Source organism: Solanum dulcamara, chromosome 9, assembly GCF_947179165.1.
Source record: "Solanum dulcamara chromosome 9, daSolDulc1.2, whole genome shotgun sequence".
Lineage (NCBI taxonomy): Eukaryota > Viridiplantae > Streptophyta > Magnoliopsida > Solanales > Solanaceae > Solanum > Solanum dulcamara.
Genome location: NC_077245.1, coordinates 17,368,068 through 17,512,246, shown reverse-complemented (window position 1 = coordinate 17,512,246; position 144,179 = coordinate 17,368,068). Strand labels below are relative to the sequence as shown.

The following is a 144,179-nucleotide window of genomic DNA, read 5'->3' as shown; positions in this document are numbered from 1 at the left end:
TGTATAATTAAAATTTTATTTGCAGAAAGTTGGTGAAAAGAAGATTTTATCTAAAATAAAATCCTTTAATGAATGACAAAAAGTTCAATCAACATTTTAACGGTTTCATGTTTTTAATATAATATAGATAATTGACACATCATACTCCACATGAATAAAATATTTCACCTTGAATAAAATTAAATAAATTATTAAAGTATTACTATCCCAAAATAAAATATTATAAAATAAAATATAAAATATTTTTCTTACATCATTCCACCACTTCTCTCACCGTACCCCCCACTCTCCCCCAAATTTTTAGTTCTTTTTTTTAAAAAAAAAATTCTTGTAAAATTTTTAAAAGAAATTCTTACTTCATCTCCCCTCCCCCCCCCCCCTTCATATAATAATTTAGATATTGTTTTAATTTTTTTAAAAGATATAATTCTATCCCACCCACCTAATCTTTCTCTTTTAATTTTTTTCTTTTTGTGTTTTATATATATATATCATATACTTGCCGCATGATTTATCTTAAAAATAAAATTTTTATTTTTGTTATATTCGGTATGCAAGTAGATAAATATTTTTCTAAAAATATATGTACATATCTAACACAAAGCAAGAAAAATGTAAAAAAAACATAAAAATAAATTAATAGCGGAGGGTTAGATGGCGTGGGTAAATTGTTTTTTTTTAAAAAAATAATATCATTTTTTTTAGAAAGAAACGGGGAGGTGGTGAAGTCAGATTTTTTCAAAAATATTTTATAAAATTTAAAAAAATAAAAGGGCGGGGGATTGTCGGGGAGTGGGGGTAGGGGATGGGGTAGATGGGGTGGGGGAGGTGGTAAAGTTGGGTGATAAAAATATTTTAAATTTTATTTTTAAAAAATAATTATTTATTTATTTTTGGATAGTAATATTTTGATCTTTAACTTTTAACTAATATTAAAAATTTATTTTATTTTATCAAGATGAAATATTTTATTTATGTGCAATGACATATGACAAGGTTTTTTCAAATAAAAAAGAGAATGTATTACATACTAAAGTGTGTTTTTCAAACTAACAAGTGATGTTTAGATATGAAACTCACTCTCAATAATTTAAGAATAAAATTCAAGAAAATATGATATTTTAAATATGTTTTAACGCTTATTTCTTATTTTTTTCAATACTAAAAAGTTACTCAACTTCACAATTTTTCTCAAAATTTATTTAACGCCACAAAAGGCAAAATAAAGTGCATTTTTTCATATAAAGTGACAAAAAGGACTAGGTCCTAACTACATTAATATTTAGTAATAAATTTCATAATACGAAAGATGGTTTCCACTAACTATTATAAGTGGCTGCAATTCGTTATTTTTGCCTATGTGCTTATAGCAGCTAGCCAAAGAGAAAAACAAAAAAAGAAGGGCTGTGTCGAGTGAACCTTCACCTTATTCCCTTATTCTACCCCACACACCAACTCCCGCCTGTAAAAATGTTATTATTAAATTACTTAAAAAATAATCACATATAACAAGTTGTGTTATATACTATAACAAATTTAATACATGATATTAGTAATCACATGTGTATGCTTGTTCCAATAGAAAAAGAAGAAGAAAAATTTGAGTTTTGAACTTTTTTAGCGGGGAAAAAATTATTTTATTCGAAAAAAACAAGTCATATGTAAACTGTGAACTGAAAACAAAAAGGGTTTTACTCAAATGATAATTATTTTCCACCATCAAATTTAACATTATAAATTCAAGCTACCGAGAAAACATAACAAAAAAAAAGTGAGAGCTAAAGATGGATGATGAAAAATAAAGGCAAATTGCTTTATAAAAAAACCATAAAGTGTTAAGTTTATAAATACTAAAACTCAAGTTTTACAAACAAAAGTGGACGTGTGGATAAATCACTGGCTCATTAATTGACTAGAAAATATGGCACAGCAGAAAGAAAATGATCAAATCCAAAAAGATAAAGAAGGTGCAACTTGAAAATATCCCTTTGAAGCTGTCACTTTTGAATAGGGGACATCAAAATCTGGTAGGTTTGATGTTCTAGTCCAAAATCATCATCAAAGTGAAAAGGAAATTGAAAAGCAATTACTCATACCAAAAAAGATCTAAAATATCCTCGAGCTATTAGAAATGGTATAAAAATATCCTCATTTATTTATTGAGCCTAAAATGTCCTTAACGTTCACCGTTAGATCCAAAAATGACCTTTTCTTTAACGGAAAAGGGAACGAGGGGCATTTTTTTACCATTTTTAATAGATCGAGGCATTTTATTTAACAGAATTTTAATTAAATAATTTGAATGATTTTTTAAATAAGTGGCGGTCATCTATTGATTACAATTTAATTATTTAAAATTAATTATAAATTAATTTTAATTACGGAAAAAGGAGCCTCATGCCTTTTTCCATTAAAAAAAAGTCATTTTTAGACTTAAAGGTAAATATCAAGGATATTTTATGTCTAATAAATGAATGAGGAATATTTTGTATCAGTTCCAATAATTTAAAGATATTTTAGGACTTTTTTCGTAAATTAAATATAATTTTGAATCCATCCACTTGATTCACGGATTATATTCTCCTCTAATACTTATCACAAAAAAGTAGTACTAATAAGCAGAGTCAAATATCTTAATGTGAGTGCTTATCATCTGGCATCCACTATCTCTTATTTTTATCAGCACAACAACTTGTATGGTTTTTCTACTTAATTTATCTATTTTCACAACATGATTATGACGCACGTACCAATGTTGATTACGAGTCTTTAAAATACAATAAGCTTTGATGTAATTGTTAAGACGAAAACGTTAGGAAGCCTACAAAAATTTTATATGATGATGAGTTTTTCTTGTCCATTTCCCCTTTTTCAACTTTACCTGATGTGCCTATCATCTAATTTCAACTAAATGATGTTTATTGTCAGATTCCATGCGTTTTCACATGATAATGACCTTAGAAATCTTAGCACTGTTTTTTTGACTCCTTTTCTTCTTAACAGTTCAACTGTGTGGGAAGTATGGCAGCGGCAGAGTTACAATCAATCAAGGGTATGCACGTGAACACTATTTATTAAAAGATTATATTTTCTCCGTTTAAAAAAAATGTCCTTATTTTTTTAATTTATTTAAAAAATGATTTCTTTTCTTTTTTGATAAAAAATTAATTTCAGTTTTTCACGTGATATGTTTAAGGCCACAAGATTAAAGGAAATTTTGATATATATTAACATAACTTTAATTTAGAATTATAATATGAAAAAGACTTTTTTATTTTATTAAACTTGTGTCAAGTCAAAATAGATCATTATTTTTGAAACGGAAGAAGTATTTTATATGTAGGTCAAAATTTATAAAATGTATTATATATTTGATATTGTTACCCTAAGGGGTCGTTTGATTGGAAGTAAGTTATTCTGGAATTAACTATCCTAGGATAAGTTATTTTAGAATAAGTTATCCCATTATATATATGAAATAACTTATCTCATATAAATAATGGGATAAATAATCATATGACTACCTCATACCTCTAACCAAACACATAATAAAATAATTCTATATTTTATCTTAAAATTATTATTTCTTACGCCTCACACCAAACGACTTCTAACGTTATGAAAGTCTTTGGCTCAGTGGAAAAGCCGATGCAAAAGTTTTTAACTTCATTTTGTTTCTCACCTAAATTTTTAACTTTATACTATTTGACTTTTTCCCTGAGGATTATTAGATACTATTTCATCGCTCATAATTTATATGATATTGTTTGATTATTTATGTAATTTTAATTTATTTTATGAAAAATAAAAGAATAATTTTAAAACATTTTTTAATTATAAAATTATATTATTTTTGATTTAACACATTCTTTATAAAATGTCTGGCTTCGTCACTAAAGTGTGGAGGAGGATCAAAGTGTCAGAAAATACCGACCCTTTCTTCCAAGTGAAAAAAGAAAGAAAAAAAAAACTAATTTTAAGCTACACATACAAATCCATTAAAATGCCAACAAATAGTAACAGAGTATTTTAAGAAATTATAGTAGAGTATTCTATTATATGGTTGTCGAAAGTGAGAAATTTAGCTTGTGCTTGTAGATCACTAGAAGATATATAAATCTTAAATCTTACAACAAATAATTTAGGAAGGAAATAAAGAAAGAAAAACAATAATGCAACGAAGAGATAGACAAATGAAATGAAAAACAAGTAAAAATCACGTTTCGTCCCTAACTTTTAATGTTGCTTGTAAATATTTCACTGGTGTCCTATTTTGGATGCCTCATCTAATTAATACTCGATATATATTTCTTTTACATGAATATTCAATATTAGATGATATTCAGGTAAAAGTATATATTTCTTTTTCAGTTCTTTTGTTTTAGTTTCTGTGTTAAGATGCACATGCCTGAAGTTTTAGTCATTTCTAATATATGCTTCAGTCATAAATGACCGAGCTCTCTAACATACATAAAAAAACAAAAATTAAAAACTGAATGGGTGTTAGATTTTTGTAATTTGACAAATTGATGATTAGGATTTGTTCTTTATAATACATGAAACTTATATTTCAAATTTGAGCTTATTTGGAGTAAATTTTAGTGTTGAATTTATAAAATAAAATTATTATTTTGTTGGCAAAATATTCTAGATACACACGCATGGAAATTTGGTCAGTTTAACATGTGTTTCAGTCAACTCATACATTCATGAAAATATAAAAGAATGATAAATGGGTTGGTTACATTTGTTGTTTTGAAAAATTAATGATTTTTGTTTGTTTTTTATGATATATGAAATTTATGTTTTAAATTTGAGCTTATTTGGAATAGATTTGAAAGTTAAATAATTGAAATTCGAAAAAAAAATTGGCAAAACAAATTAAGACACACATGACTAATATTTAAGACAAATTTTACATACTCTTCAGATGTGAATTTTCAACCTTAGTTGTGTATACCTTAACTATTACTAAAAGTTGAAAAACTTGTAAACAAAATTCTAGAGAAAAAGCCCAAAATAGTCTCTTATCTTTGGGTTAATACTCAAAGTCATCCTTGAATTTTTACATCGAGCATTAATAGTCTCTCATGTTTGTAATATTGGTGCACTTTTGGTCTTCTCTCAAAATTTTGCCTATTTTTAAAAATTAATTTTGTCCACAATTTTATGTATGGAATGTTCAATCATATATATATATATATATATATATATATATATATATATATATATATATATATATATATATATATATATATATATATGTATATATAGTAATAATAATAGTAAAATTTACCTAAATCCCATAGTGAAAAATCACAATTACAATCCATCCCTACTCTTTCTTTAATTATCCGAATTCACTGATTTTTGAATAATTTCGGATACATAAGTTATAACCTAATACATAGCTAATTGATACATAGTAATTAATGTAGTTGAGTTTATTATGGAAAAATAACGTATGCCAAATTTAGAGTTCTTCTTTCAAGCAATCACGTATTAAATATGTAATTAACCCCCGCCCCCCATAAACGCATAACAACTTGTAGAATCTGAAAATTCAAAATTCCAAACGAGCAGAGCATGGAATCTGTATGATTTCAATCCAATTTTCGAAATTCATTAAACTAACAACAACAACAACAACAACCCAGTGAAATTCCATAACATGGGGTCTGGGGAGAGTAAAATATACGCAGACCTGACTCCTACCAAGGTAGGACGACTATTTCCGAAAGACCCTCGGCAAATTCATTAAACTAATCAAGATGAATATCTCGATTTTATTGAGATATTCTGAAGTTTGGAAATCAGAGTTGAATTATGAGAGATACATAAGTCATGAAATCGTAGTTGACAATAATATTTTGTTCGTGAATCTAAAATCAACCATTGCAGCTGAGTTGAACATCGACGAATCATTAAAAATCATTGATATCCGATACATTGTGCAAGTAATTCATCCCCAATGATTATTCATAATGATATGCGTGTTAAACTTTACATAAAGTTGAAGAAGAACGAGCTTGGATTTGCAAAGTATCCCCTATGCATAACAACATCAGATATATAGAATTGTGAGATTCAATTGGTTGATGCAACCTCTCGTGCAATTGTTTGTGTCGAAGTAAACACGAATGATACATAAGCTCTTAGTTTAGTTCAATCAGATAATGATGCTACTTGTTATATACCTGAATTGGATGTAACTAATTACATCACTGATACAATCGTGTAGAAGTAAAGGAGAAGCAATTGTATAAGAATAAAACAACACTAGTTATTGTTATGGCCAAATACAAAATTGAGAATGAATTCAATTTCAGAGTTAAAAGATCCGATATGGCATTGTAGTTATTTTGCTATGTATTTGGTATTAGATGAATTCTGATGCAAAGTGGTAAAATATTATATATTTTCAAATTTTATCTAGCAGAATACTTCTATAGTTTAATTACCCAATACATTAAAATTTTAGGTATTTGATACATTCGAATTCTTAATGGTAGAATACGTCTTGATTATTTATACATGAAATATAAGAAATAATATGTATCTGATACAATTAAACTAGATTATCTGTCAATATGCAGAATTGTCATAAGTTTTACTGCTATTTTTTGTTGTTATCTTGATACATTATGTGTTATTCATGATACATAAGGTTTAATGATAATTTTTATTCTTCATGACAGATTATGTGTTATCCATGATTCATAAGGTTTACTGATATTTTTTGATTTTTATGATACTCTATTTTTTATAACCTGATTCATAAGTTTTACTGTTATTTTTTGTTGTGTTCATGATATATTAAGTGTTATAACCTAATTCATAAGTTTTATTGCTATTTTATTGTGTTCTTGATACATATTTGTTATTCATGATACATAAGAAATATTATGTATCTGATACAATTAAAATAGTTTAACTGTCATAATGCATATTTCAAATTTTATCAATTAGAATACTTCTTGATTTTATATGCTCGATACATTAGTGTAAAGACTCATTAGCTTGTTTTGAGAACTAGAGCTTTTTTATTTCATAAAACATTCATACCATAAATTTTAATGGATATTTTAGACTATTCGATAACTATGGTTATTTAATTGAGGGGTGAATTTAGATAACTTATTTAATTAATGGGCTAAAGTGGTAGTATATTTATTATCCTATACCACTTATTCTATATTTCTCAAAATAAGTTAATAGGTTTTGTCACTTTTAATACAAAAGAGATTTAGAAAAGAAAAGAGAAGAGAAGGGTTTAGGAGAAGAACTTACCTACGGCGGACGAAGAGAAGACCGAATGTCTCTTTAAGAAAATTGGTTCAGGTAATACTCACCAAACTTAATTGTGCCTTTAATTCCTAGGATTTGCTAGCATTTGATTATACTATTAATTGGAAGGGACTAAACCAATTACATGAATGTTTGTGAGGTTGTCGGCCAGAAACGGGCAACCAATTGTCATGGATGATAAATAATTAGGTGAATCTTTGAGTAAGGAATTAAGTATGCCAATGATTAGGATATAATGAAATTATGATGAGTTAGAAAAGATAGGATGCTAACTGGAAAATTAAGGCATATAGGTGAGTGTACAGGGAAATTTGGGTGGGTTAATTATGTGTGGTTTAGACTTTAGGTATTGTTTTGTGTAGTTAAGTCCTAGTTTGCGTAATTGTGTTCGGTTTTGGTTTTTCTTTTTATAGTTATCACATTATAATTCAAGTTTTGATATATTGAGAGAGGAAATTAAATAATAGGTGTGGGTAAAGGCCAGACATATAATATTGGTGTCTACGGACTTTGTTGCTTACGAATATTATATACTTGTTAGATTGGGAACATTTTGAGGCATCGAAGAAAGGAAAATCATCGGTGAATTAGCTCGCTTGATTCGGTTCTTCGATTGAGGTAGGTTATGGTTTATTTTATATCATAGATAGACTCTTAATAGTGATTTATATAGTCATTGAGTAATGTGTGAAGTTTACTATGCATTTAATTACCGTGGTTTGAATGGTTGATATGTTATTATGATTGGTCTGAAATTCCAAGACCATGGAATCCATAATCTTGAACTTGCCCTATCAAAAATGATGCCTTGAATAAAGAAGGCTAGATGAAATATTGTTAATGAAGTGAAATGTGATAACAAAGAATGATAAATTAATTATATTTGGATCGAGTGTCACGAGCTGATACGATATAATTAGATCGGGTGTCACATGCTGGCATGATATATTTGGATCGGGTGTTATGTTCTAATACAGTAATATTAAAGGAAAACACATTAAAATAACTTAATACTACCCAGTCTCCAATAACTCATTTCCCAAAGGAGAGTGATATAGAGGCCTGAGTCCTCATGTGTGATCTTGATATTGTTGACTAGTTATGTAATTGTTCATTGTGTTGTCACTTGAACTCTATCTTATTGGTTTCCACCTGTTACGTGCTATGGTTGATTTCCCGCTATTACTTTATATTGATTTCTATTTTGAGTCGGCCGATGATACCTTCTCAGTACATGTTGTCCTGTACTGATCCCTACTTGTATTTTTCTTTATTTTATTTTATGGAGTGTAGCGAATGTTCCATCGACTTCGACTTCGACTCGACCTCAGCTCTAGCCAGTGTCTAACACATCAGGTTCCAGTATGAGCTATTCCTTCTAGCTCATGTTGGATTCTCTCAGGCATCGCATGATGTCCTTATTTATCGGACACATTAAGTTATTTATTTATTCTGGTGTTTGATATTTACAGACTTGGTATTTTAGAATTAGATGTTCTTGAAGTGATGACATTTAGATTTTGGGAATGATATGTAGTAGACTCTAGTGGATTGATATTTCTTACTTTAATAAGGTTTGAACTTCCGCATTATTATCGTATTTCATAAGTTGAACAACTAATATAAGCTGGGGTTTGTATCGTTGATTATCCTACCTAGAAGGTTAAATATGGGTGTCACTCATGGCCCATTTTGGATCGTGACAAACTTGGTATCAGAGCTTTAGGTTCGGTGATCTCATAACATAAGGACAAGTCTAGTAGATTCTTGTGGAACTGTATGGGGATGCCTTTACTTTTCTTCGAGAGGCTAAGAGACTTTAGAAAAACTCTATTCCTTCTTTCTTTCGTATTACTTGAATCCAATTGGTAGCTCAGTGATAAAAATTGGTATCTGACCTTCTTCACTTTATTTTCGTAGATGGTTAGAACTAAAGCAACAATATCACCTGAGCCAGCCATTGGGGTTGTAGCTAGATGAGGAGTAGCAACGAGAGGCCATGGTATAGGTCATGGGAGAAATCCCACCAGGGATAGGGGCCAAGCAACTGGGCCATCCAGGGAAAGAGTAGCGACCCCTCCACCGGCTGATGAGATAGCTAGAGAGGATATTGAGGTGGAGGATGAGCAGGTTCATGAGAGAGAAGCACCACCCCAACCTACTCTAGAGATGATCCACCAGGTTCTCACCTATCTCAGTGGGTTATCCGATTAGGCACAAGCTCCCCCAGCATCTCATATTCCAAGAGTTCAACATGCAGCTGTTGTGGCTCCCCGCATGACTGCGTCCTTGGGAACAAGCATGTTTCCTCAATTGACTAAAGGGCCGATAATGAATAGTGACCAGCATGATCTCTTTGTTAAGTTCTTGAAGTTGAAACCTCCGATCTTCAGGGGTATTGAATCTGAGGATGCCTATGATTTCCTTATTGATTGTCATGAGCTTTTTCATAAGATGGATATAGTAGAATGATTTGGTGTTGAGTTTGTGACATACCAGTTTCAGGGAGACGCCAAATTATGGTAGTGGTCTCATGTTGAGTGCCGACCAGCAGGAGAAGTATATTCTTCGGACCTTGAGGGAAATAAGGAGAGATGAGTTCCTGAATATAGAGCAAGGAAGGATGTCTGTTGTCACTTATAAGGCCAAGTTTCGTGCCTAACCAGATATTCTACTCATCTTTGCTTCATTCCAGAAGAGTGGATTCGCCGCTATGTGAAGGGATTAAGGTCAGATTTATAGATTCCAACTTTATAGGTGGCTACTTTAGCAAAATCTTTTCAGGAAGTGGTTGATTTTGTGATAGAGGTGGAGGTGGTGAAGCCAGATAACTTCGCTAAAGAGACAACATTCAAGAAGTGTTGTAAGGGAGGTAAATTTAGTGGTTCTTACTCTAGAGGAAAAAGTTTTGGAGATTATTCGACCCGTCCTATTCAGTCTTCATTGCAGGTTTCAGATGGAGGTCTGTTAAAGACTAGTCAGTCCTTTTCTAATTTTGAGGGTTATCTTCAGTCTTCTTCGTCTTCACAAAGAACCACTCTTGACCCTAAGACTTGTTACGGATGTGGTGAGCCTAGACATATTAGACAATATTTTCCAAGGTAGAGTTAGGCTTGGCATGATCAGGGTTATAGAGCCCTAGTAGCTAGGGGTGAAGGTTACAACTATGGTAGGGGCCGTTATTCTAAAGGACGTGGTAGCCAAGGTCGTAGTGGTCACCAGTCAAGCTGAGGTGGCAGGAAGGTTGGAATAACTGGAGCACAGCCCAACAAGGGAAATGGTCAGATGGACGATAGAGCCCATTGTTATGCTTTTCCTGGGAGGTCAGAGACAGAGGCATCTGATGCAATTATCACAGGTACTCTTCTGGTCTGCGATAGCTTGGCTTTCGTATTGTTTGATACTTGATCCATATTTTCTTATGTATCTTCTACATTTGTTGATGGACTCGATTTACATTGTGACTTACTTGACATGCCTATTCGTGTTTCTACTCTTGTTGGTGACTCTGTTCTAGTTGAGAAAGTGTATAGGTCTTGCCTTATGACATTTGTGGGGAGAAAAACTTATGTAGATTTGATTATTCTAAAGATGGCTGACTTTGATGTAATCTTGGATATGACTTGGCTCTCTTAAAATTTTACTATCTTAGATTGCAATGCTAAGACTGTGACATTAGCCAAGCCTAGGATGGATCAGTTGTTGTGGGAGGGTGACTATCTTCCCGTCCCAGTTCGGATTATCTCTTTTCTTCATGCTAAGAGGTTGGTGAGTAAGGGTTGTTTTTCCTTCCTAGCATATCTCAGGGATGATAGTTCTGAAGTGCCATCGATTGAGTCTATTTTGATAGTGTGTGAGTTTATGGATGTTTTCCCTACAGACTTACCTAGAGCCCGACACTCACCTTATTTCTATTCCACCTTATAAAATGGCCTCGGCTGAGTTGAGGGAGTTAAAAGCCCAACTTCAGGAGTTGTTGGTAAAGGTTTTATTAGACTGAGTGCCTCTTCTTAGGTTGCTTCAATTTTATTTATAAAGAAGAGGGATGGTAGCCTTCGTATGTACATAGATTACAGGCAGCTGAACAAGGTGACTATTAAAAATAGGTGTCCCCTTCCTCGCATTGATGGCTTATTCGATCAGTTACAGGGTGCTTGTCTTTTCTCAAAAATTGATTTGAGGTTCGATTAACATCAGCTGAAAATATGGGCAGTAGATGTATCAAAGACTGCTTTTTGAACTAGATATGGGCACTATAAATTTTTGGTAATGTCTTTTGGGCTTACAAATACGCCTGTTGCTTTCATGAGTTTGATGAATGGAATATTTAAGCCATATTTGGATCTCTTTGTTATTGTTTTTATTGATGATATATTGATCTACTCAAAGAGCAGAAAAGAACATGAAGAGCATCTGAGGATTGTTCTGGGATTGTTAAAGGAGAAAATGCTATATGCCAAATTCTCCAAGTGTGAGTTCTGGCTTGATTCAGTGTCTTTTTTAGGGAATGTGGTTTCTAAGGATGGAGTGATAGAGGATCCCCAGAAGATTGAAGTAGTGAAGAGTTAGGCAAGACCCACTAATGTCTCAGAGGTAAGGAGATTTGTTGGTTTGGCTAGCTACTACAGCCGGTTCGTCAAGGGATTTTCTTCCATTGCTTCCCAGCTGACCAATTCGACCAAGCAGAATATTCCATTTATGTGGTCGGACGAGTGTGGAAAGAGTTTTATGAAACTCAAGACCTTATTAACTACTGCACCGATTCTTGCCTTGCCAGTAGAAGGTAAGAATTTCATAATTTATTGTGATGCATCCTACTCTGGTTTAGGTGTAGTGCTAATGCAGGAGAAGAATGTAATTGCCTATGCTTCAAGGCAATTGAAGGTGCATGAACATAATTACCCCACTCAAGATTTGGAGTTAGCTATAGTTGTATTTGCATTGAAGTAGTGGAGATATTATCTATATGGGGTAAAGTGTGAAATATATATAGCTCATCATAGTTTACAACATGTGTTTACTTAGAGAGACTTGAATTTGAGGTAGAGGAGGTGGTTGGAATTGCTAAAGGACTATGATATCACTATTCTTTATCACTCGGGAAAAGCTAATATAGTGGCCAATGCTTTAAGCAGAAAAGTAGGGAGCATGGGAAGTTTAGCTCATTTGCAGATTTTCAGACGTCCATTGGCTAGAGAGGTTCAAACTCTAGCTAATGACTTTATGAGGTTGGAAGTAACTGAGAAAGGAGGATTTTTGGACTGTGTGGAGACAAGATCTTTTTTTCTTAACAAGATTAAAGGAAGGAAGTTTGATGATGAGAAGCTGAGCCAGATTCGTGATATGGTCTTGCAGGGAGAGGACAAGGAGGTTGCGATCGATGAGAAAGGCGTCTTGAGGATTAAGGGGCGAGTATATGTGCCTCGTTTGATAATTTAATTCAGACTATTCTTGCAGAGGCTCACAGTTTGAGGTACTCTATACATCCTGATGCAACCAAGATGTATCGCGATCTGAGACAACATTATTGGTGGAGTAGAATGAAGCATGACATTGTTGATTTTGTTGCCCATTGTCCAAATTTTTAGCAGTTAAAATATGAGCACCAAAAGCCTAGAGGGACACTTCAAAGAATGTCCATTTCTGAATAGAAGTGGGAAAGGATTGCAATAGATTTTGTGGTTGGTCTTCCAAAGACATTGGGTAAGTTTGATTCAATATGGGAGATTGTTGATAGGTTAACTAAGTTTGCTCACTTTATTTCAGTCAAGGTGACTTCTGATTCAGAGAAGTTAGCCAAACTTTATATCCGCGAGATTGTTCGATTATATAGAGTTCCAATTTCTATCATATTAGATAGAGGCACACAATTTACTTCTAACTTTTGCAGAACCTTGCATGCTGAGTTAGGTACTAGATTGTATATTAGTACAATATTTCATCCTCAGATGATGGGCAGTCTGAGGATAATTCAAGTGGTGGAGGATATGTTTCGTGCATGCGTGATAGATTTTGGTAGTCATTGGAATCAGTTTCTACCCTTGGCAGAGTTTTAGTACAATAATAGCTATCACTCGAGTATTAATATAGCTCCGTTTGAGGCATTGTATGAGAGGAGATGTAGGTCTCCTATTATTTAGTTTGATGCATTTGAGGTGAGACCTTAGGAAAATAATCTTTTGAGGGAATCATTCGAGAAGGTGAAATTCATTCAGGAGAAGCTTCTAGCAGGTTAGAGCAGGCAGGAGGAGTATGCAAACCGAAAGGTCAGGGACATAGAGTTTATGGAGGGAGAGTAAGTGTTGTTGAAAGTTTCACCCATGAAGGGTGTGGTGAGATTCAGTAAGTGAGGTAAGCTCAGTTTGAGGTATATTGGGCCATTTGAAGTTCTTAAGCATGTTGGAGAGGTGTCCTATGAGTTGGATTTACCTCCAAGTTTGTCTGGGGTACACCTAGTGTTTCATGTGTCTATGATAAAGAAATATTATGATGACAGAAACTATATTATTAACTGGGATTCGGTCCTGCTTGATAAGAATTTATCTTATGAGGAGGAGCCTGTAGATATTCTTGATAGGGTGGTCCATAAATTGAGTCAAGGGAGATGGCGTCTGTGAAGGTTTAATGGAAGAATCGTCTAGTTGAGGAGTCTACTTAGGAGTCTGAGATGGATATGCGTGGAAGATACCCACATCTGTTCATCGAGTCAGGTACCCTTTTCAACCCTTGCTCTTCTTTTGACCTTTCAGGGACAAATGACGGGTAAATTGGTATCTGTTATGACTCATTAGGCTGTTTTGAGAACTAGAGGTTTTTTATTTCATCAAAGACTCATACCATAAATTTTAATGGGTATTTTAGACTATTCAATAACTATGGTTATTAAATTGAGGACTTTTGTTAGTGCATTCACTGCACCAAAATTGGCTAATCATATAAGAATTCACATCTAAATGATATTAGAGAGGATGTTAAAGTAGCCTATAGGGTTTATATTACATATCAACAAGCATGAAGTGCAAAGGAACATGCTTTGGAGATGTTAAGGGGTAAACCTGCTGATGGATATAGGGAGATGCCTAGATACATCCATATGCTAAATATTGTGTATTCAAATTCATACATAAGGATGCACAAGTCACTAAACAATGAGTTCATGTATTTGTTCATAGCATTAAGGCCACTGATGAGGGAGTTTCGGTTCTTTAGGCCTGTAGTTATTGTTGACGGTGCTCATCTTAGTGGACCTTATAAAGGGACATTTGTATCGTCAAGCACTCTTAATGGGGAAGGGGAGAGTTTTTGCTAATGTTACTTACTGAATAACTATATATAAGCTATTCTAATATATTTTTTGTGTGTCTGAATTAGTAATATAAATATTTGTGGTACAAAATTTATTTTTAAGTTGTATATTGCCTTTGGCGTATGGTGGTGTTGATACGGAAAATGATTCTTCATGGACATGATTTTTCCAGCAGTTCAAGAATGCATTCAGTGAGAGAAAACATATGTATGTTGTATCGTATAGGAATGGAAGTATAATGAAGAGAGTAAGTATTGTGTTCCCCAATGCTCTTCACTAGCATATGGAATCTATGAAAAAATGTGTGCACAATCTACAAGAGGAGCAAAACTGTACTAAGTGACCTTTTCAACTCAATGGCCAAGTCATATCAAAAGGATGAATTCGAAAAAATAATGCAAAAGTGAAACAAAGTCTCTATCCCCTTCCTCATTCAAGAGTTTATGGAAGTAGGACTGCTATCTCTATTTAATGAGGGTCTCATCTCCTAACACAAAGTCTCTATCCCCTTCCTCATTCAAGAGTTTATGGAAGTAGGACTGCTATCTCTATTTAATGAGGGTCTCATCTACCAATACTTTTACATGCTCGTCCTTAATGCACTTCACTTGGTCCACATCGCGTGCCCTTCTCTCCCGCGCCCTGGCTAGCCTGAATAATTTTCTATCCCTACCTATCTCTTTTAGTTCAGCATAAAGGCGTTCAAAAGCTATTGTTTTTGCCATCGAAACCGCCAACTTCGCCTCCTTCCTTACTATCTTATAAAGCTCCCTATTCGTCCACTTCTCCACCTCATCCGTGCTTTCTATCAACTTCGCGTACGCCATCTTCTTTGCTTCCACCTTTTCTTACACCAGTCCCGTCGATGCTGGTTATGACTACCAGTCTAGATTCTCAACACTTCCCTTGCCACAGTCCTAATATAGATAACAACTTTTATTAAGTATGATACACAAAGATGTATCAAAGTTCAATGTATTATAACTAATACTTAAGTGATAAATGAAAATATTTACTATTTAATTAATAATTATCTAAGTTTTAAAAATGAAACATGATGAATGATACTTCTTTGTTTTTTATCAAATACAATAGATGTATCAAAAAGAATTGGCAATGAAATGTAGATGACTTTTTTTTTAAAATACTGATACTTAAGATGTAACAGTTTTTATGGCAATGTAACTGATACAACAACAACAACAATCCAGTGAAATTCCACAATGTGGGGTCTGGGAGGGTAAAGTGTATGCAGACCTTACTCCTACCAAGGTAGGACGGTTGTTTCCGAGAGTCCCTCGGCTCAAAAAAGCATAAAAAGAGGTCAGATAAGGCTAAGAAGTTCAAAGCGATATGAAAAAACAAATAATGAATAACACAAATAATGAAAGCGACATAGATAAAATAGAGTAATCAAAATACAGAAAGTAATAGAGAGATAATAACAGAAGTCAAAGCATAAGAAAATATAGTGCGCTAATGCGCCTACTAATACGGGAGAATAACGAGACTATGTACTAGCCTTCTACCCTAATATGGGTCATGCACACCCTCCTATCTAAGGTCATGTCCTCGTTAAGCTGTAACTACGCCATTTCCTATCTAATCACCTCTCCCTAATATTTCTTCGGCCTACCCCTACCTCTTCTAAAACCATCCATGGACAACCTCTCGTACCTCCGCACTGGGCATCTGTGTCTCTCCTCTTCAGATGCCCAAACTATCTCAGTCATATTTTCCGCATCTTATCTTCCACCGAGGCTACTCCTATCTTGTTCCGAATAGCCTCATTTCTAATTCTGTCACTCTTGGTATGCCCACACATCCATCTCAATATTCTCATCTTGGCTACTTTTATCTTTTGAATGTGAGAGACCTTAACTGGCCAATACTCCGCCCCATAAAACATAGCTGGTCTAACCACCATTTTATAGAACTTGCCCTTAAGTTTTGGTGGTACCTTCTTGTCATATAGTACACCGGAACTGAGCCTCCGTTTCATCCATCCTGCCCTAATATAATGTGTGACATCCTCATCAATCTCCCCGCTTCCTTGCATGATAGGCCCAATGTACTTGAAACTACTTTTCTTTTGGATGGCCTGGTCACCAAGCCTAACTTCCGCGCCAACCTGGGATGTATCACTGAACTTGCACTCTAAGTAATCTGTCTTGGTCCTACTCAGCTTAAACCCTTTAAACTCCAAGGTATGTCTGCAATCCTCCAGCCTAGTGTTAACTCCGCTACAGGTCTTATCGATCAGGACTATGTCATCCGTAGAAAACATACACCATGGAATGTAACTAATAATTAATTGTAAATAAAATTATTTAGCAAAAAATATTCATTTAAGATTGGGAAATGATACAATAAACTAATATATCTGTAAGGTGCATTTGATATAAGGTATCATGTTATGTATCATAGTTAACATCAGTAAGATGAAAAACTTTAAAAATGACAATCTGATAGTTAAAATTCAATAATATTTGATAAGTAATTGCATAAAAAAAAAGATTAAAATAATAGTTGTTCGAAATAGTATGCCATAGTACTTATACAAAGCAATGTTAACTAACAGTAACCTAACTACTCTAAATTTCAATATTACTATCAAAAGAAAAACTTCCATTCTACTAGTACCAAGATCAAACAACTACTCGACATTGACCATTTCTTCTTCAGCATGAAATATGAAATCACTCTTGAGCTTTGGAGGATCGTAGTTTTCACTAACATAACCTCTTTTGCCTTTCCATATTCATAATTCCATAAGAGTGATGCGTATCTTGAGCGGAGGTAATCTGCCTATAATGCAGTTGACGGGATAGGAATTCCATCACTGAGATATTCAGCGAAAGTAGCCAAGAAAACACCACAACACAAAATTAAAAGTACTAAATAAAATAAAATGGATAATAATGAATTAAATATACATAATGATAAATACTCACAATTTATCACTTCCATGTTGTCCAATGCCTTGAACATATTCAACCCAAAAAGGGTGATGTGGTTCAAGCAAATAGTCGGTAGATTTGCCCTTATACGAATCAAGAATTGACCAATCGATATATTTGGTATGCTCAAGAAACCCACTATTCTGGAGGTAGGTTGGAAGCATTACTGCTAACTTTTGAATATCTGGGAAAGGGATTTTTTTTCTTGATCTAGATGATGAATCATACACGCGTATAGACCTATATCTCAATACAACAACAACCAGCATCCAATGAAAATTACTATCACAGTTTATGGAGATATATACCTCATCTACCAAATGCAATGGCAAACCAGCGATATTGTGTAACCTTTGATTATGTTCTTCACGGACTTCTCATGAGAATATACAACAACGGCACGTGACATCTCTCTTTGTGTAGAAATTTCAGCCAAAATGTGATAATATTGTCCGTATGCCACCTCGATATAAGTTTTGAAGATATAATTTATTGTTGCATATATAAACTGATTACCGAACTATATTTTAGACTTCTTAGGTAGTATAATATTACATCGATGTGCTGCACAACATAAGCAATAGTTAATTCTATAAAATGATAAATAAGTGTTAACACATGTAAGAATTTAGTTTAGAATGCCATTTATACTGATGATTTAATGTTATTGCATGTATCTGATACATATCTTTATGTATCAGATACATTGGTTACATGTGTATTAGAGACTGTTTATTAATGTATGACTGACCTCGTCATTCCAGCATCTGTTGGGCTATGACATCAAATAAAATCAGTTCTTATCATGAGGAAAGGCAATAACAAAATTTATTTTTTCAAATCCAAAGAAAGAGCACTTGAAGTTGGCTATTGCGTAAAAGACAGCCGCACTGAATATCTTCTTCATGACTAAAAACGGTTATTGAATTTTCAAGTAATGAAAGTCCATATATAAGAGCATCTATCACGTCTCGTATTTTGAATAATATTGAAGTTGAAGTTGTGGAATCCTATTTAATAAGAATGATTAAAAATGTTATTTCTGTACTATATTTTGAATTATTTACTTTTGTAATTGGATTGAAATAATAACCAAAAACTAAAAAATATTGAACAAGATAAAATTTTAGAAGCCCATCGACACATTGTGCTTAGATTTATCTGTATTCGACTTGCTGAACATTTTCTTCACTTATGTTAGTCATATTAGGAGCCTGAATTGATTCTTTCATGATTTAAATCTGTTCATCTGATACATTAACCTATATGACATGTATCAAGTTATAATAAACTTTTTAATACTAAATGTATCTCAAAGTTGTTTTGATACATTACCTTTGATGTATATATATCAGAAGGCTCTTCAACACCTTCAACAATATCTATTTTCTTGGGCATTGGTGATATATCCTGTATTTGTTGTGGAATATTGGAAGTTTCTGATTCCTAAGAGTATACAATTAACAATTACTTCAGAAAATAAATGTTAAGATGGAAAATGAAAAATCTAATACATCAATATGGAATGCAACAATTTTTTTAATATTGTGAAATTTAGTAATTTTGATACATTACCTTTAATGTATATGTAGTAGCAATCTCTTGAACACAATCAACAGAATCTGAATCTTTGAGCATTGGTGATACATCATCTACTTGTTGTGGAATTTTGGATGATTCAGATTCCTAAAATTACAAGACTAACAATTACTACACAAAATAAGTGTTGAAATGAGAAATGATGAATCTGATACATCAGAAGTAATGTATCAACATAAGAATTTTTATGTACCTGAGTAAATTCCTATGCATGAGATTTTTCTTGTGTTTTAGGGGCATCAGACTTAATTGGATTAATAATGGACTCCTCCACTATAGTAGGTGGTTGTGGTTCTTCAACCACATTAAACAATTGCACAAAATCAATATTTTGAATTGGACTTGATATACCGATATTATCATGATCAGGAATCTATAATGTTAGGAAAAATCTTAATTGTAAGAAACAAATAAATACAAATATTTTAACAAAAGACACTACACTTTTATGGATGGGTTAACTTTTTCTTCAATGTCTTTCAAAATATCTGAGCGAGTAGATTTAATCATACTCTTGAGTCGATTGAACTTCCGATCAATCTTAATAGAAAAATAACAAAAATTAGAATGTATAAACTTATTAAAAATATATTGGTTTAATTAAAACTAATACTTAAAGATAACGTATTTCTTTATAAACTTCTTTAACTCAATGGCATCCGCTAAACCAAATTGTTTCGAAATTCCAGAAGTTTCACCTCCCCCCACTGTCTTTGCCACAAATTTTTCTATAGTGGTTGTGGCCTTTGATACATCATGAACATGCATTTCTATTGGTTGTGGGGGTAGGACATCTTTCTCTTTGATCTCCATTTTCAACGGAATAGACTTTTTATCAAGAACAATCTTCCTTCTTTTGGGAGAAGGTGGGGAAGATGTACCATCAACACGATCGAATCTCCTTAGCAACTCTTCGGGTGGTTTAGTTGAAAAATCCTCAAAGTCAGAGAGTTATTGAGCTTCCTCTCATTTGGGATTCACAACTGATGTCGATGGTACATTAGGATCTTCACTTCCAGGGATATCAAGGGATAAAATTTCATCTTGCGTTGGAACATGAAAAATAAAAAAGAAACAGAAGTAAAATGCAAAAAACTCAAAAAATCATTATGTATCAGTGGTTGAGTAATAAAATATGATGTATCATATTCAATATTAATGAATGTATCAGATTTGTTAAATGTAAAGCATTAGATCATAATTGAAAACAAAATAAAGATTATGTTAATAAAATCTTAGGAATCTGGTACTATAATTGATAAATACTAGATGATATATACATTGTATGAATGGAGTTTTATGGAATATACCTCACTGAAAATGCTAGACATAAAGGTCTGATATTTGGGATTTACCGCAACAACACGTTAATTAAGAATTCTAGGGATGTGATTACCCACTCTTATATTAATATCAGAAGGGACTTGAGATGCACATTCATAAATTCATTCATTTATAGCGTATGGCATGCTACCTAAACAATACATCTATTTGACAATAGTAAACTCCTGCCTCATACCTTTCATCAATTTGGAAAAGGCGATTTTATCCCATGGGAACTGATCATATTTACCATCCTCTACCATTCTAAAATTGTCAACAGACATAGGTGAATCACCTAGTTGAAAAAATATAAATGTGTGGATGAAGTAGAGAACAACCATCTGAACAACGTCTTCGTTGTTTTCCCATCTACAAATAATGAAACGTTATACTAGATGACCTTTGTTTACACCCGTTTGTGCACCAAGAAAATATTTTGACATCAACCTGTTGGGAGGTGCATCCCGGTATCGAAAATCATTGATATTATTGGTACATCGCAAATTGATAATGATAGAAAATTCCTTGATCTAAAAATGGAGTACGTTACCCTAAACTTGACGAATGTGCAATTCATCGGGGGTTTTCTACTACAACTCAATAAGTAGAAGAAATTTTATAATTTGACCTTGAAAATTGCATTGTGGAATATTTAGGTAGTGACCAAAAATGATTTGCCTAAACAACTTAATCCCTTCTTCACCTATTGTTGATTGAAAATCATCAATAAAATTAGAAGTTTAGATAGTGCCGAATCTCAATGCGTGAGAAGGGATCTTTTTGATGACATACTTCAAGCCCTGTACATTACTAAATATATAAAAATATGATACATGAAATATATATCTTGATAAAAATGGTGAACTTATGTATCCTGTACATTACTAAAAACATAATGAATAACACATAATGTATCATCAACACCACAAAAAGAATCAGCAAACCTTATGTAACATGAATAACATGCAATGTATCGGGAACAAAACAAAAATATCAATAAAACTTATGAATTAGGTTATAACACCTAATGTATTATGAACACAATAAAAAATAGCAGTAAAACTTATGAATTAGGTTATAATGCATAATGTATCATGAAGACCATAAAACATCAGTAAACCTTATGAATCATGGATAACACATAATGTATCATGAAGACCACAAAAATTAGTAAAACTTATGAATCATGAATAACAAATAATGTAACACATAATAGCCGTAAAACTTATGAGTCATGAAGATAATAGCAATCAGCATTGTAAAATCCTATTTATCAACATATGAATTGTGTATCACCATTAAAAGAAACCTGATACATTTAGACTATATCACAAATGATTATATATCATTAAAGATCTTAAGAATGGAACATTTAAATTTAATAGTGAATCAGAGAATTAAACATAAAAATATCAAAAAAAATATTGTATTAACTCATACCTTTGGAATATTAGGGTGTGTTGTAACACCTTCAAAATTTTCCTCTGCTTCTTAGGGGATTGTTGAACTGATTTTTTTAATTTTGCAAGTAATGATTCCATAACTAAGGGATCATTATGATGTTTGATCTAATCTCTTGATAACTTTTCCTAGATGAATCAGAGCCTGTTGAAACAAGTATTTCTTGAAGTTCGTTTAACTGAATAAGACCAAGACTAAAAAATGGAGTAGAATCCATATGTATCAGTAATTGTAGATGAAAAACTCTCAAAATTTGTAGTGAATTCGATGGAAAATCCTGTTTGATGGAAGGAAAGGAAAATTGAAATTGAAAGAGAATGAAAATATTATATTACCTTTTTAGAAGTTTCAATTTGAGAAGATGGACTGTGATTAAAAAAACCCTCTTTTATGTTTGCTTGTAATTAGGCGTGAAATCAGGAATGTTGGGAAGAAAAAAAAAGATGTATCGGAGAGTTGGAGAGAGAAATAACAAAAGAGGGATTTTTAAAATTTTTACAAATGGTAGGGAATAATTGGAAATATAGAAATATAAGGTTTGTAGTTTGGTAATTTTTCATAAAAATAACCTCATTTGAGAGAAGATGAGAAGAATAATACTTTATCCTGTGTAGAAGGAATATTATTGTATCTAAACTAAGAAAACCTTGAAATATCATGTTGACAGAAAAAAACAATTGTTCATCGATATTACTGTAATGATTCTGAAGGTTATTTATGGAAATTCTTAGAAAATTACTGTTTTATTCCTCCTATTAATCGCTTGGAGTCATGTTTGATCAGTTGTTGAGGTTAAAATTGAAATCAGACTGAAAACTTGAGATTTTTGAAAGTTTTAGAGCTTGAAAGCTTTAAGTTGTTAAAAAGTAAATTTTTATGTCAGTTGGAACTACGAGTCTTTGAATGAAATTTCATTAGTTCCATCAGCTCCAAAATGTGGAATTTGGTCTAGGAGCATTTTCATCTTCAATTTTGGAGTCTTTGAGCCCGTTTGGATAAAGCCCATTTTTAGCTTTTGGACGTGTTTGCCTAATGCTGACTTTAAGCCATAAAGTTCTTAAAGTCAGTCAAAAATGAAAAGTTAGGATTCCTAACTTTTTTTTCCAAAGTGCTTAAAGTTATTTTCTTTGACAATGAAAATTACTTTTATATCCCTTATATTTTAACTAAATTCTCAAACTATCTTTTTTTATTCTTTTAACCCTAAAATTCACATCATAAGCACTTTTATCCAAATACTCAACTGGTTATTTATAAAAATAATTTTCAGCACTTCAAAGTTTTAAAAACACTTCATAAATAAAAACTACTTTTTTTAAGCCCATCCAAACGGGCTCTATATGTGAAATCAAGCCCTTGAGTTGGAAGTTTAAGTGAAATTAGGCTAAGAGTTGACTTTGGTCAACATTCAGAGTTTGGAACCTCAAATTGGAATTCTGTCAATTTCATTGGATTCTGAATGTGATTTAGGTCTAGAAGAAGTCTTCGATAATTTTTTAGAGGTTCCGAGGGCAGTTTGATATTTTTGAGAAAAAGTTAGTTTATTGCGACTTTAATGGATTTTGGGTCAAGGAGACCTCAAATTCATGTTCTGGTGGTTCCATTGAGTCTAAAACGTTGGCTTTAGTTTTGATTTGTATACTCGAAATTTCTAACAAATCTCGAGGGTCAATTCGATAATTATTCTTGAGCCTTGGTGATCTATTGCACTACTATATGGTTTCCTTCTCAACGTCGTGGAGCCTTGAATACGTTCTCAAAGGTAAAGTTGGTCGACCCTTGCATTTGCAGAGACTTGATCTCATTTGTGGAGAGTTAAGTTGGTCGATCCTCTCATTCATGGGACTTGGCTATGTTCACAGAGGTAAGAGGGTTGACCGTAGATCGAGTTCACGAAGCCCTAGCCGTGATCGCAGAGGGTCGGATCACTAACCTTTGTGTTCCCGGTGTAGCTTCCACGTTCACAAAGGGTAATATGGTTGGGCTCCGTGTTTGTATAATAAGGTCCACATTTGCGGAGTGCAATTCACTACCAGTTTAATGAATTTTTTAATGTCGGGGTTTCATTCCCATTTCACCTTTTTTTACTTTGGGAACTCTTGGGTGGCAATTTCGAAGAGGTTTTTGAGATTAAATAATTGGATAAGTGTTTTTAATCCTAAATCTTTATTACACATTAGTTCTCTATGATTTTAAACATCAAATTCTTGCTTTTGAATTTGAAAGTTTATGGTTTTTTCAAGAACTCAAACCTTTATGAAAAATGGTGATTTAAGATTGATTTCAACTCTGTTTTCAAAATGGTTTTCACCGGTGAGTTTTGATTCCTTTAAGTAACATAATTTGATATGAAATTTTTAGATTTAAAACCCTAACTCTCGAGAATATATTTTTGGTTCATTCGGGACGTGGTTATCAAAATCATTGATATGACTATTGTTGTTCTCGAATTCTTATTGTGATTCCATATTTGTTTACATTGTATTAATTTGGAGGCCCATCGTAGAGGAAAAAATCTAGTATCAAGTTGATTGTTAGTCCTCTTTAAGACAAGTGGACTTCTTGACTCTTTGTTAAGTGTATTGAACATTGTATGTCATTGTATAAATGGGAGTAATGAGGATTGGCTACGGGTTTCGCATAATTTGTGTATTGTTAAATGATGATTGAGTTCATGAATGATAACCTGGGGTAAAAGAATAATCTTATTGGCATGGATATATATAATGTGCACGAATACTCGAATGATTATTTTAATCCACCTTGATAAAGTGTCTTGATTGCATTGTGACTGGTTATTGGCATAATAATATCATCCTCTCATTATGCATATGAACATACTTATTTGCATTGATTGTGTGACACTATTATGATGGGAATTTTGTGAATTGATGAGAAAGATATATAAAGAGCATGTATCATTATCGAGGATAGTGTCACGCATCGTGGTTGATACTATTTTGAAGGAACGCATCACGCGCCATGGTAGTTACATGGAATAATAAGTCCCTCATGGATCGCGGATTGAGATTCAGCCGGTGTGAAACATTAGAAAAGACATGCATCACTCTATATGACATTGCACTACATTGCATTGCACTTCATCCCTGTTCTTATTATCCATGCATGATGATATGTTATTGAGGTTGTTGATCTATGAAAGTTTGTGGTGATCTTCCTGTATGTGTTGAGGTATAAGTTGTGATTTTCTATATGTGCTCTATTGTTGTGAATGCGAATTGTTAGGTTAGGTTGATTAATTTTGTACAAGTTGTAATTTGTGGAGGTTCGAATGGTGTGTGATGGAATACTTGTATTCAGTATGAGTTTACCTAGAGTTATTAGGGTTGCTTGCTGAGTTTTCCTTGCTTCTAACCTTGTGTAGGTCACAGACCCAAGACGTCTTGATTTCTCCTTCTTACTTTAGTTCGAGGCTCACTTGAGTAGTTCATGAGGTAGCTTCTCTTCACTTTGACAAACTTCACTTGCGCTTCAATATTTTTGTTGTTCTAGACACACAAACATTAAGAGTTATATTTCTTAAATCTGATGTAATATTTAGGCTTATGTATGTGACATCATATTTTTAAGGTGTATTTGACGTTAATTTATGTTTATCGACGGTGTTTGTGATATATAAATTTTTATTCTGTTTTACTTCAAGACTCTCTTCTTATATTGGGTTATAGGCTAATTCGTCTTGGTGGGACAAGATAGGTGTCATCACACCCGTTTTGGGTCTTGACAAAATGGTATCATAGTCAGGTTCATAATTCTTACGTGTGTACAAGTCTAGTATAGTATCGAGGATCAGCACAAAGACATTCACTGCCTATCTTAGAGAGGCTATGGATACTATTAGGAAATTTTCTTTATATGCATTCATTCTTATCATGCGTGGTTACTTTCGATAGTGCTGATTTGTTAGGTGTCCTTTTGACAAATGGCTAGGATAAGAGTTACCACTGATGGTAGAGGAGGGAAGGCTAACCCCGAACATTTCATTGCAATCCCAAATAGGGGTAGATGTAGAGGCCGTGCGAGTGAGATAGGCCATGCCCGAGGAGCGGCACCATTGAGAGACCGTGGTAGAGGTGTCTCTTTCGAGCCAGAGTTGGATAATAAAGAGGAACATGTTCCTTAAGAGTATGCTACAACATCTTTGCTTCAGAACACCTTGTTGAAAGTGTTGGGTGAGCTTGAGGTTTTCACTTAGAGTGGGGGTGCGACAGACATGCCACATGGTTCTCAGATCAGAGCAGGGCTCAGACCCCAGATCAACATTAGGTTTCGATTATTCATGATCCAATGAGACAACCACTAGTGAGTCAAAGAGTCATGGTGATACTTTACTTGGGGTTGGAGCCTAAGATGCACCTTTGCTTGTATTAACTGAGGATGAGAAGATCCGTTATGAGAAGTTCAGAAAGATGGATCCACTTCAGTTTCAGGGTAGAAAGACTGAGGTTCCATATGATTCCTGACTACGTGTCAAGAGTTACTTAAGACAGTTTGTTTAGTTGAATTTCATGGAGTTTGTTATGCTATACTCCAGTTGTGGGGGCCATCTAGGGAGTGGTGGAGAGTTTATTTGGGATATAGACTTATTAGATCTCTACCGGTGACTTGAGATGTATTTTCTAGTGCCTTCAGTGACTATTTCATCCCTTGGAGTGTAAGGAAAGGAAAGCCTGTTGAGGTTCGAGAGCTTGAGGTAGGATAGTCTTTCAATTGCAGAGTATGTGTCATGAACCAAGCTACCCTCTAGACGTGACAAGATAAATAGGATCCCGAAAGACCCTAAACAATCCACTTGACGTAAGAATGACACTAACAATAAAAAATACCAAATGAATCAAAAAATGGAAAATAAGTCAAAACATAGTATGATATAGCATAACGGGAAAACTAGATACAACTCAACATATGCAAAATTATCTAATGTCTAAAATGCCTGTATCATAAATGATATGTTAGAACATGTCTCTAGTTATGTCTAACATAAGAAAAATTGAAACAAAGTCTGAACAAGTCTAGCGTGAACATCCTCAGAATATGAGGACTCACCCACATTGTAAAGCTGAGTGGAGTCTATACTAACCACATGCCTGATGCAAAGCGTCGTGACCTATATTATAAGAGAATATAGGTAAAAAAGTATGCGTTCAGTACTATAAAATATACTGAACATGGAGAATATGCAATGCATGACATAAAACATATAATGCAAAACTCATAAGAAACATGAAACACGGTCAATCCTTTAGAATATTGTTAGAAACATGAAACACGGTCAATGCAAAACTCATAAGAAAATCATAGTCAAAGCATAACATAGGGAGAGATACCGTTAACCGACATAAATCATGTGAGATATAACATGGAGTCCAGTGTCTTCTCCCTACCGAAAAGATGTTGCCCTACTTGCCAGATAAGGACCATGAACATGAACTATTTATGGATCCACTAGCTAAAGCCAATTAAGGCAAAGTCCTACGGAGGCATGTAGTTATGAAATTAGGAGATTAATACTAGAGACCTGACCTCTACTAACGAGAGTGTCTCCATGCCAAAGTTCTCTCAATGCTAATTAATATGTCAACGAAATATCATACATAACATATCATAAGCTTTGGAAATTGTAAGGCTCTTGTAAAATCAAATTCATCATAACATACTTAAATAACAAGAATAACTCTTTTAATAACTCGTGATTTTATCACATATTCATAAAGACATTACCTAAAGCATCTAGATCATGATAAGCTTGTTCATAGAAATCATGGAAATCCTTTATGATGAGAATACTCTAGTTTCAAGCAACCTTAGTTTAATTAAAACATAATTGATACTTTATCTAAAAGCATTCCTAAATCACAGTCTCTTCAATTCATGATGCATGCATAATTATCAAAAACATAGTGCATAATCATAGAATAGGCATAATACATGGATTCATGTAAAATGCCTTGGAAACATGTGATTAAAATTAAATCATGAATAATAAGATCACTGAAAATGAATAAAATCATAATTTATTGAACCCAATACATAATCATAAAAATTTAAGGTTTTGAAGGAAATCATAAAAGAGAATTTGGAGATTCTTTGGGATACATAGATGGAAAGAGATCCATGGATGAAATTCTCACATGCCTCAATGAATCCTAGCCTTGAAACTTGAAGAGGAGACTTGAATCCTTGAAATCCTAGCTTGATTGGAGAAGAAGAACTTGAGAGAGAATTTGTTGAAAGCCTTAGGGGTTTTGTGTGAATGAGAGGGGATATGGGATATTTGAAGGGTAAAAATAGTTATTGGACTTAGGAATAGGCTTAAAATGACATAGCTTAGGCATTAAAATAATAGAAAATAACTAAAATAGACCTATAAATTAACTATCGAAGTGACCCTATGAGCTGAGCTACAGACAACCCAAACGTTTCGTAGGTCAACTTCAGGAAGTCAAAAACCACAAACCCCTCCTATGATTCGTAGATCACTCTATAGGCCGTACGCCCTGCTCATCCTATTTAACCTTGAACTCCAACTCTCTGTTCCTCTCCTATGACCTCACTTACGGGCTATAGGTCCCATCTACAGAACGTCCCATTAGTCCATAGAAAAACTTTAGAGGCTTCAAACTTTCCAACTTTCAAGACCTCTTCTACTATGGCCTTGTACAGATTGTAGGACTTTATATGGTTCGTAGGTAGGCCTCGTGCAATCATCCTCTAAAACTAAAATTTTCCCAAGTATTGAATTGATTCCACGACTAGTTCCTATAGCCCGTTGAACCTTTGACGGTTCATACATGGGCTCGTTGAACCTTTGTACCAGCAATATTTTTGAACTGTTTCTTTTTTAATCGTCTTTTTCATTTCCCAGGTGTAACAATATCTACCCATAAGGAATATTCATCCTCGAATGATACTCAAGTTATCATGAATAGAGTGGAAATGAGATATAACAATCTAACATGAGTGCAAAATACAACAAAATGCATAAATTCAAGGAACAATCAATCTCAAGCTAAAACATGACTTTAAAAACTAACTTCATGAACATGCATATATGTGGAAACATGAGAATAGCTTAAACGTATGAATCCAAGACATTAAATCATAAGGATGTAATACCCCAAGCTGAAACTGAAATGGAGGGAAATAGATAAGGATACCACAATATCGTATTGGCTTTGGCCTCCCAAATAGCACACTCAACGAATTGATTCCTCCAAAGATATTTCATGGAAGCAACTTTTTTATTTCTCAACTTCCGGACTTGATGATCAAGAATCTCAACCGGAACTTCTTTATAAGAGAGACTTTCCTTCACACCCAACACTTTTCAATGGCACAATTTAAATAGGATCACCAATACAATTTTTCAACAAAGAAACGTGGAACACCTAGTGCACCGATGTCAATTCTGAAGGCAAATCTAACTCATAAGCCACCTTACCAAAATACCTCAAAATATGATATAGTCCTACATAAGGGGGACTATGATTTCCTTTCTTACGAAAATGCATTGCATCCTTCATTGGCGATATTTCAAGTAAACACAATCATTAACTTTAAAATTGACCTCTCTTCTTCACATATCTGTGTAGGATTTCTGTTGACTTTGGGCAGTCCTCAACCTCTTTCTAATGAGTCAAACTTTTTCCATAGCCTCATGACCAAGCAACTGGAGATTTACACCTCCTACCATAGAGAGCCTCAAATAGAGCCATTTGAATACTGGAGTGAACTATTGTTATAGGCAAACTCAATGAAAGGCAAATGGAATCTTAATTACCCTTCAAATCAATCACAAAAGCTCTCAACATATCTTTCAAATTCTTAATAGTTTGATCAACTTGACCATCGGTCTGAGGCTGAAAAAGTTGTACTAAGCTTAATTTGAGTACCAAAATCCTTCTGAAACAATCTCCAAAAATAAGAACTAAACTGAGTACTTCTGTCAGATATGATACACAATGGAACACCATGCAGCTTAACGAACTTTTGAATGTAAGGTATAGCATAATTCTCCATTGAATAAGAAGTCTTAATTGGAAGAAAATACACTGACTTAGTCAATCGATTACAACAATTCAAATCGAATCATGTTGATGGCGAGTGTGAGATAAATATTAATAAAGTCCATATTCAAGTCTTTCCACTTCTATGGAGGAATTCTAATATCTTGAGCTAAACCTCCCAATTTTTTATGGTCAATATTCACTTGTTGGAAATTCAAACACTTATCCATAAATTCCGCAATATCCTTTTTCATGTCATTCCATTAATAGAATTTCCTCAAATTCAGGTACATCTTAGTAGATCTCACATAAATAGAATATTGAGAACTATGAGCTTCCAATAAAATTTGTTCCTCAAACCATCAACATTCAGAACACTCAAACAACTTTGGTAATGGAGTATACCATATCCCCTTAGGAAAAAAACCACTATTGTATTTTCTGAAACCGCTTTCTTCAATTCAACTAGCCTTAGATTACTATCTTGTTTCACCAAAACATCTGATAGAAGAGATGATTCTGAGCCATTTTGCACAATAACACTACCAAGTAAAAATGTAACAAGGAGGAGAAAGCTCAACTTTGATTATTCCCTCAAGCTATTGGGTTTTAAATAGTGGAGTTTGACTACTATCCAATGTTGCAACATTGATCTCCTTTTCTCGTATAGCATTTGAAGAAGAAACAAAAACTCATGATCCCATATTTGACATTTTTGCGGAGGATTAATCTCATAGCAACAAGGTCTAAAATGGGAAAGCAAACCATAGGTAACATAATTATTGGAAAGAAACAAATATTAGTTAAATCTGACTGATCATAACTAATACACAAATAATTTACTATACTCCAAACAAAGAGAAATGATAGTATCAATTAAGAGTCCACCCTTGCTCAAAAAATCACAACAGTTAAATCTTAGTGAATGGATAATGAACCAAGAATGTATTAAGACCAATTACCACACCTGATGCATAAGTAGTTCCGAAGAACAATGCAAAAGTGTGATAGATGATTGATAACGACAAAAAAAGCGTAATTCCCCGGTGTCATAGGTTACCTTTCTATCTTCCTCCCCCGTGACGTTCCCAAAGCGATTGGGAATTGAAGAGGGGAGAACGAGCAGACATCAAACGATTAATGAGATTTTGATTTACCTGAATAATCCATCACATATTTGTACATGCTCTGCTGGATTAAGATGGGAGAGACGGTCAAACAACACATGAGCATGATACCTGGCAGTAATAAATGTTATCTGTAAAAGTATCCATATGTATAAATTATAAAAAAGAAGACAGAAGAGCGAAAGACCAAAATACCACAGAAGGAGTCAACAAACATGGAACTCAAATGATTTTACCTACATAGGATTACAGAAATATTTTACCTGCTGAACAATTAAAAAAGGGATATCTAGGGAAATTGAAGCATGCAAAATTAAACAAAAATGCTCTCAATTAATAGTTTGGTCTAACAATACCCCTGCCATCATTAGTTTAGTCCTAAAATGCCTCGCCACTAATAGTTTTGTCCAAAAATGTCCCTATTGTTACTTAATGGGTCAAAATGTTCTTTTTCCAATAAATATATTATATCTTTTCTTTTTAAAAACATTTTATTTTTAATAAATATAAAACTTTTAACAAACGCTATTCTTGTTTTTTTAGATAAGAGTAATTGTGTATTCACAAAAGGATCATCATTAAAAAAATGATGAGCACAGGTCACTTACAATCACATCAGAGCTTATCAAAACTACCCAATGGGAGATTACAAATTGCCTATGAAATCAACAAAAAGTTCTGTATCCCCCATCATATCATGTTTACACCACAAATACAAAAGACTAAGACAATTCATTCTAATCTTATGAATGTTGTTTCTTTTATCCTTGAAACATCTAGCGTTCCTTTCTTTCCACAGAGTCCACCAAATGCAAGCTGGGTTTAACTCCCACCAGTCTTCAGCAGAGTCTCTTCTTCCTATCTCCTTCCATCTGTCTAGTAAATCCTTAGTGGTCTGTGGAATTACCCAACACACACCAAGGATAAAAAAAATGTTCCATAGGTTAGTACCAACCTCGCAATGAAGGAATCAAGGAACAGATGCCCATGGAATTCAGCATCTTAGTCACACATAAAGCACCTTGAGCAGATCTATCTTACTTTCTTCTGAAGCATTCATGTGTTAAGCATGCCCTTCTACACACCAACCAAACAAAACATGAGACCTTTAGAGGTATTTTTATTTTCCAAATTAATTTCCATGGCCAGATTAGCATGACTTTACTGTGAACATTCCTTTACTTTGTAATCTCCATATAGGCTTATCAGGTTCGATAGAGGTACCTAGGAGGGCATTTAGAACCTGAAATAGGTTAATGACTCTCTCAATCTCCCAATCATTGAGGGCTCTTCTGAATAAGAGATTCCAACCTTGAGGGCTCCATAGCTGGAAGATTGTGTCCTTGCTCTGTTGGTTGCGCATAAACCGTGTGTTTAGGCATTCTTCTCCAATCCATAAATCGTACCAGATGTCAATTTTTCTGCCACTTCCCACCTCTAGTGAGATGTTACCTTTGAAATGTAGACATAGTCTTCTGATGGTTTTCCATGCACTACACCCAAATGATCCCAGAACCTCCTCAATGGACCAATGGCTTTGCATGCCATATTTCTCAATGATGACACTCTTCCATAATGGCAACTCTTCAGTGCAAAATCTCCACAAACATTACTGAATAAGACGAGTTCTGAAGACTTAGTTTTTTATACCCAGCCCCCCATGCATCCTGAGGAGAGTTAGTACGTCCCACTTGACTAGCTTATACCTCCATTCTCTCTGTTCCCACTCCAAAGAAAAGATCTTCTAAGTTGGTTGATCTTCCTCTTAATGCTCTTTGGGATAGGAAATAAACTCATCATATAGGATGTGAGTGCATCTAAGACTAATTTGACCAGTATCAACCTTCCTCCCAAAGAGAGGTATTGACTTTTCCCCCTTGCTAGTTTCCTGTCACATCTCTCCAGTACTTCATTCCACACTTATATGTCCTCATTTTTTTCTCCCAAAGGCATGCCCAGATACTTAGTAGGTAGTGTTGCTATTTGGCATCCCAGATTGCAAGCTAGCAACTCCATGTTACTTACATAATAATTGGGTAAAGGAAACTCTTTTGCCAATTAACATGGAGCCCAGATATACCTTCAAAGATAGTGAGAATTGCTCTGATGTGTCTAATTTGTGTCACCTCAGACTCACAGAAGATCAAAGAGTCATATGCATAGAGTAGATGGATAACCCCCAACTCCTTATCCATGTTGCCCTTCACCTTAGCTTTAAAACATTTTAACCATCCATCGCCATTTGCTTTTCTGAACATGTGGTTGAGTCCTTCCATGGCTAGAATGAACTAGAATGGTGAGAGAGGGTCTCCCTGCCTCAACCCCTGTTGTGATTGGAAGAAACCCTCAGTTTCCATTTATAATTATTGAGAGCATAACAGTGGATATGTAGAACCTTATCCAATTAAGCCACTTCCTTCCAAATTCCATGACCTTCAAAATCTTCAGCATAAAAGGCCAATTGACATGATCATATGCCTTTTCTATATCCAACTTACATAAAATTCCAGCATTTTTTTCCTCAACTCTAGAGTCCTCCAATTCATTAGCAATAAGTGTAGCATCCATAATTTGCCTACCTTTCAGAAAGGCCATTTGATGTACATCAACCAACTTCCTATTACAATCTTCAACCTCTCCATGATTAGTTTGGAAATAATCTTGTACACTCCTCATATCAAACTGTTAGGTATAAAATCTTTTAATTTTTCTGCTCCAGCTTTTTTAGGAATCAATGCAATGAAAGTGGCATTGAAGGACTATTCAAAAACTTCATTTTGATGAAAGTTATGAATTGTCAGCATCAGGTCTTCCTTTAATATTTCCTAACAGGATTTGAAAAAGCTCATTGTGTAGCCATCTGGACCTGGGGCTTTGCCTCCATCACACTGTTTTAAGCAATTTAAGACCTCGGTCTCAGCGAAAGGTCTTTGAATCCAGATCTGCTCCTCTTGAGAAATAGTTGGGCAATCCAAAAAGTCAAAACAAGGTCTCCAGTCCTCAGGTTCACTATAGAGTTTCCTATAGAAACCAACCATAGTGTTTCTGATTTCTAAAGGATCTTCTACAACCACCCCTCTGTCTATTAGCCTGTCAATGGTGTTGTTCCTTCATTGTGATGTTGTCATTCTTTGAAAAAATCGCTTGGATTCTTCATTTTTTGCCAGCTCTTCCAGTTCCACTACTATGGTGGCTCTTACCATCATTTCATCCACAGTCAAGTCCCTTGTTTCCTGAAACTCATCAATTTCAGCCAATTCTTCAAGTAGACTATTCTTTTTATTTACTAGCTTCCCAAAATTTGATTTGCTCCATTCCTTTAGCTTCTGCTTGAGAATTCTTAGTTTGACATTAAGCTTATAATCTGGGCATCCTTCAACCAAAAATTCAGTCCACCAAGCTTGGATCAAATCAGTGAAACCCTCCACTTTGAGCCACCAGATCTCAAACTTGAAGTTTGATCTTTTTTGTTCCCAATTTCCACATTTTAACATGATAGGGCAATGATCAGAGAGCACCCTAGGTAGCAACTTTTGTTTGATAGTTTTGACCTTTTCTTCCCATTCTGTAGAAAATAAGAATCTATCTATTCTAGCTGCGGTGTGATGATTAATGCCTCTAAACCAAGAAAAGATTCCGCCATTAAAATGAGGGTCATGTAATTCCATCTCTTGTATCCACCTTGAGAAGCCAGACATAACAAAAGTGATTATGTCACATCCTCTTCTTTCTTCCATGGTTCTGTTGGTGTTAATGTCTACATATGTGAGCCAAGGACCATCACATAAGGTTCTGACTGCAGCCAACTCCTCCCAAAATAGTAGCTTCTCATTTCTAGTATGTGGAGCATACACTCCAGTGAGGTACCAGGTAAAGAAGTTATGAGTTGATACAAACTCATAGTTAATGGTGGTGGCCTATTTTAACTTGAGTCCCACTCCAAATTCTACAGTTCCACACCAAAATCCCCCCCCCCCTCCACACACACACACACAACTATCCTCAACCTCTAGGTAGCCACATTTAATCCACCTACATGATAATAACTGCTTGTCCATTGCTTCAACTTCCTTGCTTATCTTTGTTTCTTGAAGGCAGTAAATATCAGCTTTCCATTTTTGCATTAAACTATTCACCATTGTTCTCCTTTTTTGGCTGGTTAACCCCCTTACATTCGATGTCAACAGATTAACTTTCATTTAAAAGTTAAACTCAAGTTCCTCCCCCTACTTTTGCTACCTTCCACTTCATTAAAGCTGGATTTTAGGTTTTTCAACTCATTTTTTCCAATTCCTCTACTCATTGGAGTAGACACTGCCTTCCCAGGCCCTTTATTATCTAACAATTATTTTCTCTCATCAATCTTCATTAACATTGCTGTGGTTACCTTTTCAAATCCTTCGAAAGCCACCCCATAAGTATTGTTCAGTTCTAAGATATTTGAATTAACCCAATTTGATGCTTTTGTCTCGATAACTTCTTGAGAAATTAGAAGTTGAATATTGACTACATCAGCATTAAGGATATGTTGTATCTGCAAATTGTGTTCTGTCTCTTGTGTGTTATTGGTAAGCAGTCAATACAGGTCGGCCCAGCCCATCCGAGCCCATACAGGCTTTGTAACTTTACAGGTCAGGCAGTCTGGCCCATTATTTTGGCAGGACAAAAAACAGCCAGCCCAATCCACAACTACGTGAGCTACGGGCAGCGCCAGGCCAGTCTATTTTTTTAAAAAATAAATATTCTAATTGAACGAAGTTCTTGTGATGGTGTTTCAGCTCCTTTCCGTCCAGTCATACCATTCGCCAACCATTCCATTGATTCTTTTGATGTCGAAAGACTTGAAGCCTGTAGCAAAGTAAATACAATCCTCTATAGTAAAGAAAGGTTTACAAAAAGGAAAGGGTGAGGGAGAGAGGTTCACGGTGATCAGAAGGACCACCGGAAGGGAGAGGTTTGGGTGGGCCTAAGCCATTTCTTGGATGTTGTGCCTGGAAGAAAAAAAAGCTTTTATTTCAATGTCGAATATCTATTCTTGTTTGTTTTCCTTTCAAAATCACAATATTTCTTCTTAATCTTATTTTATCAATTAAAATAGAATATCTACATGCACCATTTTAACCGAAAATATAGGTATATATATATATACTTATACACGGAAAACTACACAAAATAGACCAATTGTGAAATATTTACCCAAATTGGACCCAACTCAATATTTACCTTCATAGACTAATGGCCCAAACTATTTACCTTCTTACTCCACTTTCTCCCTTTCAATCCCTTCCCTTGTTCCTATTTGATACCATCAGAGTATATTATACTTTGATGATATCAAGAAATTTATCAAGAAGGAAGAGACAGTGCTTCAACGAAACTGTTTGATACCATCAGAGTATCTTATATACTCTCATGGTATCAAATGCGCGAAATAGTTAAAAACAAGGGGTATGAAAATAATGGAGTATCCAATGGTAAATAGTTTCTTTTTGGGGGTATAACAATAATTATCCTTCATATATATATATATATACACACACAAGATCATAGTAACCCCATCATAGTTTCATTTCGATAATGATAAAAAGAATTCTAATAAAATAGAAAATATCTTTGTATCTTAATCGTTTTCCAATTAAAATAGAATAAGCATTTGCTAATGAAAAATTTATTATTAGGAAAAGAATATGTTTAAAAAGAAATGAAATAATATATTTATTTGGGAATGGGCAATTTTTTACCCTTTTAAGTAACAAAAGGAGCATTTTGGACCAAAATATTGACGACAAGGGCATTTTTAGACCAAATTATTGAGTACATTTTTGTTCAATTTCACATAGCTCAAGGGCATTTTTGACCCTCTTCCGATCAAAGTAACCCTACTCTAAAATGAATTCTTCCAACAGAGAATACTCCAAAGGATGGTTACTAAATTTGCATAACCCATCATGAAAGGAAAAAAAAATGAGCTTATGAAACAAATCACGAGTAAAATACTTTGCAATTATACAAAGATTAATTAGGAAAACACTGATTAAAACCTCACAAGTATGTAAAAAAACTCTTAAGAGTTGTAGGCTGCTAGCTAGACCACACCGCAAATAATCCACTAAATTAGAACTGAGATAGATTTAAAAGTTGAAACAACCAGTGTAATCCCACAAGTGGAGTTTGAGGAGGGTAGGAATGTACGCAAACCTTTACCCCTAACTTCATAGGGTAGAGAGGTTTGGAATTCCTTCCGATATACCCTCAGAACAGGCAGATAAAAGAATGGATATTATACGCCTAATGTCTGGCACAAAGACAAAAGTAAGCTGCTCTCTCACTAGACAAAAGAACTGATATTTACTTTCTAGAAGAAAAGGAGAGACCCAAAAGCTATAGTCAAAATATAAAACCAAGAGAAAAGATAGTCGAACAATTACATACATAAAATCACTCGGAGCAAAGTAAAGATGAACAGATGAACAGAACACACACACCAGCAAATGCAAAGGTAAGGTTATAAACATGGAACTTCGAAATCAAACTTACCAGTCATCCACTTCAAGAAATCCCATAAGCAAGCCCAGGGGTTGACTATTTTCTAGCTCCGAGGAACGCTCAGCAACTGCCTCTGTTTCCATGTCCAATGCAGCATACAGATCCACTGTCACATCTCCTTGTTTCTCTTCATCCATGAGATCCTTTCCAGTAGCAGCAAGATTTATTCTACCTATTTTGTTAGCCTACATGAATCCAAGAGGAAAGCTAAAATAACCTCCTAACCAAATTAGCATGCCGAACTTCAAGCTAAAATACCCGCATTGAACAGAAGTATTCACACTAGAAAAAGTTGGAACCTCATCAAGTCTCTTAGCTGAAAATGCATTGTAATGGTCAAAAGCATCCCCCTCCTTGGGAAGTAAATGTGCATAACTGAAACAAAAACCAGGTCACCAGTAGCAATAAGTTGAATTAAATCTAATAGTCCAGATTACCTACCAAGAGGTGACTAGAAAGCCCAATTATGCTTTGGGCCTTAAGCAACTCAAATTAATCAGTAGATGCTTTTGCTTAGAATAAGCAACTTCTTATATCAATAAAAAGAGGATGTAAAGATCTTACTTATTTTCCCAGAAAGAGAAGACAAATAAGTAGCATATTTCTTTCCCTGTATACATTTTTATTAAGCTTACAAGTCTCTGCCTTTTGTTACCTACCTAATGCCCATTGACACCAATCTCAGGGCAACATCCTTTTTTATTATTATTAAACGATCTTTTCGATGAAAACATTCATACTATCCTTATAGAAGCAGTATGTTGTAAACAAAAGAAGCCATGAAAAACACACACGAGATGCTCTTACACTCCTTAAAAATACTTTTATTTGGTCCAACGAATAATAGTACCTTTGATTAGCTATTTTGTTCAACTATCATAATTCATACTACATCAATGTAGTCCCCGTTTCAAAACATATTACAACCTAATAGACTCCATCTGTGCTTTTTATCACAAATAGTCTAAGACGTCAAAAAGGTCTTCTACCTGTACTAATACTTCTTGTTTACACCAAAAATAATAAAGAGCTAAAGAATTCATCTTAAAAATCTGTAAATTGTTCTTCTTCTCTCAAAATACCTTTGATTCCTTTCTTTCCACACTGTCCACCATATGCAAGCTGGACAATCTTCCATCTCTCTTCCTTTAATGTCGTATTGCCCACATTGATCCAGCAATTTAGAAGTTGTGCTATGTTTCTTGGTTTCACCCAAGTGATCTTTCTAAGAATGCTAAACATTCTCCATATTGATAAGCCCATTTGCAATGCAAAAAGAGATGGTTGATTGTCTCTACCTGTTCCTCACATAAGTAGCACTTGAACATAGTTGGAACTTCCTCTTCCTTCATGCGATTACCCACCTGGAATCTAATACTAGATAGAAGCAGAGGCTAGAGATTTCTTACTGATCTCCAGATACCACATCCATATGGTGTAGTCACCATCTTTGTCATCCACCTATTCTCCATCTCATATTTTGCCCTGCCACCGCTTTCCATAGCATATTCTCTCCTGTCATAAACTTCCACAACCATTTTACCATAAGGCTTTTGTTTTGCCTTTTCATGTTCCTGATCCCCATTCCCCCTCTTTCTTGTTTTTTATGACCTCTTCCCACTTGACTAAAAAGAATTTCTTTTTATCTTCATTTCCCTGCCATAAGAAGTTTCTTCTCAAAGCATGTATCCTCTTTATGACATTGTCTGGTGCTGGGAACACAGACATCATGTAAGCAGGTAATGCATCAAGCACATTGTTAACCATAGTTAGTCTACCTCCCCTAGACAAGTATTGGCTCTTCCCGTTTGTCAACTTCTTCTCACACTTTTCTATCACTCCATTCCAAATCCCCTTTGATTTGCTCTTTGAACCCAAAGGCATACCTAGGTATATAGTTGGTAGCTCCCCTACTCTACCACCCAAAACTTCTGCCAATCTATCCACCCCAGCCACTTCATTAATGGGATAAATGAAGCTCTTTCCCTAGTTGATGCGTAATCCAAAAACTGCTTCGAAGGTGATGAATATTACTCTTAGAATCAACATTTGTTCTCACTGCTTCACAAAAAATAAGAGTACCATCTACATATTGTAGATGAGTGATCTCCAAGTCATTTAGTGCACTATTGTCCACTTGGAAGCCCCTTACCCAACCCTTCACCTTTGTTGTCAGAATCATATTACTCAAGCCTTCCATGGCTAATAGATGAACTGGAGACCTCTACTTCCCTCGGTACCTTTTCCCCATCACCCTTCACCTTGATTCGAGCCCAGTGAAGGTGGTTCTTGAGGTTTGTTTCTTCCTCTGTCTCGATGAACCCGCTGCATTGGTCTCCGATTTTTCTGAAGATTTTCTGGAATCATAAGTTCAAAGGGTCCCATAACTCTTATCCATACCAAATCTCTCTTTACTTTCTCTGGCCAGCAGCCGAGGTTAGCTTCCACCCTTCAAAGACTAAGCTCATCTTCTTCCAAACCCATTTCCCCAACATGACATGTTCTGCTGCTACTCTTGATGGGAGTTCAAATAGGAATTGATTGTCGTTCATAGCAAAGAAGCTTACTCATATGGCTGATCTCCACGTGTTGCAAGCCCCTCTTCTTACATCATTCAAAGATGGGGTCTCCTGTGGTGTACCTTGAAATCTGCTGACGATGCATCTATTGAGAAGATTTGTCTCCACCAACAGTGCTACATATGCAACCTCTATGCGAGCATCATTTGCATGGACCTTTGCTTTCTTCATGGAGTTTGTCATCCACCTGCTGCTATGAACTGCCTCCTTATAGGATGTGCTTGATTGCATTTCAATGTTTACTTGAGTGTTTAGCTCCATTGTAGGCTGATAGATGAACTTAAATATTTTGTGGACAATATTACACCATCCCCCTTTGTATGAAGATTTCGGTGTAATAATTACAGATTTATTCTATCCTTGAATAGCAATAAAACTGATATATATGCCATTTTCATTGTATTTAAGAGAGCAATAGAACTCTGCAAAATGGTCCTTCAGATTCCGTCTCCTAATAACTTTTCCTTGTACCTTGGATGCCTCAATAAATATTGAGACCAACCACCGCAAGACTTTAATGCTAATCTTTCTCTTCTCATTAAGTTTCTGCTACTCTCTGTCCACTCGTACCAGGAATATGTTCTTTTGCATCTGGTGATTTGTATGATTTAAATCCTGCATTGTAATAAATGTTGTTATACCCTGGTGATACGAATCTAGCCATAGTTGCTGGAAAAAGGCCCCCCGATCAGTGGCTACTCAATCTTAGCTTAGAATAGGCTAACCTCAAAAGTCGTGCCTGGGAGCATTTTTTAACTTCAATTATATAAACTTGATTTTTTTAATCCTAAAACCATTACTCTCTAAGGTGCTTCTCTCCATAGTTCAAGCTTTTCGTTGACACTTCGTCAATTATATCAATATCATCAGCAAATAGCATACCAACAACAACATACCCAGTGAGATCCCACCTAGTAGGGTCTGGGGAAGGTAGTGTACGTAGGCTTTACCACTACCTCATGGAGGTAGAGAAGTTGTTTCCGAAACATCAGCAAATAGCATACAATAAAAACTATGTTTTGACCAATTAGCCCTTCAAGGCCAATGGAGAAACATTTGTTCTTGACCTAAAGCCTTCTCCGGCAAACCCATCTTCAACATGCTCCGAGACAACTTCCCCCTTCCCACTACACTGCCTCTTACAAATATGAAGTATTGCAAGCTTGATGCTTGTCTTATGTTTGTCGAAATGTCAACATGGCTCGAATATATTGTATAGTAGTTCATAGTAGTCTTGTTACTGGTTATTGTAGATTGAAACAACAAAGGAACGTTTGATCGTCGCAATGAGCTAAAGGATTGGAATCAAGAAATAATAGATGTTAATCATGTCATTGACCAAGTGCAAACTAAGAGTAGCAGTTGCAACATAGTTTTCATTGAATCATAAAAGACAAACAATCACATCCACCGTTAAGATCCAAATCCTATCTAGCACATGTTTCTCCCAAGCCAACAAGTGCAGAACACAACTTATCTAGAATTAAAGAATGGGTCCTTAACAGGGTAGCATATGAAAATTAATGCACTTTTATCTATTTTCTCCATCCTAAAACTTGACCCACTTTGATAGCTCGGAGATGTAATTCTCTTTATTACTCCATCCACCATTAAGATCCAAATCCTATCTAGCACCATACTTCTCCCAAGCCAACAAGTGCAGAACTCAACTTCTCCAGAATTAAAAAATACGTCCATAGCAAAGCAGCACACAAAAACTGATGTACTTCTCTTTATTTTTTTCCAGAATTAAAGAATGGGTCCATAGCAAGGTAGCACACAAAAACTGATGTACTTCTCTTCATTTTCTCCATCCTAAGACTCATCAATAGCTTAGAGATTTTTTCACAAGTTCAATAAAAATGTTTGAAATAATAGCTTCAAATGCTAGACTATCCAAACAAAGAGACACGAGTAAGGCACACAAAAGAATAAAGGAGATCAGGCTAACCAGTTTGTTAACACGTTGACGATTTTCTCCCGGTAATGACAGCTACAAAGCAAAAAATATTTCATGTGTATCAGTATGATAAATGTCCTAAAAGAATATTCACAATGCCATTGCATAAATTAGCAAGTGCATAGGCAAGGAACAAGAGCTAGCTTCTTGCTAATTTTTGCTGAATCAAGCTCTTCATTTAGAAAAGGAATATCCATTAAATTTTTCTCTTATTTAATATGTGAAACCAAAAGAACTATATAAGCGATATCAACAAAAGTCTCGCTTAGGTTGGTATTTTTCTCTGGGATCTGGATTGATTTTGGAATAATTGATTCCCTTGAAAAATAATACATGTTAACAGCAAATAATTCTGGAATAATTGGTTTTAGATAAGAAAAATCCGGACAGTATATGTCCCCTGCATCCTATTGTAACTCACACATCTGTACTGATAATAACCAAAGAAACCCTGAGAAATCACTCCTATTTTCCAGCTATACCTAGTGCCACTAATGCTAGTGCTAACAACATATAGTCAAGTTTGGCCTTCTGAATTGAGCTTTTACAAGTCGATACTCGACTAAATATACTCATCAATTCATTAAACTAAGCTAATGCTAAGAAATAGTATTCACAGAACTCCAACAAAGAAATTTGATGTTTCAGGTTGGAGGTTTTTAAGCCAAAATCAAGTGGTGTTTGTTTGATATCTAAAGCATCAAGTGAATGAAAACAAACAAAGATACCCCTGTATCCTTCTATTTATGTCTATTTTCACATATTAAGAGTCAAAAAGTAAACAAATATGGACAATAATTTCAGGATTAATAGTTGACAATAAGAAGAAATGGGAATACGAAAACTCACATGATGAGCCAATTGGGTAACAATATCAGCCAAACTCGACCCTAGCTCCTCCTGGGATGCATAATCCACAAACTCCACACACTCTAATGCCATTTTACATTTCTGAAAGGGCAATTCACCTCGAACCTTAAAAACAACCCAAAACAATCAATTCACAGACCTTAAAGCAACAAACCAATGAAAATCAACGCTAACGAAAATATCCTTTCAGGGTGTTTTGTTTGAATTCTTTTATATGATCTAATCAGTATGTTGTTTTAAATTCAATAAATTTACAAACAGAAAGTAGTGTTTTGCAGCAAATAACCAACTAATCTCATCCAAAACGATCAATAATTTATCAATTAGCTATTTATTGACTTTCCAAATAATCAAACTTGTCAGAAAATCACCTTTTTTTTAGCAACTAACCAAATTTTTAAATAAATGGAATAAGCTTTTCTATTAGTTATGTAATAATGGATTTTTTAAATTATCAAAGTTGTCCCTTTTTTTGCAGATAGCCAACTATTAGTTCAAAAAGTTACTAGTGAATTATCTAATAATTGTTTTTCTACATAATCAGACATAGGAAATAAGGAAGTAATATTTCAACAAAATGAATGGATTTTACTCAATTATATAAATATAAGCATGGAACTTGCAAATAATCCTAAGTATCTAAAATGAAACATAAATAAATAAATGAATGAATACCATAACCCAGCAGAGCTCATAGAGAAAGCGAAGAGTGGGAAGTGGTTGAGAGAACTTGAAGCTAGTGTTTCCATTTTTCAACTCTTTGATGGAGTCCTCTGTAAAGTACAAATACTCCAAAGGTGAAAGAGACATTTTTGTTGTCGGGAAATGACAAACCCTGCGAGCTAGGGTTTCTTCACTTGCTTCTTAAGAATTAAGATAGAGAAACACCAAATCCTAAATTGGGGAATTTTCCATGGGTCACTACAGATATCAAGCTTTTTTTAGGGTTTCGGAGCTTCAAGGAAAATGAATGCCTCTGTACGACAAATTTGTCATCCTTCTTTTTTATTAATTATGGGCTAATTTTAAATATATAGGATAAAGTAAAGGTAAATTACTTAGTTGAATTGAACGTGTTTTAAAAAATATTTATTATTTTTAAATATATTTTTATTTTAATAATATTTTAATTAAATAAGATAATATATTATTTTTTTATTTGGGGAAAAGAAAAAGGGCGCGTCATTATTTCTCTTTCTTTTAGGGCTTTTTCTTCATTTTTTCTAGCGTCATTATCCCTCTCTTTTTCTTAGGGCTTTTTCTTCATTTTTCTAACTCATCATTCTTTCTTTATTCCTTTATCTTTTTGTTTGTTTCAAACGAAACTCATAGGTTTTAGGTGCACGATTGTAATGGAAGGTCAAAAATCTTTTAGAAAAAACCCACGAATTTGAATTGTTGATTCAGCAGACGGTGGTGAAATGAATGCCGGTCCTACTTTTAGTTTGAGAATTTCTGCAAATCAATCTCCAGAAGAAGGTGGTGGTGAGGTTAATCAAAATTTTCAAGCAATGTATGTGAAGAAAAAGGGCAATAGAAGTTAGAAAAAAAATCACTGAGTTGAGTTCTAAATCTAAATCAAAATGAAAACAAGTTGATGTTGCATCGACATCTAAGAAAGTTGTTGACAGATGATTTTGAGGATTTATCTCCTCAATTTCAGTCAATTTTGACAATAATAAAAAGGCTTCCTTCTTACAGCCTTTGAAGTCCACTCCAAATTGTTGGCCAAGTTTGAACATGTTGTCCTGTACCCATGCATTAGCATTATCTGCATAATTTTCTTCTTCATCACCATTGTAAACTTGTAAAGGCTCTGGGTCTGCATACATGACCAGAAGAGAATCTGAAAAATCAGTCTCTGTAGCATCATCATCATGGACCAAACTGGTCTACTTATCGTGCTCTTGGCCCCCATATTTTTGTATGGTGTATTGCTCCTTTTCCTCGGTTCCTTAACCATTGTGTCTTCACTTTCGGCTCTTTTATCACTTAGCTCCATCTCGCTTTCAAAAAGAACAAAATTCTCATGAACTTCTTCTTTTCTTTGAGGTGTGATAAGTTATGTGAAAGACTCACAAAAAAGCCTTTTGTTTTGGTTTGGGCTTAAGTGAATTAAATCAGCATCAGCCGTAATGTAGGAGGGATTGGCCTTTTTGGTTGAGAGTCCACTACTTAAAAGCCCACTAAGACCTTTGTCTCTTGAAACCCTTCCATCTATTGACAGCTGTACTCCACAGGTCCCCACTGCACTATTCAAATTTTGGGCTAGCCCCATATCCTCCACATGTTTATCTTTCCCCATAAGTACTTCTTCCATGTAAGTATCAAAAGATGAGACACCTTTCCCTACTTTTTCCTTACCTTTTCAATGCAAACGTCTGAAAAGACTTTATTTCACAGCTAGACCCTACCTCCTCCTTCTCCGGCTCCCTTTTTCGGTAAGATGCCGGTTCTTCACACCAGATTGGTAGTGAGGAGGTCAGATTTTCATCTGAGACTTCAATGGAAACTGGAATTTTTTCCCTGGGCCCTTTCACTCTAATTCTTGCCCACCTCAGGTGATTTTTGAGCTCTATCTCCTCATTTTCCAGCCAACCGCCATACTCTGCTCCAATTTCCTCATTGTCTTCTCATCCCAAAGATGTAGGGGCATACCCAAAACCCTAACCCAGAACCAGTCGTACTTGGTGGACTTCGGTATTGCATTGGAAGTTGGACTCCACCACTCGAGATTCAGAGCTTGTCCTTTTCTCTCCCATTCTCCCATGAGGATATGTTCCGCTGCCCTTCTTGATGGAAATTCAAAGAGGAATTGGAATCCATTCATGTCGAAAACTTGAAGGTTTGGGACCCCCTTCCAAGTCTGAGATGCCCATCTCCTGACGTCATTACGAGTGGGGGCTTCTCCTCCAATGAATATGCCGACCAAGCATCTTTGTGAGAGAGTATTCTTCTCCCAACATGGTGTCTTATTTAATATGTGAAACCAAAAGAACTATATAAGCGATATCAACAAAAGTCTCGCTTAGGTTGGTATTTTTCTCTGGGATCTGGATTGATTTTGGAATAATTGATTCCCTTGGAAAATAATACATGTTAACAGCAAATAATTCTGGAATAATTGGTTTTAGATAAGAAAAATCCGGACAGTATATGTCCCCTGCATCCTATTGTAACTCACACATCTGTACTGATAATAACCAAAGAAACCCTGAGAAATCACTCCTATTTTCCAGCTATACCTAGTGCCACTAATGCTAGTGCTAACAACATATAGTCAAGTTTGGCCTTCTGAATTGAGCTTTTACAAGTCGATACTCGACTAAATATACTCATCAATTCATTAAACTAAGCTAATGCTAAGAAATAGTATTCACAGAACTCCAACAAAGAAATTTGATGTTTCAGGTTGGAGGTTTTTAAGCCAAAATCAAGTGGTGTTTGTTTGATATCTAAAGCATCAAGTGAATGAAAACAAACAAAGATACCCCTGTATCCTTCTATTTATGTCTATTTTCACATATTAAGAGTCAAAAAGTAAACAAATATGGACAATAATTTCAGGATTAATAGTTGACAATAAGAAGAAATGGGAATACGAAAACTCACATGATGAGCCAATTGGGTAACAATATCAGCCAAACTCGACCCTAGCTCCTCCTGGGATGCATAATCCACAAACTCCACACACTCTAATGCCATTTTACATTTCTGAAAGGGCAATTCACCTCGAACCTTAAAAACAACCCAAAACAATCAATTCACAGACCTTAAAGCAACAAACCAATGAAAATCAACGCTAACGAAAATATCCTTTCAGGGTGTTTTGTTTGAATTCTTTTATATGATCTAATCTGTATGTTGTTTTAAATTCAATAAATTTACAAACAGAAAGTAGTGTTTTGCAGCAAATAACCAACTAATCTCATCCAAAACGATCAATAATTTATCAATTAGCTATTTATTGACTTTCCAAATAATCAAACTTGTCAGAAAATCACCTTTTTTTTAGCAACTAACCAAATTTTTAAATAAATGGAATAAGCTTTTCTATCAGTTATGTAATAATGGATTTTTTAAATTATCAAAGTTGTCCCTTTTTTTGCAGATAGCCAACTATTAGTTCAAAAAGTTACTAGTGAATTATCTAATAATTGTTTTTCTACATAATCAGACATAGGAAATAAGGAAGTAATATTTCAACAAAATGAATGGATTTTACTCAATTATATAAATATAAGCATGGAACTTGCAAATAATCCTAAGTATCTAAAACGAAACATAAATAAATAAATGAATGAATACCATAACCCAGCAGAGCTCATAGAGAAAGCGAAGAGTGGGAAGTGGTTGAGAGAACTTGAAGCTAGTGTTTCCATTTTTCAACTCTTTGATGGAGTCCTCTGTAAAGTACAAATACTCCAAAGGTGAAAGAGACATTTTTGTTGTCGGGAAATGACAAACCCTGCGAGCTAGGGTTTCTTCACTTGCTTCTTAAGAATTAAGATAGAGAAACACCAAATCCTAAATTGGGGAATTTTCCATGGGTCACTACAGATATCAAGCTTTTTTTAGGGTTTCGGAGCTTCAAGGAAAATGAATGCCTCTGTACGACAAATTTGTCATCCTTCTTTTTTATTAATTATGGGCTAATTTTAAATATATAGGATAAAGTAAAGGTAAATTACTTAGTTGAATTGAACGTGTTTTAAAAAATATTTATTATTTTTAAATATATTTTTATTTTAATAATATTTTAATTAAATAAGATAATATATTATTTTTTTATTTGGGGAAAAGAAAAAGGGCGCGTCATTATTTCTCTTTCTTTTAGGGCTTTTTCTTCATTTTTTCTAGCGTCATTATCCCTCTCTTTTTCTTAGGGCTTTTTCTTCATTTTTCTAACTCATCATTCTTTCTTTATTCCTTTATCTTTTTGTTTGTTTCAAATGAAACTCATAGGTTTTAGGTGCACGATTGTAATGGAAGGTCAAAAATCTTTTAGAAAAAGCCCACGAATTTGAATTGTTGATTCAGCAGACGGTGGTGAAATGAATGCCGGTCCTACTTTTAGTTTGAGAATTTCTGCAAATCAATCTCCAGAAGAAGGTGGTGGTGAGGTTAATCAAAATTTTCAAGCAATGTATGTGAAGAAAAAGGGCAATAGAAGTTAGAAAAAAAATCACTGAGTTGAGTTCTAAATCTAAATCAAAAAGAAAACAAGTTGATGTTGCATCGACATCTAAGAAAGTTGTTGACAGATGATTTTGAGGATTTATCTCCTCAATTTCAGTCAATTTTGACAATAATAAAAAGGCTTCCTTCTTACAGCCTTTGAAGTCCACTCCAAATTGTTGGCCAAGTTTGAACATGTTGTCCTGTACCCATGCATTAGCATTATCTGCATAATTTTCTTCTTCATCACCATTGTAAACTTGTAAAGGCTCTGGGTCTGCATACATGACCAGAAGAGAATCTGAAAAATCAGTCTCTGTAGCATCATCATCATGGACCAAACTGGTCTACTTATCGTGCTCTTGGCCCCCATATTTTTGTATGGTGTATTGCTCCTTTTCCTCGGTTCCTTAACCATTGTGTCTTCACTTTCGGCTCTTTTATCACTTAGCTCCGTCTCGCTTTCAAAAAGAACAAAATTCTCATGAACTTCTTCTTTTCTTTGAGGTGTGATAAGTTATGTGAAAGACTCACAAAAAAGCCTTTTGTTTTGGTTTGGGCTTAAGTGAATTAAATCAGCATCAGCCGTAATGTAGGAGGGATTGGCCTTTTTGGTTGAGAGTCCACTACTTAAAAGCCCACTAAGACCTTTGTCTCTTGAAACCCTTCCATCTATTGACAGCTGTACTCCACAGGTCCCCACTGCACTATTCAAATTTTGGGCTAGCCCCATATCCTCCACATGTTTATCTTTCCCCATAAGTACTTCTTCCATGTAAGTATCAAAAGATGAGACACCTTTCCCTACTTTTTCCTTACCTTTTCAATGCAAACGTCTGAAAAGACTTTATTTCACAGCTAGACCCTACCTCTTCCTTCTCCGGCTCCCTTTTTTGGTAAGATGCCGGTTCTTCACACCAGATTGGTAGTGAGGAGGTCAGATTTTCATCTGAGACTTCAATGGAAACTGGAATTTTTTCCCTGGGCCCTTTCACTCTAATTCTTGCCCACCTCAGGTGATTTTTGAGCTCTGTCTCCTCATTTTCCAGCCAACCGCCATACTCTGCTCCAATTTCCTCATTGTCTTCTCATCCCAAAGATGTAGGGGCAGACCCAAAACCCTAACCCAAAACCAGTCGTACTTGGTGGACTTCGGTATTGCATTGGAAGTTGGACTCCACCACTCGAGATTCAGAGCTTGTCCTTTTCTCTCCCATTCTCCCATGAGGATATGTTCCGCTGCCCTTCTTGATGGAAATTCAAAGAGGAATTGGAATCCATTCATGTCGAAAACTTGAAGGTTTGGGACCCCCTTCCAAGTCTGAGATGCCCATCTCCTGACGTCATTACGAGTGGGGGCTTCTCCTCCAATGAATATGCCGACCAAGCATCTTTGTGAGAGAGTATTCTTCTCCCAACATGGTGTCTTATTTAATATGTGAAACCAAAAGAACTATATAAGCGATATCAACAAAAGTCTCGCTTAGGTTGGTATTTTTCTCTGGGATCTGGATTGATTTTGGAATAATTGATTCCCTTGGAAAATAATACATGTTAACAGCAAATAATTCTGGAATAATTGGTTTTAGATAAGAAAAATCCGGACAGTATATGTCCCCTGCATCCTATTGTAACTCACACATCTGTACTGATAATAACCAAAGAAACCCTGAGAAATCACTCCTATTTTCCAGCTATACCTAGTGCCACTAATGCTAGTGCTAACAACATATAGTCAAGTTTGGCCTTCTGAATTGAGCTTTTACAAGTCGATACTCGACTAAATATACTCATCAATTCATTAAACTAAGCTAATGCTAAGAAATAGTATTCACAGAACTCCAACAAAGAAATTTGATGTTTCAGGTTGGAGGTTTTTAAGCCAAAATCAAGTGGTGTTTGTTTGATATCTAAAGCATCAAGTGAATGAAAACAAACAAAGATACCCCTGTATCCTTCTATTTATGTCTATTTTCACATATTAAGAGTCAAAAAGTAAACAAATATGGACAATAATTTCAGGATTAATAGTTGACAATAAGAAGAAATGGGAATACGAAAACTCACATGATGAGCCAATTGGGTAACAATATCAGCCAAACTCGACCCTAGCTCCTCCTGGGATGCATAATCCACAAACTCCACACACTCTAATGCCATTTTACATTTCTGAAAGGGCAATTCACCTCGAACCTTAAAAACAACCCAAAACAATCAATTCACAGACCTTAAAGCAACAAACCAATGAAAATCAACGCTAACGAAAATATCCTTTCAGGGTGTTTTGTTTGAATTCTTTTATATGATCTAATCTGTATGTTGTTTTAAATTCAATAAATTTACAAACAGAAAGTAGTGTTTTGCAGCAAATAACCAACTAATCTCATCCAAAACGATCAATAATTTATCAATTAGCTATTTATTGACTTTCCAAATAATCAAACTTGTCAGAAAATCACCTTTTTTTAGCAACTAACCAAATTTTTAAATAAATGGAATAAGCTTTTCTATCAGTTATGTAATAATGGATTTTTTAAATTATCAAAGTTGTCCCTTTTTTTTGCAGATAGCCAACTATTAGTTCAAAAAGTTACTAGTGAATTATCTAATAATTGTTTTTCTACATAATCAGACATAGGAAATAAGGAAGTAATATTTCAACAAAATGAATGGATTTTACTCAATTATATAAATATAAGCATGGAACTTGCAAATAATCCTAAGTATCTAAAACGAAACATAAATAAATAAATGAATGAATACCATAATCCAGCAGAGCTCATAGAGAAAGCGAAGAGTGGGAAGTGGTTGAGAGAACTTGAAGCTAGTGTTTCCATTTTTCAACTCTTTGATGGAGTCCTCTGTAAAGTATAAATACTCCAAAGGTGAAAGAGACATTTTTGTTGTCGGGAAATGACAAACCCTGCGAGCTAGGGTTTCTTCACTTGCTTCTTAAGAATTAAGATAGAGAAACACCAAATCCTAAATTGGGGAATTTTCCATGGATCACTACAGATATCACTACAGATCTTATAGCTATGCTTATGATGATGGCACCAGCACCTTCACTTGTGGTTCTGCAGATTCTGTTATCGCCTTTTGCCCTGTTCCTTCTGCTAGGTATGTGGCAAACTTGCTTCCTCTGTTTTGCTTAACTTCTTATGCCTAGAGGCCGACACAATTTTAGGTTTATGACTTTTTAATTCACATCTTTTTTTCATCCTCTTTTTTTATTAATTATGGGCTAATTTTAAATATATAGGATAAAGTAAAGGTAAATTACTTAGTTGAATTGAACGTGTTTTAAAAAATATTTATTATTTTTAAATATATTTTTATTTTAATAATATTTTAATTAAATAAGATAATATATTATTTTTTTATTTGGGGAAAAGAAAAAGGGCGCGTCATTATTTCTCTTTCTTTTAGGGCTTTTTCTTCATTTTTTCTAGCGTCATTATCCCTCTCTTTTTTTTAGGGTTTTTTCTTCATTTTTCTAACTCATCATTCTTTCTTTATTCCTTTATCTTTTTGTTTGTTTCAAACGAAACTCATAGGTTTTAGGTGCACAATTGTAATGGAAGGTCAAAAATCTTTTAGAAAAAGCCCACGAATTTGAATTGTTGATTCAGCAGACGGTGGTGAAATGAATGCCGGTCCTACTTTTAGTTTGAGAATTTCTGCAAATCAATCTCCAGAAGAAGGTGGTGGTGAGGTTAATCAAAATTTTCAAGCAATGTATGTGAAGAAAAAGGGCAATAGAAGTTAGAAAAAAAATCACTGAGTTGAGTTCTAAATCTAAATCAAAAAGAAAACAAGTTGATGTTGCATCGACATCTAAGAAAGTTGTTGACAGATGATTTTGAAGATTTATCTCCTCAATTTCAGTCAAAGAAAGTGAGACATATAATTGCTCAGGAGAAGAATCCAAAAAGTCGAAATCGATTATGCAAAAATACGGCTCTGTCGGGGAGTCTAGAATTAAGTATGTGATTCTACCAACACATTATTTAACTGATAGCATTTTCAATTTGTTTATGTGTATTTTTTCTTAGTTTGTTGTTTTGAACTTGTGTGCTAGATGTTGAAGAAAAATGTATGTATTTGATACTTTTATTATAGTCTAAATTTATTTGCTCAAGTTTATTATACTTCAGTGATCTATAGACACACACATTAAAATTGAATTAGAAGAGAATTAGAGACGAATGAAACTTGTAGCTAATGAAAAAAAGTCTTCAGTGATCTATACACTACAAAAATGAATTAAATTTTGAACTAAAATGTATTACACATACATTAAAGTTGAATTAGGAGAGAATTAGAGATTAATGAAACATGTAGTCAATTGAAAAAAGTCTTCAGTGATCTGTACACCTTGAGTATCTCTTTTTTGTTTTGTTTCCAGCTTGTCCCCATTCATATTGAAATCGGATACGGTTCAAACGACTTCACAAATTTCCACAGAAATGATGGTTCATCATTACATTCACCATCATTGCAACATATGGTTGCCTACTATTTTCAGCTACCAATATCATCACTTGCAATGATTATTAATTATCACAATCAACATTTATTACAATCACCACAATTGACCATTGACACTACCAATCACCACAACCATAATAACGAGAATGCGGTTCATAAATGCTAACTATTCTATTACAAGAAATTGAATAGAAATCCATTGTTTAATAGAAGAAAGTTGAAAAGATTGAGAAATAGTGGCATCTAACTCAAGTTTATTCTCAATATCCACTAGATGATCGTCTTACCGTAAGCTTAGATGTTTTATTCGATGCAAGTGTATATCAAAGGGACTCTTTCAATCCGAGCACTAACAATGAGAAATACCAAGCCCACCGAGGTAAGTGACAATACCAGGGCACTGGCATATCCAGTAAGCTCATGACATTACCCAATAAGTTTTATAACCGGATGAAAATAATCTTCTTGGATAAAAACTTCAAGCACCAGACTAACTGGATAGTTTAATTGTACTACATGAACTGTTCTTAGAATTCGAATTATCTGCATGCACATATCAAACTATAGCACGATTTATAAAGTTGGAACTATACGTACTAGTGCTAGTTCCTGGAGTTCTTCCATATTTTTTATTAGGGGGGATTTAGTACAAATACTTGTGTCAAAAGTGAATTTATTTTTTACATTTCAAACAATGGCTAAATAAACAGTGCAAGAAATAATTATCCAACCTAAATTTATTTTTCCAAAACTGTAAGCAGTATTCATATTGCCATGTAATAATGTAAATATAGAGTTCCGAAGCATTTTGCACAAAGAAACACAATCTTCTTGCCTACTTACATGCATATAATAATTCAAACCCCATCGAGGGCCTAATAAAACAATTGACTAAACAAAATTGGTCTGCAAACATATATGACACAAGCCAAAAACCCCACTAAGTAAATTTTACTTCGACAGAAACTTCAGTTGTCTAGTGGTTTAGCAATTACTTCCGATGCCGCCTCTTGGGCTCAGCTCTTTGCCTCTTGTCGTCATCCCACTCTCTGTCATACATACTGCGGTGCATAGTTAAGGCATCAAATATAAACAGACTTCAATGGCAAGCCATGACACTACCTTTATACCAACACTGCCCAAGTTGAGTTAAAAAAAAAAGATTAATTACACTAAATCATTGTATTTTTCATGTAATATATCAATTTATGGAATCATAACTGATTTGTAAACCTATATACAAAAATTGACTTTGAACAAACTAACAAACCCCTGATAGTGAAATATGGGCAACAAATTTTGGGTAGACCATATGAAATAGTAAAAGTGCATAAAATTTATCTAATTATAATTGTATTTTTTTTCAATAGTAGTCAGTATGCAATAGTAGAGGAGTTGGATAAAACAATGACACAAAAAACATTTCTATCAAATGACAACCACTAAAAAGGCCATATAGATTGGTAGCATTGTACAGTTACAGCCAGACTGGTATTTTGGATGACAAGGCATTGCTGATAAAAGAAACAAATCTTCAATTCAAACAAAAAAAATTGCATATGTTGGTTTATGCAGCAGATGGTCAAAAGAAAACGCTATAAGGAATTGTATGCACATGTATCAATAAGGATACGAGTCCGCATCACGACGGGGTGCTTTGCTGGCACTTTCTTTTCCATGAATCCTAAGACCTGGCTCGTCCACGTAACCTGGACGCTGCTGAACAATAATACCCTTTCGCTCTCCCCTATCTCTTCCATCACAGGGCTGCGACATATTATTAGAAAGAGGAGGAGGATGAGCAGCGGGTGAATACTCGCCAGGTTCTGAAGCCATATGCTCTCTTTTAAGTTTACGCCTCTTTGAGGCATTTGGATCCATATCTTCTTTCACAAGGCATATTTTCTCCCTCTCTCTTTCCCTCTCCTCTACCTACATCACACAAATGAAATGTAAGTAACCACTAACATACAACAAGGCGGCAAGAGATCCAAAAACAAGGGTTTTACTCGAAAGAATCTGACGCTTGAAGAAAGAACGTAAACTGCAAAATGTAGGTAAACAACAAATAAGTCTCAATTCTAAACAAGTTAGGTCAACTATATGAATCCTCACTCACAATGTCGCTCCAAACTTGTAGGATATATCACACAAAAAAAAAAAATTAACAAGTACTAGAAAAAAAAATTGATCAAAAAAATCCAAGAAACCATATAACCTATCCACAAATGCATGCCTCTGACCAATATGAAGACAAAAGGTTATTTTAAGCAAGGAAAGAATAGCATTAGAAAAGATTTGAGTATTATTGTTAAGCCAACACAGAAAATCAACTTAAAAAATCAGCTTCTACCATCCTTATCACCTCAACTGGAAAGAGGATGCAAAAGGTGTAAGGAAAGAATATCCCAGCTGCTACATCTCAATAAGGTAACATGTCAGTGGATACAAAAGTGTTACAAGTCAAGAACTCAAAAGTGTTGCAGGTCAAATGATTAACAAGAAAGAGACGCAGGGAATGTTTTCAACATGCAAAATGGATAGACATTTGACAAGCAGCTATGGAAGCAGATTGATACATAAAATTTAGACAAGCAAACAAAACGCAAACCTATTCCACAAAAATGTTCAATGTCTTCCAAAATGTTGGACTCTTAACCTAAAACCATTTACACTAATATGGGGAAAGCTCATCAAGTACAACCCAAAATATATCAAGACAGTCCAAATGATTAAATGAAGTTAAAGATGGATCTATGGCCAAATAAACATATCATGGTCTTGGGCATATAAGCAAGGCATCCTGCTACTTCTAACTTTAGTCCACTAGGGCCTTAGTCAATGGTCAACCTTGGTCAAACCCTCCCAGTCTTCACTTTTAATCATCATTGTGAGCACATTATACTCCTTGGGAAGCCTCCCAAATACCAAGAAGTTCCTCCACCTTCTTAAATAAATGAATCTCCTAGATTCCCTAGTACAAACTTTTTAGGAATTGTGATGCTTCCTCCTCTTGAATAGGGTCACTGGAACCTAGTCTGTTGTTACTCAGACCTCAAGGGCCAAAAATATAACTCAAAACAGGGAAACTACTCCCTCCATACTTTAGAGAACCTAGTTCCATGTTGCCAAGGTCAAAATATGAACGTTAGGGCATATTATCACATTAGAAATTAAAATACCTAGAGAAAAATATTAGTTACATTGGCAACTGAGGTAAAACAATTGAGCAATTCTTCAACTCGAACCACAGGAACAATAATTGGGATCTACATGCATTCTTGCACAATAAAAACTCAAGCTATAGTTGTAGAAATAGATCAGAAGAGGTACAGGATGCAACGGAAAATATAAATATTAGAAAAGCTTTCTTGTACAGATGAAATCATCATAGAAGTATGGAGAGGCTGGAGTAGGATGCCATACCAAGCTATCCAATATAACACTTATGAAATGGTAGGATTTCCAATGCGTGCAGCAGGATCCTGATGCTAATTAATAAGAATAAATAAGATATTCGAAGTTGTCCGAACTATCATGGCATTAGGCTTATGAATTATGCTTTGACTTCCATTTTTTTTCTATTTTTGGCCTGCTATGGACTATTTTTCTTTGAGATGAGAGTCCATCGAATATAATCTTTCTATCTCTGAGATAGCGGTAAGGTCTACTTACACTCTACCCTCCCCAGACCCACTTTGTGGGACTACACCAGGTATGTTGTTGTTTCCCAATGGACCTACAATGTAAGCTATATTCTTGTTAAGAAGATAATTGAAAATTTATGGCGAGAAAGAAAGATATGCACATGGTCACCGTTGATCCGGAAAAAGCATATGATTAGAGTCCCTAGAAAGGTTGTTTGGTAGGCGTTGGACAAGAAAGGAATTCATGTTAAACATTCATAAAGGACTTCCATGAAGTAGCCGTTACTACTGTAAAAATAGAAGTGGGAGATACAAAGGACTGTGGGTTTGCACGTATTTGCTTATGGTAACTATGGGTAAGCTAATGCACAAAACAAGAAGAGGTCCTTTGGTGTATGCTATTTGCTGTCAATGCTAATCACAAAACCAGCAAGGAGGTCAAACAAAACTTGAATTATGGAGAAGCACTCTACTTTTAGCAGTAGCCGAGGCCATGAATGAGAATAGGTCTTCTAAATACCACTTTTAGGGAAAACTCTCAAGGTATAATTAGAACATTTAAACATTTTGAAGGGGAATTTGACTCTTTCCCTAGAGAAGGAGCACCACATGTTAGAGAGAAGATTTTCACCAAGTTCTTTGCAAATTCAAGCTATTCAAGGAGTATAGTTAGGTTTGTGAAGCTTTGTCTTTACTCTTTTTACTTTAGCTATGTGTTGAATCAGTCTTGTTTGCATCTTGGTGACTTGAGCTACATGTAGTAGATCTTATAGTAGGGACTAGAGCTGTCAAAAAGGCTTGGCCCATGAGGCCGGCCCAACCCAACCCTTGAATTAAGAGGGGTTGGGCTAAATTTTTTCAACCCAATTAAGAGGCTTTTTAACCTAGCCTCATTTGACCCGCCGGACTAATAGGCTTAACCCGCGAGCTTCAGAGGCCAACCCGTGGGTCGTGAATTTTTAAAATATTTATTATATATATTTTAAGTAGTATTTTATTTTGTGAAATCTACACCAACTAGGCAATTGAAGGTAATATAACTATGAATCTGACATTCTTTACTTTTATGTTTATGCCTAATTTTTCATTTCTCCTTTCTTGTCAAATTTATGAAAAACAAATGATCATGTAATGTATGTTGTTTTGATGAATCATATGAATGTTGACTGTTGTATCTTTGCCTATTCTGTTATTTTGTAAGTGTTCCACTAAAGTGTGTGCAACTCATAAACATGTGAATTTTTGACATATTGTTATTGTGCTCATCAATATTCGATAATATTTCTAAGAGGCCAATGTTGTCCATCTTTTGATTGAAGGGTCAACCCATCCCAACCCGGAGCCCGCTTAGGACTGAGTTGGGCTGCTATTTTATAGGCCCTTTAGTTAAGAAGGTCAACATGTCCTAACTCATTTAACTAGCAAGCCCTTTAGGGTTGGGTTGGTTGGCCCGGCCCATTTTGCCAGTTATAGTTGGGATGTAAGGGGTACACAGAGGGGTAGGGATGGGCTGAAAAAAGTATTGAGGAGGTGATGTGATTTGACATGACATGACATAACTTCATATTTTCGAGGACACATTCCTTTAGATAGAAAAGAGTAAAGGTCGAGTACTAGGGCAGAAGGCTAGTAGGGGTAGAGTATTGTCTTGCCTTGTGAAGGTTAGTGCCAAACATAGGACTAGTCATGCCTTGGAGTTCTTGTCATATGTTGTTTATTGCTTTTCGATTATCATATTATTTTGATGTTGTTATCGTTTCTCTCTTGTAGACTTTACACTGCTTTTCTTTTTAACTATTATGCTCTCTCCAGTATTTTCTTCTTCTTTTACTTGGGTTTGATACACTTGAGTCGAGGTCTTTCGAAAACAACTTTTCTACCTCTATGATGTAGTGGTAAGGTTTGCGTATACTCTACTCTTCCCAAACTCCACTTTGTGGGATTTCACTGGGTATGTTGTATATGGATGGGACTTGGTATACTAATTTAAGTTTAATCTTTCTAATCCTACACCCATGTGATTGTTAGAATTTGAGAAAGAAAAGACATTTTTTTATATTTGAGTATGTATTTACATCCAATGAGAAAGGGTAAATAAGTGAAGTCAAACTAATTGAGGAGAGACAATCAATTACAATAAAAGAAAAATTCTATAATTACGTTGGAAAAGGAAAATAAAGTCTCCTAAAACCATGTTAATTAATAAACACAATCAATACCCCTCCCCCTAAGTTAGAGCAAAGATGTCACACATGCCTAGCTTGCAAACCTAAATATAAAGTCATTTTGCAGATGTCTTTCGTAAGCATGTTCATTAGTTGTTTTTTCTGGCAGTACATGAAGCAAACTCAAGGTGCTACTAGTAACTTTCTCATTGATTCAGTACCGATCAATTTCAATGTATGGTTAGTTATGTTGAACAGAAATCTGAGCTATACTGGTCGGAGCTTTGTAGTTGCAGTACAAGATATTTCCTTTTACCAGACAATCTCAATTCTTCCAATAACTATTGTAGCCAAAGATGCTCATAAATACCGAGGCAAAGATCTACATTCTGTTTCTGCACTTGATCATGCAACTACCCGCTGCTTCTTACTTCTACAAGTAACTAGGTTCCCTCTACAGTAATCAGATGTAGATCTTATGTCATCTAAAGATAGACTCACTTTCGCGTCTGTAAAAACTTTAATTGAAGGAAGCCATGTTTAGAGACACGCAAGCCTTTCCTTGGAGCAAACTTAAGATCGGAAAATGTGAAAGACAACTTGCATAAGACAATTTTGGGGATCATGCATATGAATAACTCACCAAGCTGACTGAATATTTTTCAAAGCACCCTATCCAGTGATTGTAGTTGATAAATCAACTTGTAACAATTGTCAATATAAGACTGTAAAACCAACCTCCTCTTATTACCTTATCATTTGTATTAAGTCTATCAAAGTCGCCCTTAATTTGATTTCTATTAGTGAACTCATCAGAGACCTTAATTGTTATATCTCGTTCTTTCACAATCATTGTCTACTTTGTGAGAAACAACATTTATTTGATGATCTCTTCATCCTTGATGATGGAAGCTCACACTAATTGTCTTCTCTAGAAGTTCACACTGAGTCATGTCAATTTGCGAGAAATCACCACATATCATTTGGACCAAGGGGTTTTAAGCGAATTGAGAGTTGGTTCATTCTAATGTTTGAGGACTATGTCATGTTGTTGCCAAAACTAGACATAAATATTTCACTTTTGTGGATGATTTCTCTTGAATGACTTGGATTTATCTTACGGAAAAGGATCAAAAATGCCCTCATTTAATAGTTTGGTATAAAATGCCCTTGTCATCAATAGTTTGATCAAGAATGTTCTTATTGTTACTTAATGGGTCAAAATGCCCTTTTCCAAATAAATATATTATTTCTTTTCTTTTTAAACACATTCTTTTCCCAATGATGACTTTTTCATTAGAAAAAGTTAATCCTACTTCAATTCATAAAAGATTAAGAAATAAAAAAATTGAATAAAAAGGCCAAGAGACGTGAGTTATAACAAAGAAACTGTCTATGTACAAAATAGCTTAGGCCCAAGCCATCACGACCCAACCGAAAACGCAAAAGGAAATAAACTAAAAACTAAGAACAAATCTGAAGAAAAATCTAGAAATTAAACATGAAAAGGAAAGTGAGGAGGATAGTCTTCCTCTTCCTCATCTAAGCTAGAATCAGAACACATCCGGTACTCTTCTTCAGCTAGAAACTTGGAGATGATTATTGAGCTGAGACTCTGTGATGCAGTGGGAAAGATTGTTGCGATGCCTCTCTGTGATGCGGTGGAAAATGTTTTTTATTTTATTAGGAATTTTTTAATCGCTACGCAAATGAAAATCAATGATGGGGTTAATATGATCTTATATATAACCTATAGTATCAGTTAAAAAGGTACATGGAGTTATTCTATTTTTATTGTTAAAATGAGATTAACAAGAAAAAACGATTATTTCCTACTTATTTATCAGTTAAAATGATTTTTTTAAAAAAAAAAACAAGAATAGAGTTCTTTAAAAGTAATATGTTTGTCAGGAATAGAATAGATTTTTAAAGGAACAAAAATACTAATGTATTTATCAGGAAAAGGGCGTTTTTGACCCATTAAGAATCTGTTTGGAATGGCTTTTTTAAAGTACTTTTAAGCCAAAATAGCTTTTAAGCACTTTTAAATTGTTTGGATAAATTAATAAAGTGCTTATACGCACGTGATTTTAAGTTGAAATGCTTTTAAAAAGAAGACAAAAATCATAAGTTAGAATTTCTACGTCAAAAGTCAATCCAAACAGGCTCTAACAATAAAGGCATTTCTAGACCAAACTATTAGTAGAACCATTTTTGGACCAATTTATTAATAGTATGGGCATTTTTGGACCAAACTATTAACTGGTGGCATTTTTGTTCAATTTCACATAGTTTAAGGGCATTTTTTTACCCTTTTCCATTTATTTTATGAAAAGTCGCTCTAAAGTGTACCAACTTATGTGCCTTTTGTGTGGAATCCAAAACTCAATCCAGTGCTTCAGTGCATATTCTAAGGACTGATAATGCTAACAAGTATATGTTAGTATTGTATTCTTCATCAATCTTCATATGTTGATACCATCTCTGAAAATGGAGTTGCAAAAAGGAAGAGTAGGACTTGAGACAACTCGAGCACTTTTGGTCAAATTGAAGGTTCCTAAACAATTTTGAAGGGATATAGTCTCTACCGCTTGCTTTCTGATTAATCACACACCAATGACTGTTCTTGTTGGTAATGTTCCTTTTTCAAACATGTCAATATTTCCGGTGGAACCTAAGGTGTCTGAAAGAACATGTTATGTTCGACCATCTATTACCAGTTGGACCCTAAGGCATAAAGTGTGTTTTCTTGGGCTATAACATCTGGTATCAACTGATATTTGGGACAGAGTCGTAGTTTCTGGCAACTGGGTCAAATTAAATATGAAACCAGAAATGAGATGTGCTCTTGGAAACGGAAAGCTTCTTCAATTTAAGAACAAAGGTCAAAGGATTAAAAAATAAGTAACTGGCCCCTAGAAAGGGAGATAACCTGACAATAAAGCATATTGTTTCTTTCACGGGGCTTCACTTCCATTAATCCATTTTGATAGCCAAAACTAACATTGAATTACGATGAAAGATTAAAAAATGTACGAGCAAATAGGAATCTGCTGTATCTTGAACAATTACGCATGAAATGTAAATCAAGCTTACCTTCATTGAAAGTTCTCTCTCTTCCCGCTTTCTATCTCGAAAATCTTCTTCTCTCCTTCTCTTCAAATCATCCTGCAACAATGTGTTATTCTCTTCTGACCGCCGTCTCTCTCTCTCATCATGCCTTGGAGAAAGTCTTTGACTATGCCTGGCAATTCCAAAACGTCTATCAGCATCGTCATCTCTCCTGCCTGCATTAATGGATTGTGGGACCATGTGAGGAGGCAATGGTGGAGGTGGAGGCAAATTTTGATTGTGAAACCGATCATCTGTATGAGATTTTTCTACAGATGCTTCATTATGTCGCAGCTTGCTCCTATCATCTTTGATTCTTTCATCCTTACTCAACCTATCAAAGTTCCTATCAGCAACTCTTTCATGCACTCTCTCAATTGAACGTTCTCTTCCATGCCGCTCCGTTGACCTATCTCTAGATTTTTCAAATGCATCATCCTCGCGAGACCTATCAGGACGGTCCCCTCGTTCTCTGGGGTCTCTCTCAAGTCTTTCACCACCCTTATCTTTTGATCTATCAAGAGGCTTTTCAGAGGCTCGGTTCAATATTTGATCATCAGAACCATGTTTATCATAATCTGCTGGATGAAGTTTATCTGCAGCTCGTGCATCTATCAACCGCTCTTTCTCCGATGAACGGGTATCACCACAATCAATATCTCTACCGTCAATTTCACCTTTCCGGCGTTTATTCAGTCTATCAAGCTCTTCTGCAGGAATAGATCTCTTCTGTACTTTATCATTAGCTTTAGAAGCATCCTGTCTAGGCGAATGAACCAGACGCGATGTGGACTCCTTATGCACATCAAAACTTTCAATGACATCATCTTTTCCAGCAGAAACCCTCAGATCAGCAGACTTAGTAGCTGTAAGTTCAGCATTAGATTCATTTGAAAGATCTAACAATCTCGTTAATGAGGCTGCACCTCTAGGTACAGTAGAAAACATGCTACCATTCCCTGAAACGGTAGTAGAAACATTAACACTCCCACTTGCTCTGCTCTCAGATGGATAAACAACATCACCAGAAACAGCTCCAGATGCTCTTCCAACAGCTTTCCCAGACTTGTCATCTTTTGCAACATCATGCTTTTGTTGCTTTGAGAAAGATCCAGCAGGAGTAGCTCGCTTGCCTGTAGCTCTTCCCTGCAGAAAAGAGTGAATATTTTTTAAGTTCAAACAAGTTGACAAAAGAGAACTGCTCAACTGAATAATGAAGAATCCATCCATATGCATAAGATTCATCGAAAAGGAAAGCAAAGTGGTTACTTCATGATACATATCACACACTAACAATTAGGGTGGCAAATGGGCGGATTGGGTTGTATTGAGCGCTTTGCCACACGCTTTATGGGCGCTTCAGTGTCATCATCAAAGCTCTGAGGCATAATTTTCCTTGCTAATGAGTGCAATCCTGAAGATGTGACACTAAATAATTGATATTTCGCAGTATCATAATGATTTTTTAAAATTTCTTTGTCTATATTTATTATTCATGCTTACGATTATTAATCTTGGACTACAGATACATATTTGCAGTTTTCCTCCATTTGTGCTTTTTTCAATTAAGCCCATATTTTATTTACACTTAATCCCCAGAGGATCTTGGAGCTTTTTTGCACGTTTCGTTTTCTGATAACACTGATATAAGTTAAACGAACATTACTCCAAGTACATTGGTTTCAAAAAAAAAATCCCAAGAAAATAAAAAAAATTACTCCGAGTAGATGCAGCGAATCACTATGATGAGATTGAGAGGATCAGATGGGTTGAACTATTGAAGCATCTTCAATGATGATTTCGAAATGTTGAAGTAGCAGCAACTCGAGGGATTACTGAAATTGGCTACATGGAATCCATATACCGTGTCTGGAACTAGCAAAATAAACACACACATGGCAAGCCCATTTTTACCTATACTAGTATGGGTTAAATATAGGTTGAAATCCACATTTCACCCTTTGGCCAAAATCTTGGCATGATATTGAAAATAGTTTATCTGTAAAGCCCTGGTGACGCTGATTCGGGTTAATTATGAACCCAATTACGTGATTAAAATAACCCCGATGTATGTTTGGACCCACACATGGTGGGTGGGACCATTAGGACATGTTAACATATGTGCATGGTGCAAGATGGAAAATGTATTGAAGTGCTGAAGTGGCTAAAAGTTTCAAAATGGAAAGATGGAATCAAGTCCAATGCAGTGCCATGGCGTCACGTTGCATGCCTAATGTGAAGAACTTAAAAGTTTTTGAGGGAGAGTGCCTGGCGGGGACAGTAACGTTAGCCCCCCATGCAAGCTCATCACATACTCATTCCCAGGCACTAATATCAGGGCTCATGCCACTAGCACATCACGAGAAGGATTCTTCAGCTGACCACCCAGCCTTGTGATGGTCTCGCGCCACAAGGTAAGGTAAGTCGAGGAACAATCCAAGCTATGCAGTGAGCTCATGTTGCAAGCCTATTCTGAGGACCCTCAACATATTAGTGTCTGAGGTGAGACTTTGCATTGTTCATGGAGGCTGCCGTTTTAACTATATATATTTTGTATCGTTTATTTTCTTTTCTTGAGGTTTGCATGCCCTCAATTAGAACTCATGTTATTCTATTAGATGCTCCATAGTCTTAGTGTGGGATTTGGGCTAGAGATTTATTATTTGAGTGATCGTTGGACTTCATAAGTTGATATATAATTTTGGTTGGATAATTATTTCGTATCTAATGACCATTATGTGTTTGGACTTGCACTTATTACCTCTCAGTACTTACATAAGTGGTTAAGTGAATGGAGAACTGATTTGCTTGGCAGGTGGTGTTAGCGGGTGACAGTCACGTGTGGGTGTAGTTTGGGATGTGACACTTTTTTTTGTATAATGTGGTATAATTATGCATGTTTTTCATAAATCTCATCCCATCTTTTGAAGGGAGGTTGACGACACTTACACAGTACATAGTCGTACTCACATCTGTTTTCTATTTCCTTCCTATAAGAGAAAAGTGTTCTAGGTGACGGTATTACAAGTTAGGTATCACCTTTTAGTGAACCCTATTATAGATCCAGTGGAGGTGTCTTAGTTTCATTCTTTTGCATAATTGGGTTGAAAGACCCAGACTATGATCATTCTTTTGTTATTGTTGTCTTTTATTGCTTATTATGGATATGAGTGTCAAAACGGTAAATAGGGTCCGTTCTCTCGATGCGAGTAGAGTGTTATGTGCCAGTCAGGTAGGCCTGAAAATTGGGATGTGACATTATATGAAGGAACTAAGAGTCACCAAAATTTTGTTCCATAATAAAGCCTTCCGGGTCAAAAGTTCTGGAATAAAATCAGCAAATGAGAGCTATCAAGAGAGTCAACTACAAGCCTACAAGACAATAAACTATTAATTAGTTATGCAAAAACAGCACATCAAAAATTTAGTTAAGACTGATAATTCGTGTAGGAATAACTGTCGAGCTAAGTGATGCTATATTAGTGAAGATTGTGAAAGAACAGATCCATCATGACTGAAACATAGATGCTCCATCAGAATACAGGCTTTTCAACAAAGGAGTTCCATAAAGGAACAAAGCTTATGTTACTAACTAAACTAGGCATGGTTTACACGACCATCTCAATATCATAGTCTGTAGTTAAACAATAGAGGTGGTTATTTAAGATGCTATGATATAATAAAAAAGTGAAGTTCAATACAACTACATTTAGACAAACTACTCTAGGCTCTTTCAACTATCAAATACGATGATCGATGTGAACATAATTTGACAACAATCACACAGTTAAATTCAAAAACCAAAGCCACCACACATCCACAAAAATGGCTGCTAAATTAACATCTATTAGATTGTATTTGGACGGTCAATACTGTATGGAACATACCTCCTGCTCGCCAGACATCTTAGAAGCAGCTTTTATGGTACTCTCTACCCTACACATAGAGTCATCTACGTGTTTTTGACTTGGACTATCAGAATGCAGGGCAGTAGATGGCATAGATTGCACATCCAGTCCATTAATTGATTGACTGCCTTTCTGTTTTACCTGACCTAAATCAGGTTTTGGCATAGAACTGTCTGGCCTATCCAACTTGCCATCAGCTACTCTTCCTGCCAGCACAGTTCTTCCAATAGAAGGCTCACCTTGAGAAACACTAGCGCCGCTCCCGTTTGGTATGGCCACTGAATTAACAGCCGAAGACTTAGAAGCAGGTGCTGCTGCAAGTTTTAGTTCTAGGTAACCCATTCCAAACTCTTCATCTGTCACCCATGATGGCTGGGGGGAAAAGAAGGCAAGCAAATTGCAAATATCAATTAATTAAGTCCCTGAATCAAATCTAACAATACAAAGTAATTTTAACGTCAAAACAGAAATAATCTCACTGCCCCAATTTTTTCCTTTTGATGTTTCACTGAACATGGAGCTTAATGGAATTTAAGAAATAAAAGAAGACTGCCTGACATAATCTTTATCTCCATGAAGTCACATCAGGTCCTAACAATAGCATGTCACTAAAAGCAAAAAAGCGTAAAAGTGGGCAGGGTATAAAGATAAGAAGTGCTAATTTTTTGGCAAAAATTGGGACGAAATAAGCAATATTTCATATCAGGCTTTCACCAGCCAATGTCATCCTGCCCTCAACAGGAAGATAACAAAGAAAGAACAAATACCACAACATCAGGTGAAATAGAAGAGCAAAGAAAACTCATGCTTACAGAAGTAGAAACTCTTAAGAAGCCATATAATATGGTTTTTGATTGTTGTAATCAGGTAAGGTATTGCTCATAATCAGTTAAAAACTACGATAAAGCTTTACTCAAAATTTACCTTTCTAGATGCCAAAGCTGCAGCAACCCCTGTAGCCAATACTTTGAGATCCTCTCTTTCATCAGATTTAATTTTGGCAACCTAGAAGAAGACCAAAGAATAAAAGAAAAACCTAAGAGCTTGATCTTTTAGAGCTCTAAAGATACAAATTTGAATTTGCAATCAGGTGTACCCTCTTCTCAAGGTTTATTCCACTCTTCCGAGTAACTGGAAAGACACTGGAGATCTTTGTCAATAAAATAAGAGCATTTCTGATTTCCATGTACTCAGTTGATTCCAGACACTGTATGAGCAACCTCGTGATTCTCTGACTCCACTTCCAGTGTACCTTAACCAGAATTGCAACTATTAAGTAATAAGGTAAACAAAGAGTATTTAGCACTAAGGAAACAAGAATGATAGGTGGAATAAAAGAAATCAAGCATCATAACTTTTTTTTATCACACAATAGGAGATAAAGGAGGAAATCACATAGAATATATAATATATAAATAAGAACAAAAAAAAAATTTATGAAAAAGAGAAGTAGAAGAAAGAGAGACTAAAGGAGGACCACCTCATGAAAAAGAGGACACCTTATATACACTTTTTGAAGAAATTTAGTGTTGTGAAGTAAAATTCAATCACAAATTTACGTGTTAGGATGATAATCCACTGTTTGTAGACCCCTCATTTTCTGCTGCTGAGAAATGCTCCTAAGGAGAAAATCTTTGGAAGTGAAGTGACTTGCCAAATTATCACAATAAGGGTAAATAAGGAACTGAGCAGTTTGTTCCCCGCAATTTAAACTGCACTCCACAAATCATTGCTGTGTTTTCGGTCTCGTTGAATAAAATGCAAACGAAATGTTTTCCCATTGTATGCATATGAAATGTCACAGACTAACCTTAATAAACTGGCCATACGTAACACGCTGGCTGTTTGGATATCTATAATAGACGGCAAATCCAGGCATGTTTCCACACTCACGTTCATAAATTGATTCATCACCCTTCAATTTGAAATTTAAAAAGTTAAAAATGGTAGCTAGTATAGCTGCACATTGTTAGAAACTGCCAGTCAAACGACTATTTCTGTCCATTGAAGGTATTATGCAACAGTGATGTACTGAATTGTACCTTCCAATAATAAGCCATCTTCAATGTCTCATACAAAAATCTTCCTAGTCGACCTACTTCATACTCGGTGCAACAACAGATCATGGGTTGTAATGTCTTACATATCAAAACGTCTATGTGATTCACAGTGTTGAAGAAAGGCGTTCCAAGGGAATGAAGAGTATTAACAAACACGGCGCAATACACAGCGTCCGGCATACTGAATGTACAGCGTGGAAATATACACCGCTGAAGGAATTCCATGTTGATCTTTAAAGTATCAGGACAGGAACTCAGCCATGTATCCTTCTCACGAGTCAGGCGTCTCCGAACAGATGTTACATGCTCTTCATGCCTCTGAAGCTCCATAGTTAACCGATCTAGAGACTCTTGAATTCTTTCTTTATCTTTTTTCCTTTTTGTGATTGCAGAACTTGAATTATCAGAAAGTTCTTCCAGAGCTTTAAGAGCAGCATGCTGCTTACCAATTTCAGACTCATAACGGGATCTAGGAACATGAAGATCATAGAGTGTAAGACCCCAAAAGGTGGCATACAAGTCTGGGGACAAGCTATTCCAGGCTTTTGAAGGCAACATTGTTTTGATGGTATCAAGAAGGTCTGTCCATCTACACAAAAGATAAGGAAGGCTGAATAATACTTAAATTGATCGTAGAAGCAAGAAAAGAAGATTCTGTGCAACAGACATAATTACATGCAAAACACTTATATAAAGACATTCTCTAACTACTCGAGCATGGAGTTCAGAAAGTATTACGAGATAGGTTTCCAAGAAGAACCAAGATCAAGGAGTAAGCAAGCAGATGAGTCTGATCTTTCAGACTCCTTTTCAGCATTGGCTGCACTCACTGCTTCATCACTATCTGAAGGCCAAAAGACATCTGAATTTCTCTGACACCTGAAGAGCCTCATAACAGGCCGATAGATCAAAAATGCTACCTGAGGTAAGAAATCGCACGTGTTATAGGAAATTCCGAAGCATATTACTTACAATGCTGTGAGAACACTAGAACAGAGAAGACCTAGAGAAAACCTAAGAGGAGACCATTTGGATGGAAAGTTTTGCTGCCATTATTTTTTTAAGGATTCTCACTGCTACAAAATATAATGTAGACTCTGCCACTTGGGCAGGAGCCTCTTGAAGTACAATGAAGGTCACCAACCTATTTGCACCTATTTGGATATACATCAAAAGAGATCTTGAATTGTAATATAAACTCAATAACAATTCATTTCAAATTTTATTTTCAATTTATTTTATAACCAGGAAATCCCAGAGAGCTCGCTAGCACATATTTTGAAACTCGGGAGATATGGACTCACCCCTCAACCCTTATCTACTTTATATACCCAGCATTAGTCCATAGAAGAGCGAACTCGTAGCGTGCTTAACCGACATGCCATGCGTCACACTCTTATCAGGGAACCAAAGTCAAGGGGGCTCTTATTTTGTCTTTTTAAATGACAATTATGTCCTTTAGCATTTATATATTTGAGATGCCCTCTCAGTCACATGGACCCAAGACTTCAACAAATTTATTAAATCAAGAATCATATGAAACATAAGAAAAGTTGGAAGACACCAATAGACATTAGGATAACCTCAGGATCAAGATGATACACATGTACAAGCTCATCCAGAGCTGGAATAAGAACAGCATAGGCAGCTGTTGGAGTCACCGCACTAGACAAAAATTCCACATACTGAAGAAGGGCTCCATGACACCTATCAAACTGTTCACTGACCATTTTAATAAATGGAACTTCGGCATTTATAACTACCCTGCAGAACAAAATGCAAGATTAAAAGAAATCCATCAACACAGTTGTTGAAAAATGTAATAAGGGATTCTGTATTTAAGCGCGAGAAGTAGCTCGAGCCTCTTGATTGGATCTCGATCAATATAATATTGAAATAAAATTGGATGAGCCCAAAAAAAAAAAAGCATAAACTCCGTTGATGTGAAGGAAGCCACAGTATCCTTCTATATACTATCCTTCCAGATATAGAATATTCAGCATCTTTCAACTAGGAATCAGGAAAAGAAGTTGGACTTGATTTTCCCGGGAATAAATTTTACTCTTCATAACTACATGCTTCATATTTTGGTTGTGGAATTTTTCTACACACACTCAGTATGGTATATGCTTACAGAGAACGATGTTGAGCAATGAGTAGCAAAAGTGGAATTGCCAACTTTGGTTCATCTTTTGGGAGCAAAGCATCTCTCAGCCTGTTAGTCGATTTAATCAATGCCTGTAAGAAGAGCCACATTTTAGGACACTCAGTCAAATTAGGATGCTAAATGTCAAATTAGAGATCTACAGCAGGCACACAACAAGGTGCAAGAGAAATACGAAATGAATTGCACAACTATATATTTAAGGTTTGTGGAAATCTGAGCCTACTAGTGAAAACAACATAGACAAAATACAATGTCAGAAGGACACCTCAAGCTAAAGTAAGATTATTTTTTTTGGCTGGAGAGGGAGAGGGAGAGGGAGGGGAGGTGATAGATTTGTATGTACCCAAGGCTTTTTAATGATGTTGTATCAATTCATAAATGTTTGAATAAGGGAAAACCAACAAATCAATGTAGATACATTATTTATATTTATAGTTTTCATTTGATTGGTACATAATTTATGTTTATCTATAACAAATAATTAAAACTTATCTTATACCATGTCCCACTTTACGTAAATCTGTTTAACTGGTCACGAGTTTACGAAATAAAAGAAGATTTTTTTAAGACAAGATAAATATATGCAAAGTACCAACACTGCCCTTACTACCATTACTAAATACGTCACGGTAAGAGTTCCACATGTCTTTTCATTTTCCCTCCTCTAGTAACAAATTAGCTTTTAGAGTAAGTAATTTCAACCAAGTCATGTCATTAAGGAGTTATTGGTTTGTGGGATAAGGTATAATTGCCTCAAAATAAAATACAAGATTAGTTCATCCCCCGTATGGTTGAGCTTTTAATCAAGGATTAGCAATCCCAAGATTATTTATTCCACAATTGTTGTGAGATAACAATCCCAAGATTACTAATCTCCGGATAGAAATTAGCTTTTAGAGTAAGTAATTTCAACCAAGTCATGTCATTAAGGAGTTATTGGTTTGTGGGATAAGGTATAATTGCCTCAAAATAAAATACAAGATTAGTTCATCCCCCGTATGGTTGAGCTTTTAATCAAGGATTAGCAATCCCAAGATTATTTATTCCACAATTGTTGTGAGATAACAATCCCAAGATTACTAATCTCCGGATAAAAAAACATAATGACAAAGATGTCATTTTCATTTCCCCCCATAGTCTTTTAAAAAGTCAAGGTAAAAATTAACATTAAAGTTTCACCTAATTTATGTTGTGTAAAACCAAACACATGTTTTATGATATACCCTGTATATTCCATTTTTAGTCCATCAACCAAACATCTACCAATAAAACTATATCTATTAAATAATCACATCATTATTTAATACTCATATTATAATTCAGATATAACTTGTCCATACCAAACAACTCCTAATGGTAAAATTGGGAGGCAAACTTCAAACATTTTTTATCTAGAGAAAGGTGTGATTATTTTTTGATAGACTAAAAAGAAAAGTGTGTCGCACAAAACATGACAGAGAGTATTAGATTCAAAATTTATCTAGCTTATCCTTAAGAAGAGATAAGAATTGCTTAATTCGTAAGAGTCGAGCCTTTTTCTAGTTTGAGGCAGTCTGTACATTCTAGCTACGCATATAGTTTGTTTTAGGAGTTCAAATTGCAAAGAAGCTTGTCCTTTATAAAAAAAGACACTAAAATATTTTGGAATAGACTTAGGGCGTGTTTGGTATAAAGGAAAATGTTCTTTTGAAAAATAAGTGGGTTTCTTACTTATTTTCTAGTGTTTAGTACGTAAGTTAAAAAATATTATATTATACCAAGAGCATTTACATGTAATCTAATAACAAAACACTATGGGTGTGGGATGGGGTAGGGAGTGGGGGTTGAGGGTGGCAAAGGGTGGGATTGGCGTTGAGTGGGTGGGGAGAACACAACGAACTTGTAATGTCACTTATGGAACTGGTTTTCCTTACTTCCTTTAAGGAAGTAGTTTTCTCATTTTAAAGGGACTTGTTTTTATAGAGAATATTTTTGAAAACATTTTGGCCAACCAAACATGGAAAAATTGAAAAATATTTTCCCCCATACCAAACACACCCTTAGATAATATGTAATTTGATATTGACATCCCTCTTTCTGCTGAATGATATAAATTGATTTAATATTTATTAGTGAGATGCACCAAGGCTGCTGACTGATATAAATTGATTTAACATTTAATACTGAAATGCATGGATGCCCCGATACAAAGGTGTGAGGTTGGCTATGGATGGTTTCAAGAGAGGTAGAGGTAGGCCGAAGAAGTATTGGGGAGAAGTGATTACACAGGGCATGATGCACTTGCAGCTTACCGAGAACATGACCGTAGATAGGAGGTTGTGGAGGACACGGATTAAGAAAGAAGGTTAATAGCTAGTAGAGGGTTGTCTTGCCTATCCATCCATACTAGTGGTCATAGTATTTTCCTTGTAGTTTCTTCTCCTTTGTTTTCTGTGACTATCTATTGTCTCTTGTACTTCGATTATCGCACTATTTTGTTGTAGTTAATGTTTGTTTTATTCATAATGTTTTGAGATGCTTTCTATAGTATTTTGCCATATTTTTTTCACTCCCGTTATTTCTTTTCTAATATGATTGTCCTTGAGCCGAAGTCTATTGGAAACAACCTATCTACCTCCCAAGGCAGGAGTAAGGCTACACGCTACCCTTTCCACAGCCCACTTGTGGGATTCTACTTGATATGTTGTTGCAGTTTTTGTTACTGCTATTCCTCTTTCTCTCTCTTTTTATTAATCTATCTTCTCGTGCATTCTCCAATACCTCCCTATTTTCTCCCATTTCTCCCTTATTGTCATGCATCGCAAACAAAGGGAGGGGCACAAATCGGAAGATGGAGCATTCACATTTCAAAATATTTAAATTGCACAATGAATGATCAAAATCATTAAGATTATCAGATGTTCACTCCAACATAGAAAGATTTCAAAGCTACTAGCACTTGCATATGTAAAATCAAAATCAAATGGAAATGAAAACCTTTCCAACCCAATTCTTTTGAAGACATTTATTTGTAAGTATCATGCTCCAGCACCATTGCAGATTCAAGTAATCATTTTCCAAAAAATAAATTTCTGAAAACTTCTGCAACTAAAATGAGTTTCTAATGCACCTTATTGTTCCGTGTTATACCAAATGAGGTAGCCTGGTAGCGTAGAGTGTCACTTCCAGCCATGGCATCCAATTGCTCCTCTGTCATATTTTCTGTATAGTGTACATTAGCCATTTGCTGAATGAGCTCCTACAGATTATCAACAAAATTCCAAAAGAGGTGTGTTTTCAGAAGAAAAAAACAATTCACTGTGTCACGTATCAAAATAATAAAATAAAATCCATACCTGCATGAAAACAAGCTCAATACCATTTCCTTTCTTCAACTGATTCACAAGATACTGAAAAAGGCCCCTCAATTCCATTGACGGATATTTTTTACACCTGGAGAATTTACCAATGATTATACTAAGACTCAAGCTATGCAAGAATGTAACATGGTATTAGGTTGACATCATTCACTCTGGCTGAAAAATAACTTATTTTCGATCAACAAGGTAATTGACTTTCTTTAAGTAGCTTATAACCTAAAAGCCATAAGTTAGTCATACCCAATGTTTGGCTTTTAGCTTATTTTTCTATTTTTTTGGCCAAAATAAGTTCATAATAGCACTTTTTGTCTTTCTCAAACACCTCCAAAAATAAAAAAGAACTTACAAACCAAAAGCTACTCAAAATAAGCCAAACCAAACACCCTCTTAGTCCATTACTGTTAAATAAGTTAAATGAAAAATGCCTATTGTGTGATTATAAATTGCTACGAATATAGTATTTCTAAATATAGCAATAACAAAAGAAACATCTAGAAACATTATAGTACAATTTAAGGCACGAGTTCGACTGACAGATGCAAGATCAAAAGGACAATTAGGGACATAAAGAATGGAGTTCAGAGTGATAAAGCATACAGAAAATATTGTGAATAAACAATATTTGACAAAACTGATTTATCATCAGAAATATGATCGGAAGCGCCGAAGTTTACAACCCACGATCCAAGGGTATTAGACTGTGAAGCACAAGCAACAAAAGTATCAAGCTATGCAATTGAGGCTACTTGTAGAGATGTCTTACTTGCTCGATGTTATTAAAGGAACTTATTATATTACCCTACAAATAAATAATCCCGCGGATTAGTCTGAGCAACATTAACATTTTTGGGTGTCGACCATGTCAAAAATAGCATACTTCACAAATGTGTCCAAACCTAAAACAATAACTACACTAAGATCGAGATATTCCAAAATGACCTCCTCCATGTTGATTCTTCACAGACCTCGATCTTCGATTTCCTGATCATGTCATTTTTTTATTTGTTTTGTCTTCTCATAACAAGTTCTGAGGTAACCATAGGACATCAATTTTGGACTTCCATAGTTTGGAATTAAACATATCAAATCCAAGAGACATCGTCATGCGTAAACTACTGTCGCTACGAAAATTTGACACGAGTGCGCATATTAGGGTTCCGACGGTCAGAATCTTCAGAGAAAATATCACCACCACTTAGAAATCTCGAGAAACAAAGGGATGTGTAGCCGCCGGAATCTGGCCTAAAACAATCTGGAAAACAATCTCATGCACCCAACCAGTGTTCTGAAAGGCGAGCGCCATGTCGTCTTTGGCGAGAGGTGAGGTAAGGCGAGGCCTTGTCGCCTGTTCTCTTCGAGGTGAAGCGAGATCAAAATGGTGAGAAAAGGCGACAGAAAGGCGAGAGGCAACCAGGCGTGGCAAGGCGACAAAGGCGGACCTTTGTTTTGCGTTTTAAAAAAAACATTGATTTAATAATAAAAAGGAAATATTACGGTTTATTTGATGTTTTGGCAAACCTGTGGTCTCGTCTCTCCTTCGGGACAACCGACGACTCTTTTCTCTCTTTCGCATGAGTCGCGACTCTTCTTCAGTTCGCGCGACATTAGCTGCTCAAGTCTCAACAGGTACGTTTTCAGTTCTTCAGTTCATCAATTTTTTTTCCTTCTTTTTTCTTCTTCAGTTCTTCTCCTCTTCTTCTTCCATATGCAGTCAGCACAGCAGCATGCAATGTGCTCTTTTTCTAGTGCTTTAATTTTGTCTTATGAATTATTGAGTAATTCAAGTTCTAGACTTTAGTATCTACTATTAGTTTTTGAATAGAAATATTTGTTAATATATGTTATTGTTATTGAGATTTTGAATATTTATATATGCAATTCAATATTTTAAGATTTTGGTATTAATTGGCACCTCAATTCAAAACGACGAGCGCCTCGCCGTGAGGCGAGGCAGACCCTTGTCGCCTTTCGCCGTCCAAAACACTGCACCCGGCGCATGTAACAGGCGAGTTGCCTGAGCCAAAGGTCCTTCCAGCACATGACGGCGATTCTAGAGGTGGTGCTTTCTTGGGATTTTTATCTCCAAGAGTGTTCTCTACCATGTTGTGGTCTAGGATTTCGCAGAAGACCCACTGGAGAGAGACTGAGCAAAAACAACCCTAGCAATGGCCAAAAATTGAATACAGCACTAAATTTTCTTTCCTGGATTTTCTCACCAATGCTCTAATAGCATTGTGAGAAATAAAGACTTAGAAAATATTATTAAGACGAGTTAACTACACTATCACACTAAGCCTTATTTATAGACACTATATTACAATCTTATTCCTATTACTATTCTAACAATTCACATTGGTTACCAAAACAAAACATAAGAATTGTTTCTAGTCGTGAGTTCACGTGTGACTTCAGTGCTCTTAGATGAGGTGGGTCGTTCCAACAAATCTTTCAGAAGGACCCAAATCTCATATTTGTAACACTTACTATTTTATTTATAACTTGAATAACAACAAATTATTCTAGTATTTTATGAGCATATATATACATGGCAGCATAAACAAAAAAATCAAACAAAATATGCAATCAACCTATACTTCTTGGCCATAGATGTAGTCAAATCAATCAAGTTACATTGCCCAAATCTGATGTGGATCCAACACTCACACCTAAATTGTGTTGGATTGAAATGAGCTGATTTTGAAGGATCCGAGCAACATAGCAAAAGATTCTCCAGCTTTTTATGTTGGAAGCTAAAAGATTCACTAGATGAGACTGAAATAGGCTCAAAACTAACTACCAGACACTACACAATAAGCACTTCACTTTCACAGATAACAATGAAACTCAATCATCAACTAAACCACCCCTTGTAATGACCTTGAGGGTGATTTTCAAAAATTTGTACAAAACACGTGTGAACAGTAACACGTGTGAACAGTAACTTTTTGGGCAGAAAATGCCCCTTTCTTCCCATTTCAATATTTTTCATCATTTGTTTGAGTTCTTGAACTCCTTGAGGTGATTTGAGAAGAGATTTTCGAGGCAAAGTGTTGGGTAAGTGATTTTTGACCTAAAACCTTCCTTTTTCATTAAGTTTTTGACGATTTTAACTCTTAAATTTTAATTTCAAACCCCAAAAATCCTTGTTTCTTCCCTAATCCGAATTTAAGGAAAATTGTGATTTCCAACTCGTTTTGAGCTCTATTTTTATGGGTTTTTCAACCATGAGTTCCTTATTACCAATAGAATGGGATTGTTCAATAAATTTACAGATTTGACCCTTTTCGAAAATAGTTAATTTTTGGACCATTTTACCCCCGGTTCCGAAACCTATCAATATGGGTGTCATTGGACTCCTTGTGACGTGTATGTTTCATTGTTGATAGTGGGTTGTCATTCCGAGCGCTGAATTCGAGAGTTGCTTGTCCGGTGGAGGTATTCGAGTGCGGTTTCGGCAATTGAGGTAGGTTTGGCTATCTTTCTTTGAGATTGAGATGGGGTAATTAGTCATTCATATGTTATAGACTTTGGGATGGGTTGTAGTATGAGTTGAGAATGTTATATATATTGTGATGCCCGTGTGGGGGCTCATTTATTAATGTGTTGCCGTGTGGGGGTTTATTCGTATTACATAGCCCGTGTGGGGGCCTTATTTGTTATCTTATTTGCTTTGAGAGCATGTGAATTGTGATTTGCCTAAGAGAGGCTTGAGTATATTATTTGACTTGTGATTTGCCTAAGAGAGGCTTGAGTATATTATTTGACTTGTGATGCCGCTTGAGAGATTGAGTTGGGGGTTTTGAGCATACTTGAGTATTGAAATATTGTTGAGAAAGGAGTGAATATTTAAATGAAAGTGTGTTCTTCCCGTTACTATTTATTGAGGGTGAATATTATGTGTAGGTTAAGTTTTGAGAACTTTGAACCTTATACCACATGTGAGTTGATTATTACTTCCATGCATATGTGTTTTGACGCATTCATCCTCATTCATAATATCATGAAACATGGGAAGTTGAGAAATATGGAAATTCTTTTTGAGAAAGAAAATGAAACACCTTTAAACCTTTGTATCTTGAGTCCCTGACCGAGGCAGTTTTCCGGCAGGGTAGTGGATGCATTGTGATCCCAACCTTTGTATCTTGAGTCCCTGACCGAGACAGTTTTCCGGCAGGGTAGTGGATGCAATGTGATCCTAACCTTTGTATCTTGAGTCCCTGACCGAGGCAGTTTTCCGACAGGGTAGTGGATGCATTGTGATCCCAACCTTTGTATCTTGAGTCCCTGACAGAGGCAGTTTTCCGGCAAGGTAGTGGATGCATTGTGATCCTAACCTTTGTATCTTGAGTCCCTGACCGAGGCAGTTTTCCGACAGGGTAGTGGATGCATTGTGATCCCTTGACCACGAGGAGGTGGCAAGGATAATGAGATATTGTGATTGATGTATATGGTCTGCAAGACCCCCATGGGTCCTGCTTGGTAGCACAGCTCGGCAGGTGTATACAACAGGCTGTGCGATAGTCTTGATTCCACCGTACCACCACATCATTACATCATCATATTGCATTGCATTGATATTTGTGCTGCTTGAATTATCTGATTAATTGTGATTATGAGCTGTTATTATGGGTTTACTTTACTCGCGCCAATATATATATAAACTGGCGGCACCAATGCCGAAGTGGGACTTTTCTGTATGCAGGTGGAAGCGTTCCTTAGTTTATTTCATAGGTTTGATTAATTCCTTATACTCAGTCAGCTAAAACCTACTGAGTACATGTGCATTGTACTCACCCCTACTTCTGTGTCCCTTTTTGATGCAGATACTAGTCGGGGTACCCCACGTGGCAGTTAATATTCTAGCGGATTGTGTATTCTCAGATTAGTGGTGAGGTCCCAGAATTCGGATCGTCACTAGTCTATCTTTATTTTTCAGTCTTTTGTATCATTCAGAGACTTATGTTGTATCTTCGAATTCGAACCTTGTATTAGATGCTCTTTATACTTATGACACCAGGTTTTGGGATAATTTCTTCATTATTTTTTTTTCTTTTTATTTAAATCGTGGCATCACTTTCCCCTTTGGGAGTCTTGTATGAGTTTTATTTTTAGGGTTACAAATCAGATTGAGTTTTGAGATGTGTGCCATCATGACGTCAGTTTTTGGGTCGTGACACCCCTCCCGAAAAAAAAAAAGAGAGGAGGAATATTTGAATTGTCTTGAACCTACAAAAAATCTCAATGGTACAGCTTTTTCACTTCTGGTAAAACAGTTGTTATCGTTTGGTTATATCATTGATACACTAGGATTTTGTTAGCCTTGATGATTTATACTACTCCCTCTGTCCTGATTTATGATGATTTATAATACTACCTATGTCCTAGTTTTTGTGACACTTTCATTTTAGTCAATCCAACACTCTAATATTTAGTAATAATAGAACGTTAAACTTCCCATTTTACATAAAATGATCTATAGCCACATATATCTATGGACTGTTTGAGACCATAAGTTTCAAAATTCTTCCTTATATTCTTAAACTCCATGCTCAGTCAAACATCATCACATATATTGGGATGGAGCGAGTACTAGATATGTCGCCTGATAGTTTACACATATAAATATGTACCTACATGCATATACAGATATGTATTAGTTATATTTCTCTTTTTATAAACTTGGGACCAATTGTGAAATACCCATTTTCTGATAAAGAAGACACTCCCAAAGTCCTCAACATGCATCCATAATTATGCCATAGCATTGATCATACTTATCATATCAAATTGAACGACACCCTCAACACGAAGCAAAATACTCAAGCACATAAATCTTATTTGTTAGTCTTCTTAATTAGAAATAAAAACAAAATAAAAATCTTCATTCCCAAATGAAAGGATTCATAGATGCATCCAAAACATACTAACCGCCACAGCAAAAAGACTCAATTAGCAAGCAATAAATATAAAACTTACAAAAAGAAAGGGACTTGTAAATCTCAGGGACCACTGATTGGCTGTGATTACAAGATAGTGGCCAAGTTACTTGCAAACAGACTGAAGAAGGTCATTGGCAAACTGGTCTCCAACTTTCAGAATACAACAACATAGCCAGTGAAATTCCACTACGTGGGATTTGGGTAGGATAGAGTGTACTCAGACCTTACCACTACCTCGTGGAGGTAGAGAGGTTGTTTCAACAAGACCCTCGGCTCAAGAGCATCAAACCAAGTAGAAGAAGAAGAAAAAAATGAAGAAAGCATAGTCATTAATAAGAAAAGCAATGTAAAGTCTACAAGAATGAAACAATAACAACAAAATAGTGCGATAATCAAAATACAATAAACAACATGTGGAAAGAACTACAAGGGCACGACTAGTACTACGTACCCTTGGCTAACAAGCCTACACATATGCACAATAAAACAACACTTCACCTCTACTAACCTTCTAACATAATACGCGATCTCCACTCCTTTTTATCTAGAGTCATGTCCTCGGTAATATGAAGTTGCACCATGTTTTGTCTAATCACATCTCCCCAATACTTCTTCGCATACCTCTACCCCTCGGCGTACCCCCTACAACCAGCCTCTTGCACCTCCTCAACGAGGTGTTAGCACGCCTCCTCTGCAAATGCCCAAATCATCTCAGTCTCGTTTTCCTCCACTTTTCTGCCACACAAGCCACTCCTACTTTCTCTCAAATAACCTCAACCCTAATTTTGTTGCTCCTAGTATGCCCACACATCCATCTCAACATTCTGATCCCCACCACATGTGAGTTGTTGATTGACCAACACTACACCCCATACAACAAGGAGTCAAGGACGATCTAAACACTACTCTGTAAAATTTACCCTTAAGTTTATGTGGTACCTTCTTATCATACAAAAATACAGAGGCAAGCCTCCATTTCATTCATGCAGCCCAATGCGATGTGTGACATCATTGTTGATGTCCCCATTACCCAGAGTACGGACCCAAGATACTTCGAACTTTCTCTCTTGGGAATAGTCTGTGTGGCAAGCCTTACTTCCACATTCGCTTCATCCAACGCAATACTGAATTTGCACTCCAAATTTTTCATTTTGGTCCTGCTCGACCTGAACCCTTTGGGCTCCAAAGTCTATCTCCAAACCTCCAACCTAGCATTAACTTTGTCTCATGTCTCATCAATCAATATTACGTCGTTCGCGAGCTTTCAGAATGCCTTTGTTAAAAGCAAACAGAGTACACATGCAGTTCTAATAGCAAATGAGACCTTGGACTAGAGACTAAAATCAGGGGAGCCTGGAATCATGTGCAAGCTTGACATAAAGAAGGGTTTTGACAAATTGAGATGATCTTATCTAATTTCCATTTTGAAGAAGATGGGATTTAGCATTAAATGGGCTAGATGGATCAGATTCTACATCTCAACTTAAATACTCAGTATTAGTCAACGGAGAACCAGCTGAGTTCTTCACACCACAGAAAGAGATTAGAATGGGAGACTCTCCTTATTTTTGTTCATTTTAGCTATGGAGGGCTCAAGTGACTCTGACATGTTTGTTTATTAAAGTTTCCTCCAGCACTTGAAGTGCTCAAAAGCCTGTGTTGGTGTGACATCAGTCAAAATAGTACTAGGTTTTTTAGGTATAGATACACGACCTCTATTACCTAGTGGTATGAAGGTCTCCTCTTCTCCAATTATCTTTTTCCTTCTCACGGTCGTCGGAATCTCACACCAAATCGATAAATTAGAAAATATAATTGTCACTTTCTATCTCCACCTCTTCTAGAAATTTTGCTCCGTCGCCCCTAACTTTGAATCTAACAAAACATTGATGATTTTTAAGAGTTATTCCTCCTCTGTTTCAATCCAACTCCTAGACATCTCCTCGATCTACTTGAAGGTGGTTTGCGACCACAAGTGTAGAGGCAAAGCATAAATAAGGATTCATACCCATCTTCTTGTCACCTCTTCAAGCTAGCATCCAGCTGTGGGGGACCACCATTCTAGTGAAAATTTTGACTTCTTCCATCTCCACTCACCATTGATGAAATGCTTTGCTTCCTTTCTAGATGGAAGCTCGAACAGAGACTGGGAATCATTCATAACGTCTGCATCGATTCCATGAGATGACTTCCACATACTACTAACATATCTCCATACTTCATTCAAAGTTGGTGTTTCTTGGCTGAGGTCTAGAAATCTCCCCACAACATGTCTGCCAAGCACATCCTCTACTCTTAACTATAGAACTTCCAGGGAAGTTGATTTTGCAGTTGGTTATCTGCGGGATCAAGCCTTTTATTTCTTCTGCCGACCATTCATTGCCTCTAATGGCTTCAGCAAAAGAAGATTTGATCTGATGTTTTATAATAACTGCTTCTTTCTCGCCCCTTTCTAGGACCCTGATAAACCTTGTAATTTTGTGAGCTATTGCTAATCATCCAACATATAATCCAGTATGTGAGTTTTTTCATCTGTAGAAATAAGAAAATTGAAAGCAACTCAAATAATAAGTCATAGTATTGCATATTTACTACTCCCTCCTTCCCAATTTATTCAAGTTAGTTTGGCTTGACGGTCCCAATTTATGTGAGTTAGTTTTACTTGACATGCAGTTTAAAAAAGAAATACGGACTTTTGAAGCTTGCGGTCTAAAATAAGTCATAGATGTTTGTGTGGCTATAAATCATTTCAATAAGGTTAAATGGGCATTTTAAAGTTAAATTGTTACTAAATACAGGAATGTGTCATTTTATTTGGGAATGACTAAAAAAGAAAGTGAGTCATATAAATTGGGACAGAGAGAGCATTTGAGAACACCCTGAGGGTGAATATCACTTCAGATTTGTTTTATGTCTCAAAATTATCATATTTTATCATTTATCTATTTAGTTTTTTTTATTCATGAAGAAGTGATGTTTTAACTATAATACTAGTAAAGCTTATTGATTATTTTCTTTTGGTGAGGTAAATTGCATAGCATGATAGTAATATATTTAAGAAATTGTGATTCTTTTATTGTTTGAAGGTTAAGATGTTAGAGTTGTTTTGCATCTCATAATAACCTTTATATCATTGCATTATTTATACTTCTAAAATCATGTTAGAAGTTTAGTTTTTTATGTGTTTCTTGAATCATGTTTTTAAATTTTTTTAAACTATAAATATATTTGTAATTATTTATCCTATTGTTATACTATTTTACTACAACAACAACAACATACCCAGAGAAAATCCTCGGGTGCATCAAACTCAAGTACAATAAAAAGAAAAAAATAGTGTGATAATCAGAACACAATAAATAACATATGACAATAACTACAAGGAACATTCGCAAGGCAAGACAACACTCCACCCCTACTAACCTTCTACCCCAATATGCGACCTCCCCTTCTTTCTATCTAGAGTCATGTCCTCGATAATCTGAAGTTGCGTCACATTATATCTATCACCTCTCCCCAATATTTTTCGACCTACCTCTACCCCTCCGCGTACCCCCTACCAACAGCCTCTCACACCTCCTCATCGAGGCTTCAGCACACCTCCTCTTCATATGTCCAAACCATCTCAGTCTCGTTTTCCTCATCTTGTCCGACACAAAGGTCACTCCCACTTTCTCTCGTATAACCTCATTCTTAATATTGTCGCTCCTAATATATCCACACATCCATCTCAACATCCTCATCTTCGCAACATGCATCTTCTGAACATGTGAGTTCTTCACTTGCCAACAATCCACCCCCATACAACAAGAAAGGTCTAACTACCACCCTGTAGAACTTACCTTTAAGTTTAGGTGGCACCTTCTTATCACAAAAGACTCCAGAGACAAGCCTCTATTTTATCCATGCTGCCCCAATGCGATGTGTTACATCATCTTCAATGCCCCTACTACCTTGGATTACGAACCCAAGATACGTAAAACTCTCTCTTGGGGATAGTCTAGGTGGCAAGCCTTACTTCCACGCCCGCTTCATCTAACACCACACTAAATTTGCACTCCAAATATTTTGCTTTGGTCTTGCTTAACCTGAAACCTTTGGCCTCCAGAGTTTATCTCTGAACCTCTCTAATCTAGCATTAACTCTATCCCGAGTCTCATCAATCAATACTATGCCGTTCGCAAATAACACACAGTCCCACACCACGGAACCTCCTTCTAAATGGACCACGTCAACTCATCCATCACCAAGGCAAATAAGAAAGAGCTAAGAATTGATCCCTGGTGCAGCCCCATCTCAACTGGGAAGGGCTTCGAGTCTCATCCCACCGTTCTAACCGGAGTCTTGACTCCATCATACATGTCCTTTATCGCCCAAATATAAACCATCAGGATACCTCTAGCCTCCAAGCACCACCAAAGGACATCCCTCGGGACTTTGTCATAGGCCTTTTCAAGATCAATGAACATCATATGTAGATCTCTTTTCCTTTCCCTATACTATTATTTTACATTAAAAATTAAAAATTTACAGATTTGATGGGCTTACACCTCGCCTCAGGCCCCCACCTTTTGAAACACTGACCACAACTACATAAAACGACACAAGTGTATGCAGTTGCTAAAAATCCCAAGTGACATACTCGTTCCTTAAGGAAGAAGTACAACAAAAACCAGTAACATCATATGCAACAGAATATGTTCAAACTAGGGAGATAATAATGAGCAAGAAGAAACTACACATACAGGTGACCCCAAAATGATGCCAAAGACTGAAGCCAATCAGACAAATTAAGGCCGTCATCTTTCAGCTTCTCTCTCCCACTTTGTGCCAACCGTTCAATAACAACATATTCCAAAATATCATATTCCAGCTGTTTCAAAAAATAAAATCAATAAGTTAAGTACAAATAAATCAGACTAATATCCAATTTTAAATTAAATAAACTCAAAATGTGATCTGACAAACTATTGTATATCTTTCATGGACAAGTCATAATAGTTTTTTTAAAAAAAGAATACAGAGCAGCTTATGACAAGCCATAATGGGAATGTAAAATATTGGCACAAAGTTCCTCGACAAAATGATAGTCAAGGTAAGATGCATGGCCAATGGTGTACAAATTTCTGTAACTTCTGCACAATCAGCAGTGATATGGGGACGTCTATAAGGAATCGGAATCCCTGGGAAGAAAACCAACCTTAGTGCCTTTGAGGGAGAAAAAATTTAAACAGTAAGGCTCTTGCTTGAATGTTGGCTAGATGAACCAGAAGATATATTTCCACAATTATATAGCATTGCAGTAAACCAGGAGCCAGCAATAAAAAATACTAGTAAACCGTATCGCTGACTTCGGCATTTCATTGGACATGTCTTATGGCGTTCAGGAATGCATTAAGAGTGCTGGGAAACTGAATGTCCAGAGGCATCCCTAAAAAAGTTCTGCAGAGCTATTCCTCTTAGCATAGCTAGGACTATGAGGGTGTTTGGGTGAGCTTAAAAGCTGGTCAAACCTGCTTTTAAGCATTTTTTAACTTAATTTGGTGTTTGCGTAATATTTAAAATGCTTTGAAGTTAGGTGCATTTAAGCCAAAATAAGCGAGAAGATGTAGTTAGTCACCCTCGACTTATTATTTTTTTTACTTAACAGCTTTTTTAGTTTGCCAAAAAAAATTAATTTATTATCCCTTAAATATCTTATAAACCCCAAATACCCTCCCCTCATAGAAACCCAAAGTAGGACTCTTTTCAATTCAAAATTCTTGACTCATTTTTCTCTGGGAGTCTTTCTCCGGAGAAGGTAACTTTCTTTAAATACGTCGTAATTTCTTCCTCGTCTTTGAGATAGAAGTAAGCGTGCAGTAAAGAAAACCTTAAAGTCTTCCATTGATTTTGCTTCTTTCATGTATTTGTTCTCACAATTCAAATTCATGTTATTTATATGTGATTTTTTTATCGTATTGGAGTATATTTTTTATTTATAAAAGTCAAATTATACCATAATAGTCATTTAAAAAATAATTAATATTTATTCAAAGTTATCAGAGCAGTTTATAATTTAAAAGTGAATTGAGATAACATCATTTACAAGGGTAAGATTACTCTAACTATATAAATTTCTAAGACATTTGGTCTGTCAGGGAACTGTTGGGAGTTGAAATGCCATCAAAGCATCTACATTTCCTTTCAGTCCAAATACACTAAAAGTCACACAGGAGCTACCAATTGTTGAAACCTAATTTTATCCATCTTTTTCTCTATATAATATTTTGGCTCTATAATTTATGCTAAGCCAACAAGGTTACTAGTTTCAAAAAAAAAAAAATATAAAGCCAACATATTATGTTATCACTACTACTATAGTATTATTTTCCTTTCACATTGTGCTATATTGTTCAGGAATATTAAAGAAATAATTTTAAAATTACTGCTTTTAGCACACCTAAATATTTATCTCATATTTAAGTTGTTTCTTTAGTTTAGTTCATACATTTATTTTATTTTGCACCGACTTATTAATTAATGATCTACTTATTTCCTATTTACTCTCTTTGAATTAATTTGTTACTTTAGTTATTTATTAATCATTTTATAAAAGCCCAAATCAAATAAATTGAGAAGTAGATAAAAGACCAGTCCATTTATACTAACACCAATAGGCGCCCATTTTATTTATATCACCAGACCAAACCCACTTCCCATTTGACCTACCCGGAAAACCCAAATACCACCTCACTCTGGCCCAACCAAACTAACCAGTCAGCCCAAAACTATCACCAAACCCATCCATACGACTCGAAGATCTGCTAGACCAATTCAAACACAGCTGAATCTCAGCCATCCATCAAATCCCATTCAATGGCCCGCGTTTCCCTATCCTTTTATATAAAAAAATCTCATCAAAGCAAAACCTTATTTCCTAAACCTAGTCTCCCAACCTCCCCCCACCCCCCTGCCTACCCCCACCCCCATCCCAAAAAAAATATGGCCCTACCCCAGTCTATATTGCCTCTCCCTATTTTCCCAAACCTCTATTTCCTCTTTCCTTCTTCATTTATGATATTAGCAGACCTTTCCATAGAGGAACCAATACAGGATACGATTTTCCCCTCCTTTTCATTTCCAACCATACACCACCTTCGCCATCTTGGTAACTGGAATATCACCCTGGTATGATACACATCTTTCCTTTTACAGAGAATTCAACGCCGGCCTGGACGAACGAAGATACGAGAATGCATGGATGTAAGATTTTGAAGTTCAGGGCTTCCACGCAACCACCAAAGCCCACCAGATATGAATTAGTTAAAACATCATAGTCAATAACAGTAGTCCTCTTTAAACTTAGGATTTTGATCAATGTCAAAAACATAAGAAAGATTAACTAGCTACAAAACTGCTGACAACACCCAACTTAATTATCATACTGCTTAACATAACATTTAAGATCTTCTAACAGACAGAAGACATGCAATGACCAAGCAGCAGCAGCAACAATATACCCAGTGTAATCCCAAAAGTGGGGTCTGGGGAGGGTGATGTGTACACAGCCTTGCCCCTACCTTGTCGAGGTAGAGAGGTTGTTTCCGATAGACCCTCGGAACATGCAATGACCAAGCACACATGAGAAAGAGATACATAAAGAGAAGTAGGAGCAGAAATGGGAGAAGAAACAACGACTAGACCTGAGTCAGATACTTAAAAGCGTCTACAACAGGTGTAATCATATCTCTGTAAGCCTCAATCTGCACAGATGAATTGCATGTTATATACCTAAAGTTACAACCTTAAATCTTGCAGGACTTGAAAAACACAGGCCGATAGGCACCAATTAAATGATACCTGGTGAACAATTGTTCGCAAGACTGTCATTGGGTTGGCATGAGCAAGTTTGGCAACCATTCGACCAAGCTGCTTTAGATTTTCTTTTGCAAGGCGCTTCAGGATCCTCCTAGTGTCCAACTGTCACACAAAGTAATATTGCAATTAACACAGAGACATGACAACAAAATAAAATGCACTATTTCTAGACATCAGAATTACACCTTTGCTGTTTGCCTTGCAGCCAAAAGCATTGGAAATTGGTCATCATCTTTCTCCCATTCACCATACAAACGATAACGCACCTAAAGCAACTAATTTTTTATCAGACCAAATAGCAGCAAAGGCTGTAACATGAAGGTTAAAATCTTAAACCAACCTCATACGGAAGGAGATTCATTAGTTCCCAGATCTCTAGTCCAACTGCAGGATTTGCTGGTATCAACTGTAAGGAAGGAAGCAGGCATCCTCCTAATGCTTCTTCAATTCTTGACCTAGCATCCTTCAGGTGCATTCGAGGAGTTCGATCTCCAATGGTAACAGTTTGGGAGATAAAGCCTGCCTCACCACTAGTGACAAGCTCATGTGCACAAATGTAGTAACCTCTCAATACTCTGCATACCTGATTATCCCAAAATCAGAAATATTAATCTTAGGAAATATTTCAAATACTTACATTAGAGTCCTGGTAAATAAGCAAAAGTTAAGTCATAGCATAAACAAGAAGTCATATTATCATCAAATCAGGGGCACCAAACCTTCTGTAGCAATAATGTATCTCGATAAAGATGAGGTCCCACAGAAGAAAGCATCTCAAAAAGCTCTTTTCGAAGATTGATATAAGATCTATTGCTTGATGAATTTGCCACTTCCATAGAGTTGTCAGTGACAACTCCAGGAAGTGAACCCAAAAGTTGCATCTTGCAAACAAGGTCATTCGGTTCAGATATTGATTTTTCAATGAGCCTGATCACATGAATGAAAATAGAAGTATCAGCCAGCAAGATTAATAGGAAGGACAAATGGCAAATATAAAGAAACAATTATTTTTGATGTTTAATAGGAAGCCCATAACTCCCTTAACAGACATTTAACATCTCCTAATTTGCTACCCAATTCCACTGGTGTACTAGCTTCTTCACCAACTTTCTCTAATTACCCTCATTTAATTCCCTAACATTCCAAGAAATAATTTAGGTTCTCATTGATCACCAATTGATGGCCTTCTCCCCTTCCTCAATTCACTTCTTGGTTCCCCTCCCTTATACATTACATCAAAGATTAAATTTCTAACTTCATTTGGAACTAGTTGAGTTCTGTTGCTAACCATTGGTATCCCCCTCCTTTGATAAAGCTTCTGGAATAGTACTTCTGCATCCTTCTCCAAACCATCAAACAGTCTGCATTGCTTGCTCAATTTGATGATGTTATCTTGTACCCAGGTAGAGGCACCAGCCTCCACTTCCTTGATACACTCACTGGAATCATATTGAATTGGTGTTGGTTACTCCAAAAGAATTATTTGGCTTTGCGAGAGGTCCCCTGTGTTCTCCTTGTTTCCACCTGTGTCAGCCATGTCCAACTCTGAGATCAGAATCTCTGAGGCTAAGGTCGCCCCCACCACAAAATTCACCTCCCCCTTCTTCATGTGTATTTCAGAGCTTCCTTTGATGATAAGATCTCTGTTTCATCACCATAACTGGCACTTGAGAAAACTCTCTCCTCCGCGACATTTCCAAGAGTTAAATGAACTCTTTCTATGAAAGGCTCATCAACTAAAGGAGCTCCCTTACATTCCATGTGACCAGCTTGACTTTCATTAGTTAGTTAGGGATAGAATTCTCCCTCTGGATCTTGATTCTCAATCTTTGAAGTTTACATCGAAAAACAAGTTCCTCGCCTCTTTTGGGACAGTGCTCTTTGTAACTGAAGTCACTGCCTTCAAGCAGTTCCCGTTACCTTCTCCCCTTCTTTTATCCAATTTTGACAATAATAAAAAGGCTTCCTTCTTACAGCCTTTGAAGTCCACTCCAAATTCTTGGCCAAGTTTGAACATGTTGTCCTGTACCCATGCATTAGCATTAGCTGCATAATTTTCTTCTTCATCACCATTGTAAACTTGTAAAGGCTCTGGGTCTGCATACATGACCAGAAGAGAATCTGAAAAATCAGTCTATGTAGCATCATCATCATGGACCAAACTGGTCTACTTATCGTGCTCTTGGCCCCCATATTTTTGTATGGTGTATTGCTCCTTTTCCTCGGTTCCTTAACCATTGTGTCTTCACTTTCGGCTCTTTTATCACTTAGCTCCGTCTCGCTTTCAAAAAGAACAAAATTCTCATGAACTTCTTCTTTTCTTTGAGGTGTGATAAGTTCTGTGAAAGACTCACAAAAAAGCCTTTTGTTTTGGTTTGGGCTTAAGTGAATTAAATCAGCATCAGCCGTAATGTAGGAGGGATTGGCCTTTTTGGTTGAGAGTCCACTACTTAAAAGCCCACTAAGACCTTTGTCTCTTGAAACCCTTCCATCTATTGACAGCTGTACTCCACAGGTCCCCACTGCACTATTCAAATTTTGGGCTAGCCCCATATCCTCCACATGTTTATCTTTCCCCATAAGTACTTCTTCCATGTAAGTATCAAAAGATGAGACACCTTTCCCTACTTTTTCCTTACCTTTTCCATGCAAAGGTCTGAAAAGACCTTATTTCACAGCTAGACCCTACCTCCTCCTTCTCCGGCTCCCTTTTCCGGTAAGATGCCGGTTCTTCACACCAGATTGGTAGTGAGGAGGTCAGATTTTCATCTGAGACTTCAATGGAAGCTGGAATTTTTTCCCTGGGCCCTTTCACTCTAATTCTTGCCCACCTCAGGTGATTTTTGAGCTCTGTCTCCTCATTTTCCAGCCAACCGCCATACTCTGCTCCAATTTCCTCATTGTCTTCTCATCCCAAAGATGTAGGGGCAGACCCAAAACCCTAACCCAGAACCAGTCGTACTTGGTGGACTTCGGTATTGCACTGGAAGTTGGACTCCACCACTCGAGATTCAGAGTTTGTCCTTTTCTCTCCCATTCTCCCATGAGGATATGTTCCGCTGCCCTTCTTGATGGAAATTCAAAGAGGAATTGGAATCCATTCATGTCGAAAACTTGAAGGTTTGGGACCCCCTTCCAAGTCTGAGATGCCCATCTCCTGACGTCATTACGAGTGGGGGCTTCTCCTCCAATGAATATGCCGACCAAGCATCTTTGTGAGAGAGTATTCTTCTCCCAACATGGTGTCTTCGTTGATTCGATCCCGCTTTGTACTTTTCCTTGAGTCCATTTGTTATTAGTGATGGCTGCTTTGTAGTTACCTTTGCCAGTGAACGTATTCATTTTAATATTTCCTTCTGTAATAAAGGCCCCCCGTGTGCTTGACACTTTATTAATGAAATCTTCGATTCTGCTGGCAAGTTTTCCCCATCCTTCATTAAATTGGTTCTCTGGGATAATGATTACTGATATGTTCTGTCCTTTAACTGCAATAACGGAGATGTAGCGACCGTATTTATTTAACTTTTGTCAGCAATAAATATGGGTGGCTATGTCCTTGCATCTCCAGGATTTAAAATTCTTCCCCATGTTTTTTGATGCTTCAAGTAGCCTTCTGCATAGCCACAACATCACTCCCCTTCCTACTGTCATCCTTCTCAGTGAGAGTCTGGAACTCTCCACCCAATTAAACCACCAGCCAGGTTTTGCTGGTATTGCTGTAATGTCGTGAGATTTACCCCCCATTTTGAAAAAAATACGATCCTCCATAACAAGAGAAAAGGAAGAAACCAAGAAAGATGAATAGAGAGATCTCTGATGGTAGAATACCACCGGAGAGGGGATTAGGAGCCTGGAAGAAGCTCCTAAGTGATCACCTTGGGGAATGTGCCTGAGAGCATTTAGTTTCCAATGCATGCATGGCTCACTTGAGTGTGATAATCAAGTTGTGAAGGGGAACTCCTATAACTTTGATCCAAGTTTCTTTGAATTCCATGGAGGTTGGTACACAACCTAGAATTAGGCACCACCTTTCTAGGCTGAAACCTAGGTTTTCCATTTCCACTGGCCTTGAAGTATTTGTTCTGCCGTTGAGTCTGTGGGGGAATTCAAAGAGGAACGTGTCGCTGTATAATGCATACATATTGACTCCAAAACCTTATTTCATTCAGATGAGGACTATCTTCTGATCTCAGACAAGGAAGGGTTCTCTTTGCTGGCCTTCTCCAGATATCATACAAGACACCTACTCAACAACCCACCCTCTTGCTTGTCTAATATGCTAGCCACCTTTGTTTCTCTATGGCATTTTCAAAGCCATTTGCTGTCTCTCACAGCCTTTGATTAATGATAGTTGAGGTCTGTAAATGTAGGTAGAGTAGCTGTTAGTCTATTACTAGTTTTTTTGGAGCATTTAATGAAATTCTCTACCTTAAATGCTATATTGTTATCAAGCATTCAAAACTGGTTCTGGGATGATAATAACAGATCTTCCCCCAGCATTTAAGGCTATAATGCTCATTTATCTCCATTATTCAGTATGTTTCCTAATACAAAAACATCCTCCCATATTCATTATGTTTCCTAGTTCATTCTTCTTTTCTGTCAGCAAACTTCCATCTCCTGGTGTTCTTCTTTTTATCAGAGGCGGCTTCTCTTAGTATGAAGCATATCCATTCCATTACCTTGCTGCTCACAGTTGATCTCCTTATCATTCTTCGACTTCTCTCCACCCATTCATACCAAACAGTACCATCTGCATTCCATTTGGTTATATCAAAAGAGAGCATTTTTTTCAATTGTTCAATTCTCCCACTCCCCTTATTTCTCTATTATATACCACTATACTTCTCTTTTTTTGTCTCATCCATTCACCCTCCCCACCCTGACATAACACAACTACCTTCCCTGTCAATTCTTCTAGTCTCTTGTTCAAAATATCTAACAAGAGAAATAATTATATCATCTTTCCCTCTCATGGAACTCCTAAGAACTTACAAAAATTAAGGAATTTGTTCCCTGGCCATTTAGACAACTTTCCCCTACAATGGTCACTAAAGGTTCAGAGATATCTTCCCCTTCCCTCAATCCCCAAAATTTTCTACAATGTTCACAGACAGGTTTGAAACATTCCTCAAAACAATGACAACAGTAGCTTAGAGTTACCCACCTGTCCCAATCACCTCCATACTGCAAGTATTTACCATAAACTGGGGACCTAAAGCTTTACTCAAGCTCTCACACCTCAACAGGGTATTTTGACCCCCACCAACCATGCCTCCTTTAATTTGGAGTTCACCGGAATCACCAAATCTAGCTAAAGCTTTGATTGACATAAAATATTCATGTAATTTCAACATAGAAAATATATTTTAAAACAAGACATGGAAAATAATATCCTATTCTTGAACTTCTCTAATAAATCTTCATGAAGATGATTACATGGAAAAAGAGAGAAAAATAAGCTAAAAGCCAAGGAAGGGCGATGCATCTGTAACAATTTCATCAAACACTACACAAAAGCAAGGAAGAAAAAATCATGATATATTGCCAACGGCCTCCATGATAATTACCAAGCTTTTGTAACTGGTCTCCAAGGGTTGTTGAAGCTTGTGTTGGAATTTTGTTGTAAATAGGCACATGTTTGTATAAATGACATCATCCAGTTTTCTAACGTAGAAGACACGAGATCTATAATGATCCCAGGTGCCAGAAAATAAAGTGAGAATAGAAAGAAAACTCAAAATCTCGCCAAAAAATAGATTAACCCTCTCGAACTAGGGTTCTGGTGACCAAAATACAATGGAAAATGTATGGGGATCTAGTTGGATGGAAAAGATGAACAGCACAGGCAGAAGAATCACACTGAAGAATGTCAAAGGAATTTCTCACGAGCCCCACATGTGCATGACTGTCGTCAATAGGTCTAGCTGGGTTTTCTTCCGAAGAAGGTTGCGAGCTTGCAGAAGTGTTGGTTTCGCACATCTCCAGACACTAAAGGTGACTCGAAGAGCAACTTTGGTCAATGAAAAATGCATATTGAATATCTTTCTTCCTCCTTCACATTGCTAGTGATTGCATAGTAAGAATTTTAACAAAAGGGTTGTTATACCAAGTAAAAATGTAACAAGGAGGAGAAAGCTCAACTTTGATTATTCCCTCAAGCTATTGGGTTTTAAATAGTGGAGTTTGACTACTATCCAATGTTGCAACATTGATCTCCTTTTCTCGTATAGCATTTGAAGAAGAAACAAAAACTCATGATCCCATATTTGACATTTTTGCGGAGGATTAATCTCATAGCAACAAGGTCTAAAACGGGAAAGCAAACCATAGGTAACATAATTATTGGAAAGAAACAAATATTAGTTAAATCTGACTGATCATAACTAATACACAAATAATTTACTATACTCCAAACAAAGAGAAATGATAGTATCAATTAAGAGTCCACCCTTGCTCAAAAAATTACAACAGTTAAATCTTAGTGAATGGATAATGAACCAAGAATGTATTCAGACCAATTACCACACCTGATGCATAAGTAGTTCCGAAGAACAATGCAAAAGTGTGATAGATGATTGATAACGGCAAAAAAAGCGTAATTCCCCGGTGTCATAGGTTACCTTTCTATCTTCCTCCCCCGTGACGTTCCCAAAGCGATTGGGAATTGAAGAGGGGAGAACGAGCAGACATCGAACGATTAATGAGATTTTGATTTACCTGAATAATCCATCACATATTTGTACATGCTCTGCTGGATTAAGATGGGAGAGACGGTCAAACAACACATGAGCATGATACCTGGCAGTAATAAATGTTATCTGTAAAAGTATCCATATGTATAAATTATAAAAAAGAAGACAGAAGAGCGAAAGACCAAAATACCACAGAAGGAGTCAACAAACATGGAACTCAAATGATTTTACCTCATAGGATTACAGAAATATTTTACCTGCTGAACAATTAAAAAAGGGATATCTAGGGAAATTGAAGCATGCAAAATTAAACAAAAATGCTCTCAATTAATAGTTTGGTCTAACAATACCCCTGCCATCATTAGTTTAGTCCTAAAATGCCCCGCCACTAATAGTTTTGTCCAAAAATGTCCCTATTGTTACTTAATGGGTCAAAATGTTCTTTTTCCAATAAATATATTATATCTTTTCTTTTTAAAAACATTTTATTTTTAATAAATATAAAACTTTTAACAAACGCTATTCTTGTTTTTTTAGATAAGAGTAATTGTGTATTCACAAAAGGATCATCATTAAAAAAATGATGAGCACAGGTCACTTACAATCACATCAGAGCTTATCAAAACTACCCAATGGGAGATTACAAATTGCCTATGAAATCAACAAAAAGTTCTGTATCCCCCATCATATCATGTTTACACCACAAATACAAAAGACTAAGACAATTCATTCTAATCTTATGAATGTTGTTTCTTTTATCCTTGAAACATCTAGCGTTCCTTTCTTTCCACAGAGTCCACCAAATGCAAGCTGGGTTTAACTCCCACCAGTCTTCAGCAGAGTCTCTTCTTCCTATCTCCTTCCATCTGTCTAGTAAATCCTTAGTGGTCTGTGGAATTACCCAACACACACCAAGGATAAAAAAAATGTTCCATAGGTTAGTACCAACCTCGCAATGAAGGAATCAAGGAACAGATGCCCATTGAATTCAGCATCTTAGTCACACATAAAGCACCTTGAGCAGATCTATCTTACTTTCTTCTGAAGCACTTCATGTGTTAAGCATGCCCTTCTACACACCAACCAAACAAAACATGAGACCTTTAGAGGTATTTTTATTTTCCAAATTAATTTCCATGGCCAGATTAGCATGACTTTACTGTGAACATTCCTTTACTTTGTAATCTCCATATAGGCTTATCAGGTTCGATAGAGGTACCTAGGAGGGCATTTAGAACCTGAAATAGGTTACTGACTCTCTCAATCTCCCAATCATTGGGGGCTCTTCTGAATAAGAGATTCCAACCTTGAGGGCTCCATATCTGGAAGATTGTGTCCTTGCTCTGTTGGTTGCGCATAAACTGTGTGTTTAGGCATTCTTCTCCAATCCATAAATCGTTCCAGAAGCAATTTTTCTGCCACTTCCCACCTCTAGTGAGATGTTACCTTTGAAATGTAGCCATAGTCTTCTGATGGTTTTCCATACACTACACCCAAATGATCCCACAACCTCCTCAATGGACCAATGGCTTTGCATGCCATATTTCTCAATGATGACACTCTTCCATAATGGCAACTCTTCAGTGCAAAATCTCCACAAACATTACTGAATAAGACGAGTTCTGAAGACTTAGTTTTTTATACCCAGCCCCCCATGCATCCTGAGGAGAGTTAGTACGTCCCACTTGACTAGCTTATACCTCCATTCTCTCTGTTCCCACTCCAAAGAAAAGATCTTCTAAGTTGGTTGATCTTCCTCTTAATGCTCTTTGGGATAGGAAATAAACTCATCATATAGGATGGGAGTGCATCTAAGACTAATTTGACCAGTATCAACCTTCCTCCCAAAGAGAGGTATTGACTTTTCCCCCTTGCTAGTTTCCTGTCACATCTCTCCAGTACTTCATTCCACACTTCTATGTCCTCATTTTTTTCTCCCAAAGGCATGCCCAGATACTTAGTAGGTAGTGTTGCTATTTGGCATCCCAGATTGCAAGCTAGCAACTCCATGTTACTTACATAATAATTGGGTAAAGGAAACTCTTTTGCCAATTAACATGGAGCCCAGATATACCTTCAAAGATAGTGAGAATTGCTCTGATGTGTCTAATTTGTGTCACCTCAGACTCACAGAAGATCAAAGAGTCATATGCATAGAGTAGATGGATAACCCCCAACTCCTTATCCATGTTGCCATGCACCTTAGCTTTAAAACATTTTAACCATCCATCGCCATTTGCTTTTCTGAACATGTGGTTGAGTCCTTCCATGGCTAGAATGAACTAGAATGGTGAGAGAGGGTCTCCCTGCCTCAACCCCTGTTGTGATTGGAAGAAACCCTCAGTTTCCATTTATAATTACTGAGAGCATAACAGTGGATATGTAGAACCTTATCCAATTAAGCCACTTCCTTCCAAATTTCATGTCCTTCAAAATCTTCAGCATAAAAGGCCAATTGACATGATCATATGCCTTTTCTATGTCCAACTTACATAAAATTCCAGCATTTTTTCCCTCAACTCTAGAGTCCTCCAATTCATTAGCAATAAGTGTAGCATCCATAATTTGCCTTCCTTTCAGAAAGGCCATTTGATGTACATCAACCAACTTCCTATTACAATCTTCAACCTCTCCATGATTAGTTTGGAAATAATCTTGTACACTCCTCATATCAAACTGTTAGGTATAAAATCTTTTAATTTTTCTGCTCCAGCTTTTTTAGGAATCAATGCAATGAAAGTGGCACTGAAGGACTATTCAAAAACTTCATTTTGATGAAAGTTATGAATTGTCAGCATCAGGTCTTCCTTTAATATTTCCTAACAGGATTTGAAAAAGCTCATTGTGTAGCCATCTGGACCTGGGGCTTTGCCTCCATCACACTGTTTTAAGCAATTTAAGACCTCGGTCTCAGCGAAAGGTCTTTGAATCCAGATCTGCTCCTCTTGAGAAATAATTGGGCAATCCAAAAAGTCAAAACAAGGTCTCCAGTCCTCAGGTTCACAATAGAGTTTCCTATAGAAACCAACCATAGTGTTTCTGATTTCTGAAGGATCTTCTACAACCACCCCTCTGTCTATTAGCCTGTCAATGGTGTTGTTCCTTCATTGTGATGTTACCATTCTTTGAAAAAATCGCTTGGATTCTTCATTTTTTGCCAGCTCTTCCAGTTCCACTACTATGGTGGCTCTTACCATCATTTCATCCACAGTCAAGTCCCTTGTTTCCTGAAACTCATCAATTTCAGCCAATTCTTCAAGTAGACTATTCTTTTTATTTACTAGCTTCCCAAAATTTGATTTGCTCCATTCCTTTAGCTTCTGCTTGAGAATTCTTAGTTTGACATTAAGCTTATAATCTGGGCATCCTTCAACCAAAAATTCAGGCCACCAAGCTTGGATCAAATCAGTGAAACCCTCCACTTTGAGCCACCAGATCTCAAACTTGAAGTTTGATCTTTTTTGTTCCCAATTTCCACATTTTAACATGATAGGGCAATGATCAGAGAGCACCCTAGGTAGCAACTTTTGTTTGATAGTTTTGACCTTTTCTTCCCATTCTGTAGAAAATAAGAATCTATCTATTCTAGCTGCGGTGTGATGATTAATGCCTCTAAACCAAGAAAAGATTCCGCCATTAAAATGAGGGTCATGTAATTCCATCTCTTGTATCCACCTTGAGAAGCCAGACATAACAAAAGTGATTATGTCATATCCTCTTCTTTCTTCCATGGTTCTGTTGGTGTTAAAGTCTACACATGTGAGCCAAGGACCATCACATAAGGTTCTGACTGCAGCCAACTCCTCCCAAAATAGTAGCTTCTCATTTCTAGCATGTGGAGCATACACTCCAGTGAGGTACCAGGTAAAGAAGTTATGAGTTGATACAAACTCATAGTTAATGGTGGTGGCCTATTTTAACTTGAGTCCCACTCCAAATTCTACAGTTCCACACCAAAATCCCCCCCCTCCACACACACACACACACAACTATCCTCAACCTCTAGGTAGCCACATTTAATCCACCTACATGATAATAACTGCTTGTCCATTGCTTCAACTTCCTTGCTTATCTTTGTTTCTTGAAGGCAGTAAACATCAGCTTTCCATTTTTGCATTAAACTATTCACCATTGTTCTCCATTTTTGGCTGGTTAACCCCCTTACATTCGATGTCAACAGATTAACTTTCATTTAAAAGTTAAACTCAAGTTCCTCCCCCTACTTCTGCTACCTTCCACTTCATTAAAGCTGGATTTTAGGTTTTTCAATTCATTTTTTCCAATTCCTCTACTCATTGGAGTAGACACTGCCTTCCCAGGCCCTTTATTATCTAACAATTATTTTCTCTCATCAATCTTCATTAACATTGCTGTGGTTACCTTTTCAAATCCTTCGAAAGCCACCCCATAAGTATTGCTCAGTTCTAAGATATTTGAATTAACCCAATTTGATGTTTTTGTCTCGATAACTTCTTGAGAAATTAGAAGTTGAATATTGACTACATCAGCATTAAGGATATGTTGTATCTGCAAATTGTGTTCTGTCTCTTGCGTGTTATTGGTAAGCAGTCAATACAGGTCGGCCCAGCCCATCCGAGCCCATACAGGATTTGTAACTTTACAGGTCAGGCAGTCTGGCCCATTATTTTGGCAGGACAAAAAACAGCCGGCCCAATCCACAACTACGTGAGCTACGGGCAGCGCCAGGCCAGTCTATTTTTAAAAAAAATAAATATTCTAATTGAACGAAGTTCTTGTGATGGTGTTTCAGCTCCTTTCCGTCCAGTCATACCATTCGCCAACCATTCCATTGATTCTTTTGATGTCGAAAGACTTGAAGCCTGTAGCAAAGTAAATACAATCCTCTATAGTAAAGAAAGGTTTACAAAAAGGAAAGGGTGAGGGAGAGAGGTTCACGGTGATCAGAAGGACCACCGGAAGGGAGAGGTTTGGGTGGGCCTAAGCCATTTCTTGGATGTTGTGCCTGGAAGAAAAAAAAGCTTTTATTTCAATGTCGAATATCTATTCTTGTTTGTTTTCCTTTCAAAATCACAATATTTCTTCTTAATCTCATTTTATCAATTAAAATAGAATATCTACATGCACCATTTTAACCGAAAATATAGGTATATATATATATACACATACACGGAAAACTACACAAAATAGACCAATTGTGAAATATTTACCCAAATTGGACCCAACTCAATATTTACCTTCATAGACTCATGGCCCAAACTATTTACCTTCTTACTCCACTTTCTCCCTTTCAATCCCTTCCCTTGTTCCTATTTGATACCATCAGAGTATATTATACTTTGATGGTATCAAGCAATTTATCAAGAAGGAAGAGACAGTGTTTCAACGAAACTGTTTGATACCATCAGAGTATCTTATATACTCTCATGGTATCAAATGCGCGAAATAGTTAAAAACAAGGGGTATGAAAATAATGGAGTATCCAATGGTAAATAGTTTCTTTTTGGGGGTATAACAATAATTATCCTTCATATATATATATATACACACACACAAGATCATAGTAACCCCATCATAGTTTCATTTCGATAATGATAAAAAGAATTCTAATAAAATAGAAAATATCCTTGTAACTTAATCGTTTTCCAATTAAAATAGAATAAGCATTTGCTAATGAAAAATTTATTATTAGGAAAAGAATATGTTTAAAAAGAAATGAAATAATATATTTATTTGGGAATGGGCAATTTTTTACCCTTTTAAGTAACAAAAGGAGCATTTTTGGACCAAAATATTGACGACAAGGGCATTTTTAGACCAAATTATTGAGTACATTTTTGTTCAATTTCGCATAGCTCAAGGGCATTTTTGACCCTCTTCCGATCAAAGTAACCCTACTCTAAAATGAATTCTTCCAACAGAGAATACTCCAAAGGATGGTTACTAAATTTGCATAACCCATCATGAAAGGAAAAAAAAATGAGCTTATGAAACAAATCACGAGTAAAATACTTTGCAATTATACAAAGATTAATTAGGAAAACACTGATTAAAACCTCACAAGTATGTAAAAAAACTCTTAAGAGTTGTAGGCTGCTAGCTAGACCACACCGCAAATAATCCACTAAATTAGAACTGAGATAGATTTAAAAGTTGAAACAACCCAGTGTAATCCCACAAGTGGGGTTTGAGGAGGGTAGGAATGTACGCAAACCTTTACCCCTAACTTCATAGGGTAGAGAGGTTTGGAATTCCTTCCGATATACCCTCAGAACAGGCAGATAAAAGAATGGATATTATACGCCTAATGTCTGGCACAAAGACAAAAGTAAGCTGCTATCTCACTAGACAAAAGAACTGATATTTACTTTCTAGAAGAAAAGGAGAGACCCAAAAGCTATAGTCAAAATATAAAACCAAGAGAAAAGATAGTCGAACAATTACATACATAAAATCACTCGGAGCAAAGTAAAGATGAACAGATGAACAGAACACACACACCAGCAAATGCAAAGGTAAGGTTATAAACATGGAACTTCGAAATCAAACTTACCAGTCATCCACTTCAAGAAATCCCATAAGCAAGCCCAGGGGTTGACTATTTTCTAGCTCCGAGGAACGCTCAGCAACTGCCTCTGTTTCCATGTCCAATGCAGCATACAGATCCACTGTCACATCTCCTTGTTTCTCTTCATCCATGAGATCCTTTCCAGTAGCAGCAAGATTTATTCTACCTATTTTGTTAGCCTACATGAATCCAAGAGGAAAGCTAAAATAACCTCCTAACCAAATAAGCATGCCGAACTTCAAGCTAAAATACCCGCATTGAACAGAAGTATTCACACTAGAAAAAGTTGGAACCTCATCAAGTCTCTTAGCTGAAAATGCATTGTAATGGTCAAAAGCATCCCCCTCCTTGGGAAGTAAATGTGCATAACTGAAACAAAAACCAGGTCACCAGTAGCAATAAGTTGAATTAAATCTAATAGTCCAGATTACCTACCAAGAGGTGACTAGAAAGCCCAATTATGCTTTGGGCCTTAAGCAACTCAAATTAATCAGTAGATGCTTTTGCTTAGAATAAGCAACTTCTTATATCAATAAAAAGAGGATGTAAAGATCTTACTTATTTTCCCAGAAAGAGAAGACAAATAAGTAGCATATTTCTTTCCCTGTATACATTTTTATTAAGCTTACAAGTCTCTGCCTTTTGTTACCTACCTAATGCCCATTGACACCAATCTCAGGGCAACATCCTTTTTTATTATTATTAAACGATCTTTTCGATGAAAACATTCATACTATCCTTATAGAAGCAGTATGTTGTAAACAAAAGAAGCCATGAAAAACACACACGAGATGCTCTTACACTCCTTAAAAATACTTTTATTTGGTCCAACGAATAATAGCACCTTTGATTAGCTATTTTGTTCAACTATCATAATTCACACTAGTCACCAGCATCAGAAGGCATCGGTATCCTATACTCTTAGTAACGTCAATGTGCATGAGATAATAAACAAAATCACCAAGTCAAACTCTTACTTGGTTTTTCATAAAATACACAAAAATCTTTTTATACATTTTTTTCCGACAAGGTAAATTTCTCGATTTGTGCGTGTCATCCAAATTCTTTTTATACATAAAGAAGGTGTCTAATGAAATACACAGTTTAATTGACATCTATGGTTTGTGAAATGGATAATAAATAACAAAATCCATTTCTGCAAGAACCAAAAAAAAAAGAATACAATCAAGCACGAAGACAAGACATAATACTTTCTAGCAAGAAAGGTGGATGTTCATGGACAACAGCTATTCAGAGCTTATTTGAAGCCTAATGTTCACTACAAAAGTTAAGTACCCCTTTTTTGGCACTCAAATACTTAAAAGAAATTGTAAAGGGGAGGAAGAAAAGGTGGGCTGAGGTAACCAAGTACACAGATATACTCACATGCTGTCAACATCAATGAAGTCTCTTTTCACCAGCAAGGCTGTTAGCTGATAAAGTTCACTCGGAACAGGATCATTTACTTCCAGACGTTGGTAGTATTGAAACTTAAATCCAAGAATTTGGGAGGCATGGGACTGCAAATAATGGAGAGAAAATGGAAAACAAATGCACTTTCAAGACTCGGAGAGCTCCACAAAACAAGAAAACAGCAAGACAACCACAACTATACCTTGGGAAATATGGGAATCAAGTCCAAAAATATACTATTACCAGGCTGACGTTCAAAACACTCCAAAACCTGTAAAATCATAGGCCAAAGACAGAACAGAACACTGAACTTTCAAAAGTTTAAAAGGAATGGAACTCAAAAAAATGCATAAAAAGGAATGGAAATGAACGATATAATTATGGATAAAGAACGCACAATATCAAACACTCGGTTTGGATCCAGATCAAAGTGCCCAATCAGCGACTGCATATGGTCCAAGAATTAGAAATACATAAAAATGAGATTTCAGCTACCAGAGTGCTGAGGTGAAATAAAACCTTGATTATGCCAACTGTAGCAGCTGAAGCATTCCGTGTAGAACCCTCTGGAATTTGACAAAGGAGAGTGACCTACAATTACAGTCAATGGAGGGTCAAATTAAAGGAGAAAACAAAAGTAAAGTTGAGCTACAAAGAAGTGGAGGACAAGAGGTAAACATCACCAAAAGCGAGCATGAACTACTAAAAATTGCCTTAATTAGAGAACAAACGCACAGAGAACTTTGCTTTGCACAAAGCAAGAAAGGAATGGGGATAATCGTTTTGCTTGGAAGGAGAAGTGTAGGTTTGGTCTTTGATCTTTCTTCCCTTACTTTAATCCATTGACTAGAAGTGTTCAATAATTATCACCTTCTAAGAACACTACAGAAAGGGAAAACGAGGTGGAGCTTTAGGGGAAAGGATGAAAGTTTTCACCAGGCACTCTGCTGTATCTTTAACCGTCAGTGTTTAAGGACAACCAGTTTTCAGAGGACAGGTAAAAGTCCACCAGTCACCTCACACACTTACGTGTCATTTGTTTGCACTAAATGGGGTCCGAATCTGAATGCTTCAAATCTCAGCCCATTAAGTGCATTTGCTTTCTGCATTTTAAAATCTCTTAATGAGGGAGGCGAGATTGAAATGATTCAGGAGATGCACAGATGCCTCATTGAGGAGGTGTGAGAGGTTGTCTATGGCGGGTCTGAGGAAAAGTAGAGGTATGCCAAAGAAGTATTGGGCATAGGGAGTAGACAGGACATGGCGCACCTGTAGCTTACTGAGAACATGACCCTAGATATAGAATATGGAGAAGGTTAGTAGATAGCAAAGTATTGTTCAGTTTCCATCATCACTATGCAGTATTAATATCACCCTCTTATCTTGTTCTTCGATTTTATTATTACATGTTTGTTTAGCTTTAGTTATCGTACTATATGTTGTTACTATTGTTCTTTTCTCAATTATTTTCGACCTGACTGCTTTACTATAGTATTTCCATCGGAAACCTCTCTACTTCACAAGGTAGGGGTAAGGTTGCCTACACACCAACCTCCTCAGACCCCACTTCTAGGAATACACTAGGTATGCTGTTGTTGCTGTTTAATGGGTCTGAATGGACCTGAATAAATCACAATTCAGACTTATTCAAAAATGCTACTTTTATTTCCCGAAAAGTTCACGCTTCTCTTTTTTTCTCTTAGACAGAAAATTTCACACCTCTTTTATTTTTGAGAATCGTAACAGTATATTTAAAATCACTTAAGTGTGCAAAAGAGTAGATCAAAAGTGATCTACCTACAGACTACCTAATGTATCTACCAGAGAATCTGTACTCTCTACGTGGTTTTTTTACACCAAAAATAAAAAAAAAGGATACAATTCATCTTAACTTTTTGCATTGAATTGTATGTCTTCAAAACTTCTTGAGTTTCTCTCTGTCCATACTGAACGCCATATGCAAGCATGGACCACTCCACCACTGTTTCTGTCTCACTATGTTCCCCTTGTTGTTCCAAGTTCTAGCAGATCAGCAGAATTAACAGACATAGTCCATCTAAGCCCCACCAAGTTTAGGAACAGAAGCCACAAATGAGTAGTGAAAGGAAAGTGTATAAACAGATGGCATTGGATTCTAAAGCTTTCCCATATAATCACACCTTGAAGGCTTGAACATAATTAAAAGCCCTTTGCTCTTGAGTTTTCCTGAGTTAGGCAAGCATCTCTAGCAACCAGCATGAAAATCATACAACTTTGGTAGGAACTTTACCCTTCCAAATGCACTTCCATGGCCAATTCACAATGGATTGGCCTGTATGTGAAAGGTTAAGATAATCTGATTTAACAGTATAAATCCCATTCTTATTTTTGTTCCAATAATGAGTCTTCTTCCTCCTTGAAACCTTTGAAAGCTTCTAAATTAAATAAAAAATAATTGATTCTCCCCAGGTCCCAATCATTTAACCCTCTCCTGAAGATCATATTCCAGCCATTCAATCCCCAAGCACTATCCAGTTTGATGTCAGGAAGTGATGCTATAGAAAAGAACTCAGGAAATATGTCTTTTGGTGGCCCATGACCTACCCATTGATAATGCCAAAATGAAGTCCTTCTCCAATTGCCCACCCTTGTCTAGTATTCATTTGAAAAGAATCACATAGTTGCCTGATAGCTTTCCAGACCCCTGTCCATGAGGGGTGTTGATTGGACTTGTACACCATTGATCTGTCTGGTTCTATTTTTCACCAATGACAATTCTCCATAAGGCATCAAATTCAGAATTGTACTTCCACAACCACTTCAAGAGTAAGCTTTGATTATGTGCTTCTAAGTTCCTACGACCTATGCCACCTTCCTTTATGCAGGTCATGAGAGATTCCCAATTAACCAAGTGCATGTTCCCTATCTTCCTCACTCACGAAGGCTCCCTCTTTAAAGACAAAAGTAAGAACTCCAGTTAAATAGCCACACCCATTTTTTCTCTTTTTTTCATTGCTAATTTATTTTGGATTTTCATACTGACTCCATTCACTTTTACTTATTTACTATACTAAAAATAAATGTTCACTTTTACTTGTCTAGTTTGGAATACCAAGCAATGATTTATCATTTTATACCTATTTTACCTCTATTATTAAGTACTAATCATTTCATTTCCCAACATGTAGATGACTTATAATAATTAGGGGTAATATAGAAAAATTACCATTTTACTTATTGCTTCTTAAGGGATGTATCAAGTCAAACATGGACAAGTAAACATGAATGGAGGGAGTATTATTAAAGACTGCAATTCAATGGAGTTTCAGCATAAACCCATTTGGTTTCTTCCAACATCCTATTACTAGAATGAGATGATCCCCTCAAATTTAAGATATAAGATTACATAAACTTTTATTTGTTTGTGATGGACCAATAATAGTAATAGACTCTTCTTCACCAAATGAACAAGAAGGTTGAATCTGTGATGGTAAAGATCAATTTTCTCGTTATTATTAAGGGTAAATTACTCAAAAATCAATTTTCTCGTTAATAATAAATAAGTTAATAGAATGTAGAATGTTACAGAGAAATCAAGATAAGGGAGGTCACAGTAATAATGTAAACCACAAGAAGATTAGTGTTAAGAAGCAAGACCTTAGGGGTGGTATCTAAAATTAACCTTCGGCTTTATTGTTTGGTTGGATAACTTTCTTTTAAAGATTAAATTATGTTGAGCTTAAAAATTTATGACAACATTTTGTGTTTTAATTGATATAATTTTTTCTTTGTAGTCTACATAGTTCAAAAAATTAGCACATTTACATTTTTTATCAAATTATAATTTTATGTTTTTGTTTGAATTAAAAGTTTCTCTTATATTTTATTTTAATTACTATTTATATGGGTTGTATTTTATTGTGTTTACACATATAAACTATACTCAATTCACATATTTAAAAACAAGAAATTGTCCTAATTATTCTGTGTTCAGTCTAGACACAGCATCTTAATATTCAAATTTGCATTCAAATTCAAACATCTTAATATTAATGAAAACAAACGACGCCTTAAAGCATCTCCTTTACAAAGCCCTCCAATACTATCTGCATATGTAGTTCAAATGGGAATTCTTCATCTCAGAACATTCACCTTCCAACAACTAGCCTCAGTTCGGCTATATGAATCCTAAGTTAATCATTCTTCACTAATAAAAAAGACATGTCTACTAGCAACATCAAGCCTTAAAAAGAGTACTAAGAACTTAATCTAAAATAGTACGATGCATAAAAACACAATCCGCAACTGATAGTACCTTCCACCCACACCAGCCCCTCAAAAGGAACAACCTGCTCAACCATATAACTTTTAGGAAATATTAACCTGGACCATAACAATTGGCCATTCTTCAGCAACTATAAGACGCACTTCCATTAGAGCAGAACACACTGAACAACATAATGTGAATCAGGATTGGAAGTCAAAGATCAAGACTTCTTGAGATAAATCAAAAATCAAAAAAGTCAAAAAAAAAAGTTCATTGCAACATTTTTTCATAGTAAAAAAATCAAAACTGCACATGGATGTAAAAGAACAATTATCAATATCTCCTAAGCAACAAAGTCAAAAGAGATGGTCCACAGGAGAGCTTCATTTTAAGCATACGACAGCCTGGAATGGTCATTTATCCATGCTCAGAAATAAACTAGCTCTTGCTTACCTCCCATAGGGATATGGAAGTTATGAACTAGAAGTTGGAAAAGTTTAAGCTACTATTACCAGCTCAAAGTGGAAGCTAAGCTCCTTATTGCCTCCTCCGTATACAAACTTAGATTTGATTGCAGTAAGATCACCCAAAGGAAATAGAGAAAGAGCATCCAGAGCAGTGACTAGCAAAAAGAGGAGATGCACAGAGACTAGAAAGACAACAGAGAGGAGAAAGACGAAGAGGAAACAGTTACCAGCTTTGCATAACCTTCACTTTCTTCGCGAAGAAGGTTAAACTTTGTTTGCTGATAAAGAAGACGAGTATTTACCCTAACCTGAAATCCATTACAAAAGGATATCACACTTATGGAAAGTATCTTCATCCACAATTTGCAAGCAATATGTTAGAGTTTACTGAATAAAAACCAACAAAAGCAATGAAGAAAAGGACAGATGGGTTCATTATCATATTAGCTCATATTAGCCAGGAAAATTTCACCAACCCTCCGAGTCATTTTATGCAAACAATAATCACCAACTGACAAGCACACTCAGTACAAGATGTATTACAAACTAGCCGGCAGGGATGACCCCGAGCAAGAACGATAGCCCTAAAATATATATTAAGCAGCACCTCCTTCCTTACTTTGGGAAAAAAAAACTATACCTCTTTCGACTTCAAATCTGCAGCCTTTATCTTGATCATCTCAGACTCCCACAAAAACTCTTCCTTTTCACATGAAAAAACATTTATAAGCTATCATTTTTCAAGCTAGTATTTAACAAGAGCAAAATCGTAGAAACATATTAAGTTAGAAACAAGTAAAGAGGTACCTCACATCGCTCCTGAAAAAATCTCAAAGGAACTAAAGCAGATTCCACAAGCCATTTTGCCTATAAAGAAGACAAACGCAAACTATGTAAAGACAAAATACATTAAACTTCAAGATGGCTTTCTACTCTGAATTAATTTCTGCAGAACAAGCTGAGTTTTTTTCTTGTTTTGATTGTTAAAAGTGCAGAACAGGCTGAGAATTGACAGAAGAAAAGGAAAACAGAAAGAAAGATACAGCAATAGCAACTACTTCTACGTCTTGATAAGTATATTTCAAATCAACTGATCTTTTTTAAGAAAGATAACAATGATTTTGTGTAAGCTTATCAATGCCTAATCCATGAGTTTTACTGTTAAGACCAAAGTTACGAAGTAAAATTGATGACTAAAGGTTTTATCCATGTATATGTAGTAATTGTTTGTTACAAGGGGTGATTAAAGTCAAAACAAGCTGAGACCAGATCTCTCTCTCTCTCATACTCTTTCCACACAATCACCGCAAGGCTAATAGTTGAAAACAGTAAGCTCTATTTCTGAAATTTGCAACCACTAGGTAGACATATGTGATAAGTATGACAAAACTGTGAGCTGAAATTCAAGATTGCCATAGAGACATATGATATCACCTGTCTGAAGACTGGCCAAAACATGAGCTACAGTTACTAAATCTTGATTGCCAAACCTATAACGTGATTGCACTCTGTGTTCAAAAATGAATTTCCGGAAGACAAATTAGGAAACTCGGTCAATGCTTTTAAGAGGGGTATAAATAGTAGAGACATGAATTTGTAGGTGATGCTACAGCTGGGAAGCCAAAAGCAGCACGTCCTATGTTCTTAACAAGCTCTATGGCAAATTGATCTTCGGTAAATACTTACCAAACCCAATGTTTACACCAAAGCAAGTAATTTATCCATACAAGATTGTCAGTCTTATAGTTGTTTTATAGTACTTACCTTCCACTTTTGTAGGCACCTTTTAACACTTAACACCCCGGTAGCAATTCTCCAGTACAACCATCCGGTTTTAATCATATGGGTAACATCTCCATTCCATTTATTATTCCATTCTCTTCAAACAATAAGCCCAGATATCTAAATTGTTTGCATTTTGGCACTGTAATCCCATCCAATCTCATGTTGATTAGACCTACAATGCACGTATTAAGTCTTACTTCTACTTATCCTAAAACCATTAAAAAAATATTGAAAATGGAAACTTTTTCATCTATATATCTGCAGGTATACTACATCAATGTAGTCCCCGTTTCAAAACATATTACAACCTAACAGACTCCATCTGTGCTTTTTATCACAAATAGTCTAAGACGTCAAAAAGGTCTTCTACCTGTACTAATACTTCTTGTTTACACCAAAAATAATAAAGAGCTAAAGAATTCATCTTAAAAATCTGTAAATTGTTCTTCTTGCTCTCAAAATACCTTTGATTCCTTTCTTTCCACACTGTCCACCATATGCAAGCTGGACAATCTTCCATCTCTCTTCCTTTAATGTCGTATTGCCCACATTGATCCAGCAATTTAGAAGTTGTGCTATGTTTCTTGGTTTCACCCAAGTGATCTTTCTAAGAATGCTAAATATTCTCCATATTGATCACATCCACCGTTAAGATCCAAATCCTATCTAGCACATGTTTCTCCCAAGCCAACAAGTGCAGAACACAACTTATCTAGAATTAAAGAATGGGTCCTTAACAGGGTAGCATATGAAAATTAATGCACTTTTATTTATTTTCTCCATCCTAAAACTTGACCCACTTTGATAGCTCGGAGATGTAATTCTCTTTATTACTCCATCCACCATTAAGATCCAAATCCTATCTAGCACCATGCTTCTCCCAAGCCAACAAGTGCAGAACTCAACTTCTCCAGAATTAAAAAATACGTCCATAGCAAAGCAGCACACAAAAACTGATGTACTTCTCTTTATTTTTTTCCAGAATTAAAGAATGGGTCCATAGCAAGGTAGCACACAAAAACTGATGTACTTCTCTTCATTTTCTCCATCCTAAGACTCATCAATAGCTTAGAGATTTTTTCACAAGTTCAATAAAAATGTTTGAAATAATAGCTTCAAATGCTAGACTATCCAAACAAAGAGACACGAGTAAGGCACACAAAAGAATAAAGGAGATCAGGCTAACCAGTTTGTTAACACGTTGACGATTTTCTCCCGGTAATGACAGCTGCAAAGCAAAAAATATTTCATGTGTATCAGTATGATAAATGTCCTAAAAGAATATTCACAATGCCATTGCATAAATTAGCAAGTGCATAGGCAAGGAACAAGAGCTAGCTTCTTGCTAATTTTTGCTGAATCAAGCTCTTCATTTAGAAAAGGAATATCCATTAAATTTTTCTCTTATTTAATATGTGAAACCAAAAGAACTATATAAGCGATATCAACAAAAGTCTCGCTTAGGTTGGTATTTTTCTCTGGGATCTGGATTGATTTTGGAATAATTGATTCCCTTGGAAAATAATACATGTTAACAGCAAATAATTCTGGAATAATTGGTTTTAGATAAGAAAAATCCGGACAGTATATGTCCCCTGCATCCTATTGTAACTCACACATCTGTCCTGATAATAACCAAAGAAACCCTGAGAAATCACTCCTATTTTCCACCTATACCTAGTGCCACTAATGCTAGTGCTAACAACATATAGTCAAGTTTGGCCTTCTGAATTGAGCTTTTACAAGTCGATACTCGACTAAATATACTCATCAATTCATTAAACTAAGCTAATGCTAAGAAATAGTATTCACAGAACTCCAACAAAGAAATTTGATGTTTCAGGTTGGAGGTTTATAAGCTAAAATCAAGTGGTGTTTGTTTGATATCTAAAGCATCAAGTGAATGAAAACAAACAAAGATACACCTGTATCCTTCTATTTATGTCTATTTTCACATATTAAGAGTCAAAAAGTAAACAAATATGGACAATAATTTCAGGATTAATAGTTGACAATAAGAAGAAATGGGAATACGAAAACTCACATCCTGAGCCAATTGGGTAACAATATCAGCCAAACTCGACCCTAGCTCCTCCTGGGATGCATAATCCACAAACTCCACACACTCTAATGCCATTTTACATTTCTGAAAGGGCAATTCACCTCGAACCTTAAAAACAACCCAAAACAATCAATTCACAGACCTTAAAGCAACAAACCAATGAAAATCAACACTAACGAAAATATCCTTTCAGGGTGTTTTGTTTGAATTCTTTTATATGATCTAATCAGTATGTTGTTTTAAATTCAATAAATTTACAAACAGAAAGTAGTGTTTTGCAGCAAATAACCAACTAATCTCATCCAAAACGATCAATAATTTATCAATTAGCTATTTATTGACTTTCCAAATAATCAAACTTGTCAGAAAATCACCTTTTTTTTAGCAACTAACCAAATTTTTAAATAAATGGAATAAGCTTTTCTATCAGTTATGTAATAATGGATTTTTTAAATTATCAAAGTTGTCCCTTTTTTTTTGCAGATAGCCAACTATTAGTTCAAAAAGTTACTAGTGAATTATCTAATAATTGTTTTTCTACATAATCAGACATAGGAAATAAGGAAGTAATATTTCAACAAAATGAATGGATTTTACTCAATTATATAAATATAAGCATGGAACTTGCAAATAATCCTAAGTATCTAAAACGAAACATAAATAAATAAATGAATGAATACCATAACCCAGCAGAGCTCATAGAGAAAGCGAAGAGTGGGAAGTGGTTGAGAGAACTTGAAGCTAGTGTTTCCATTTTTCAACTCTTTGATGGAGTCCTCTGTAAAGTACAAATACTCCAAAGGTGAAAGAGACATTTTTGTTGTCGGGAAATGACAAACCCTGCGAGCTAGGGTTTCTTCACTTGCTTCTTAAGAATTAAGATAGAGAAACACCAAATCCTAAATTGGGGAATTTTCCATGGATCACTACAGATATCACTACAGATCTTATAGCTATGCTTATGATGATGGCACCAGCACCTTCACTTGTGGTTCTGCAGATTCTGTTATCGCCTTTTGCCCTGTTCCTTCTGCTAGGTATGTGGCAAACTTGCTTCCTCTGTTTTGCTTAACTTGTTAAGCGTAGAGGCCGACACAATAGGTTTATGACTTTTTAATTCACATCTTTTTTTCATCCTCTTTTTTTATTAATTATGGGCTAATTTTAAATATATAGGATAAAGTAAAGGTAAATTACTTAGTTGAATTGAACATGTTTTAAAAAATATTTATTATTTTTAAATATATTTTTATTTTAATAATATTTTAATTAAATAAGATAATATATTATTTTTTTATTTGGGGAAAAGAAAAAGGGCGCGTCATTATTTCTCTTTTTTTTAGAGCTTTTTCTTCATTTTTTCTAGCGTCATTATCCCTCTCTTTTTTTTAGGGTTTTTTCTTCATTTTTCTAACTCATCATTCTTTCTTTATTCCTTTATCTTTTTGTTTGTTTCAAACGAAACTCATAGGTTTTAGGTGCACAATTGTAATGGAAGGTCAAAAATCTTTTAGAAAAAGCCCACGAATTTGAATTGTTGATTCAGCAGACGGTGGTGAAATGAATGCCGGTCCTACTTTTAGTTTGAGAATTTCTGCAAATCAATCTCCAGAAGAAGGTGGTGGTGAGGTTAATCAAAATTTTCAAGCAATGTATGTGAAGAAAAAGGGCAATAGAAGTTAGAAAAAAAATCACTGAGTTGAGTTCTAAATCTAAATCAAAAAGAAAACAAGTTGATGTTGCATCGACATCTAAGAAAGTTGTTGACAGATGATTTTGAAGATTTATCTCCTCAATTTCAGTCAAAGAAAGTGAGACATATAATTGCTCAGGAGAAGAATCCAAAAAGTCGAAATCGATTATGCAAAAATACGGCTCTGTCGGGGAGTCTAGAATTAAGTATGTGATTCTACCAACACATTATTTAACTGATAGCATTTTCAATTTGTTTATGTGTATTTTTTCTTAGTTTGTTGTTTTGAACTTGTGTGCTAGATGTTGAAGAAAAATGTATGTATTTGATACTTTTATTATAGTCTAAATTTATTTGCTCAAGTTTATTATACTTCAGTGATCTATAGACACACACATTAAAATTGAATTAGAAGAGAATTAGAGACGAATGAAACTTGTAGCTAATGAAAAAAAGTCTTCAGTGATCTATACACTACAAAAATGAATTAAATTTTGAACTAAAATGTATTACACATACATTAAAGTTGAATTAGGAGAGAATTAGAGATTAATGAAACATGTAGTCAATTGAAAAAAGTCTTCAGTGATCTGTACACCTTGAGTATCTCTTTTTTGTTTTGTTTCCAGCTTGTCCCCATTCATATTGAAATCGGATACGGTTCAAACGACTTCACAAATTTCCACAGAAATGATGGTTCATCATTACATTCACCATCATTGCAACATATGGTTGCCTACTATTTTCAGCTACCAATATCATCACTTGCAATGATTATTAATTATCACAATCAACATTTATTACAATCACCACAATTGACCATTGACACTACCAATCACCACAACCATAATAACGAGAATGCGGTTCATAAATGCTAACTATTCTATTACAAGAAATTGAATAGAAATCCATTGTTTAATAGAAGAAAGTTGAAAAGATTGAGAAATAGTGGCATCTAACTCAAGTTTATTCTCAATATCCACTAGATGATCGTCTTACCGTAAGCTTAGATGTTTTATTCGATGCAAGTGTATATCAAAGGGACTCTTTCAATCCGAGCACTAACAATGAGAAATACCAAGCCCACCGAGGTAAGTGACAATACCAGGGCACTGGCATATCCAGTAAGCTCATGACATTACCCAATAAGTTTTATAACCGGATGAAAATAATCTTCTTGGATAAAAACTTCAAGCACCAGACTAACTGAATAGTTTAATTGTACTACATGAACTGTTCTTAGAATTCGAATTATCTGCATGCACATATCAAACTATAGCACGATTTATAAAGTTGGAACTATACGTACTAGTGCTAGTTCCTGGAGTTCTTCCATATTTTTTATTAGGGGGGATTTAGTACAAATACTTGTGTCAAAAGTGAATTTATTTTTTACATTTCAAACAATGGCTAAATAAACAGTGCAAGAAATAATTATCCAACCTAAATTTATTTTTCCAAAACTGTAAGCAGTATTCATATTGCCATGTAATAATGTAAATATAGAGTTCCGAAGCATTTTGCACAAAGAAACACAATCTTCTTGCCTACTTACATGCATATAATAATTCAAACCCCATCGAGGGCCTAATAAAACAATTGACTAAACAAAATTGGTCTGCGAACATATATGACACAAGCCAAAAACCCCACTAAGTAAATTTTACTTCGACAGAAACTTCAGTTGTCTAGTGGTTTAGCAATTACTTCCGATGCCGCCTCTTGGGCTCAGCTCTTTGCCTCTTGTCGTCATCCCACTCTCTGTCATACATACTGCGGTGCATAGTTAAGGCATCAAATATAAACAGACTTCAATGGCAAGCCATGACACTACCTTTATACCAACACTGCCCAAGTTGAGTTAAAAAAAAAAAGATTAATTACACTAAATCATTGTATTTTTCATGTAATATATCAATTTATGGAATCATAACTGATTTGTAAACCTATATACAAAAATTGACTTTGAACAAACTAACAAACCCCTGATAGTGAAATATGGGCAACAAATTTTGGGTAGACCATATGAAATAGTAAAAGTACATAAAATTTATCTAATTATAATTGTATTTTTTTTCAATAGTAGTCAGTATGCAATAGTAGAGGAGTTGGATAAAACAATGACACAAAAAACATTTCTATCAAATGACAACCACTAAAAAGGCCATATAGATTGGTAGCATTGTACAATTACAGCCAGACTGGTATTTTGGATGACAAGGCATTGCTGATAAAAGAAACAAATCTTCAATTCAAACAAAAAAAATTGCATATGTTGGTTTATGCAGCAGATGGTCAAAAGAAAACGCTATAAGGAATTGTATGCACATGTATCAATAAGGATACGAGTCCGCATCACGACGGGGTGCTTTGCTGGCACTTTCTTTTCCATGAATCCTAAGACCTGGCTCGTCCACGTAACCTGGACGCTGCTGAACAATAATACCCTTTCGCTCTCCCCTATCTCTTCCATCACAGGGCTGCGACATATTATTGGAAAGAGGAGGAGGATGAGCAGCGGGTGAATACTCGCCAGGTTCTGAAGCCATATGCTCTCTTTTAAGTTTACGCCTCTTTGAGGCATTTGGATCCATATCTTCTTTCACAAGGCATATTTTCTCCCTCTCTCTTTCCCTCTCCTCTACCTACATCACACAAATGAAATGTAAGTAACCACTAACATACAACAAGGCGGCAAGAGATCCAAAAACAAGGGTTTTACTCGAAAGAATCTGACGCTTGAAGCAAGAACGTAAACTGCAAAATGTAGGTAAACAACAAATAAGTCTCAATTCTAAACAAGTTAGGTCAACTATATGAATCCTCACTCACAATGTCGCTCCAAACTTGTAGGATATATCACACAAAAAAAAAAAATTTAACAAGTACTAGAAAAAAAAATTGATCAAAAAAATCCAAGAAACCATATAACCTATCCACAAATGCATGCCTCTGACCAATATGAAGACAAAAGGTTATTTTAAGCAAGGAAAGAATAGCATTAGAAAAGATTTGAGTATTATTGTTAAGCCAACACAGAAAATCAACTTAAAATATCAGCTTCTACCATCCTTATCACCTCAACTGGAAAGAGGATGCAAAAGGTGTAAGGAAAGAATATCCCAGCTGCTACATCTCAATAAGGTAACATGTCAGTGGATACAAAAGTGTTACAAGTCAAGAACTCAAAAGTGTTGCAGGTCAAATGATTAACAAGAAAGAGACGCAGGGAATGTTTTCAACATGCAAAATGGATAGACATTTGACAAGCAGCTATGGAAGCAGATTGATACATAAAATTTAGACAAGCAAACAAAACGCAAACCTATTCCACAAAAATGTTCAATGTCTTCCAAAATGTTGGACTCTTAACCTAAAACCATTTACACTAATATGGGGAAAGCTCATCAAGTACAACCCAAAATATATCAAGACAGTCCAAATGATTAAATGAAGTTAAAGATGGATCTATGGCCAAATAAACATATCATGGTCTTGGGCATATAAGCAAGGCATCCTGCTACTTCTAACTTTAGTCCACTAGGGCCTTAGTCAATGGTCAACCTTGGTCAAACCCTCCCAGTCTTCACTTTTAATCATCATTGTGAGCACATTATACTCCTTGGGAAGCCTCCCAAATACCAAGAAGTTCCTCCACCTTCTTAAATAAATGAATCTCCTAGATTCCCTAGTACAAACTTTTTAGGAATTGTGATGCTTCCTCCTCTTGAATAGGGTCACTAGAACCTAGTCTGTTGTTACTCAGACCTCAAGGGCCAAAAATATAACTCAAAACAGGGAAACTACTCCCTCCATACTTTAGAGAACCTAGTTCCATGTTGCCAAGGTCAAAATATGAACGTTAGGGCATATTATCACATTAGAAATTAAAATACCTAGAGAAAAATATTAGTTACATTGGCAACTGAGGTAAAACAATTGAGCAATTCTTCAACTCGAACCACAGGAACAATAATTGGGATCTACATGCATTCTTGCACAATAAAAACTCAAGCTATAGTTGTAGAAATAGATCAGAAGAGGTACAGGATGCAACGGAAAATATAAATATTAGAAAAGCTTTCTTGTACAGATGAAATCATCATAGAAGTATGGAGAGGCTGGAGTAGGATGCCATACCAAGCTATCCAATATAACACTTATGAAATGGTAGGATTTCCAATGCGTGCAGCAGGATCCTGATGCTAATTAATAAGAATAAATAAGATATTCGAAGTTGTCCGAACTATCATGGCATTAGGCTTATGAATTATGCTTTGACTTCCATTTTTTTTCTATTTTTGGCCTGCTATGGACTATTTTTCTTTGAGATGAGAGTCCATCGAATATAATCTTTCTATCTCTGAGATAGCGGTAAGGTCTACTTACACTCTACCCTCCCCAGACCCACTTTGTGGGACTACACCAGGTATGTTGTTGTTTCCCAATGGACCTACAATGTAAGCTATATTCTTGTTAAGAAGATAATTGAAAATTTATGGCGAGAAAGAAAGATATGCACATGGTCACCGTTGATCCGGAAAAAGCATATGATTAGAGTCCCTAGAAAGGTTGTTTGGTAGGCGTTGGACAAGAAAGGAATTCATGTTAAACATTCATAAAGGACTTCCATGAAGTAGCCGTTACTACTGTAAAAATAGAAGTGGGAGATACAAAGGACTGTGGGTTTGCACGTATTTGCTTATGGTAACTATGGGTAAGCTAATGCACAAAACAAGAAGAGGTCCTTTGGTGTATGCTATTTGCTGTCAATGCTAATCACAAAACCAGCAAGGAGGTCAAACAAAACTTGAATTATGGAGAAGCACTCTACTTTTAGCAGTAGCCGAGGCCATGAATGAGAATAGGTCTTCTAAATACCACTTTTAGGGAAAACTCTCAAGGTATAATTAGAACATTTAAACATTTTGAAGGGGAATTTGACTCTTTCCCTAGAGAAGGAGCACCACATGTTAGAGAGAAGATTTTCACCAAGTTCTTTGCAAATTCAAGCTATTCAAGGAGTATAGTTAGGTTTGTGAAGCTTTGTCTTTATACTCTTTTTACTTTAGCTATGTGTTGAATCAGTCTTGTTTGCATCTTGGTGACTTGAGCTACATGTAGTAGATCTTATAGTAGGGACTAGAGCTGTCAAAAAGGCTTGGCCCATGAGGCCGGCCCAACCCAATCCTTGAATTAAGAGGGGTTGGGCTAAATTTTTTCAACCCAATTAAGAAGAGGCTTTTTAACCTAGCCTCATTTGACCCGCCGGACTAATAGGCTTAACCCGCGAGCTTCAGAGGCCAACCCGTGGGTCGTGAATTTTTAAAATATTTATTATATATATTTTAAGTAGTGTTTTATTTTGTGAAATCTACACCAACTAGGCAATTGAAGGTAATATAACTATGAATCTGACATCCTTTACTTTTATGTTTATGCCTAATTTTTCATTTCTCCTTTCTTGTCAAATTTATGAAAAACAAATGATCATGTAATGTATGTTGTTTTGATGAATCATATGAATGTTGACTGTTGTATCTTTGCCTATTCTGTTATTTTGTAAGTGTTCCACTAAATTGTGTGCAACTCATAAACATGTGAATTTTTGACATATTGTTATTGTGCTCATCAATATTCGATAATATTTCTAAGAGGCCAATGTTGTCCATCTTTTGATTGAAGGGTCAACCCATCCCAACCCGGAGCCCGCTTAGGACTGAGTTGGGCTGCTATTTTATAGGCCCTTTAGTTAAGAAGGTCAACATGTCCTAACTCATTTAACTAGCTAGCCCTTTAGGGTTGGGTTGGTTGGCCCGGCCCATTTTGCCAGTTATAGTTGGGATGTAAGGGGTACACAGAGGGGTAGGGATTGGCTGAAAAAAGTATTGAGGAGGTGATGTGATTTGACATGACATGACATAACTTCATATTTTCGAGGACACATTCCTTTAGATAGAAAAGAGTAAAGGTCGAGTACTAGGGCAGAAGGCTAGTAGGGGTAGAGTATTGTCTTGCCTTGTGAAGGTTAGTGCCAAACATAGGACTAGTCATGCCTTGGAGTTCTTGTCATATGTTGTTTATTGCTTTTCGATTATCATATTATTTTGATGTTGTTATCGTTTCTCTCTTGTAGACTTTACACTGCTTTTCTTTTTAACTGTTATGCTCTCTCCAGTATTTTCTTCTTCTTTTACTTGGGTTTGATACACTTGAGTCGAGGTCTTTCGAAAACAACTTCTCTACCTCTATGATGTAGTGGTAAGGTTTGCGTATACTCTACTCTTCCCAAACTCCACTTTGTGGGATTTCACTGGGTATGTTGTATATGGATGGGACTTGGTATACTAATTTAAGTTTAATCTTTCTAATCCTACACCCATGTGATTGTTAGAATTTGAGAAAGAAAAGACATTTTTTTATATTTGAGTATGTATTTACATCCAATGAGAAAGGGTAAATAAGTGAAGTCAAACTAATTGAGGAGAGACAATCAATTACAATAAAAGAAAAATTCTATAATTACGTTGGAAAAGGAAAATAAAGTCTCCTAAAACCATGTTAATTAATAAACACAATCAATACCCCCCCCCCCCCCCCTAAGTTAGAGCAAAGATGTCACACATGCCTAGCTTGCAAACCTAAATATAAAGTCATTTTGCAGATGTCTTTCGTAAGCATGTTCATTAGTTGTTTTTTCTGGCAGTACATGAAGCAAACTCAAGGTGCTACTAGTAACTTTCTCATTGATTCAGTACCGATCAATTTCAATGTATGGTTAGTTATGTTGAACAGGAATCTGAGCTATACTGGTCGGAGCTTTGTAGTTGCAGTACAAGATATTTCCTTTTACCAGACAATCTCAATTCTTCCAATAACTATTGTAGCCAAAGATGCTCATAAATACCGAGGCAAAGATCTACATTCTGTTTCTGCACTTGATCATGCAACTACCCGCTGCTTCTTACTTCTACAAGTAACTAGGTTCCCTCTACAGTAATCAGATGTAGATCTTATGTCATCTAAAGATAGACTCACTTTCGCGTCTGTAAAAACTTTAATTGAAGGCAGCCATGTTTAGAGACACGCAAGCCTTTCCTTGGAGCAAACTTAAGATCGGAAAATGTGAAAGACAACTTGCATAAGACAATTTTGGGGATCATGCATATGAATAACTCACCAAGCTGACTGAATATTTTTCAAAGCACCCTATCCAGTGATTGTAGTTGATAAATCAACTTGTAACAATTGTCAATATAAGACTGTAAAACCAACCTCCTCTTATTACCTTATCATTTGTATTAAGTCTATCAAAGTCGCCCTTAATTTGATTTCTATTAGTGAACTCATCAGAGACCTTAATTGTTATATCTCGTTCTTTCACAATCATTGTCTACTTTGTGAGAAACAACATTTATTTGATGATCTCTTCATCCTTGATGATGGAAGCTCACACTAATTGTCTTCTCTAGAAGTTCACACCGAGTCATGTCAATTTGCGAGAAATCACCACATATCATTTGGACCAAGGGGTTTTAAGCGAATTGAGAGTTGGTTCATTCTAATGTTTGAGGACTATGTCATGTTGTTGCCAAAACTAGACATAAATATTTCACTTTTGTGGATGATTTCTCTTGAATGACTTGGATTTATCTTACGGAAAAGGATCAAAAATGCCCTCATTTAATAGTTTGGTATAAAATGCCCTTGTCATCAATAGTTTGATCAAGAATGTTCTTATTGTTACTTAATGGGTCAAAATGCCCTTTTCCAAATAAATATATTATTTCTTTTCTTTTTAAACACATTCTTTTCCCAATGATGACTTTTTCATTAGAAAAAGTTAATCCTACTTCAATTCATAAAAGATTAAGAAATAAAACAATTGAATAAAAAGGCCAAGAGACGTGAGTTATAACAAAGAAACTGTCTATGTACAAAATAGCTTAGGCCCAAGCCATCACGACCCGACCGAAAACGCAAAAGGAAATAAACTAAAAACTAAGAACAAATCTGAAGAAAAATCTAGAAATTAAACATGAAAAGGAAAGTGAGGAGGTTAGTCTTCCTCTTCCTCATCTAAGCTAGAATCAGAACACATCCGGTACTCTTCTTCAGCTAGAAACTTGGAGATGATTATTGAGCTGAGACTCTGTGATGCAGTGGGAAAGATTGTTGCGATGCCTCTCTGTGATGCGGTGGAAAATGTTTTTTATTTTATTAGGAATTTTTTAATCGCTACGCAAATGAAAATCAATGATGGGGTTAATATGATCTTATATATAACCTATAGTATCAGTTAAAAAGGTACATGGAGTTATTCTATTTTTATTGTTAAAATGAGATTAACAAGAAAAAACGATTATTTCCTACTTATTTATCAGTTAAAATGATTTTTTTTTTAAAAAAAACAAGAATAGGGTTCTTTAAAAGTAATATGTTTGTAAGGAATAGAATAGATTTTTAAAGGAACAAAAATACTAATGTATTTATCAGGAAAAGGGCGTTTTTGACCCATTAAGAGTCTGTTTGGAATGGCTTTTTTAAAGTACTTTTAAGCCAAAATAGCTTTTAAGCACTTTTAAATTGTTTGGATAAATTAATAAAGTGCTTATACGCACGTGATTTTAAGTTGAAATGCTTTTAAAAAGAAGACAAAAATCATAAGTTAGAATTTCTACGTCAAAAGTCAATCCAAACAGGCTCTAACAATAAAGGCATTTCTAGACCAAACTATTAGTAGAACCATTTTTGGACCAATTTATTAATAGCATGGGCATTTTTGGACCAAACTATTAACTGGTGGCATTTTTGTTCAATTTCACATAGTTTAAGGGCATTTTTTTACCCTTTTCCATTTATTTTATGAAAAGTCGCTCTAAAGTGTACCAACTTATGTGCCTTTTGTGTGGAATCCAAAACTCAATCCAGTGCTTCAGTGCATATTCTAAGGACTGATAATGCTAACAAGTATATGTTAGTATTGTATTCTTCATCAATCTTCATATGTTGATACCATCTCTGAAAATGGAGTTGCAAAAAGGAAGAGTAGGACTTGAGACAACTCGAGCACTTTTGGTCAAATTGAAGGTTCCTAAACAATTTTGAAGGGATATAGTCTCTACCGCTTGCTTTCTGATTAATCACACACCAATGACTGTTCTTGTTGGTAATGTTCCTTTTTCAAACATGTCAATATTTCCGGTGGAACCTAAGGTGTCTGAAAGAACATGTTATGTTCGACCATCTATTACCAGTTGGACCCTAAGGCATAAAGTGTGTTTTCTTGGGCTATAACATCTGGTATCAACTGATATTTGGGACAGAGTCGTAGTTTCTGGCAACTGGGTCAAATTAAATATGAAACCAGAAATGAGATGTGCTCTTGGAAACGGAAAGCTTCTTCAATTTAAGAACAAAGGTCAAAGGATTAAAAAATAAGTAACTGGCCCCTAGAAAGGGAGATAACCTGACAATAAAGCATATTGTTTCTTTCACGGGGCTTCACTTCCATTAATCCATTTTGATAGCCAAAACTAACATTGAATTACGATGAAAGATTAAAAAATGTACGAGCAAATAGGAATCTGCTGTATCTTGAACAATTATGCCTGAAATGTAAATCAAGCTTACCTTCATTGAAAGTTCTCTCTCTTCCCGCTTTCTATCTCGAAAATCTTCTTCTCTCCTTCTCTTCAAATCATCCTGCAACAATGTGTTATTCTCTTCTGACCGCCGTCTCTCTCTCTCATCATGCCTTGGAGAAAGTCTTTGACTATGCCTGGCAATTCCAAAACGTCTATCAGCATCGTCATCTCTCCTGCCTGCATTAATGGATTGTGGGACCATGTGAGGAGGCAATGGTGGAGGTGGAGGCAAATTTTGATTGTGAAACCGATCATCTGTATGAGATTTTTCTACAGATGCTTCATTATGTCGCAGCTTGCTCCTATCATCTTTGATTCTTTCATCCTTACTCAACCTATCAAAGTTCCTATCAGCAACTCTTTCATGCACTCTCTCAATTGAACGTTCTCTTCCATGCCGCTCCGTTGACCTATCTCTAGATTTTTCAAATGCATCATCCTCGCGAGACCTATCAGGACGGTCCCCTCGTTCTCTGGGGTCTCTCTCAAGTCTTTCACCACCCTTATCTTTTGATCTATCAAGAGGCTTTTCAGAGGCTCGGTTCAATATTTGATCATCAGAACCATGTTTATCATAATCTGCTGGATGAAGTTTATCTGCAGCTCGTGCATCTATCAACCGCTCTTTCTCCGATGAACGGGTATCACCACAATCAATATCTCTACCGTCAATTTCACCTTTCCGGCGTTTATTCAGTCTATCAAGCTCTTCTGCAGGAATAGATCTCTTCTGTACTTTATCATTAGCTTTAGAAGCATCCTGTCTAGGCGAATGAACCAGACGCGATGTGGACTCCTTATGCACATCAATACTTTCAATGACATCATCTTTTCCAGCAGAAACCCTCAGATCAGCAGACTTAGTAGCTGTAAGTTCAGCATTAGATTCATTTGAAAGATCTAACAATCTCGTTAATGAGGCTGCACCTCTAGGTACAGTAGAAAACATGCTACCATTCCCTGAAACGGTAGTAGAAACATTAACACTCCCACTTGCTCTGCTCTCAGATGGATAAACAACATCACCAGAAACAGCTCCAGATGCTCTTCCAACAGCTTTCCCAGACTTGTCATCTTTTGCAACATCATGCTTTTGTTGCTTTGAGAAAGATCCAGCAGGAGTAGCTCGCTTGCCTGTAGCTCTTCCCTGCAGAAAAGAGTGAATATTTTTTAAGTTCAAACAAGTTGACAAAAGAGAACTGCTCAACTGAATAATGAAGAATCCATCCATATGCATAAGATTCATCGAAAAGGAAAGCAAAGTGGTTACTTCATGATACATATCACACACTAACAATTAGGGTGGCAAATGGGCGGATTGGGTTGTATTGAGCGCTTTGCCACACGCTTTATGGGCGCTTCAGTGTCATCATCAAAGCTCTGAGGCATAATTTTCCTTGCTAATGAGTGCAATCCTGAAGATGTGACACTAAATAATTGATATTTCGCAGTATTATAATGATTTTTTAAAATTTCTTTGTCTATATTTATTATTCATGCTTACGATTATTAATCTTGGACTACAGATACATATTTGCAGTTTTCCTCCATTTGTGCTTTTTTCAATTAAGCCCATATTTTATTTACACTTAATCCCCAGAGGATCTTGGAGCTTTTTTGCACGTTTCGTTTTCTGATAACACTGATATAAGTTAAACGAACATTACTCCAAGTACATTGGTTTCAAAAAAAAAATCCCAAAAAAATAAAAAAAAATTACTCCGAGTAGATGCAGCGAATCACTATGATGAGATTGAGAGGATCAGATGGGTTGAACTATTGAAGCATCTTCAATGATGATTTCGAAATGTTGAAGTAGCAGCAACTCGAGGGATTACTGAAATTGGCTACATGGAATCCATATACCGTGTCTGGAACTAGCAAAATAAACACACACATGGCAAGCCCATTTTTACCTATACTAGTATGGGTTAAATATAGGTTGAAATCCACATTTCACCCTTTGGCCAAAATCTTGGCATGATATTGAAAATAGTTTATCTGTAAAGCCCTGGTGACGCTGATTCGGGTTAATTATGAACCCAATTACGTGATTAAAATAACCCCGATGTATGTTTGGACCCACACATGGTGGATGGGACCATTAGGACATGTTAACATATGTGCATGGTGCAAGATGGAAAATGTATTGAAGTGCTGAAGTGGCTAAAAGTTTCAAAATGGAAAGATGGAATCAAGTCCAATGCAGTGCCATGGCGTCACGTTGCATGCCTAATGTGAAGAACTTAAAAGTTTTTGAGGGAGAGTGCCTGGCGGGGACAGTAACGTTAGCCCCCCATGCAAGCTCATCACATACTCATTCCCAGGCACTAATATCAGGGCTCATGCCACTAGCACATCACGAGAAGGATTCTTCAGCTGACCACCCAGCCTTGTGATGGTCTCGCGCCACAAGGTAAGGTAAGTCGAGGAACAATCCAAGCTATGCAGTGAGCTCATGTTGCAAGCCTATTCTGAGGACCCTCAACATATTAGTGTCTGAGGTGAGACTTTGCATTGTTCATGGAGGCTGCCGTTTTAACTATATATATTTTGTATCATTTATTTTCTTTTCTTGAGGTTTGCATGCCCTCAATTAGAACTCATGTTATTCTATTAGATGCTCCATAGTCTTAGTGTGGGATTTGGGCTAGAGATTTATTATTTGAGTGATCGTTGGACTTCATAAGTTGATATATAATTTTGGTTGGATAATTATTTCGTATCTAATGACCATTATGTGTTTGGACTTGCACTTATTACCTCTCAGTACTTACATAAGTGGTTAAGTGAATGGAGAACTGATTTGCTTGGCAGGTGGTGTTAGCGGGTGACAGTCACGTGTGGGTGTAGTTTGGGATGTGACACTTTTTTTTGTATAATGTGGTATAATTATGCATGTTTTTCATAAATCTCATCCCATCTTTTGAAGGGAGGTTGACGACACTTACACAGTACATAGTCGTACTCACATCTGTTTTCTATTTCCTTCCTATAAGAGAAAAGTGTTCTAGGTGACGGTATTACAAGTTAGGTATCACCTTTTAGTGAACCCTATTATAGATCCAGTGGAGGTGTCTTAGTTTCATTCTTTTGCATAATTGGGTTGAAAGACCCAGACTATGATCATTCTTTTGTTATTGTTGTCTTTTATTGCTTATTATGGATATGAGTGTCAAAACGGTAAATAGGGTCCGTTCTCTCGATGCGAGTAGAGTGTTATGTGCCAGTCAGGTAGGCCTGAAAATTGGGATGTGACATTATATGAAGGAACTAAGAGTCACCAAAATTTTGTTCCATAATAAAGCCTTCCGGGTCAAAAGTTCTGGAATAAAATCAGCAAATGAGAGCTATCAAGAGAGTCAACTACAAGCCTACAAGACAATAAACTATTAATTAGTTATGCAAAAACAGCACATCAAAAATTTAGTTAAGACTGATAATTCGTGTAGGAATAACTGTCGAGCTAAGTGATGCTATATTAGTGAAGATTGTGAAAGAACAGATCCATCATGACTGAAACATAGATGCTCCATCAGAATACAGGCTTTTCAACAAAGGAGTTCCATAAAGGAACAAAGCTTATGTTACTAACTAAACTAGGCATGGTTTACACGACCATCTCAATATCATAGTCTGTAGTTAAACAATAGAGGTGGTTATTTAAGATGCTATGATATAATAAAAAAGTGAAGTTCAATACAACTACATTTAGACAGACAAACTACTCTAGGCTCTTTCAACTATCAAATACGATGATCGATGTGAACATAATTTGACAACAATCACACAGTTAAATTCAAAAACCAAAGCCACCACACATCCACAAAAATGGCTGCTAAATTAACATCTATTAGATTGTATTTGGACGGTCAATACTGTATGGAACATACCTCCTGCTCGCCAGACATCTTAGAAGCAGATTTTATGGTACTCTCTTCCCTACACATAGAGTCATCTACGTGTTTTTGACTTGGACTATCAGAATGCAGGGCAGTAGATGGCATAGATTGCACATCCAGTCCATTAATTGATTGACTGCCTTTCTGTTTTACCTGACCTAAATCAGGTTTTGGCATAGAACTGTCTGGCCTATCCAACTTGCCATCAGCTACTCTTCCTGCCAGCACAGTTCTTCCAATAGAAGGCTCACCTTGAGAAACACTAGCGCCGCTCCCGTTTGGTATGGCCACTGAATTAACAGCCGAAGACTTAGAAGCAGGTGCTGCTGCAAGTTTTAGTTCTAGGTAACCCATTCCAAACTCTTCATCTGTCACCCATGATGGCTGGGGGGAAAAGAAGGCAAGCAAATTGCAAATATCAATTAATTAAGTCCCTGAATCAAATCTAACAATACAAAGTAATTTTAACGTCAAAACAGAAATAATCTCACTGCCCCAATTTTTTCCTTTTGATGTTTCACTGAACATGGAGCTTAATGGAATTTAAGAAATAAAAGAAGACTGCCTGACATAATCTTTATCTCCATGAAGTCACATCAGGTCCTAACAATAGCATGTCACTAAAAGCAAAAAAGCGTAAAAGTGGGCAGGGTATAAAGATAAGAAGTGCTAATTTTTTGGCAAAAATTGGGACGAAATAAGCAATATTTCATATCAGGCTTTCACCAGCCAATGTCATCCTGCCCTCAACAGGAAGATAACAAAGAAAGAACAAATACCACAACATCAGGTGAAATAGAAGAGCAAAGAAAACTCATGCTTACAGAAGTAGAAACTCTTAAGAAGCCATATAATATGGTTTTTGATTGTTGTAATCAGGTAAGGTATTGCTCATAATCAGTTAAAAACTACGATAAAGCTTTACTCAAAATTTACCTTTCTAGATGCCAAAGCTGCAGCAACCCCTGTAGCCAATACTTTGAGATCCTCTCTTTCATCAGATTTAATTTTGGCAACCTAGAAGAAGACCAAAGAATAAAAGAAAAACCTAAGAGCTTGATCTTTTAGAGCTCTAAAGATACAAATTTGAATTTGCAATCAGGTGTACCCTCTTCTCAAGGTTTATTCCACTCTTCCGAGTAACTGGAAAGACACTGGAGATCTTTGTCAATAAAATAAGAGCATTTCTGATTTCCATGTACTCAGTTGATTCCAGACACTGTATGAGCAACCTCGTGATTCTCTGACTCCACTTCCAGTGTACCTTAACCAGAATTGCAACTATTAAGTAATAAGGTAAACAAAGAGTATTTAGCACTAAGGAAACAAGAATGATAGGTGGAATAAAAGAAATCAAGCATCATAACTTTTTTTTATCACACAATAGGAGATAAAGGAGGAAATCACATAGAATATATAATATATAAATAAGAACAAAAAAAAAATTTATGAAAAAGAGAAGTAGAAGAAAGAGAGACTAAAGGAGGACCACCTCATGAAAAAGAGGACACCTTATATACACTTTTTGAAGAAATTTAGTGTTGTGAAGTAAAATTCAATCACAAATTTACGTGTTAGGATGATAATCCACTGTTTGTAGACCCCTCATTTTCTGCTGCTGAGAAATGCTCCTAAGGAGAAAATCTTTGGAAGTGAAGTGACTTGCCAAATTATCACAATAAGGGTAAATAAGGAACTGAGCAGTTTGTTCCCCGCAATTTAAACTGCACTCCACAAATCATTGCTGTGTTTTCGGTCTCGTTGAATAAAATGCAAACGAAATGTTTTCCCATTGTATGCATATGAAATGTCACAGACTAACCTTAATAAACTGGCCATACGTAACACGCTGGCTGTTTGGATATCTATAATAGACGGCAAATCCAGGCATGTTTCCACACTCACGTTCATAAATTGATTCATCACCCTTCAATTTGAAATTTAAAAAGTTAAAAATGGTAGCTAGTATAGCTGCACATTGTTAGAAACTGCCAGTCAAACGACTATTTCTGTCCATTGAAGGTATTATGCAACAGTGATGTACTGAATTGTACCTTCCAATAATAAGCCATCTTCAATGTCTCATACAAAAATCTTCCTAGTCGACCTACTTCATACTCGGTGCAACAACAGATCATGGGTTGTAATGTCTTACATATCAAAACGTCTATGTGATTCACAGTGTTGAAGAAAGGCGTTCCAAGGGAATGAAGAGTATTAACAAACACGGCGCAATACACAGCGTCCGGCATACTGAATGTACAGCGTGGAAATATACACCGCTGAAGGAATTCCATGTTGATCTTTAAAGTATCAGGACAGGAACTCAGCCATGTATCCTTCTCACGAGTCAGGCGTCTCCGAACAGATGTTACATGCTCTTCATGCCTCTGAAGCTCCATAGTTAACCGATCTAGAGACTCTTGAATTCTTTCTTTATCTTTTTTCCTTTTTGTGATTGCAGAACTTGAATTATCAGAAAGTTCTTCCAGAGCTTTAAGAGCAGCATGCTGCTTACCAATTTCAGACTCATAACGGGATCTAGGAACATGAAGATCATAGAGTGTAAGACCCCAAAAGGTGGCATACAAGTCTGGGGACAAGCTATTCCAGGCTTTTGAAGGCAACATTGTTTTGATGGTATCAAGAAGGTCTGTCCATCTACACAAAAGATAAGGAAGGCTGAATAATACTTAAATTGATCGTAGAAGCAAGAAAAGAAGATTCTGTGCAACAGACATAATTACATGCAAAACACTTATATAAAGACATTCTCTAACTACTCGAGCATGGAGTTCAGAAAGTATTACGAGATAGGTTTCCAAGAAGAACCAAGATCAAGGAGTAAGCAAGCAGATGAGTCTGATCTTTCAGACTCCTTTTCAGCATTGGCTGCACTCACTGCTTCATCACTATCTGAAGGCCAAAAGACATCTGAATTTCTCTGACACCTGAAGAGCCTCATAACACCTAAATATTTATCTCATATTTAAGTTGTTTCTTTAGTTTAGTTCATACATTTATTTTATTTTGCACCGACTTATTAATTAATGATCTACTTATTTCCTATTTACTCTCTTTGAATTAATTTGTTACTTTAGTTATTTATTAATCATTTTATAAAAGCCCAAATCAAATAAATTGAGAAGTAGATAAAAGACCAGTCCATTTATACTAACACCACTAGGCGCCCATTTTATTTATATCACCAGACCAAACCCACTTCCCATTTGACCTATCCGGAAAACCCAAATACCACCTCACTCTGGCCCAACCAAACTAACCAGTCAGCCCAAAACTATCACCAAACCCATCCATACGACTCGAAGATCTGCTAGACCAATTCAAACCCAGCTGAATCTCAGCCATCCATCAAATCCCATTCAATGGCCCGCGTTTCCCTATCCTTTTATATAAAAAAATCTCATCAAAGCAAAACCTTATTTCCTAAACCTAGTCTCCCAACCTCCCCCCACCCCCCTGCCTACCCCCACCCCCATCCCAAAAAAAATATGGCCCTACCCCAGTCTATATTGCCTCTCCCTATTTTCCCAAACCTCTATTTCCTCTTTCCTTCTTCATTTATGATATTAGCAGACCTTTCCATAGAGGAACCAATACAGGATACGATTTTCCCCTCCTTTTCATTTCCAACCACACACCACCTTCGCCATCTTGGTAACTGGAATATCACCCTGGTATGATACACATCTTTCCTTTTACAGAGAATTCAACGCCGGCCTGGACGAACGAAGATACGAGAATGCATGGATGTAAGATTTTGAAGTTCAGGGCCTCCACGCAACCACCAAAGCCCACCAGATATGAATTAGTTAAAACATCATAGTCAATAACAGTAGTCCTCTTTAAACTTGGGATTTTGATCAATGTCAAAAACATAAGAAAGATTAACTAGCTACAAAACTGCTGACAACACCCAACTTAATTATCATACTGCTTAACATAACATTTAAGATCTTCTAACAGACAGAAGACATGCAATGACCAAGCAGCAGCAGCAACAATATACCCAGTGTAATCCCAAAAGTGGGGTCTGGGGAGGGTGATGTGTACACAGCCTTGCCCCTACCTTGTCGAGGTAGAGAGGTTGTTTCCGATAGACCCTCGGAACATGCAATGACCAAGCACACATGAGAAAGAGATACATAAAGAGAAGTAGGAGCAGAAATGGGAGAAGAAACAACGACTAGACCTGAGTCAGATACTTAAAAGCGTCTACAACAGGTGTAATCATATCTCTGTAAGCCTCAATCTGCACAGATGAATTGCATGTTATATACCTAAAGTTACAACCTTAAATCTTGCAGGACTTGAAAAACACAGGCCGATAGGCACCAATTAAATGATACCTGGTGAACAATTGTTCGCAAGACTGTCATTGGGTTGGCATGAGCAAGTTTGGCAACCATTCGACCAAGCTGCTTTAGATTTTCTTTTGCAAGGCGCTTCAGGATCCTCCTAGTGTCCAACTGTCACACAAAGTAATATTGCAATTAACACAGAGACATGACAACAAAATAAAATGCACTATTTCTAGACATCAGAATTACACCTTTGCTGTTTGCCTTGCAGCCAAAAGCATTGGAAATTGGTCATCATCTTTCTCCCATTCACCATACAAACGATAACGCACCTAAAGCAACTAATTTTTTATCAGACCAAATAGCAGCAAAGGCTGTAACATGAAGGTTAAAATCTTAAACCAACCTCATACGGAAGGAGATTCATTAGTTCCCAGATCTCTAGTCCAACTGCAGGATTTGCTGGTATCAACTGTAAGGAAGGAAGCAGGCATCCTCCTAATGCTTCTTCAATTCTTGACCTAGCATCCTTCAGGTGCATTCGAGGAGTTCGATCTCCAATGGTAACAGTTTGGGAGATAAAGCCTGCCTCACCACTAGTGACAAGCTCATGTGCACAAATGTAGTAACCTCTCAATACTCTGCATACCTGATTATCCCAAAATCAGAAATATTAATCTTAGGAAATATTTCAAATACTTACATTAGAGTCCTGGTAAATAAGCAAAAGTTAAGTCATAGCATAAACAAGAAGTCATATTATCATCAAATCAGGGGCACCAAACCTTCTGTAGCAATAATGTATCTCGATAAAGATGAGGTCCCACAGAAGAAAGCATCTCAAAAAGCTCTTTTCGAAGATTGATATAAGATCTATTGCTTGATGAATTTGCCACTTCCATAGAGTTGTCAGTGACAACTCCAGGAAGTGAACCCAAAAGTTGCATCTTGCAAACAAGGTCATTCGGTTCAGATATTGATTTTTCAATGAGCCTGATCACATGAATGAAAATAGAAGTATCAGCCAGCAAGATTAATAGGAAGGACAAATGGCAAATATAAAGAAACAATTATTTTTGATGTTTAATAGGAAGCCCATAACTCCCTTAACAGACATTTAACATCTCCTAATTTGCTACCCAATTCCACTGGTGTACTAGCTTCTTCACCAACTTTCTCTAATTACCCTCATTTAATTCCCTAACATTCCAAGAAATAATTTAGGTTCTCATTGATCACCAATTGATGGCCTTCTCCCCTTCCTCAATTCACTTCTTGGTTCCCCTCCCTTATACATTACATCAAAGATTAAATTTCTAACTTCATTTGGAACTAGTTGAGTTCTGTTGCTAACCATTGGTATCCCCCTCCTTTGATAAAGCTTCTGGAATAGTACTTCTGCATCCTTCTCCAAACCATCAAACAGTCTGCATTGCTTGCTCAATTTGATGATGTTATCTTGTACCCAGGTAGAGGCACCAGCCTCCACTTCCTTGATACACTCACTGGAATCATATTGAATTGGTGTTGGTTACTCCAAAAGAATTATTTGGCTTTGCGAGAGGTCCCCTGTGTTCTCCTTGTTTCCACCTGTGTCAGCCATGTCCAACTCTGAGATCAGAATCTCTGAGGCTAAGGTCGCCCCCACCACAAAATTCACCTCCCCCTTCTTCATGTGTATTTCAGAGCTTCCTTTGATGATAAGATCTCTGTTTCATCACCATAACTGGCACTTGAGAAAACTCTCTCCTCCGCGACATTTCCAAGAATTAAATGAACTCTTTCTATGAAAGGCTCATCAACTAAAGGAGCTCCCTTACATTCCATGTGACCAGCTTGACTTTCATTAGTTAGTTAGGGATAGAATTCTCCCTCTGGATCTTGATTCTCAATCTTTGAAGTTTACATCGAAAAACAAGTTCCTCGCCTCTTTTGGGACAGTGCTCTTTGTAACTGAAGTCACTGCCTTCAAGCAGTTCCCGTTACCTTCTCCCCTTCTTTTATCCAATTTTGACAATAATAAAAAGGCTTCCTTCTTACAGCCTTTGAAGTCCACTCCAAATTGTTGGCCAAGATTTAACATGTTGTCATGCCCAGTGGCGGAACCAGGATTTTCATCGAGGGAATTCAAAAAAATAAGTAAACACGCTAATAGTATCCACAAATAAGCAGATCGGATCGGGTCATATATGAACGGGTCGGATCAAATATAAGCAACTAGATAAAATTCAACTTTAGCTTAACACTAACAATAAAATAGAGAAAGTACGCGTTTGACATAATATTAAAATCAATATGAGAAAATATATTTTTAAAATTTTAATTATGGGTTCTGTCGCCATCATTGTTGTATAAATATATTATTCAATTTTTGAAACTAAATAAGGAACACAAAAGATTATACTATCCAAAAAAATATATTAAAATAAGAGAAATAATTAAATGAAAGTTTAATAATGAGGATTTTCTTAATTCTTGATTTGTACGTTAAAGGCATATTTTTTCTTAAGTTGTGGTCACTAATCTGTAGTAGAAGGATAAGAGAATACTTTCAAAATCCAATCCTATTTATTTAATCTTACTTATAATCATATTATTCCTTAATCAAATAAAAATTAAATGTTTGACTTAAAATGAGTATGAGAGAATTTTTTTAAAAATTTTAAATATGAAAACTCAAAAAAAGTTATAACTTTTACTTAATTTTATAAAAATAGAAATTTTTTTATTGTAAAGTGTAATTCATTTTATGTTGTGCTCTAAAATATTAATGTAAAATAATTAAACACATATAATATAGTTTAATATTACAATATTGGGGTTGGACGTTTCATTTATTAAGCAAATAAAAATTAAAATTGGCTGAAACTAAAATATGAAAAAAACAATGTTGTTACCCGGGCTCGAACCCGCAGACTTAGCTCCAGAATTTGCAATTTCGTGAACCCCTTTACCGCTGGACCAAGTCTTTGGCTTGTGTTCAGGGGGTTCATTATTAAATATATACTCATAAATCAACAAATTGATTCCATACATACGGTGTAATTTTTCGACGAAGGGGGTTCGGATGAACCCCTTAGGCTGCATGTAGGTCCGCCCCTGCCTGTACCCATGCATTAGCATTAGCTGCATAATTTTCTTCTTCATCACCATTGTAAACTTGTAAAGGCTCTGGGTCTGCATACATGACCAGAAGAGAATCTGAAAAATCAGTCTATGTAGCATCATCATCATGGACCAAACTGGTCTACTTATCGTGCTCTTGGCCCCCATATTTTTGTATGGTGTATTGCTCCTTTTCCTCGGTTCCTTAACCATTGTGTCTTCACTTTCGGCTCTTTTATCACTTAGCTCCGTCTCGCTTTCAAAAAGAACAAAATTCTCATGAACTTCTTCTTTTCTTTGAGGTGTGATAAGTTCTGTGAAAGACTCACAAAAAAGCCTTTTGTTTTGGTTTGGGCTTAAGTGAATTAAATCAGCATCAGCCGTAATGTAGGAGGGATTGGCCTTTTTGGTTGAGAGTCCACTACTTAAAAGCCCACTAAGACCTTTGTCTCTTGAAACCCTTCCATCTATTGACAGCTGTACTCCACAGGTCCCCACTGCACTATTCAAATTTTGGGCTAGCCCCATATCCTCCACATGTTTATCTTTCCCCATAAGTACTTCTTCCATGTAAGTATCAAAACATGAGACACATTTCCCTACTTTTTCCTTACCTTTTCCATGCAAAGGTCTGAAAAGACTTTATTTCAGAGCTAGACCCTACCTCCTCCTTCTCCGGCTCCCTTTTTCGGTAAGATGCCGGTTCTTCACACCAGATTGGTAGTGAGGAGGTCAGATTTTCATCTGAGACTTCAATGGAAACTGGAATTTTTTCCCTGGGCCCTTTCACTCTAATTCTTGCCCACCTCAGGTGATTTTTGAGCTCTGTCTCCTCATTTTCCAGCCAACCGCCATACTCTGCTCCAATTTCCTCATTGTCTTCTCATCCCAAAGATGTAGGGGCAGACCCAAAACCCTAACCCAGAACCAGTCGTACTTAGTGGACTTCGGTATTGCATTGGAAGTTGGACTCCACCACTCGAGATTCAGAGCTTGTCCTTTTCTCTCCCATTCTCCCATGAGGATATGTTCCGCTGCCCTTCTTGATGGAAATTCAAAGAGGAATTGGAATCCATTCATGTCGAAAACTTGAAGGTTTGGGACCCCCTTCCAAGTCTGAGATGCCCATCTCCTGACGTCATTACGAGTGGGGGCTTCTCCTCCAATGAATATGCCGACCAAGCATCTTTGTGAGAGAGTATTCTTCTCCCAACATGGTGTCTTATTTAATATGTGAAACCAAAAGAACTATATAAGCGATATCAACAAAAGTCTCGCTTAGGTTGGTATTTTTCTCTGGGATCTGGATTGATTTTGGAATAATTGATTCCCTTGGAAAATAATACATGTTAACAGCAAATAATTCTGGAATAATTGGTTTTAGATAAGAAAAATCCGGACAGTATATGTCCCCTGCATCCTATTGTAACTCACACATCTGTACTGATAATAACCAAAGAAACCTTGAGAAATCACTCATATTTTCCACCTATACCTAGTGCCACTAATGCTAGTGCTAACAACATATAGTCAAGTTTGGCCTTCTGAATTGAGCTTTTACAAGTCGATACTCGACTAAATATACTCATCAATTCATTAAACTAAGCTAATGCTAAGAAATAGTATTCACAGAACTCCAACAAAGAAATTTGATGTTTCAGGTTGGAGGTTTATAAGCCAAAATCAAGTGGTGTTTGTTTGATATCTAAAGCATCAAGTGAATGAAAACAAACAAAGATACCCCTGTATCCTTCTATTTATGTCTATTTTCACATATTAAGAGTCAAAAAGTAAACAAATAGGGACAATAATTTCAGGATTAATAGTTGACAATAAGAAGAAATGGGAATACGAAAACTCACATCCTGAGCCAATTGGGTAACAATATCAGCCAAACTCGACCCTAGCTCCTCCTGGGATGCATAATCCACAAACTCCACACACTCTAATGCCATTTTACATTTCTGAAAGGGCAATTCACCTCGAACCTTAAAAACAACCCAAAACAATCAATTCACAGACCTTAAAGCAACAAACCAATGAAAATCAACGCTAATGAAAATATCCTTTCAGGGTGTTTTGTTTGAATTCTTTTATATGATCTAATCAGTATGTTGTTTTAAATTCAATAAATTTACAAACAGAAAGTAGTGTTTTGCAGCAAATAACCAACTAATCTCATCCAAAACGATCAATAATTTATCAATTAGCTATTTATTGACTTTCCAAATAATCAAACTTGTCAGAAAATCACCTTTTTTTTAGCAACTAACCAAATTTTTAAATAAATGGAATAAGCTTTTCTATCAGTTATGTAATAATGGATTTTTTAAATTATCAAAGTTGTCCCTTTTTTTGCAGATAGCCAACTATTAGTTCAAAAAGTTACTAGTGAATTATCTAATAATTGTTTTTCTACATAATCAGACATAGGAAATAAGGAAGTAATATTTCAACAAAATGAATGGATTTTACTCAATTATATAAATATAAGCATGGAACTTGCAAATAATCCTAAGTATCTAAAACGAAACATAAATAAATAAATGAATGAATACCATAACCCAGCAGAGCTCATAGAGAAAGTGAAGAGTGGGAAGTGGTTGAGAGAACTTGAAGCTAGTGTTTCCATTTTTCAACTCTTTGATGGAGTCCTCTGTAAAGTACAAATACTCCAAAGGTGAAAGAGACATTTTTGTTGTCGGGAAATGACAAACCCTGCGAGCTAGGGTTTCTTCACTTGCTTCTTAAGAATTAAGATAGAGAAACACCAAATCCTAAATTGGGGAATTTTCCATGGGTCACTACAGATATCACTATAGATCTTATAGCTATGCTTATGATGATGGCACCAACACCTTCACTTGTGGTTCTGCAGATTCTGTTATCGCCTTTTGCCCTGTTCCTTCTGCTAGGTATGTGGCAAACTTGCTTCCTCTGTTTTGCTTAACTTCTTATGCCTAGAGGCCGACACAATTTTAGGTTTATGACTTTTTAATTCACATCTTTTTTTCATCCTCTTTTTTTATTAATTATGGGCTAATTTTAAATATATAGGATAAAGTAAAGGTAAATTACTTAGTTGAATTGAACGTGTTTTAAAAAATATTTATTATTTTTAAATATATTTTTATTTTAATAATATTTTAATTAAATAAGATAATATATTATTTTTTTATTTGGGGAAAAGAAAAAGGGCGCGTCATTATTTCTCTTTCTTTTAGGGCTTTTTCTTCATTTTTTCTAGCGTCATTATCCCTCTCTTTTTCTTAGGGCTTTTTCTTCATTTTTCTAACTCATCATTCTTTCTTTATTCCTTTATCTTTTTGTTTGTTTCAAACGAAACTCATAGGTTTTAGGTGCACGATTGTAATGGACGGTCAAAAATCTTTTAGAAAAAGCCCACGAATTTGAATTGTTGATTCAGTAGACGGTGGTGAAATGAATGCCGGTCCTACTTTTAGTTTGAGAATTTCTGCAAATCAATCTCCAGAAGAAGGTGGTGGTGAGGTTAATCAAAATTTTCAAGCAATGTATATGAAGAAAAAGGGCAATAGAAGTTAGAAAAAAAATCACTGAGTTGAGTTCTAAATCTAAATCAAAAAGAAAACAAGTTGATGTTGCATCGACAATCCACTAGGTGGATGAATAGGTCCATATATATATCTTCATGTATACACTCTAAAAATGTAGGAGATTCGAAGCCAACCTTTAGGGTCGATGGCCTGACAATTAATTTGCCTTGATAACAAGCAACACATGAAAATTCATTATTAATAAGAATCTTCTGGTTCTTTAATGGATGTTTAGTTGAATTTTGAAAAATTCATCTTATCATTATTGATTCAGGATGACCTATTCGATCATGCCATAACACAAATATATTTAGATCAGTAAACTTCTGTTTACGATCATATGTGCTTCAATTGCACTAATTTTTGCATAATAAAGGCAGAGGACAAAGTTGGTAATTTTTCTAAAATATATTTCTGCCCGAGACATTCTTGGTTATACCAAGATAATTAATATTCATTTCATTTAGTATCTCAACATGATATTCATTTCTACGGATATTTTTAAAATTTAACAAGTTTTTCGTGGATTTAAAAGAGAATAGTGCATCTTCTATAATAATTTTTGTCTCCCTTGGCAGAATTATAGTAGTTTTTTCGGAGTCTTCTATCATTTTTGAATTACCATAAATTATAGTAACATTTTCTTTTCTTCTAAATAGGTTGAAAAAATATTTCTCGTCTTTAAAAATAGCATGAGTTGTTCCACTATCAATTACACAAATATCCTCGTGATTGATCATTGATCCAAATAATATTTGAGGCATTTCCATAATTTCTTCAAATAAGAAATAAAATAAGTATTAAAATAACACAAATTTTATTTATTTACATGGACTATAAAGATACTAACATAATATTTAGTACTGATAAATAAAAAGAAAAATTATTTACATATTGTTAATCTTATCGATATTCATATTATCTTCTCGAAAATTAAAAAAATCAGCTACATCCAAATGCATAGGCTCAATATTATCCTTACAGATAAAATTAGTCTCTGAATTATTTTCTGCCCTTTTCAAGGATGCCTGATATAGCTGAACCAAGCGTTTTGACGACCGACAAGTCTGCGACCAGTGCCCACACCTCCACATCTATGACATACACTTTTTAAATTTTTCTTTGGTACAGCTTCTGGCTTTTTACTCTGCCTTTTATATTGCCGATCATTTCTTGGTGTCAGCCGAGTATTATGATTATAATTTCTTTTTCGCTCTAGCCACGACCACAACTGGAGCCATGACCTCTTTCTCATTGGTTATAATTTGCCTGATTCACTTCTGGGAGTGGCAAAGAATTAACGGACCGACTATCATGATTTTTCATTAATAATTCATTATGTCGTTCAACAATAAGAAGGCGAGATAGTAATTCAGAATATTTTGTAAAACCTTTTTTGCGATATTGCTGCTGGAGAAGCATATTCGCGGGTGGAAATGTGCAGTATATTTTTTTGAGTTTATCTTGCTCAGTGATTTCGTTTTCGCATAAATTTAACTGATCTATAATTCTAAATAAGGCAGAATTATATTCAGTTATATATTTAAAGTCCATTAGTCTCTGATTTAATCAAGCATGACGTGTTTATGGAAGCATCACTAACTTCAGGTGGTCATATCTTTCTTTTAAATTTTTTCACAATTTCAGAGGATCCTTTAAGGTAAGATATTGTAATTCGATCCCGTCGTCAAGATGGTGGCGGAGAAAAATCATAGCTTTTGCACGGTCTTAACTAGATGTTGTGTTATCATCTTTGATGGTGTCTGTCACACCCATCGATTCAAGATGAATTTCAGCATCTAGTGTTCATGAGGAGTAGCCTTTTTCAGAAATGTCCAAAGCCACAAATTTAAATTTTGAAATATTTGCCACTTTATGAAAATAAAATTCTTACCACTTTTTATTACCTTAAAAAAATAGCCGAAGCCTCGTGCTGATAACGTGTTGTAAAAATAAACTAAATTTATCTAAATAAAACGGAGAGAATCAGAGAGAGGAAAGAAGAAATAAAGGAGTGAATTGCCGTATGTATATTTCTGTGTGTGCAACATTCAATTGTCAAACCTGACAATTTATAGCCAGGGAAAATATAATGCAGTGGGCAATTTGCCCAACTATCCAAGTGAGTGGGTCCCACTTGGATAGAGACATCCATATATAATCTTCTCTCTGATTCTCTCCATTTTATTTAGATAAATTTAATTTATTTTTACAACATAATCTTTAATAATCTATAAATTTGGTAAAGACAATTATAGTTGACTTGAGAACATGACCACTGTTCCTCTATGTCAAAAGTTGAACTAATCAATTCTAATATAATGACATTGTTAGATATTGGATGATTTCAAAGTAGAAAATATTAGGTATTAGATGTTTTCCAAGTGGGCCCCACTTGTAAGTGGGCAACTTATCCACTTGACATTTAATCATCTTTTATGCCTATATATATATGGGCATTAGAGAAATTGCAGATACACACGAAAAATATATTTACCTCCTCTGTTTTCTACTTTCTTCTCCTTTATTCCCTCCATCTTATGTTGGTAATTTAATTTATATTATAACACGTTATCAGCACGAGGTTCCGACTAATTTTTCAAGGTAACAAAAGTGGTAAGAGTTTTATTTAATTTAATTTTTATAAAATGACAAATATTTCCAAAATTAAATTTACTGCTCTTGATATTTCTGGAAAAGGCTACTCATAATGGGCACTTGATGCCGAAATTCATTTAGAATCAATGGGTCTGGCAGACACCATTAAAGATGACAATATGACATCCAATCAAGACCGTGCTAAAGCCATGATATTTCTCTGTCACTATCTTGACGAGGATCTAAAATTACAATATCTTACATTAAAAGATCTTTTTAAATTGTGGAAAAATTTTAAAAAAAGATATGACCACCTGAAGTTGGTCATGCTTCCACAAGCTCGTCATGATTGATTAAATCTGAGATTAATAAATTTCAAAAATATAACTGAATATAATTCTGCTTTATTTAGAATTATAGCTCAGTTAAATTTATGCGGAGAAGAGATCACTGAGCAAGATAAACTTGAAAAGACATACTCCACATTTCCACCCGTGAATATGCTCCTGCAGCAGCAATATCGCAAAAAAGAATTTTAAAAATATTCTGAATTACTTTCTCACCTTCTTATTGCTGAAAGACATAATTAACTATTAATGAAAAATCATGATAGTTGGTCAGTTTGTTCTCTGCCACTCCCTGAAGTGAATCAGGCAAATTCTAACCAACGAGAAAGAGGCCATGGCCCAGTCGTGGTCGTGGTCGTAGTCAAAGAAGAAATTTTAATCATGATTCTCGGCTGGCACCGAGAAATAACCAGCAATATAAAAGGTAGGATAAAAAGCCAGAAGCTTTACCGAAGAATAATTCAGAAATAATATGTCATAAATGTGGAGGTGTGGGGCACTGGTCGCGGATTTGCCGGTCATCAAAACGTCTAGTTCAGCTATATCAGGCATAATTAAAAAGGGCAGAAAATAATCCAGAGACAAATTTTATCTCTGAAGATAATATTGAGCCTATGCATTTGGATGTAGCTGATTTCTTTAATTTTCCAGACAAAAATATGAATATTGAGAGGACTAATAATATGTAAATATTTTTTTATCTGTATTAAATATGATGTTTGTATTTTTCTAATCAATGTAAATAAATAAAAATTTGTGTAATATACCATGTGTTAATACGTATTTTATTTTTTATTGAAGAAAATATGGAAATGTCTCAAATCTTATTTGGATCAATGATAAATTACGAGGATATTTGTGTAATTGATAGTAGAACTAACCATGCTATATTTAAAGACGAGAAATATTTTTCCAATTTACTTAAAAGAAAAGTTAATGTTACTACAATTTCTGGTAATTCAAAAATGATAGAAGGCTTCGGAAGAGCTACTATAATTCTGCCTAAGAGGACAAAAATTGTTATAGAAGATGCACTATTTTCTTCTAAATCTCCAAGAAACTTGTTAAGTTTTAAAGATTTATGTAGAAATGGATATCATGTTGAGACATTAAATGAAATGAATATTGAATATCTTGGTACAACCAAGAGTGTCTCAGGCCAGAAATATATTTTGAAAAAATTACCAACTCTGTCATCTGGCCTATATTATGCAAAAATTAGTGCAATTGAAGCAAATATGATCGTAAACCAGAAGTTTACTGATCCAAATATATTTGTGCTATGGCATGATCGAATAGGTCATCCCGGATCAATAATGATGAGATAAATTCTTGAAAATGCAACTGGACATCCATTAAAAAACCAGAAAATTCTTACAAATGATGAATTTTTATGTGTTGCTTGTTATCAAGGCAAATTAATTGCCAGACCATCAACCCTGAAGGTTGGCATCGAATCTCCTGCCTTTTTAGAACGTATACATGGAGATATATGTGGACTTATTCATCCACCTAGTGGATTGTTTAGATATTTTATGGTTCTAATAGATGCATCATCTAGATGGTCTCATGTGTGCCTGTTATCATCTCGCAACCTGGTGTTTGCGAAGTTGTTAGCACAAATAATAAGATTGAGAGCACAATTCCTAGATTATTCAATTAAGGCCATTCGCCTTGATAATACTGGAGAATTTACATCCCAAGAATTTAATGATTATTGCTTATCAATTGGGATAAAAATTGAACATCTTGTTGCGTTGTTCATGTTCATACTCAAAATGGCCTTGCAGAGTCATTTATAAAGCGCCTACAATTGATAGCAAGACCTCTACTAATGAAAATAAAATTGCCAATTACTGTTTGGGGTCATGCTATTTTACATGCAACAACACTTGTACGTCTAAGACCGACACATTATAATAAAATTGCCAATTACTGTTTGGGGTCATGCTATTTTACATGCAAAAGTCACGATTATATCGAGTTATGGATGATGGTATTTTTAAGAGCAAGAGTAACGCCTAGCTAAGGCCAAACTACTAGGCACTAGCCCGCTACACCATTCTACAAGGATCTAAGTCTACCAGAGCGATGCCGGGACATCTAAAGCAAGTTTACATCCTATACTAAGGCCAACATACCCCACTGTATCAATAACATGCTCATTCAAATCTACTTATAAAACTTAACAAATAACGACAAGATACACATGCTTCTAAATATCTGAAAACCCGATAATAAGCCTAAAGAATGATTTCTAAAACCTAAGATATACAATCAAACTACCCAACCCAAATTCCAACTATTTCAACATGCTTTCACACATTTCGGCTCAATCTAAAGAAAGGTAAACCATAGCCTACCTGTAGGCCAAACACGCGAGCTTCAAATCATTGTGCTGGAGATTTTCACTTTCGAACGACCTCGGAACGCTGCCAAACTATCAAAAATATAACCACAACGTCGATACGGTCATTTAGACACTAATTTCATAATTTTTGGAAATTGACCAATTTTTGGGTCGAAAACAGGAATTGTGGGGCCCACATACGAAATTCCGGATTTGACCCCCAAAACAGGTTCTAAACGTCACCCCAAGCTCAAAAATTAGATTTATAATACAATTCGGGGTGGGAAATTACGCAAGACGATCAAACAACCAAAACTCATAAATTCGGACTAAAGGACCAAAAATGACAGCATCGAAATCAGTAGATTTTGGAAATACGAGACTCTTTCAACCCAAAAAAATTGCACTATGATGATCCTTGCGAAAAACTCCACAATCTAGCCTCAAAAATCACTCAAAATGGAGTTATATTGACCAGGATACACTTTTTCAAAATTCCACAAAATTTCATTCCGAAAATGACTAAATCAGTAACTAAAAACGCATTTTTACCTCAAACGAAGCTTTTCCTAGCGTTTCTGAGATTACCAAGATATTACTCACGAAATTCTATTGAATTTAGACCCTTGAATCACCAAAATCGGATTTATATTGGTCAAGATATAACTTGTCAAAGTTCTTCAAAAATCCATTCCGAAAATGGATACTGCTGCAAATAAAATCACGATTTTACCTGAATTGAATGCTCCAAATCAGTTTTCAATCTCTCCAATGCGTTCTCCACAAAAAACCTCACAATTTTGCCTTTTGAATCACCCAATTTGGAGCTCTAGAACTCAAGAAATGAGGGTTCAAAGTTGAGGAGAAAAATCTGAAAATCTGGTGCAAAATCTACACTATTGCACCAGATTTTTCTAGTTTTCCATTATTTAAAGTCTCCGAATGGACCCTCGGAATTCGTTCGGAATCCGATAAAAATAAACCAGATATGCTACCCTACTAAATTTGATATTTCGGACTCAATGGCGCATTCAGAATTCTCATACGAGATTATTATAATAAAAAGTGGGTCCTACATCCAAGAGTCATTTTAAGTCTCATTCCACAACGGGCCTCGATATTAGTTCGGAAGCCTCGAAAAATGAACTAAGGGTCGTTCTAGACCAAAATCAACATTTAGGAACTAACCGCGCTGCCAGAATTTTTATTTGAGCGTATTTTCCAAGAATGTTGACCAAAGTCAACTATAGGCTAAGTTTCAAGGTCAAAAGCGCCAAATAGCCCCAAACTCATATCGATTGACTCGATAGTTATTCCAACAGTGCTACTAGCCTAATTTGGTCATTCCGGAGCTGATGGAACCATCAAAATTTGAATTCGAGATCTCGTTGACCCAAAACTCGAAAAGTCGCAACTAAACTAACTTAGGCCTTTAAAATACCAAAATGGACTCGAGACCTCTAAAAATTCAACCCGCACTTCTTCTAGACCAAAAACCATCTCCTGAATCCAACGGAGTTGTCGGATTCCATTCCGAGCATCAAAACTTCAAAAGTTGACCAAAGTCAAACCTTGGCTTAAAGTTCCTCAAATTCTCAACTCAAGGCCTCAAATCTTCGTTACAGCTCCAAAACTGATTTCGTAAAGTCTCCTAACCCAATTTCGACATTTCAGAGCTGCTGGAATTGACGGAATTCTGTTCCGAGATCTATAGCTCCGATTGACCCCAAATACCACTTTTTAACACTTAAAGCTTATGAAACTCAAAATTTCCAAGGACTTAACTTTTCATAGGATTTTCTAAAAATCAACACCCGATAACAATTAGAAATGACTCGGGGCATCTAAAGGGAGGGGTAAAATGGTCATTTTACAAAAATTCCAAAAATGACCTTAAGGGTCATTATAAAATCCTAGAAAGAGAAGCGTAAGAAATAATAAAGATGATACTACACAAGAACCTCCTGAAGAAGGTCAAGATTTGAGTATTCCTGATATTCCTGAAGAAATCAGTGAACCCGAGACTCAAGTGAATGAAGAACTTTCAATAAGTTCTACCAGTGATGGGATAAATCTAGATCGATCAAAAATTACGGTGGATAATGTTTTTGCATATAATATTGCAATTAACCTCATGCAAGATAGTGAAAGTCTTGAGCCTAAATCCATCGAAGAATGTCGACGTAGATGTGATTGGCTAGAATGGCAAAAGGCAATTCAATCAGAAATAGACTCACTTGCTAAACGTGAGGTTTTTAGACCTGTAGTCGAAACCCCTGAAGGTGTAAAACCAGTTGGCTATAAATGGGTTTTTGTTAGAAAACGAAATGAGAGAAATGAAATTATAAGATATAAGGCACGCCTTGTTGCACAAGGATTCTCTCAAAGACCCGGAGTCAATTATGAAGAAAAATATTCACCAGTTATGGATGGAATAACTTTTCGATATCTCATCAATTTAGCTGTACATAAAA

The 144,179-nt window shown here is 35.7% G+C and overlaps 3 protein-coding genes and 2 long non-coding RNA genes across 6 annotated transcripts; all 5 read right to left on the bottom strand.

The window, feature by feature from the left end:
• Positions 1-17,102: 17,102 nt before the first annotated feature.
• LOC129903990 (uncharacterized) lies at positions 17,103-18,540 on the bottom strand. Its single transcript, XR_008770343.1, has 2 exons — positions 17,569-18,540; positions 17,103-17,456 (listed from the first exon to the last, which is right to left on the bottom strand). It is a non-coding gene; the product is annotated as an uncharacterized LOC129903990 (long non-coding RNA).
• A 102-nt stretch (positions 18,541-18,642) lies between these two features.
• Positions 18,643-19,789, bottom strand: LOC129903988 (uncharacterized). Its single transcript, XR_008770342.1, has 3 exons — positions 19,367-19,789; positions 19,150-19,260; positions 18,643-19,020 (listed from the first exon to the last, which is right to left on the bottom strand). It is a non-coding gene; the product is annotated as an uncharacterized LOC129903988 (long non-coding RNA).
• Positions 19,790-30,906: 11,117 nt separating this feature from the next.
• On the bottom strand, positions 30,907-42,267 carry LOC129903091 (THO complex subunit 2-like). 2 transcript variants are annotated; one of them, XM_055978577.1, is made up of 4 exons: positions 42,188-42,267; positions 37,957-38,032; positions 37,649-37,842; positions 30,907-31,222 (listed from the first exon to the last, which is right to left on the bottom strand). In XM_055978577.1, the coding sequence occupies exons 1-4, from the start codon at positions 42,250-42,252 to the stop codon at positions 31,138-31,140; spliced, it is 420 nt and encodes a 139-aa protein (XP_055834552.1). In that variant the 5' UTR covers positions 42,253-42,267; the 3' UTR covers positions 30,907-31,137. The 2 variants fall into 2 exon arrangements, with proteins under 2 accessions (XP_055834552.1, XP_055834553.1); XM_055978578.1 differs by lacking the exon at positions 42,188-42,267 and adding an exon at positions 38,740-40,511.
• Positions 42,268-53,445: 11,178 nt separating this feature from the next.
• LOC129902126 (THO complex subunit 2-like) lies at positions 53,446-111,267 on the bottom strand. Its single transcript, XM_055977178.1, has 32 exons — positions 110,847-111,267; positions 110,149-110,274; positions 109,291-109,332; positions 107,127-107,186; positions 106,960-107,022; positions 106,547-106,627; positions 102,126-102,197; positions 102,004-102,051; positions 101,809-101,877; positions 101,580-101,713; positions 100,487-100,562; positions 100,179-100,372; positions 93,672-93,752; positions 87,671-87,878; positions 87,292-87,534; positions 87,137-87,217; positions 86,934-87,053; positions 86,777-86,836; positions 83,837-83,964; positions 73,129-73,225; positions 72,903-73,031; positions 69,761-69,864; positions 69,210-69,390; positions 68,365-68,546; positions 67,609-68,215; positions 67,377-67,481; positions 66,663-66,818; positions 66,491-66,571; positions 65,546-65,938; positions 61,644-62,804; positions 54,369-54,667; positions 53,446-53,796 (listed from the first exon to the last, which is right to left on the bottom strand). Exons 1-32 carry the CDS (start codon positions 110,979-110,981, stop codon positions 53,727-53,729), a joined length of 5,586 nt encoding a protein of 1,861 aa, XP_055833153.1. The 5' UTR covers positions 110,982-111,267; the 3' UTR covers positions 53,446-53,726.
• Positions 111,268-113,281: 2,014 nt separating this feature from the next.
• Positions 113,282-131,765, bottom strand: LOC129903568 (THO complex subunit 2-like). Its single transcript, XM_055979120.1, has 16 exons — positions 131,085-131,765; positions 130,516-130,723; positions 130,137-130,379; positions 129,982-130,062; positions 129,779-129,898; positions 129,622-129,681; positions 128,693-128,762; positions 128,219-128,390; positions 127,463-128,069; positions 127,231-127,335; positions 126,517-126,672; positions 126,345-126,425; positions 125,400-125,792; positions 121,493-122,653; positions 114,206-114,504; positions 113,282-113,632 (listed from the first exon to the last, which is right to left on the bottom strand). Exons 1-16 carry the CDS (start codon positions 131,147-131,149, stop codon positions 113,563-113,565), a joined length of 3,891 nt encoding a protein of 1,296 aa, XP_055835095.1. The 5' UTR covers positions 131,150-131,765; the 3' UTR covers positions 113,282-113,562.
• Positions 131,766-144,179: the final 12,414 nt, after the last annotated feature.

Bases quoted from the DNA above. Each gene is read 5' to 3' on its own strand.
- LOC129903091 (XM_055978577.1), bottom strand. From the start codon at position 42,252: ATGAAATATTTTTTGCTTTGTAGCTGTCATTACCGGGAGAAAATCGTC. The intron at 38,033-42,187 runs GTTAGCCTGATC...TTTTTGTTTCAG, and splicing joins GTCAACGTGTTAACAAACTG to TTATGCACATTTACTTCCCA. The intron at 37,843-37,956 runs GTTCCAACTTTT...GGATTCATGTAG, and splicing joins CAGCTAAGAGACTTGATGAG to GCTAACAAAATAGGTAGAAT.
- LOC129902126 (XM_055977178.1), bottom strand. From the start codon at position 110,981: ATGTCTCTTTCACCTTTGGAGTATTTGTACTTTACAGAGGACTCCATC. The intron at 73,226-83,836 runs GTATGTGTAGTT...TAAATTCTCCAG, and splicing joins GCATCATTTTGGGGTCACCT to GTGTAAAAAATATCCGTCAA. The intron at 69,865-72,902 runs GTGCATTAGAAA...CTCTTCTTACAG, and splicing joins GTATAACACGGAACAATAAG to GCATTGATTAAATCGACTAA.
- LOC129903568 (XM_055979120.1), bottom strand. From the start codon at position 131,149: ATGGTTTGGAGAAGGATGCAGAAGTACTATTCCAGAAGCTTTATCAAA. The intron at 130,380-130,515 runs GTTTGGTGCCCC...TGGGATAATCAG, and splicing joins ATACATTATTGCTACAGAAG to GTATGCAGAGTATTGAGAGG. The intron at 114,505-121,492 runs GTAAGCTTGATT...TGTGTGATGTAG, and splicing joins AGAGAGAACTTTCAATGAAG to GTAGAGGAGAGGGAAAGAGA.